Below are 144,179 nucleotides of genomic sequence, written 5' to 3'. Positions count from 1 at the left end.
CCTACACTATGGAATTTTATAACAAAGTAGTGGTCTTTGCCTCAATTCTTAAGGAAAATATTTATACAAAGTACTAGACGTCCTACCCTTAAAAACTTACTATTGTAACTCTCCCCTGGGAAACAGCCTAGCTAACAATGGACCTGGCAATTGACAGAGACTAATAGAACAATGTAATAAAATGTCAGATGAAATAAAAAGGTCAGTTTAAGAAAAGTGAAAGCTTATAGGTAAAGATATAATGTATGTATGACAAAGAAATTGGAATAAGAAGGGAGACATTAAATTGCACTTTGATAGTGAATATAGTTGGGGAATAAAGTGTTATGTTCCCCTTTCCCTGCCTTTACCCCCAAGGCTTGAGCTCAGAGCCTTGCACTTTTTGCTTGGCTTTTTTCACTCATGGCTTGAGCTCTACTACTTAAGCCCATACCTCCACTTTGGCTTTTGTGCTGATTAAATAGAGATAAATCTTCCAGATTTGTATATCCTGGCTGACTTTGAACTTCAGTGCTCAGATCTCAGCTTTTTGAGTAGCTAAGATTACAGGTATTGAGTCACTAGTGCTTGGCTTTAAAGTGGAGAGTCTAAATATAATTGTCTTTATAAATAGTGAAAAAAAAATGAGGGACTTTAGCTAGGCAAATAATACTATATATGAAGCTATCTACTCACAAGCTTGATTTTTTTCTTAATTGATAAAGAGTATAATTGTAAGGACAGGTGAGTGTAGCTTATTGCATGAAATCCCATTAGGAGGCAAAGATTGGAGGATTGTAGTTCAAGACTAGCCTGGGTAATCAAAGTCAGCAAGATCTTGCAAATGTATACTTTGGAACCAATGCTAGTAATTATAGTTACATAATCATGAGTAGTTTGTCTATAAACTACAGCAGAGTAAGAAAATAGCCATTAGGTTTGGGGATTAAGAGAAGGGAAGAAAATTTTAAAGTCATTAAATGAGTTCACATGATATATTGTAAAAATAAATAGCCAAACATGATGGTATATATCTGTAATCCCAGCTACAAGGTAGAAGTTAGAAAGATTTCAGTCCTGGACAAAAAGCATGAGAAAACTTATCTCTGCACTATGCTTAACTTATTCTTGGACTTACTACACAAAGTTTTTACCAAAAAAAGTGTTTTAATTCTGTGCATTCATTATGTGGCTCAGTGATGCAGAGAAGATCTCATCTGGTCCCCCATTATAATCATTGTGTTTACATCATGACGATTTAGCTCAGTGATCTAATTGTGGTCTGCTGATTGTTTCGCTACCCTTAGTTTTATGAAAATGTCTCCCAAAAAGCAAATGCTGTCCCAAGTACAAGGTAACAGTTAAGATAAAAAGTGACAAAGTAAATGTTTACATTTGTTGAGAGGAGGCATGTCTTTAGTAGAAGTTGTATAGCCTTATAGAGAAAAGGAAAATGCACTCTGCAGTCCATTACTGATCTCTGCATCTTGAGTACTGGTGATTTTTCCTCAGTAATGTTCTCCTTAGAAACCTGTGCTTGCAAATACCCTGTGTCTACTGTGAAGCAAGAGGTTAAAGCAGGTGTCAATAGCAAATGTTACCTCAATTCAGACCTCAGTACTACAAAAGAAAAAAAAAAGATTACATTAAATAGGAATTCATCATAATTACTTTTGGCAATATCTGTGTTTATTAAGAATTGTATATTAGGCCAGGCACTGGTGGCTCATGCCTATAATCCTAGCTACTTGGTAAGCTGAGATCTGAGCATCACAGTTCAAAGCCAGCCCAGGCAGGGAAGTGCATGAGACTCTTGTATATCATTAATTGCCAGAAAACCAGAAAGTAGCACTGTGGCTCTTAAGTGTTAGAGCACTAGCCTTGAGCAAAAAAACCTCAGAGGCAATGCCCAGGCTCTGAGTTCAAGCCCCATAACTAACACCAACAACTAAAAAGAATTGTATATTTGGATAATTTCATGTAAAGAAGGTATGAGGTTTTGAGGGGGAAAAGATATCTTTGCCTACAGGGGAGAAGAAAATTATATAGCATCATTCTTAATATTAATTACTGACTGTTTAGTGTCCCAGAAGATTTTTGGATAGATTTTTGGTATGGAGGCTTTAGGTTTTTGTAGGTCTGGGAATTAAAACCAAGGCCATGCTCTTAGTACATCTCTAGCCAGGATTCCCAGGGTTACCAAAAAGTTTCAGACAAAATTTCCCTTGAAAATACAGATGTAGACAATTGAAACTAAAAAGTATACCCAATTAGTGTTGCTCAAATTGTGCTCCTGTGGAACCCTTGTGTTTAGTCCTTTAGCCATGACAAGGGTAACCTATGGAAATCATGCTAATTTCTGACTTTGGGAGAAATTAAGACATTGTACTTTTCTAAATTCTTTTTTAAAACATTTAAGAACTTTATTGTTAATTCTGTTTTACTGTAATCTAGAAAGATCTAATTTGTTAGTATCAATTGTTTTATGCCTCTCAAAGAGCATAGCATTTTCTAAGTGCTTTGCCATCTGACCTGTGTTACAATTCACTCATCTTAGTAAACAGAGGTCCTCCTCAAGTTTTCTTTTGAGGTTAGGATACTAAGAGGACTTAGAGAAGTTGAATTCATCCCAGAAGTCAGATTTCTTCTTTAATGCCTAATACTTGATGAATGGAAAGGTTCTGCTTATACTCTACAAACCTTAAATCTTGTGTTGTAGTGTTAGGGCTTGAAATGACCTGAATTTGCTAGACAAGTCTTATTTGAGTCACAGCCCTGGTTTTTGCTTTGCAGCATTTTTCAGATAGGGTCTCATGCTTTTTGCTAAGCCAGCCTTGGACCATTATTCTCTTCCGAAGCTGATATTACAATTGTACACTACCAAATATGGGTCAGTTTTGGTGATGGTGTCTTTCTGACATTTATGTCTGGACTGGCCTCAAACCATGATCCTGAAATCTCTACTTCCTAAGTAAATGAGGTTATTGACATGGATCACCATACTTGGCTACTTTTTTCCCTTCTTAAATGACGTAATACCTACTATTACAATTATTTGAAGATTAATTGAGATAATGCATGTAAGGTGCTTGATCATAGTTTTTGGTACATAGTAAACAAATTATAGTTTCTACTCCAAAGACTATGAAAGGTGGCTGAAGAAACCTGAGCCATTGGTTTTACTTTATCCTGGGTTAAAAAAAACAACAACAAAACTCCTAGTGTCTTTTTGTTTTCCTTATTAGTTCTTGTACATAGAAGAAAGTGAAAGGATTAGTACATATGTTAATATAGCACTCAAGTCTTTCAATGTTAAGTAACTCATGTGTTTGTTAATAATTGTGTTTGCAAACTTGTGTCTAGGTTTGGCATTACTCAAATGTGGAAATGGTTTATAAAATATATATTCCCAGCCTTTACAGTCTAGTATTACAAAGATTGACTCTTGAATCTGGCAATGTTTCCAATCACCAGAATAAAAATGGATTGGTTTATCAGTTATCTTAGATTACTGACTTGTAGCCATAGAATATTTGAATTTGTCTTTGTTTTTACAAAAATTTTTATAGGCACATCATTTAACAACAGGGATACTTTCTGAGAAATATTTTATTGGGTGATTATATAATCATCATAAGACACTAAGCTCTAATTCCTCAAGTAAGTTATTTTCAGGTGATGATATGTAGGAGCAAGAATTTTAAAAAACAAAAAATAGTATATACTTTGCATAGCTTTTTCCTGGTACTTTTTATTTAAACCAGCCTCAGATAAATAATGCATATACACTAAATTAATATTAATAAGATACACTTAATTTGGTTTACCCTACTTTTTAAAATATTCTTTACCAGGAGGTTCAGCAACATCAGATGACCATGAATTTGATCCATCAGCTGACATGCTGGTTCATGATTTTGATGATGAACGAACATTAGAAGAGGAAGAAATGATGGAAGGAGAAACAAACTTCAGTTCTGAAATAGAGGATCTTGCAAGGGTAAATAATACTAAGAGCTAGGGATGAAGTGGTTATAGATTTTTTGTGGAAAGAGAAAACATTCAAAATTTTGGTTATCTGGTTTTGGGGGGAAGATTTTGTAGTACACAGTGAAAAGTTCAATATGAGCATACTTGGGATGTTTATGGCATTAAAAAAAAAGCTTAATTGTGTAAAATAATACAATTTATTAGTGACTTTGTCAGACATTACAGGCCTAGACTATCAAAATGGACTATAAAAGGATTCTAAGCTTCCTCATATTCCCCTGTTTTTCCCCAAGGTTGTCATCATTTTTCTCATTTTCTCATCACAACATAAAGTATTCTAGATTGTGCCTGTTTCTTCCTCTGAAGGAAGTCCTTGAGTTTCATCTTTATGCATATTGTTTACTTACTCTCTCTACCTTACTTTTTTCTCTTCTTTCACTTGGATTTTGGAATATACGCACCTGTCCTGTTTTCTGTTTTTCCTGGTCAATGTCCTTTGCAGATGCTCCTCAACTAAGACTTAAATGTTTGTATTTTGTGATTGTTAGTTGTCCAACTTTATTTCTTCTGTTGTATGAATTCTAGAGATGAAAAACTCTCAGAATGGAATATTAGGTCAGTTGCATCAGAATCATCCATGAACTTAAAAAAGTAGAATCTTCTGCCCTTCCCAGAGCATAGAAATCCAGAACCTTTCGGGAGGGTGATGGAGTCTAAATCTACATCTCCATTAGGCAAGTTCAAATTGCATGCACACCAAATGTAAAAATTACAAAGTTATATGATCAGTTTTTATAATCTCTGTATTCTCAAGTTTTTCTTACTTTATGTTTCTTAAACTGTTCTGTCTCCAGTTTTATCATCTTTGGCATTTCTTCTTGGATAGTTGAGCAGATAGGTTTATATTTTAAGCATCCAAAACAAGTTAATTGCTGTCTATTACTATTGCTGTTTTCCCCTGTCTTCTTTCTTTCAGGTAGTACTATTTATATTATTGACTAAGATTGAAACAAGGGTATCATTTTCCTTCATTCTCAATATCTAGTTTCTTAAAAGCCTTTCATTTCTGTCTAAAAATACCTCTAATCAGACTTGCTTCATCTCTGCCTAGGCTGCCATCATTTTTATTGTAGAGTATTATGGTAGTTTCTCACCCAGTTTCACTATTCCATCTTACTATCTTGCCTTCAGTCTATTTCCACCCACAGCCATGACGGGAAAATAAAAGTTATTTTCAACTTGTAGGTTTTCTTATTATTCCTAAAGAAAATCCAAACTCCTAAGTCTGTTTGCAAGACCATCTGCATGATATGACCTCTCATCCATGTGTCACAGTACTACACTATCACACTAGGTGCTTCTATTGGATTAGCTTGTTTCTTCCTGCTTCAAAGTTCACCAGCTTATGTGTACTTTTGGGATGTGCTACCCATGGCTGGCTTTCTGAGTTTGGTGTTACCCTTTAAAATGGCCTTTCTTGTCTCCTAATTATTTTATTTTACTTGGTTACTTCTTAATTTGTATCCTATTTACATATATTTGTAGCTACTGTTTGATTTTACCTAATCAATTTGTACATCTTTGTTTAATTAATGAGCTGTAGCTTCCATTCATTTTGTAAAGAGAAGGGATATGAATTTTTTTTGGGGGGGAGGTGGCGAGGTCCGGTCGTGGGGCCTGAACTCTGGGCCTGGGCGCTGTCCCCTCAGCTCTTCAGCTGAAGGCTAGTGCTCTACCACTGGAGCCACAGTGCCACTTCCAGCTTTTTTCTGCTTAAGTGGTGCTGAGGAATCAAACCCAGGGCCTTATGCATGCGAGGCAAGCACTCTAACACTGAGCCAACTTCCCAGCCCGTGAATGTTTTATTTATCAGTATATTTCAAGGTATATAGCAAAAATAGTCATAAAAGAAAAATATTAAATGAAATAAATGGATGGATAAATCTGATATGCTCTAATAATTATGTGTTTGATTTGCTGTGCTCCATGATGAAAAGAACTTTAACAAAGTTCCAGTTTTTAAACATTTGTAATATGCAATATAGAAAAATGAGTGTTTATATTTTTATAGTAATAATGATTAATCTGTGTTTCAGAAACTTATTTTGGAGCTCAAAAAAAAAGCCCCATTGCCATTTAGTCAGAACTTGTCATATTGCCCATTTGCTGATTAAAGCTAGCATAATTCACACTGCCTAAAGTGATATTTTATTATTTTAAGCAGAGAACAGAATTCGTCTTTGTGGTATGTATTAGTTATAACAAAGCATTTTAAGGGTGGATTAAATAGCACATGAAGAGGTTGGTTCCAGCTATTTGGGACAAGGGAGCAAGATTGTGGTTCGTTACTAAATTGCTCTCTCAAAAACTAGTCAGGCATAGTGGTACATATCTGTGATCCTAGCTAACCAGAGAAAGGAGGGTCACAGTTTTAGGCCAGCATGAACAGAAGCTGGCTTTGGACAGTGATCCTTATTTCTAAGCCTCCTGAGTAGTTAGGATTATAGGCCTATGCTACAGTGCCTAGTTTTGTGTACCCTATCTTAAAATCAAACTGAAAGTAAAAAAGACTTGCAAGGTGGTAGAGCACTTGAGGGCCTGAGTTAAATCCCCATTGATTGACAGACAGACAGATAGCACTTTATTACTTCATCTATAACCTGTGGCTACAGGACAAAGGGTTGAATTTCTTGTAGTTTTAAACTCCTTGGAACCAAACCATATTGGTCTTTGTATTTTAATAATGAATAAGATTTTGTCTTTCTGATTACTTTGTTGCTTTTGTAGATGCATTAGTTATGTTAGAAAGTGTAAAGTATTTTACTTGTCACTTTGATTTTTAACGTAGTTGTAGTATAAATCTTGCCAATTCATTTATAGTTAACAGTAGCTGTATATTGTGTTGTTTGAATTTCAGTGAAAATTATTGACAGAAACAATTTTAAATATTGTTACAGTTGCATGCATGTGTCTTGTCAGAACAAATACTTTTAATTTGTAATTTTAATGATTAAATGTGTTAGTAAAATTAGATAAACTTGTTAGGATTTACTGTGGTAATCATAGATCATGTGCATAGTAGGTTTTTATTTGCTGTGAATTAGTACTGAAGTATAAGTTTGTTTTCCAAATGTACTCTTTAAGACTCAAGATAATTTAAGAATTAAATTAAATTAAATTAAATTAAATTAAAGTTGGAGCACTCCATTTGAGAGAAAAAGGTTAGTATCAACTACTGTTATAACACTGTATATACTTAATATGCACATAAAACCATTCAGCACCAGTGCATCTTAAGAGCTAGAAGATAAAGATTAGAAAGGTGGAGCCATCTCACTAAGAAAACCCACAATCCCCCTTGAATGTGTAGTTACGTAGTTTCACTCTTTTTTTTCTTTTTGTGCTTGTTCTAGGGTATAAACTCAGGGCCTTGCACTCTTATTGGCTTTGTTACAAGGCTGGCATTCCACCACATCTCTGCTTCCAGCTTTTTCTGGTCAGTTGGAATTGAGATAACAGACTTTTCTGCTTGGACTTGGACCAGTATCTTCAGATCTCAACCTCCTGAGTAGCTATGATTACAGATGGGAGCCACTAGCTCCCAGCAGGTTTCACTTTTCATAAAAACTTCCCAATTCCTTTTTTTGTCTTATTTCTGCATCTTTTTGCTAAAAGAAAAAAGTGTGTAAGGATTGAGATTTTCTTGGAATATACACTCATCCTGAATTACATAAATAAAAAATAAACCTCCAACATGGGAGCTATAAATAGGAAGAATTCATGCCTTCAAAGTTTATCTTCTAAGTCAGGTCCCTCTTCAAGAGGTTGATTATCTTAGGAACCATCTTTCAAATCCAATCTGGATGTGTCCCTTAAACCTTTCCTACCTAGAAAACATCCTCCTTCCTCTCTCCTAGAAAGCTTTTTCTTTTCGTTTAGTCCAAGGCTTAGGAGGGACTTCTGGTGGTGGTTAAAAAGCTATTTCATGGTAGAGACAGGCTCAGTCTGAAGCCCCCAAGGCCAGGCCAAGTCAAGTAGCTTGTAGCTTCTGGGCTTTGGGGCCTCCGAGTTGTACTTAAGGATGAGTAGCAAGAAATGTTTTTTGACTGGCTTAGCTTGGTAGCTTGACGGCTTGCAGGGGATAGTCATATGTTCTCTTTTAGCGATGAGCTTTACACCTTCATCTAGGAAGTAGTTCAAAGGAAGTTCCAGAAATGAGGATCTGAATGGGCAGAAATCAGGATATGTAGATCCAAAAGGGCTTTGGTTCAGGTTCTTTCCAGGGCCATTTCACTCCCATGGCACGCAGGGTATTATTATCTTGGTTTTGCATCTTCAGGAGACCTTTTGTGCCATTGCATTTCTCCTCAGCCAACACAAGAAAAAGAGGCACTCAACCTCCAGAGCCACAACTTAACAGTTAAAATAGTTCGGATAGAGGTAGGTCTATGAGGCTTCAGACACAGATTGATGAAGTGATTGATGGCAGTCTTCACACCTTGTTGGAATCTGAGAGCTTGTAGGTCATCCTTGTGGAATCACAAAAGAATAGGAGATGAGTGTGAATGACTCCAGAAGTTGTAACCGAAGAGATTTGAAAGCAGTCGTTGGTTGAAGGACATGAAAGTCTTTGAGTCTGTTTGATCCAGACACTGTGGAAGCAAGATTCAAATCCACACGGTCTGGGACAGGTGTGCTATTCCTAGCATTTTCCTCCTCTCTTCATAAGCATTTATTGTTAAGTTCATTTTCCTACAATAGGTATATGAAGAGTTGTGTGCTCGTCCACCAAATGACTTAATTCCAATAATCAACTCCTGGAGCTTGATGCCAATCCAATTTTATAATCCTGTTCTATATCAGTGTTTCTTGACTTTACCTTTTGTCTTCATTTTGTTTTCAGATATGTTTGTCTTTTAAAAAATGCATTCTTTAGCCAGCCTCCCATCAGCTCACATGGATTTGATTATCCCTGTTTTTGTCCTATTGCTTAGAATACATATTCTTTTGAGGGACATTTTCCTTATTCCCATAATTTATCAATCAGAGCTTCTGATTTCATATTGCTTTAGGATTATATACACTTCACCTAAGATTGGTTTTCAAGGAAAGCAGTGTAAGTGAGTGAATCAGACTACCTGGGTTCATAATTCATAAACATGTAACCTTAAATTAACATTCTTAAGTTTCAGTGGATTTTACAGATATTTTTCTAAAGCACTTGGAACAGTGTCTAGCACATAGTCACTAAAGTAGTGCTTATCATTCATATGTTATATTATTCCTAAGAATGGTTAAAAAAAGCAAATCTGACTCACAGCTATGAAAATCCACTGCTTGCCCCATAATTTTTGCTTTCTTTCTCTTTTCTATACTATTGGCACTTAATGTAACATTATGGTTACATTATTATACATCATTAATATGATGTTTCAATTTAATTGAAGGATACACTCCATATCTATATCTAGTGGAATAAATACTGGAGATGTTCTATGGAACAAGTGACTGATAGATCTTAGTACAGTTATTCATTCTTTATTTCTTTTTCAGAAATAAGAGTATTTATGAGATATCATGTTTCTAACATCAGAATTTGGGAGTACAAAGACATCCATCTAAAACTAGCTTAGTCAAAATAAAAAATGTAAGGGTCACAGATTTCATTAAAGATAGGACTGTATCCAGGCCTCAGGGTTTCAGTGGCACCAGAATACATTTCTGCTTTTTTACATGATTGGCTTCTTTTTTCAGATATGTTTTTGTCTTAGGTTACTAAGTCTCCTAGATTCACTGCTTTAGACAGTCTATGTGTCTGTCATTAGTTACTATTGTTAAAATTCTAGAAACAATCTGGGTATCTTGACACATACTGTATCTGCTGCTATAGAATAAGGAGTACGGTTACAGACCAAGGAGAAATGGAAAACTCAAGCACAGATCCATTCTGGGTGACAAGTACAGGTGCTGGTCTGAGTGTTGTTAACTTGGTTATTGTAACAGAAGGAGAAGAGGATATTTCTAGACAGATAGGTATTAACGGTGCTTTGCTATCTGGGGCCAAAAATGCTAGCAGAATCTGCAAACTTCTTAGTCTATGAAGATGATGATGCCATTATGTTGTTAAAAACACATAAGCAAAGAAGATATAAAACACAAGAGTTGGCAGATTGTTTCCTCAGAGGAGAGGCAACAGAAGAGGCTCAATTTTTTGGCAGAGAACAAAGAATGCCAAACACCAGGAATTGATTATTGCCAAGAAATGCAGGTTGTCCTCTCTGAGATTCTACTTTTGAGTGCAGCCAAAAATAAGTTGCTGGGCATATTGGTGCATACCTGTAATCTCAGTACTCAGGATGCTAAAGCAAGAGGATCATGAGTTACAAATTGAGGCCTACCAAACAATAATTTTTTTCTGGCCCCTCTGGCTGTGTTTTGCTTTTTTTCACTTTTTAAAAATAATTTTTATAGGCATACTGTTTGTGCATTTTTGAACAGTGCAATAATCAAAGGATAATCAGCATTTCAATCTCTTCAACTTAAATTTTTTTTTCTGCAGTGCTATGGATTGAACCCAGTCATTTCTGTGTTAGGAATTTGGTGCTTTTCTAGTAATTTAGAAATACAGGGTTTTTTTTAACCAGTAATTAGTTTATTGTGCTAAGGAGGAACCAGAAGTGATTCTTTTTTTTTTTTTTTTGTCAGTTGTGGGGCTTCAACTCGGGCTTGAGCATTGTCACTGCACTCCTCAGCTTAAGGCCAACACTACTGCTAGAGCAACAGTGCCACTTCCGGTTTTCTAGTGCTTTATTGGAGATAAGAGTCTCACAGAATTTCCTGCCTGGGCTGGCTTTGAACCATGATCCTCAGATCTCAGCCACTTGAGGATTACAGATCTCAGCCTCTAGGATTACAGGCATGAGCCATCAGTGCCCAATCCCAGAAATAATTTCTGCATTGTTGTTTTAGTGCCCTTTATTAACTTTCTATCCCCTTTTTTCCCTCCCCAGTCTCTAATGTATATTATTCCATTCCATTTTTAAAAAACAGGATTTGTTAATTTCTATGCATGAAACTAGCATGAGTACTATTTGTCTTTCTGTGTTCAGCTTATTTTACTTGATCTCCAGTTCTATCCATGTTGCTGTATATGATAAAATTCATGTTTTAATGGCTAAATGGTGTTCTGTCTATCCATTAATTTGAAGGACATCTGAATTGATTCCACCTTTTGTCTATTGTGACTAGTACTACAGTGTAGGCATGAGAGTGCAAATATCTTTTTAGTTTAAAATGATTTTTGCTTTAGTATAAAAAGATCTTAATCCTTTGGATATATATGTAGTAATGGATTTGCTGGGTTATATGGTAGTAGTTACCATACCATTTTGTATAATGACTATACTGATTGTACATTCCTACCAACAGTGTATTATAAGTGTGTGTGTGTGATATTTGTTATTATTCATCAAGCACTCTGACATTTGAACCTTGTCCTCTCTCTGCCCTTATATTTATATTTTTACATCTTTCTAAAAATTAGCATATATTGATAGTACATAGGAGTTTTAGGGTGATACTCCATTTTAAATTTTCTATTTAAATTTTAGTAGAAAAATAAATTTTAATAGAAAATTCATAGGTTTTTTTCTATTTTCACATATGAAAATAGAATATATAGTATATATGACATGTATATATGAAATGGGAAATTAAAACCTATACACTATATATATATATGTATGTGTATATATATATATATATATACATATATATATATATATACACACACACACATACATACAAGTAAAAAACACAATACTTAGCCTTTTGAGCTTGGCTTATATTACACCTGTTCCATCTAGTTTCCGTAAATGTCATGATTTCCTTCTCCTTTAGGTCAGAGTAATATACACCTTATTCTCTTAACCTATTATGATTGTTTGTACCTAGGCTGATGCCACAGCTTGGGTATTGTGAATAGTGCTGCAATAAAACAGGTTGTGTGCAGGTATCTTTCCCATATATTCATCATCATTCCTTCAGATATATGCCCAAGATACCAGCATGGGGTCTTGAGGTCGATGTAATTTCAGTTTTGTTAAGAACCTCCATACTGATTTACATAGTAATTGTACTATTTTACATTTCCATTGTTTATAAGGGATCCTCACTTGCTCGCTAGCATGTATTATTTGTTTTCTGGCTAGGCAGTTACTCTACCCTTTGAGCCATGTCCTTGTTTAATTGCCTTTGTGACTTGGGTGAGACGGTATCAGTATCATTTTGACTTGATCCCTTCATGACTAAGGGTATTGAACATTTTATTCATATATTTATTAGCTGTTTGTACTTCTGAGAATTCTCTGTTCAATTCATTAGCTCACTTACTGGATTATTTTTGGTATTATTTGAATTTTTTGTATGTTTGTTAATCATTTACCCACTGACAGTTTTTGTTTTGTAGTTTATGTCTTGATTCTAATTGTTTCCTTTGATGTGCAAAAGCTTTTAATTTCATGTAATTCCAATTGTCTGTTCTTGCTCTTGTTTCCTCCTTTCAATTTTCTACATGGAGATAGATAACCAATTTTCCCAACCCTATTTGTTGAACAGGCTGACTTTTCTCCAGTGTATATTTTTGGCTCCTTTGTCAAAAAATCACATGTGAGTCTGTGGTTTTATTTTTGGACTTTCTGTGTCATTACCCTGCTGTCTTTGTTAGTATGATTTTTTAATACAACTTAAACTGTAGTATTTGTTGCTTTTTTTCCTTAGGATTACTTTTGCTATTCAGAGTCTTTTATGTTTCTATATGATGAGAATTGTATTGAATTTTTAGATTGCTTTTGAAAGTATAGACATTTCTACATCACTAATTCTGTCAGTTGGTGATTGTGGGAGGTCTTTCCACGTTCTGGTATTTTTAGTATCTTTTTCCAAGGTTTGTTTAGTTTAATTTGTTTAGGTCTTTTGTGTCCTTTAGGTATTTTTCTCCTTGAGATTATCATGAATGGAATTATTTTCCTGACCTTTTTCTCAGTTTGGTCTGCTCCTTGATGATATATGAAATACTACTGATTTTTGTATATTAATTTTTTATCCTGTTATGTTGGCAAAAGATCTAGGAGTTTTGGGAGAATCATTAATGTTGCTTAAGTATAGTATACCATCTGAAAATAGGGATGATATGTCTTCCTTTTTTGCCTTATGGCTTTGGCTTAGGTATATTTGTTTTTTTGTAATAGGGTCTCACTAATTTCGCATTCTCCTGCTTCTGTCTACCAAGTAGCTAGAATTACAGGAATACACTACTGCCTGGCCTCTCATTTCTTTTCTTTTCTTTTTTTTTTTTTTTTTTTTTTGCCGGTCTGGTGGCTCAAACTCTGGGCTGAAGCACTGTCCGTGAGCTCATCTTTGCTTAAGGCTAGTGTTCTACCACTTGAGCCACAGTGCCACTTCCAGCTTTGCTGAGTAGTTTATTAGAGTTAAGAGTCTCACCAGACTTTTCTGCCCAAGCTGTCTTCGAGCTGCAATCCTCAGATCTCAGCCTTCTGAGTAGCTAGTATTACAAGGCTTGAGCCACCAGCACCTGGCCCAGTCTCTCATTCATTTTTGGTGATAGCCATTCTAACTGGGGTGAGATGCAATCTTATTGTTGTTTTAATTTGCATATCCCTTATCTTCTGTACTGTTGACTAAAAAAATAAGAAATTTACAAAGTAACAGTGTATTTGTGTGTACTTGTGTGTACACACGTGCGTGTGAGTGCACACACATACTGTTTAAGAAGCTAGATAACCAGAGAAATTAGGAAAATAAAAGCCAAAGTAAAAAAATTCTCTAACTTTAATTACCTTCCAGTAATAGATCATTTAGTAATATTTTTGGGGGAGAGACTGCTGTAGACAGTATGTCTGCTTTAATCAGATTGACCTGATTATTCATTTTGATTTCTATGCGCAAGCATTTGTCATTTCCTCTGACTTGAATCAAGGCTTTTCTCCATCTGTACCAGTTCTATTACTATTTCTTTTTATTCAGTTCCTCATAAAATCTACTGTTACAAGATCTTTTCAGTCTTTTTGTTCTTTTCTTAGTATTGGAAGTGTTGCTGGATTTTTGTTTGAGAAGTGAACCTTTATATAATGAGTCATACTTTTCATCTGTGTATCTAAAAAGAAGAATTCATCTGACCATGGAAGACAGACTTTCTAGATACATTTTCCATAGTGGAATTTCTTTCTGTGCAGTTAGTGTGTCATCTAATCATTTGTTGATAACTGCATGTCCTTTAATTGTGAGCTTAACTGAAGATAATGCTCAGGCTTATTACCTCGCATTAAAAAGGCTAATTTACTGATGTTTTACACTTGACTGGTTCTAAGGTAGTCACATATTATAACAGTAAAATTCTCTGGAGCTGTTTAAAATGCAGATTTCCAACCTTCCTTAAGACCTTTTAGATCAGAAACTCTAAGCTGAGGCTGAGCACTCTGTTTTAGTAAGCCTTTAGGCTGATTTTAATACTCTTGAAGGCAGATCCAACAGTAAAAAGAAAAAAAGCCTAAGGGCAGTTATATGACTAATACTTTCTTAAAACCAGGTGGTTTATGTTTTAGTTGGAAGAGTTCAAAGTTCAAAGTAGACCACTGCCAGAAGTAATCGGTCTCAAGATATCATTCAACATACTTCCTAAAATTTGTTTATTTAGAATGTGCGTGCTTGCGTGCGTGCATGTGTGTGTGTGTGTGTGTGTGTGTGTGTGTTTTGAGGGGAATGTGTACTCCTGTAGCATGAATTTGGGGCCTGGGTGCTGCCTCTGAGCTTTGTTGCTCAAAGATAGTGCTCTATCACTTGAGTCACAGCTCCACTTCTTGCTTTTGGGTGGTTAAGTAGAGATAAGAAGCCTGCTGGGGCTGGCTTCAAAACCACCCTCCTCACATCTCAGCCTCCTGAGTAGCTAGGATTACAGGTGTGAACCACCAGCTCCTGGTGAATATTCTTTTTTTTTTTTTTCCTTGCAGTTTTGGGGTTTGAACTCAGGGCCTCATGCTTGCTAGGCAGATGCTCTACTACTTGAACATGCCTCCAGCTCAACACACTTTTAAAAATTACAGGTAATAGTAGCATATCAGGATAATTTTGAGGATGAACTAAATCTGAAACAAGGTCTTATGAATTTTTAAGGTCTGTGTCAATCTTAGTTGCAAACTGAGATGCTAATGTTTTCCCTGGTTTGGCTCTTATTCATAGTAGTAACTGTAGTTGCTGGAACTTACTTCTAATTTGGGTTGCAGGATGAGTTTAAGAAAAGCTCCATGAGTTTAAGGAAAGTCACTGTGATAGTAGGTCTAGGCTATCAGTGCATGATGTTCCTCTGGCTTCCTTAATTTCAAATAAAGGTAGCAGATAATACTACCTGCTACTTTTAAACCTAACAAGATAGTGTAATGTTCTGATTCTATTTTCATTCTTTACAGAAATAAAATCAAAGTACCTGGCATAAATGCCTGGCACATAAGAAATACTTTATGACAGCTCTTTGTTATTGTGTATGAAACTCAACCTTTTCTGTATCTTAATTCTCATTCTGCTTATTTTATCTCTTGATTTTGAAGAGATGTGCTTAAATTTCAGTATCATATGCCCGATCGTTGGCTGTTATGCCAGATCTTCATGGGCCAGGTCCTTGGATACTACTGTTTGTGCTTTGAGAACCACAATATAAGTGTGAATTAAATACGTATGCTGGTCATTCTGCTTGAGTGTCAATATGTTGCCTAATGTGGTTACTACTTTTCAGGCTGTAGCTTCTGTTAATCATTATGTCTTCCAGAACTGTCTCTTCAGAAATAGGTTAACAAGTTGATTTTTAACTAGAGTATATTTTCAAAGTGAATAGAAGTATGAAATTTCATTTTCTTCCTATAAGAAATGTTCATATTATAGTGAGTCAATTGCTCCTTGCACATGGACAATAAAGATTTAATTCTTGTAATCTAAGTCATAGTGTCATCTGGTTATATTGTTGAGTTCAAAGTATATTTCACACAAAGTATGTTTCGCAGTGTGTTTATCATTTGGGTTGGAGTTAATTCTGCCTACAAATAAGGTATAGAATGCTTGAAAATTATAAAAACATGTCTTATTTCATGAATAATGTATTTCTGGGTTCTAAATTTGACACTTCTCTGCCTTTAAGAATGTTTGTGTATATGTATATCTGTGTTGTGTCTAATATGTTCAGATGATTTGGCTTAAACATTCCTTTTCATAACCAGAATATTATATTTCCTGGATACCATTACTTGATTACTTACTAGAGTACTTTCTACAGGAAACTGATTTCATTTTACTGTTTTAGGTTCTTTAACCACAGGGGATTGAGGAATATTATATTAATACATTATAGGCTTTTTAAAGTTAGAAGGGTTAACTCTGGTTACATTATATGAAATGTGTGTGCCACGGGGTAGGAGAGTGGGGAGGGAGTGGTGCCTGTGTTGGAACCTAGGGCCTTGCATAAGTGCTGTACCATTTCAGCTCCAACCCATTGGTTTTGTGGGGAGGAGGGAAAGGGTTTTTTGTTTTATAAGAAATTGCTTAATCTTCCTACCTGTGTTTCCTCATCTGTGAAATCAAAATAATATAACCTATCAGTTACAGATGGTAAAGATTACATGAAATCATTTTATTTAGAAATAGCCATAGGACAGAATGTATGGCTAAGTTAATTTTAGACTAGTGTTACTTTTTATTATACTTAAAACATATTATGGACAGAACTGATCAATTTATAGGTTTATTTAAAAATGGAATTTAATATTTCATATAGTTTTAGTTTTGCTTTTATGATTTTGAAAAGTCTTCAGTGCTAAAGAATAGTCTTCATAGAATGAGTAATATGTAGATTTGTGAATTATGTAGAAATATGAAATCACTGATTGCAGAAATTCACTTATTTTGGTGTACTTAGGAAGGTGACATGCCAATTCATGAACTTCTCAGCCTTTATGGTTATGATAGTACTGTTCGACTACCTGAAGAAGATGAGGAAGAAGAGGAAGAGGAAGAAGAAGGTGAAGATGATGAAGATGCTGATAATGATGACAACAGTGGCTGTAGTGGGGAAAATAAGGTAAGAGTATACACAGTAGTTCCTCTTTAATTTGTGGACTTCGTATCATCCAGGACCCTCAAGGGATGACTGAATCTACAGAGTGTACTAAATTCTATAATTTATAAAGTTAAATTCTATAATTTATAAATAAGGTAAGTACTAAAGATTAAGTACTAAAAAATATTACAGAAATAAGTAACTGGAAATCTTCTGTAAATACGCCTGAGAGGTAACAGTTAAGTCTGTGTCATTTTGGCTGTCAATGCTTTTTTGAATATTATAGAGCAGCTTTTAAATAATTAAAGTTAACTGGCAGTCCTGTATTTTTACTTTATCTACTTTTTTTTTTTTTTTTTTTTTTTTTTGAGGGTCATGGGGCATGAACTCTGGACCTGAGCGCTGTCCCTCAGCCCTTCAGCTCAGGGCTAGAGCTCTATCACTGGAGCCACAGTGCCACTTCCTTTATCTACTTTTATTACTTATTCTGAAGTAATTTTAGATGTAAGAAGGGGATCAATTTACTGTATACAAAGTTGCTGTTGGAGTGTGTGTGTGTGTCAGTGTGTCAGTTATGGAGCTTGAACTCTGGGCCTGGTTGCTGTCCCAGAGTGTTCTACCACCTGAGCAACAGTGCCATTTTTGGTTTTCTGGTGGTTAATTGGAGATAAGAGTCGCATGGGCTTCCCTTGCTGTGGCTGGCTTTGAACCTCAATCTTCAGATCTCAGCTTTCTGAGTAGCTAGGATTACAGGCAGAAGCCACTGGCACCTGTTGCAGTATTTTTAATCCAAACTACTCAACAATACTGGTACTGTTAACTAAACTGTTTGTGGATTTTACCACTAAGATCCTTTTTCCTGTTCCACATGCTAGCCCAAGCCACCATATTGCACTTAAGTCTTCTGGTTATATTTAGAACAAAATTATCTGTAGCCTTTCTTTTGAAATAGTGTTCTTTACATTTTAAATTAATAATTATTATTACTATTAATAATTCTATAGGAAGAAAATACAAAGGATTCATCAGGTCAGGAGGATGAAACTCAGTCTTCCAATGATGATCCATCACAATCTGTTGCTTCTCAGGATGCTCAGGAAATAATCCGCCCACGCCGATGTAAATATTTTGATACAAGTAAGTATTGTCATTGCTTTAGTTAGAATATAATTTTCACTTTTTTGAATAGTACCTACAATTCTCATGTGTTTTTCACTGCTCTGTTAGACTTTGTTTATTCTGAAATCTCTTGCATAAACAAGTAGACTTTGTTACTGGTTATTAGTTTAACAATAATTCAGGCCCCGTTTTCAGTGAATATTTTACAATAACTATGATTTTTATGTACTACCTGACTTTTTGGTGGTGGTTTTTTGGTTTGTTTTTTGGTTGGTCGTGGGCTTGAATTCTAGGCCTGGGTGCTGTTCCTGAGCTCTTCAGCTCAAGACTAGTGCTCTACCACTTGAGCCACAGTGCCACTTTCACCCTTTTCTGTTTATGTGATGCTGAGGAATCAAACCCAGAGTCTCATGAATGGGAGGCAAGCACTCTACTGCTGAGCTACCTTCCCAGCCCTTGGTGTGGTATTTTTTCTCTGTTTTTGGTAGTCCTTCAGCTTCATTTTCTATATATTCCTCTTACCCTTTTTAAGAAAAGATTATTTTTCATGCATGACTTAATAAAAGGATACAGTGTGAGAAACATGTCATAAAACAATTTCTTGGGTATGAAAACTTCATAAAATGTACTTACACAAAGGTTGACTATAACATCATCACTACATGGCATAAATCTCAGGAGGACACTATCATATTGCAGTCTCATTGTTCAGTTGTCAGATAGCCCAGGATGATATATTCATGAGGATTGCTTTCTCTAATCATGGGGCACTGTGTTCTAAAAGTGGTTCACTTTAGGTAAGAATACAGGTTTGTATGTTTGACCTGCTGTTCTGTAATGTTTCATTCTAAGCCCAAATTGATATTCTAAAACAGATTCTTGATAAGAGCAATTCAATTACCAGTATTATCAATTTAAATTCTTAATTTTATAATTCTGTACCTTAAAAAGGAGAAAGCTAATTGAAAGAAAATAAATTCTCATTATAAGGTAATGACTGATTGAACATGGATACTCTGTTTGATTTGTTTGTTATATATTTAGTGTAAATTTTTCATATAAAAATAATAAAGTTTAAAAGATCTATTCCAAGTGAAAGGTATATTAATACGGGAAAAATAATTGTGTTAATTTTCTTTGCATGCTAAAACATAGATGCTAAGTAATTAACAGCTTTGCCTTTGGGAAGAACATTGATTTTGTACTTGCAAGCTCATATTTCAGTTGTGCTAGATGCATGGAAGCTATACGTACATTTCCTCTTTTAGCTTTTCCATAGTCCTTACATCATTTCCACATATGTTGTCCTATTGAACTTTACATGATGATTTGGATTTTAAACAACATTGACACCCTAATAGTTTCATATTTGCCAATCCTTTATGCAGATATCGTATTTCAAAATGTAAAAAAAAAAAAAAATGGAGATTGGGGAAAATAGTGTCCTTTACCCCTTCTTATGTGCCCCTTAAAGATTTCCTATAAAATTCCTAGTGTTACAAGGAACACTATTAGGAAAATTGTATTATCCAAATTCTGATTTTATAAGTGAAAACATTGAGATCATATGACTTTATCACCAGGGTGTTTATAGTAAAATGAAGAATAAAAACAGACTATCTTGGGCTCGGAAGGTGGCTTAATGGTAGATTGCTGCCTAGCCTGCAGGAAGCCCTGGGTTTAATTCCTCAGTACCAGAAAAACAGAAAAAGCTAGAAGTGACGCTGTGGCTCAAGGGGTAGAGTGCTAGCCTTGAGCAAAAGAAGTTCAGGGACAGTGCCTAGGCCTGGAGTTCAAGCCCTATGACCAGCAACAACAACAACAAAAATAGATTTATCTTGATTCTAAATCCAGTTTTTTAGGAAATAATTTACTGAGAATAAAATTGCCTTAGGAAAGATTTATGACTTTTTGTTGGTGTTTTTTATTTTGTTTTGTTTTCCTATTGCAGAGAAAGTATAGTGATTATTTAATTAAAAATCTTTCCTTAACTCAGTAGACCTTTTGCAAGTCTAAATATAGAGATATTGATGTAGACTGAATAAGCTTTTATTTTATAGTATCATTATCTTATTCTAGATAGTGAGATAGAAGAAGAATCCGAAGAAGATGAAGATTATATTCCATCAGAAGACTGGAAAAAGGTAGTTAGAATCATTTCCCCAAAATTTAAAGTTATGTTTTAAAAACCAGTTGTAGTTATTCTTTTAATACTTCCATATATTTATCATGTTTTTTTGTGACATTGAAGCATTTCATAAATATTCAGGTTCTTCTTTAATATCCAAGTAAGAGATAGTCTTACATTTTTTTAACAAAAGGAATGTAAAGAATTGGATTTGGGGGGCTGGGAAGATGGCTCAGTGGTAGAGCACTTGCCTTGCATGCCTGAGGCCTGGGTTCGATTCTTCAGCACCACATAAGCAAAAAAGAAAAAAGCCAGAAGTGGCGGTGTGGCTCAAGTGGTAGAGTGCTAGCCTTGAGCTGAAGAGCTGAGGGACAGAGTTCAGGCCCCACGACTGGACCCAAAAAAAAAAAAAAAAAAAGAATTGGATTTTGTTGAGCTAGTCAATATTCAAACCAATGTATAGTTGGAAAACAATTATATTTTTTCAAGTTTTCTAGACATTGTAAAAAGTCTCAGAATGATTGGCTTTACTGTTATTTATTTCTGATAAGTCTGTTGTATACAGATTTGAGTATTGATACAAGTTTGGTTTCTCTGTAACTACACAAGTTGTGTGTTTTTTTTTTTTATAATTTATTTTATTTGTGAACATACTGTACAGAGGGGTTACAATTACATGGGCAGGATAATGCGTACATTTCTTACCAAGCATTGCAGCCTCCTCCTTTGTTTACCCTTCACATCCCTTCCCAGCCTCCCCTCTCCCCCCCCCAGTCCCAATCCTTCTCCCCCCGCCCCCCCACAAGTTGTCTGTTTCTAAGATGAGTCTAAAACAGTTTTTATTAGTACATACACAATCATTGCTTTGAAAACACAGCTTAAAAAACCAAGTTGGGTAAATATATTAAAGATGGTCTCTAGGCTAGTTTCACTTAATCTGATGTGAACATTCAGATTTAGTTATATTTCCTATAAAAAGATTTTACTGTGTTTACAGGGGAATATTTTTTCAGTTTTGTATTGAAGTATGAAAGTACTTACCCATTTGGTTTGGAGTTTCACCTATTTGGGCCCTAACCAGTTTATTTCCCTTACCTTAAAGCTATTTCTTGTGTGTGTCAGGTCACTTAGGGAGTGTTAACAGATTGAGTCCTGTCCTAGAGTTTCTGATTTAGTAGGTATGGGTTGGGCATTTGGATTTCTAACAATTTCTCAGTTAATGCAACAAATTTTAAATGCAGATACTCTGAAAACATCTGAATCTGGCTCTTTCACAGTGTTATATGATCATGCAATAACCTAAATGATCAGAATTCACTTACTTATTTTTACTGTATCTTGAAGTATTGTCATCTACATTGCATTTTACCTATTATAATACTAATAATTTTCCTCCCATCATATGCAAGTGTTTACTTATTATTAACTCACAGTAGTCCTCTGAGGTAGTTAATTGGTTTTATGACAGAGAGATCAGGTTACCTAGGAAATTATTTAAGCCAGAGAATCATGTTCCTAGATCTTTCTAATGTTCTATATTATTTTTTAAATAGGAGATTATGGTGGGTTCCATGTTTCAAGCAGAGATTCCAGTTGGCATTTGTAGATACAAAGAAAATGAAAAAGGTGAGCTACTTAGCTGGACTTACACTGTTGAAATAATAAACTATTATTATATGTAAATGTAATAAGACTATGGTAGTCTACTAAATAATCCCATTGGTTTATAAAAAGAGGCCTGCATTATTTTCTGTAAGGACCACTTACTATTTTCTGTTTGTCCTTATACGTTTAGTAGAAAAAGTGAATACCTTTTTTGTGTGTGTGACTTAAAATACCCCAGGCATATGTTTCCTTTTAACTTTTTTTCATATGGCGAATCTTGGTACTATACTGTTTTTAACCTTTATAACTAAAAGCAGGTCATTTTGTGTTAATGTTAAAACAGGTTTAAAAACAAACTAAAAGTTATGTATAGTGACAAAAGCTTATAATCCCAGGTTATGGGAGGCAAAGGCAGAATTGTAGGTCTGAGACATTTCTGGCCAACATAGATTCAACTGATACAAAGCTCCTTTGTATCTGAGTGTGTTAGCTCAATTCCAAGAATTTAGGAAGTCAAGATGCAAAGGATTGAAGTTTAAGGTTAGTCCATGCAAAAAGTTAACAAGACCCAAACTTTAGCAAAAATGCTGGATGTGGTGGTCCACTTGTCTTTCCAGTTATGTAAGAGATGTGAATAGAAGAACCATGGTCCATGTTGCCCCCCTCACCCCCCCCAAAAAAAGAAAATATATATATTTGAGACCCTAAGTGCCTGCCTAGCAAGCATGAATTTCAGTATTCCACCCCCAACTTCCCCACCAAAAAAAAAAGAAAAACATGTATTTAAAATAACATGGGGATACTATTTACTTCCTACATGATTTTTAAGTCATTTTATCTACCAAGTCCTAAAGTCAATCCTGAGGATTTTTTTTTTTGTCGGTTGTGGGGCTTGAACTCTGAGCCTGGGTGCTGGCCCTCAGCTCTTCAGCTCAAGGCTAGCACTCTACCACTTGAGCCACAGTGCCAGTCCGGTTTTCTGAGTGGTTTATTGGAGATAAGGGTCTTACGGGCTTTTCCTGCTCAGGCTGGCTTTGAACTGTGATCCTCAGATCTCATCCTCCTGAGTAGCTAGGATTGTAGGTGTGAGCCACCAGCGCTCAGCTCCTGAGGATTTTTTTAAGAGGCTTTCACATTAGTCATTTTATATGGGTTTGAGATATTTTTAATGAGTTTATGGACAACATGACACATCACTCAAAGCTAACCATTTTTCTTTTCTTCCCATTTCAACTTTACATATAAAGTCCCCTTTGTAGTTGAGAAATCTTTCATTCTTCATTTTTTTTTTCCTATTTGATTCATATTCTTGATATGTATGTACTCTCAGCAGTAGATCAAAAACAGTTTAGGAACACCACAGGCCAGTAAATTTGCATTTAACATGGAGGTGTTAAAATATCGAAGTACAGTAACAGACAAAGTGTAAACTGGGAATATAATTTGGACTGTTTTAGAATCAGAAAAGGCAATGCAGATTATTTATAGAAATGCTAATTATTCTCACTTCATGGTCATTATCATGGTTATTTTGATTGTATAAAATGAAGTATTATTCTTAAGGTTAATGATATAATCAGTTCTATTCTACTCACTTAGCCATAGTTCCAGGAGTCTGGCTTGTCATTTGGCACTATCCTGGTGATGACTGTCTTCTCTGCTTAAGTAAACCCTTGTGTATACCTTGTGGTTAAAGTTTGCAGAATTGTTAGTTCCAGAAATATCTTTTAGGTAGTTTGTATTTGTTCCATAGCTTATGAAGATACTTGTACCATACCTGGAGGACTATGGGACTCTTCATCTACATCATTTTGAGACAGTCAGGCCCACCCAAGAATATACATAATCTCAGTATATTTCCTTTGGAAAAAACGGGCTGTACAGAAAATAAAAATCAGTAACACTATTTTTACATTCACTTTATCATTGAAGTTTATTGCATTTAGAATTTAGTTTTACTAGAATTATATCAGCAGTTTAGAAAGGAATAACTTGTTAAGGAAATTTGGATACTGTTCTTTCAACTGCATTTTAAAGGAGAGTATGCATTTTGGGAAATAGAAGAAGGTGAAGGTAATTCTAAAGTATATGTGTATAGACAGAGGAGCAAAGTAAACTCATGTGAAAATATATTGTCTGGTACTGAGGCTAACTAGTACACTTGATTAGCTGTTGTAACAAGGAAAGTTAGAGTTATCTTTGGTCTGTGTTTTTTTGTGTGTCAGTTTCTTTTCTATTGTCATATATAACAGGAGCATTAAAAACTTCCTCACTAGTTACTACTCTATCTCTACTTCTACAAACAAACTTTTCAAAGGAGTTTTTTTATTATTTCACCTTCGCCCAGAGGACAGGTCTCATAATATTTACTTCCTTGTTAGTAAATCCAGGGTAGCTTTTTCACTATTTATCCTGGTCATTCTTAGTCTTTGAAATTACCCTGTGGACACTTTAACTTGGTTTCTGTAATGCCACTCTTGCTCTTAATTCTATCTTATATGGCTTCCTCTTCTGTTTTCAACTTTCTGTTACTCAGGTTCTTATCTTATATTCTTTTTCTCTCTTTAAATCCCAAGATTTAGGTTTTAGTCTTATAATAGAAATAATAGAGAAACTTTAATTTTTTTTAACTGTGACTTCTGTATATGGAAAGGATTTACTTTCTAATGGAATTCCAAAATATAAAGGGGCTGGGATATAGCTCAGTGGCAAAGCGCTTGCCTAGCAAGTGCAACGTCCTGGGTTCGATCCTCAGTACCAAAAAAGAAAAGACAAAAAAAATACAGTTAAAAAAGACCCAAACAAACAAACAAAAAAAAACCAACCCTGGAAGTGGTGCTATGGCTCAAGCAGTAGAGTGCTCGCCTTGAGCTGAAGGACAGCGCCCAGGCCCAGAGTTCAAGCCCCATGACCGACAAAAATAATAATCATAATTCCAAAATATAAAGAATATAGTAAAACCTTTTACAGTGGGGCACATCCATAATTATAGCAATTGGGAAACTGAGGCAGGAAGATCTTAAGTTTGAAGCCAGTATATAACAAAAAACAAACGGAAAGAAACAAGAATTAAAAAGCAGTGTAAAAATTGGCCTTCATTCCACCACTAAGAAATGATTAGTATTGTTAATGTCTAATGCACATTATTCTAGAAAAACCTTTTAAAAACAAACATAGGGCTGGGAAGATGGCTCAGTGGTCGAGCACTTGCCTTGCATGTATATGAGGCCCTGGGTTCAATTCCTCAGCACCACATAAGCAGAAAAAGCTGGTAGCACTGTGGCTCAAGTGGTAGAGCACTAGCCTTGAACTGAAGAGCTGAAGGACAGCGCCCAGGCCCAGAGTTCAAGCCCCACGACCGACAAAAAAAAAAAAAACCATAATATTCAAAATATTTTGTTTTACTAATTTAGTGTATGAAAATGAAGATCAACTCTTGTGGGACCCTGAATATTTACCAGAAGATAAAGTAATTGTATTTCTTAAGGATGCATCTCGAAGAACAGGTGATGAGAAAGGTGTAGAAGCTATTCCTGAAGGATCTCATATAAAAGACAATGAGCAGGTAGGTCTGAATAAGAAACATTTGAGGCTTTCTGCATGTAAATTACTCCCCCCCACACACTTTATAAATGTGAATATGAAAATGTTACCACTTTAACTGTTAACCACCAAAATTGCTATACTGTTAGTAGAGAATCCAAGTTTGTCGGCCATTGTTACTATGCCTATTTCCTTAGCATGATTTCGGCTCAAATAAATAAGAGTCTTGATAATTTAATTTTCTTTTATATACTTTTGTATGGCTTTTAAAAATTCTTTTGATCATCCCTGAGGATCTGTGGATATCATCAATTTAGAATATTTGGATAATGTCATTATATTCATGTTAACACTAGTACTAGAAGCTAACAGCAGGTTTAAAAAAATTTTCATAATTAAGTACAAATTACTTTATGAGTACCATGCATCTTGATCAGTGTCACCACTTTTATCCTCTTCCATCCTTCCCAATTCTTCCCCTTAGTTTTCTTAAATTCACAAGACATGTACATTGAATATTACGACTACATTCTCCCCTACCTTCCTCTCCATTGACCCTCCCTCCCCTACCCCCCTACCACCTTTCAAGTGCCATTTTCCTGGTATTCTAAATTCTTCGGATTCTATTGCCCCCCCCCCCCCCATTAAATTATTTATCCATTTCACTTTGCACCTTCTTCAGGGTAGTTAATTATGAGGCTTAAAAATCATGTTTGTTTGTAATTGGTATGGTATACATGTTACTTATCCTTGAAAGCATAAAAAGCAAACACTAGATTTAAGAACCTTTATTCTTTAAAAAAAAAGTTACCACTTGTACTGAACTGTTTTTAGTCTGGTCATATGCATTGAAGCCTTTTTTCCGCTTAGGCCTTATATGAATTGGTTAAATGCAATTTTGATACAGAAGAAGCATTAAGAAGATTAAGATTTAATGTAAAAGCAGCTAGAGGTAAGCATAAATGTTAAACTTTTATGTTTGTATGATTTAGCAGAATTTTAATAAATTCATGAGTAACTAAATATATCCTCAGCTAAATAATATTGATCCTTCTGAATTTAGTAAATATTTTCAAAATGCGGGTGTTACACAAGGCATAATGGGGAATAGGAATAATTCTGCTTTTCTTTCATTATGGGAAAAATAAGGCCATTTAAGTGAAAATATTAATATACATATTTCCTTATAATCTCATAGCATGTTGAGGGTTTTCGTATTTGATTTGGTAGTAGCCCTATGAGGTAGCAGATATTGCTTTCATTTTCTTTTTTATTCTAAATCTTTTTTACTATAAAAATCTCACTTCATAAAAAGAGCACTGTTTATATATATAAATATTTTTAATATGTACATAAACATGTATATTTAAGAAACTATTGAGAGATTCTCAACAAAAAAATTGAGGATCTTCTAAGTTCTGAGAGCTTAACCTGAACTCCTATCTCCTGTGGTAACTAGGAACCTAGAGAGGAAAGGTAAAAAGTAGTTATGTCCACTTCTTCCTTCTTGAGAGTTAAAGAGCCCTATTAAAAATAACGTTTTGTTGCAAGGAACTGGTAGTTCACACCATAATCCTACCTACTCAGGAGGCTGAGATCTGAGGATTATGGTTAAAAGCCAGTTGGGGAAGTCAAGTCTGTGAAACCCTCATCTCCAATTAGGAAGTAGAGCTCTGGCTTGAAGTGTTAGAGCACTGACCTTAAGTGAAAGAGCTCCAGGACAAGCACCTAGGCCCTGAGTTCAAGCCCCATGACTGGAAAAAACAAAAACATACAAAAAACCTTTGTAGTTAATCTCAATGTAGTAAAGAACTTACAAAGAAAGCTTCTAGAACAAAGTACCTTAGTTTGAAGGCAAAAATTAATTCGCTTTATTGCATTTTAGAAATTCATTTGTATAACACAAGAATATAAAGTTAAATATTCATTTATAATATTATAGATCATAAGTTTCTATTAGTTTTTATCTCAAACCTGATTTAAATCTTTTATTAAGATCTAATCTTTTTTATGCAAGTGGTTACAAATGAATTAACTCAACTACAGCAGACTCTATGGAAAGCTCAAATAGTATAATTTTTTAGAAAGACTAGGTTGAAACCCAGCAAAATAAACCAGGAATGGGTACATGCAAGACAAGGGGGAGGGCTAAGGGGAGAAAGGTAAATAAATGGGTAGAGGTGGAGGAGAGAATACAGTCAAGAATTAATTGTATATACCACAAAATTGAGAAAAGTAAGGGAAGAGGGGTTGAGAATGTTGAAGGGGATGACTGATCAAGATGCATTGTATTCATAAACTGCATTGTTAAATGAGACTTCCTTTGAATAACTACTTAAAGATTGTTTTGTGTGTGTGCTGGTCCTAAGACTTGAACTCAGGGCCTAGGCACTATCCTTAAGCTTCTTTTTGCTCAAGGCTAGTGCACTACCACTGAGCCACAGCTGGCTTCTGCCCTGGCTAGCTCTGAACCATAATCCTCAGATCTTAGCCTTCTGAATAACTAGAATTAGAGGGGTGAGCCACTGGCATCTAGCTGCTCTTAAAGATAATTTTTAAAAAGAGATATTTCAGTTGTGATGAAAAATTTATTTTAGTAAAAAGGGATTAGTAGTAAACAGGAAGTATTTCTGTGAACATATTTAAGGAAACTTAAAGAATTGAAAGGGATTTAATAGAGTTGGGTTTTGAAAAATTAGGAGAGCTGTGTGCCTATGTGCTGTCAACACTCCAGAGGCTGAGGCTAGAGATGTGTAGACCAAATCATTCAAAATTTTTGTCTTAGTTCATTTTTAACCAGAATGTTAAGTTTTTGTCTGCAGTTTTGTTATGGGTAACATTTTAGAGAATTTTGCTTAACAGTTTTTCATCCCCCATTTTATCAGAGGAATTATCTGTATGGACAGAGGAAGAGTGTAGAAATTTTGAACAAGGGCTGAAGGCCTATGGAAAAGATTTTCATTTGATTCAGGCTAATAAAGTAAGTAATGATGTGTGTTGTCTTTTTTTTACAAAAAAAGTTAGTTTAGCAACCCAGTTGTCATCTTAATTTGCTGTGTTCTCTAATGTTGGTTTCTTTGCCATATAACTGATTATTAAATGAGCAAACCTAGACTTCCTGACATAAATTTGCCAGGTGACTGTTTTCCTAGTGTATGATATTGGAAATATTTAAGAATTGAATTACATTTACAGTATATTAATTAACTTTCTGTTGGGGATGTGTTGTACAATACAATTATTGATACCTACTTCCCAGAGTCTGTAACAGGATATCTATCTCAAGGTGGGTCTTTAAAATAAATTTAAAACTTAAAAGCACTTTTAACCTGAAACTTAAAATAGTACTATATTTGCAACATTCTTAGTCTAATATTGCATTCCTAAGATGAAATTTCCAAAATCATCCATCTCAGTAGATTGGCTTTATTACTAATTATTAGTTATTATGAATTATGTATTTACCATGATAATATATATCCCAAAAGAACTTTATAATTATTTGTATTTGTTATTGTTGTTTTTAATAGTATTGTAGTTTGACCTGAAGGCTTCTCATTTGCTAGACAGGCAGGCAGACAGGCAGGTAGGCAAGCCCTATACCACTTGAGCCAGACTCCAAGCCCAGGAGTTCAGTTCTTACAACTAAACTTAGGATTCATTATGGTAAATACACAATTTAATAGAATAAGAAAAGGAGTTATTTATCTTGAGAATAGACCAAACAATATTAATGTCTCAGAGATACATATAGGAAATTAACTCCTAGATTTATGAACATCACATTTTTACTTAGTGCAAGGAGCTTGGCTTTTCATATTTTCTTAAGGCTATTTTCTTAAGTTTCATGTGGTAGGTTGAACAGGACTCTGTTGTAAATAACTAAACTATGTCTAAGTCTCTAAGTAGTTTTTTATTCTCATTTTAGATAATTTTGACCATGACTCTGGTATTCTGTTAATTTAACTTCAGTTTATGAGCCTTAAATAAGCATTATAGATCCTGAGAGTTCATTTTTTTTTAATTTTTCTGTGCAATAACTACTTAATTCTTAATTTTCTTGTTGCATTTTGGTAATTTACATAGGGTATTAATGAAAGAAGGGAAATTTTAGTATTTAGGATTACTTCATAAGTGATGCAGTTAGTATAAAAAATGTATGCCCCTATTTTGAACAAATCATTGGATAAACTCAAGTATAGCACTCAGGACTGCATTGTGCTAGTGATTGGTTATGTATGGCTTGAATTCCTTTTAAAAATCCCATCAGTCTGTATATGGTGGTATGGCAGTTGACCCCTGTAATTTCAATTACATGAGAATACATTTGCCATAGTGGTACACACTAGTACATACATAGTGGTACCATACAGCCCAGCTACATGGGAACCCAAATATTACTAAATATAAGACCTTATTTATTTGTAGATATTTGAGATACTGATCTTTCAGTATTACAGAATGTGTGTTAGGTAATATACTAGTTGTTCTAGTGAACAAAGACATAATTCTTTGATGGAAAAAAAGTCCATTGAAACATATATTTGAGATTAAAATTCAGCTCATAATCATGACTCCTGTTATGAAGTCTTAAAGATATTTTTATATTAATGTTACATGCCCCAAATGTCTTCAGATTTCACTTTCAGTAAAGTACAATTTACTTGTTTTAAATCTAGAAATAAGATTCTGTAGAGGCCCAGAAAGAAGCTAAAGAGAACCTTATTTTTAAAAAGTCAGATTTCTTTCAATCTCAGCAAAATGGGTGAACATTATAAAGTACAAGTAGAGAGAAAGAAAGAAAAGAGTAAATTGGGAAAGGGTATTATTCATCAATCATTGTCCTTAGGTGAGATCAGAGCCACAAGAAACCTGCTTCAAGATCAAAGCTTTATGGGTTAAATCAGTATTGTGTCCAAACACTAACGAAGACACCCTTTGCACCCTCTGCTATCCTATTTAAATTCCCAGTGTTTTACTCATACATATCAACTCTACCTTCTCCTTAATAAACCAGGGAACAAAAGTGGAGGGGGTACTATCAGCATCATAATCCCATAGTTGTTAAAACATTCTGTGAAAGGAGCTGTTGGTCTCCTTATTTGTGTACATGTAGGTGCAGCACAGTCAGCCAAGGACTAACAGTATAAACATTACAATCCAATAGCTTTTCTATCACTATTTCATATTTGCAGACTTTGTAGAAAGATAAATTGGTTGAGACTGCTATTGGAACTTGTGATATAATCTTTTAGGGGATTTAAAGGTAGATTCTTAGGTGGTCTGTGAGTAAAATTTTAACCTAAATCCCACTTCCAAATATTTTTTCTTTTTTGTTTCTGTTGTTGTTGTTTCTTTTCTTTTTTCTTTTTCTTTTTATTTGTACTGGGACTTGAATTTAGGGCCTAAGTGTTTTCACTTAACATTTTTGCTTGCAGCTGGTATTCTACTGCTTGAGCCACACCACCAATTCAGCATTTTGCTGGCTAATTTGGAATATGAGTCTCACAGAGTATTTGTCCCAGTTTGGCTTTGAACTGAAATATTCACTCAGACTCCCAAGTAGTTAGGATTATAAGTGTGAGTCACTGCTGACTGTCCTATGTATTTCCAACAGAAGAATATTTATTTTATTCCAAATTATTAGGATGGTGGAAGTCTTTTAAAAAGCAGAATGAATGCTAAATGTCAAAAGACCAGTTACCAATGCATTATTTCTCTTAATGGAAATTTAGAAAGAATAGCTTTCATTAGTTACTTCAGTCCTGTGTTTCATACATAATGTGTCAATTAAGGATTGACAGATTCCAGATTTTTTTTTTAATTTTGTAAGTCTGTTAGGGAAAATAATTCTTAAAAACAATTGTTTGTTGTAGGTTCGAACAAGATCAGTTGGTGAATGTGTAGCATTCTATTACATGTGGAAAAAGTCAGAACGCTACGACTTCTTTGCTCAGCAAACTCGATTTGGAAAGAAGAAATATAATCTTCATCCTGGTGTAACGTGAGTTGCTTCCTTTATGTATATGTGTGTATATATATATATATATATATATATATATTTACATATGTATATTTTTGCTGAGATTTCCTAGATTGTTTAAAAATACAGTTTTTAGATTCTTTTATAATAGAATTTCTCCTGCTTTAAATGTGTTTCCTATTCACATACCTTCATAGGGCATTTAGATTGTTCAGTATTATAGAAAATTGTAAACAACAGTTTGTACTGAGACAACTAATACCATAAAATTAAGGTTTTGAGTATATCTACTTATTCATGTACTGCTAGAAAGAAATGAATCAGAACAACTGTGAAGGCATTTTTGTTCAAATTCTTTTCCATTCAGTAAAGAATAAGCAATTTTAGTCTTAATGATACTTTAAAAGCAGTGAAAATAGTTAAAAGGGGAGAGACTTAGCTCTTTCACAACTGCAGAATAACTAGTTACAAACCTTTAGGGGCTGGGAAGGTGGCTCAGTGGTAGAGCGCTTTCTTGCATGCTTGAGGCCCTGGGTTCAATTCCTCAGCACCGCATAAGCAAAAAGAAAACAGCCGGAAGTGGCGCTGTGGCTCAAGTGGTAGCGCACTAGCCTTGAGCTGAAGAGCTGAGAGCCAGCGCCCAGGCCCGGAGTTCAAGCCCCACGACCGGACCCAAAAAAAAAAAAAATTTCAAGTTCTCTTGAAATAAAAAAAAACCTTTAAAGAGGAAAGGGACATAATTTTTTCCTTACCTAATCTATTTTGATCACAAGAACCAAACAACATTGGAATGTAGATGTTCCAAAAAGCAAAAAAGTGTAAGGATATAATCAGATCAAACTTCACTGTCATTTCTATTACAGATTTTTATAGAGAAAAGAACATAGTGGTTTCCCTTGTACCTGTTCTGAATCTTTCATCAGAAGTAATACAATTAGCTTTCTTCCACTGACATAAATATCCCAATGTATATGTCTTTAATTCCTAATGCAGTCCTCATACATTGAATTATCGTAGCCTTATTCATTCTCCTTTGACACAAAGCAATCTACTAGTACAACTAGTGATCTGTTGTAAGTGCAGAGTATTGAACACTTGGTCTGACAGGAATTGCTTTAAAGTGCTATTTAATTCTTATGCTGGAATTAACTTTATAATCCTTTATTGTTTCCTTCGATATTTCTTACTGTTTATAGCATAAAATAATGCATTGCTATTACTTGATTTGGTCAGTGTACCCCAGTAAAGGTATCTTTAAGAATAATTGCTTTTGACAGATACGCTTGTTATATATGTTTGATTGAGCTTTCAAACTCCTAGACTTGACTGTTTCTTGGTCATGTTCATTTGTAAATAAGGGCCTCTGCTGGCAACTTCCTTGGAGAATCCAAGCTCAAAGAAAAACATCCAAAAAGGAATAAATGAGGGCTGAGTTTAGTGGGAAAGCATGTTTCTACCATGTGCACAGTACTAGGTTTATCCTCTTTCATCAAAAAAAAAAAAAAAAGGAATAGGAATAAAACAAGTGTGATTGACCCTTGGAAATCATAAGCATTATTCATTGGTAATATTCAAGCATAATGATATAGAATTAGATATCACTATTCATACTTGAATATTCATAATTTTAAAACTTCTGTAGGGAAAAGCAATAGTAACATCTTTCATTTTTTTCACCCATTTCAGAAATAATATTCACACATGAACTACAGTCAATCTGTCGTCATCAGCAGTAAGAACATAAGAATTGCCAGGCTGAGTCAGACCCCATGGTTCATCCAGTTTTCTTTTTCAGAAAGCATCACCAAGGAAAGTGTTGTGGGCTGGCTTAGTCGGCTCTCTGAAGTCAAGCTCAACAGGTTAGGGATGTAACACCAAACATTCTAGTTTCTCTAATGATCTCCATAATTTCTGAGAACTTTTTGAAGATACCTATATATGTAAGCTTGATTTAAAAAAAAAAAAAGTTAAGTGCTCTAAAGGTAGAGAAACCATAATTAAAAGAAACTCATTTTCTTAGGTTATATGAGTTAACAGTAGTCGTGTGCTATAATGGTGTATGAAGTGAACAATTTCTTCTTTTAATTTTAACTGAAAGAACCATAGCTTTTTAACTGATATCCATTCTTTTTAGCTGTATTATATCTTTATAAGAAGTGACTAAACTACATTATTTTCCATAGAGAGGGAAGTTGTGGGTTTTTTTTAATTGTTGTAAGCATTGAGAAATTTTTGTTTCTGCTAATAATTACATTTTAAAAGACTACATAAAACATTCGTATCTTTAGAGAAACAAATTGGTTCTCATCCTTTTTAGATCAAAATCCATATTTTAGAGTGCCTTATCCTTAAAGTATTTAAATTTTTCGCTTAAAGTGTTGCCTTCCATTATTCTCACAATGAAGCCCATTTGCCACTTTTCTGCCAACAGCCTTTGAAAGAACTACTGCAGCTTATTCCTATTTACTACCTAGAAGAATTGAAAGCCATATACATATTGGAGATGTAACTAAAATACTCATCCTTCCAAATAATTTTAAGTAAAAATGGATTCAGCATCACTCCAGTTATTTGTACTCCAACCTTTCAGATGGTCTGTGGGACTTCTTTCCTGACGTATTAACCCAGAAAGTAAAGATGATTATTACTCTCTCACAGGATTAGTGCTGCATTCAGAAATTTAAATAATTTTGATATCTGATCACTTCTAGCTTCCTTTTGCTTGCTTGGATTTTAACAAATCCCTTTGGTGTTCTTCTTGTCATTTGTGTTTCTGTTTCAAACTTGTTATATAATTACAATGAATAGCATAGAGCTAAGAGGTCTTAAAAACCATTGTACTTACTAATTTCCTATACTTTGATAAGGAAAGTAATGCCTAGAATAGTAAATTGATTAGGTCATGATTTTATATGTTTCTGTGATATGTATTACTTTTACACTTAGACTATTTGAGGTCTGGTACCATGTTCATATATATAAAATATACCCATAACCCAGATTACAATGGTGATCATGTTTTTAGATTATAAGAATAATTAATAATATGCAGTATATTACCACAGACTTTTGGAAAAGTCCTAAGAGCTTTCACTCATTCCTACTTAAATTCCTTTTACCCTGCTCACAAAATTCTGAAATTCATTTTAATATTTCTATTATTCTGAAGGAATTTTAAAATAATTTTTTTCAGTATTTATTGAGCTTCTGTTTGATACCATGTGTGTGTTATGTAGCAGTGATAAAATTGACTAAAATTTCTTCCCATGGAGGATTATATCCTATACAGCAAACTTTCTGTGAAATGGGGAAAATTAAATATTCATTCCCACAATCTGTTAGATCCTTGTAACAACTATCCTCCTGTTACCAATGCTTAAAGACAACCATAAACACTAATATATGTGGCTGTGTTCTGATTAGCATTACAACAAAGGTGGAGGCCACAGCTATAGTTTTCTGACTTTCATTCTAGTGATTGATGAACACTACTAGTTCAAGAACCTTTTCGTACACATATTAAGCAACCTTATTTGGTAGGTAGGGCAGGTGTGATTTATCTGAATTGTCTAGGTAAAGACACTCATCTTCAAAGAAACGAGTATTTAGCCCAGATCTTCTACCCAACCCAGTGTCACCACAACTGCATAGTTCAGAAATGACTAAGGAAGGAAGGAGCTCACATACAATGAGATATTGACATAATAAAGCAAGCAGATAAATGCAGGACTGTCGCTTATTATAGCTCAGATCTGGCAAAAAGATGGGTTTGGGAAGTGACCAATTCTTTCCATTAGGCCCCAGTTTCTTTTTCAAGTATTGCTTTTAAGAGCTTTAAAATCCTGGACTGCACCCATTCAGAAATTATTTTGTACTTTCACTATTATCTCTTCATTTACAGATCCTCCAGTTTTAGTTGGGCCACTCTGGGTACTTCCCTGAAAATTTAAGTCTTTAAACTTAAAGTTTGCTAGTTTAATTCTTTTATATATTTCCCCTATATGCATGTAGCCAAAAAGAGCTTCCCACTTAAATATTTAGATCATGACACTATACTGGAATGAAAGTAAGTGAAAATTAGCATATATTTTTTAAAGAAGGTTGTAAATTTAATCTCAGCTAATTTTAATTAAGAAATTTAATTGTATTATCGCTTTGTTTTAAGGGATTACATGGATCGTCTTTTAGATGAAAGTGAAAGTGCTGCATCTAGTCGTGCACCATCCCCTCCCCCAACTGCCTCAAACAGTAGTAACAGCCAGTCTGAGAAAGAAGATGGCACTATAAGCAATAACCAAAATGGTAAGTAACTGAAGAAATCTTTTTACTTCTTCATTACAAGGGACCTAGTCCTTCAGCATCTCAAGAAATCAGTTTAGTCTGTTTTGTGTCTGTGTGGGTCTTGGACCTAGGTGCTATCTTTGAGCTTTTTTGCACTCTACCACTTGAGCCATAGCTCTATTTCCTGTATTTGGGTAGTTAATTGAAGGTAACAGTCTCATGGACTTTCCTGCCCACGCTGGCTTCCAACTATGATCTTCAGATCTCAGCCTCCTAAGTGGCTAAGATTACAGATGTGAATACTGGCACCTGGCACAGTTTAGGCTTTTATTTTAGATTTAGAAAGTGAACATTAAAATACAAAACATTGGCAGATACATATTTTCACACAGTAAAATTAATTAGAACTTTCAGTGACATCACAAAAAGTAAATTTAATAATGACCATTTGTTTTAAGAAATTTGTTTTCAGTGGCATCTTTTTTTCTATCTAGTTGAAATGATGCTAGATAATAAATATTACTGTTAACTTGCAGAACAAAACTTTTTCATAGCAGAAACACAAAAATTTATTTAATACCTTTCAAGCTCCTCTCACTTGAGTAAAGTACATAAAGTTAAAAAGTAGATGTATAAGGACATTATTTTTAATATCTAAGTTGCCTTTTAAAAAGCATAATCTTGAAAAATGAGAAAACATAAAGTAGGCAATCTACTTGTGATTTGATATTCCCAGAAATATACTTAGCTCCATGAAGAAGAAAAAGCAGAAGCCATACTGTGCACATACTCATGTATGCAAGCACACAAAGCAGGTACTGAGAGTTTAACGTGGCCTGGGTGTACTGTCCCTTACCTTTTTTGCTCAAGATTGGCACTCTTTCACTTGAGCCACAGTTCTGCTTCCAGTTTTTTGCCGGTTAATTAAAGAGTCTCATAGACTGTCCTGCCCAGGCTGGCTAATTCTCAGATCTTGTCCTTTTTAATAGGTATGATTGTAAGTATGAGGTACCAGCCCTCAGCCATACTGATTTTTTTGAGTCAAACAAATGTTATTATTCAGAATATACAGAGGACCAGATGTCACTGTGCTGACTGGCAACAACTAGTCATAGAATTGCTTTGACTTTATTTTGATTAAAATGTTTATCCTAAGTAGAGAATATTACTAAACAGAGAGAGTAATGTATGTACATCCCTGTCCTCTTTAAGGGGGAAAGTGGTGAATTTGTGAGAGCCAGGGGAAAAATAACCTCTGCCTGAGAAGAAGTAGAAGAGAAGCACTGTGAAAACTTTGTGCTCTATTCTGAGTTTGATCTCACACTGGCTGTAATATAATTAGTTCATTTTATGATTCTGATTTATTCCCTCATTACTTCCCTTCTAAGAATGAGCCAAACAGATAAAAGTTAGGACCCAACAGCCAGTCTTAGACTATGTAAGACTGCTCATGAGTATGAATATATAATGCCAGCTACAACTCCAGAGTAGCACATGAATGACTTTGTGACCAGGAATTCTTTTCCTGCTCAAAATATCGTACCACCCAATGAAGTCATTTCCTTCACCTTCTTATTTGATGAAAAAAACACTGTTATAGTTGGAAAGTATTCTGAAGTAAACTACGAAGTATTCAGTAGCTTGGATGATACTCATATCATTTTTAGTTTCAACCAAGATTTTCAGATTTCTCAAAGGAACTTTTTAGCCTAATTTAATTTGCTTTATCAGGACTTTACTATGTTGAAATATTAAAGCTACGTTGGGCCTAATCAGTCTGACCTAGCACTTTGGACTTGGTACTATATAGAATTATTCCTTCAGGAGCATATGTATATGTTAGTGAATTCCTGTATGCACTCAGATGTTGAATTATTTGAGGTTTATCCTCTATGCTGAATACTTTAAGTCATTAAAATTTAATTGTCCCCAGTGGTACATCCTGTAGTGTACTTGCTGTCACAAAATGTGTGTTCTGTTTTGTAGTTAATTCTAGCATCTTTCTTCTTATTACTTACCTTTAATAGAATAATTATGCTTCACATTTTTCATTCTGGATGGTTGTTTTTGGTTTTGGTTTTTTGGTGAGCTTCTTTTTTTTTTTTGTCTTCTTGGGTATTTTGTTTTCCTTTTTGTTTTGTTTTTTGACACAAAATTTCAAACCCATAATCTTCCTGAGTCCTAGGATTATAGATATATACCACCATTCGTGACCATTATTTTTATTTAAGATGAGCATTTTCAGTTGTATATTTGATTACTGCAGCATTAATTTTTTGTTGAGTGACAGATTACTTAACTGTATGTAGATAAACATAGCATGTGAAACATTAAAATGTCGTGATATCTTGATTTTAAATAGCAGAAAACTTGTGCTTTTTTAATAAAAAATACTGGTTTGTTTTGACATGGTTTTAGAAAGTCATTATCCTTTTGCTAAATCTAAATAGTTTATTCCTAAATTTTTTTGATTTAGCTTATTTAGACTTGTAGATCCAATACTTGTTTGTTGTTGTATGACAACTAGAATGCTTTTAACATATGCCAATTCTGGTCTTCATTCTTTGCTTTTATTAAATGACAATAATCTTTACAACAGCCTTATATAAACCTGTTTTACTTCTTATTGTATATGTAGTGAAACAAATATTGAGAGTAAAGTCTTTGCCTAACACCTCATAGCTGGTAAAGTTATGTAGCCCAAATTTAGAGACATCTGGTGTTTTGATGTTTTATAATCATTTATAAATTTAACTTTTTTAAGTTAGCAACTTCATTTATATTTCTTTCAACTTAGGGGTGTCAGCTAATGGGCCAGGTGAAATTCTAAACAAAGACGAAATAAAAGTCGAAGGGTTACACATTAATGGACCAACAGCTGGAAATAAGAAACCACTTCACACAGATATGGATACTAATGGTTATGAAACAGATAACCTTACCACTGACCCAAAACTTGTCCATATGACTGCAAGAAATGAAAATGATCTTGATGATAAAAGTGAGAGACCTGCCAAAAGGCGAAGGGTGAACAGCAGTGGAAAAGAAAGTCCAGGTTCTTCTGAATTTTTGCAGGAAGCAGCCTCACATGGAAAATTGGAAGAACTTGAAAACACGGATGACTAAACTTCAGAAATACTTTACTTTCTTTGGAGTAAATTCTGGTGTGACTAAAATTTTCAGGGTTGATGGGTTACCTTAAAAAGATGATTTCCTTGAAACAGTTCATTAAATTTGAAAATTTGAAGTGAGTTCCTCACTTTAGGAATAAGATTTAAGAATTCTGCCTTTCTCAGGTTCTTTTACATTCAAACTGTCAAAGGCCCTCTTAAGTATACCAAAAAAAAAAATTTTAGTCCGTTTGATGACCTAAAGATATCTATCTATACTTTCTTATTTGAAATATTGATCATAAAATTTCACTACACAGTAATTTTTCTTTATTTTGGTAGGGAGGAATTTTAAAAATCAAGTTCAAATTTCTGCTCAAATCTCTTGTTTCTGGTTTTCTTTAATTATCTTTACAATAGACATTTTCCTATTCATACAAATTGAGTATCATTATTAAGGAAACCCTTATGAATCCTGAAAGTTATGCAAGCATGATTTTTTTTATATATAGAAGTTTAAAAATAAACCAAGTCAGGTTTGTGTATGTAAAATTGTTGACATCAATGATGTCTTTCCATATTCTTATCTGGGCTTAAGAAATACATTCTGTATTTTTCCAGATTCTTTGTAGCCTTTGAAAGATTTTTACAGTACATATGTCTTGACTGAGCTGTCCTTTCTTAATACAAAAAAGCTTGTATAATTTTCTTAACTTGTACAGTTGGTAAACTTTTACGAAAAGAATTGATATTCTGAGTCTGTCAGCTTTCCTTTTATTTTGCTAAGGTTTTTCTAATGTTTTTAAGTGTTTGAGTAGTTAACAAAGTCATGTTTCTTATCCCTGTGGTAAAAGCATTCATAGGGGATTATGAAAATTTGTTTTGATGAATTTCTACTTAAGGACACAGTAGTTTAAAATCTGAAATTAAGCATGATATTTAAGTTGTGCAGGGATTTTTTTTGCATTTGCTATAATTTTCATAATTACTTTTGAAACAAAACAAAGGTTTGTTGTCAGGTTAAGTGCTTAAATGTATCATGCTTTCTAGAATCCTGTTTAGTTATTTGTATATGCATTATAAGATTACTCATCTTTGCATTACATTGACAGAAGGAAAGGTCAAGTGATATTTAGATATTGGCATACCCAGGTAGTAACTGCTGGCAGACAACAATAATTGGTTTCATGAGGAGAAAGTGAGGGAATTTATAGTTTTCAAATTCTTCCTGTTACAGTCCAGTTTTTTTAGATTTGGTGACATTTTCCCAAAATGAAAAGATACAGATAACCATTAATAAACACAGATAGGATTATCCACAAGCATAGCCTTGTCAGGGTATCATTTTATCTTTAGTGCAAAATTCTTGTTAAAAATGTAGTTTTGTACAGCTGATAGACCTATATCCAAACTTTTGTAAAAGATTATTAAAACTTCTCACACAGACATATGTTTCTTTTAGTTCATTTTCCACATCAGTTTAAGAACCAATAAATCCTCTGTAATCTTGTTTTTAATAGCTCAGTTGTTGAATGCAACTGAATAGAGTTTGCACTGAGTAATTATTGTTTAGGCCTTACCCCCCATGAAGTATTATCAAGAACATTTATTCTGACAGCTTCCTTCTTTAATGTGAACAGCTTTTCCCAAACAGTGTTAAAAAGCCACTCTGTAGCACTTGACTTCATATAATGTACATTTACTGTGGATATATATACAATTTTCCAAGTAAATCAATATTTTGAATAGAAGGGTTGAGAAGCATGAATTTTTGTTTTGTTTTTTAATGTGTTTTACTTAAAACATTAATTTATGCAGAATGGCAGTAGCTTTTGCTGGTTTTGTTTTTAGTTTTTTTGGTTTTGTTTTTTGGTATGGTGTGTGCTTGGGGTTTTTTGTTGTTGTTGTTTGTTTTGTGAGAAGGTGGGTTGTTTGGCCTTTTTGAGACAAGGTCTCACAGTATAGCCCAGGCTGGCCTCCAACTCACAATCCTCGTACTTCAGTCTCCTGAATATTGGGATTATTGGTGTACATAACCATGCCCAGCTACAATTCATTTCTATGTCAGATTTTATTATGAATCCAAAGCATCCTAGCTCTTTGTCAAAGATGACATAAAAATGTTTTTAAAGAATAGCAATGCTGTACTTTTTAAATTACTGCAATAGTGAAGGTGCCATTTTCACCTTTTTAAAAAGATGCATCTGTTTGCAGGTTTGTAAAGTTCTTGCAGACTTGCTACAGGAGCATTATATAAATTCTCAGGCATGTTGGCAAATACAGCACATGTGTAAATGCTAGGAAATTTTGTTTTCCTTAATCTCTTTAAAGTATGTTTGATGAAAGTCATTCCACTATTACACATAATACTCAGCTTCACCAATATTTAATTGTATTTTCTGACTCTACAGGTATTTCACTTTATTCTTCATATTATAGCCACTATAACTTGATAAATCATTGCACTATTTAGGATTTTTTGTAATATCATGCATTTAATTTGCTTAAGATTTAGCACCCTTTATAACTCTTGACAAATTGCATTGAGAAAAGAAGTCTTTGTTAATAGTTACTTAATCCCATCCCCCCATTCCCACCCTTAACAATGGACTGTCATTTTCATTTGGAATGATGTTGTTTTATGATGTATTTCCAAATAGGGTTCAGAATCTACAACTCAGTTCAACACAAGTCTGTTGAGCTTTAAAATGTATTTGAAGTAATATTTAAATAGTCATTTAAAATTATGAATTAGATGTTTTTAAATTTATGCATAGTAATTTTGCACTGTAAAATATTTCCCTTCTCCCATTTCCTTCTGCCATTCTGAATATGCTTATTAAATATTTTTAAACATATTTGTGTACATGTGATGTCATTCAATTAGTTCATTAGGTTAAATAGATTGTTAAACTTGTGTGCTGCATGTTATCATGCAAATATTTAGTGCCTTCCTTTTCCCATGCATATTGCACTTATTTTTTCAGTGATTCCTGGTCTTAGTTACATGGTACTAGGTGATATATTTTTTTTCTTATTCTCTGTGGAGATCTTTTAATACTAAAACCTCTCACCCATTTTTCTTCTTATATAGTTAAAAATAATATTTTTCCAGTAGAATTTATATCATATACAGAAATCATACTAACTTTGTAATAGAAATTACATTACTATCAGTAAATAATATAGACTGAGCACCCTGAATAATTGTAGGTTAGTGAACTTCTGTAGGCAACAATTAGATATGTTCTGAGGACTACTAAATACCAAATCAGAAATACTAATAACATTTTTTCAGATTCAGATACATCAGAAATGCCAACAGGAATTTTCAAAATTTATCTATTTGTTTTCTCACTGAAAATTATTTGTTTTGTTTTGTTTTTTGGGTCCGGTCATGGGGCCTGAACTCTGGGCCTGGGTGCTGTCCCTCAGCTCTTCAGCTCAAGGCTAGTACTCTACCACTTGAGCCACAGCACTACTTCCGGCTTTTTTCTTTTTGTTTATGTGGTGCTAGGAATCAAACCCAGGGCCTCATGCATGCAAGGCAAGCGCTCTACCACTGAGCCACCTTCCCAGCCCCGAGAATTACTTTTTGTATTCTGTAATTCTGATTGTTTGAATGTTTTGCCATAATAATCAACTCTATTCTTTAATAATCATCTTCTGCAAAATCTTGAGTCCTCCATCCTAAGTGATCAGCTGATTTTGTGTCTGGATTACTTCTTTATCTTCTCATTTAAGCAACTTGCCATAAACTATACATGTCCTTAATCTTATGCAGACCTGTGGCATGTATCATTTATTTAGACATGAGTGGGCTTGGGTGTTACTCAAGCAGTAGAGGACCTGCCTAGTAAGCATATGTCCTGAGTTCAAACCTCAGGACACTGCCCCTCCACCCCCCCAAAAAACCCAACTCAGTCATGAAGTTTTCTTTTCTTTCCTGAACATGACTTGGTATGGCTTTAGGATGTGTAATGTACTTAAAATGTCACTTGGTTTTAAGTAATTGTGTAAATGTCATTTTTCTTGTTTTGAGTGATTAAACACACTTTTGTAAAAACTGGTGAAGAACATTGAAGCTATGTAAGCTTATACCCAAATTCTGTTTTGCTTCATGAAAAATTGTGGTGAAGGTTTCTTCCTAGTTAATTGTAGTTATCTAGTAAAAAGTTTTGAGGAAGAGGCATTCCCTCCAAGGGAACATGGGCTGGTCTCCATGAGGCACATAAAACAAGCCTAGTGCAATTATCCAACGTTATTAGGTAATTTATGCACTACTAAATATTGTAATCAGTCTTCCCATTATTTCCCTCAATTTCCAAATGAGGAACATGAGCCACTTGGATCTTTTCGGTGAGCTGAATTGTATTCACCTATATCCCCAAGTCAGCACAGGTTGTTTGAAATTAAATGCTAGTCTAGCTTTCTTCCCGTAAGTCTGAGTTCTACAGAAATTCCCTCAAATTTGAAAACCAACCAAAAGTCAGTATGCTGTGAGCATAGCAGGCCTATGAGCTTCACATTTTGTCTGATGCTAAAAGTGAAATAGGTCCTTTAAGCTTTCTATCATAGCACTTCATCCCCATGCTGACCAGGAGACCCACAGAAATGGAAGTGCTATAATTAAGAAGGTTGCATTCCAGAACAGGCCAATTTCTTAGTTAAGAAATTGCCTTAACTAGTCACCAGAGGCTCATGCCTGAAATCCTAGCCACTCATGAGGCCAAAATATGAGGAGCGTGATTTGAAGCCAGCCCAGGCAGGAAAATTCATGAGATTCAAACGAAGTTTCCTGAAAGAAGCCTTTGCTACTTTTCCCAAGGAATCTCATACATTTTACACATATCTCAGATACCTTCCTGATTGTCAGAATTGCTCACAATATTCATGGAAAAAGTAAATTGCTAGAGGATAAGCAAATGTGATACTCTGTACACCCTATCGTATTCTCTTAACAGCTTGCTATACCTTGCTGTATCTTGAATATATACTTACAAAAGAAAAGTTTTGGAATCAAAATTGCAGATTTAAGTTCTTCTTAGCTGAGCCAAATAACAAATGCTTAAGCATCAGTAAAGCAGAGTAAGGACCCAATACAAACAAAAAATGTTCTAGAGATAAACCCCTAGTCACTTTGTTGACCTTCAATACATTTTGCCTTCCTCTCCTAGGTTTCCATCATTTTATTTCCCAACAGCATCTGTTGCCACTAGAGGACGCCATCCAAACAGAAAGGTGCAGTTCCACAGATTCAGCCAGCCACAGGCTTTATTCGTAAGTATGATGTGTGAACAATGAAGACCATTTTACATTTGATGAGTATGGTACCATGTCTATTAAAGGTGGACTAGGGAAACAGCCAGATATGATTCCTGAAGAACAAAAGTGTTTTCAATCAGACAAGTTGTATGACCAGCAATCACTGGGCAAATTTATTTCCCTAATTATTCCTACTAGAATATGTATGTGGCCTGATGGATGCACTCCATCTCCTACACCCCCAACTGCACCTATGTGGCAGTTGCACTGTAAGGAAGACAAGTGAGACAACCAGACAAAGGCTGAAAACAATGTAAAAAATCCTCAAGTATTTCTTAGGTTGATTAAAATATCTGCCTTAAAGACAGTCTTTTCAAAAAGAAAAACTGAGTATCCATATGAAAAAGCATGTCTTTATATCATATATAAAAATTAAAGACGGGATGTAGCAAGCATAAGACTCTTGAGTACAAACCTCAATAACAACCCCGAAGTATTGAGACCTAATCATTTAAAATTACGAAACTCTTAGAGAAAAGCTTCATGATAACTGGATTTGGTAATGATTCTGAGATATTCCACCAAAAGTAAAAGCAACAAAGTGTAAGATAAACCTGGACTGCATAAAAATTTAAAACTTCCAGAAGTGGCACTGTGGCTCAAGTGGCAGAACACTAGCCTTGAGAACAGAGGCTCAGGGACAGCATCCAGATCCTGAGTTCAAACCCTAGGACCATCAAAAAAAATTAAAATTTTTGCATATCAGAAGATCTATCAGCAGTGAAAAGAGCAACCTATAGAGTGTAACTTGCTAAGCAAGTTACAAAAACAGCCAATCACAATGGGAAAAAAGGACCCTGGTGGGGTGGGACAAATCTGTACTATTAGCTACTTGGGAGGCAGAGATAGGGAGTATCAGCGTTTCAAGGCCGGTCTGGCTGAAAAGGTACAAAACTGCACAGTACACACACTTGTTACCCAACTACAGAGGAGCACAATAGGCGGGTACAGTGTCGTGTACCTCCAGTGTCATAGAAAAGCACAAATAGAAGGATCACAACTCTGACCAGACTCAGCGTAAAGTAAGATCCTTACCTCAAAGCCAACCCCAAAAGGGGCTGGAGGTGTGGTTCAAGATAAAAAAATGTCTGCCTTGCAAACAAGAGGGCCTGAGTTTAATTCACAATTGAATAAAAGGGGGGGACTTGGATTTTTCTGCAAAGAATATTTATGAATGGCCAACAAGCACATAAAAAGATACTCAACTTCACTAATCATTAGGGAAATAAAACCACAAGAGTATGATCACCTCACACTCATAAAGGCAGCTATAATCTAAAGAGAATAACGTGAAACAAGAATGTGCAGCAATCAGAATTCTTGGGCACTGTTGATAAGAATATTAAATTTCACACCCATAATAGAGTATGGTATTTCCCTAAAACAATTAACAATAGTAATTCTATATACCCAGAAGTTCCAGTTCTGGGTATATGCCTAAAAAAGCTGAAAGCATGATCTTGAGAAAATAGTAAAAACCCATGTTCATAGAATCAGGATTCACAATAGCTAGGAAGTAAGATAACTCCTGTGTTTACCAATAGGCAAAATGTGGTAACACGCACAATACAATATTCAGGCCTGGAGAAAATTCTGACATATGCTACAAAGAGGAACCTGGAGGACATACATTATACTATTTGAAATAAATCGGTCACAGAAAGTCAAGTAATGTGTAATTCCACTTATAAAGAATGGGGATTACCAGGGACTGAGCAAAGTGGGAAATGATGCAAATAGTTGCAAAACGATGTGTACATACACAACGCTGTATGGAAATGTACACGTAGAAATGGTAAAGATAGTAATTTTTTCTGTATTTTACAAGTTTTTAAGTGCTTTAGTGTGCTCCTCCCTCCGACATGCCTTCATTGCCTCCACCTGAGTGGACATGTACCAATATAGCTGTCCTTGAGCGTGTTTTGTCTTTGGCTTATTACCTAGTAAAGCTAGACTAAGAAATCTAACAACTCAGCTTAAAATATCATAAAGGCAGAAAGGCTAGCCTTTTAAAAATTATTTTATTATTTTTTATGTAGTACTGAAGAATTGAACCCAAGGCATACATACTAGGCAAGCACTCTACCACTAAGCCACACTTCCAGCTCCCTATCTGTCTTTTAAATGTCAAAGACACTGATAGTTAGTCATGGATTGTTTCTGTACAGTATTAGGATGGAAAACAGGATTCTCCCTGTTACTGGGCCTGAACCAACCAACTGGATGCCATTCTTGTGTGTGAGTAGATCTCCAACTCTCAATTAGTCTCCATGCATTTAGGAAGGCATTTCAACATGCTTTCAAGAAAAAGTATTTATTTGACATCATTACAAAAATATGTAGGCACATAATTTTCACGTTTATGTCATCTTCTTTACATACCTCAATCCTCAGTACCTTTTAAAATTGGTAAATAGAATCTATGTTGAAAAAATATCATGAGAAGACATTTGTAGACCAAAATTGCCAAAACCATTTAAAATAATCTCTAAAAAACATTTTTGTGAGACAGTAAATCTAACCAGTAGATTTCTTTTAAAAAGATATTTTCAAAATAAAGCTTAAAAAAAAAAACAGTGCAAGAGTATCTCCTCATACCAGAGTAGCACCCTAACAGCACTAGAAGCCAGACTTAGATGGTGCCAGAAACTGAGATCCTAATGTGACTAGCTAGAAGGCGAAGGCAACAAGCAGAATTCTGTATCCAAGATGACAGTGAAAACATTTTTTAAAGTGAATTGCCATTATGAAATACAATTGAGACAGGAAGTCTTCCTTCTTTGCAATACACACCAGCATTATGAAGTAATATTGTTCTTTTTACCAAATGAGTAGAATTGCCTGCATCACACAATGGTGCCCATTACAATCAGGTTTTATAGAAAGAAAACCAAGTGTAGAATACTGCCTGCCAAGCACTCTAGGAGCAATGGGGTACAGGGCCAGGCTTTTCAGGAAATACATTGAGAATCTTGTAACAACCACAGTAGCTTTGTTTACCAAGTATCTGCTTTGTACTAAGCACCATGCTAATTACTTGTACAGTCACAGTCTCCTTCATCCTGAATACTTTCCTTTCGCAAAGGAGAAGTTGGTTATGGCCAATCTCAGGTGAACAGTACTGCACAGTTATGGAAAATAATGTTGTAGGGGAGGAAGATCAGAGGCTAGTCACTGTTCTGCTTATCATATTGTTAGTTCTCCAGCTAACAATATGTAAAATAAAGTCATCTGCAATTGAGCACTGCTTTACTCTGGGGTAGTGTACTCTAGACTGGATGGCCCTGAATACTGTTCACTGAATTTCTGTTCACAAATCACTGGCTTCCTTTGCCCATTTCCTTCTCAATGAGGGTCGAATATACTCCTTGAGCAAGAACTGCATCCCAAAATGCTTGCATACAACAGGGACTCCTGAAGTCCTCATTCAATGACAAGGTTACAATCAGGAAAGCAAAGGCAGGACTTTGAGTCCAAGGTCCTCTTCCAATCTAAAAGAAGAAACACTGCCTATGAAGAATCTGCCTCAGTCCCACTGACCAAACCTCCAGTGGATTCCTCATCCCGAGGACTACAGGCAACTTGCAAACCCATCTTTTTAAATACCTACTTGCAAGTTATACTTACAAATATTAAATTTCTCCAGCAGAAAAAGAAATCAAAATATTCCTGGGTCACCTGTTGAGAAACCAAAATTGTTTGGGTCCACATAGCCCAATGGCTTCCAAACCCAACAAAACAGAAGCTAGTGTGTGCATTAGTGCAAAGGTAGCCAGCTCCAGCAGAGATGCAACAACTAGCCTGCACAAACAACACTCACTCCTAAGCCTTGCAGGTCTTAGTCCTAAATGTTGCCTGAATGGATGAAGAGAACCAAGTTCTCATCCTCCCTTCAATCCCTGAGGCTCAAGTGAGATTTTCAGCCATCTCCCTAAAAACAACAGTATTCCTAGCACTCAGCACTGGCAAGCCTCAGGTGAATGAACGTATCCAATGAATAAATGAGTAAAAGGCCATCTGTCCCTTCATTATCCCGCCTACATCACAGAGGAGAGAATGCTCTCTGCTCATCCCCAAGTTCTCAGGAAAGCAATGCTCTTAAAAACCTCATGGACTGTGTGTGTGTGTGTCCATGTGCATGAGTGTGCCAAAATGGATTTTGTCTTTGGCAAATGCAGTGATGACTTTACGAAGAGAAAAGAGAAATGTCAGCTGCTCAGCTGCATTTGGAGAAGGGGCTAAACTGTCTTCAGGCACAGTGGCAAGGAGAAGGCTCCAGTTAGAAGATATTATCTATGCAGCTCTCAGGGACACCTCGTTATCAAACTACTGAAGAAAGTATCTTCAAAACACTTGATGTTACACTGTCAGAACAGAACACAAATAAATTAAAAGGCCCAGTACATTTTCTAGTCTGGTATAAATTAATTCCAACAAAAAATACTTAAAATAGAGTCAGTTTCTCTGATAAAATTTTAAAAGGCAGCAATCAATCCTCGGATTGTACAAGTGCAAAGGAACAGTCTCTCCCGTGGAATCATGACATCTCATTATCTGCGTGGGAAGTGCCAGTGTTCTGAGCCATGGGAAGCTGGGGTAGGTCCTGGAGCAGCCCTGTTCATACTGCTCCTTTTCCCTTAACGTCCAGCTTGTTACTGGCCTCTGACTGTTTGCTCAGCTGCTCTTCAGTGAATGTGATGTAAGAATACACCAGGCTGCCAGCAATGCTGCAAAACAAAACCACCAGAAGGGAGGAGACATGAGTGTTTTATAATGCAACAGCGAAAAGCTAGATAAAACACATTCCATCAAGGGAATTTGTATCAATTCACCTAATGGAGTACTATGTATCCATTAAAATGAAAACAGGCAATGGCGGCTTTAACAAGAAAAGATTCCATCAAACATTAAACATTGCCTAATCCTACTTTTTAAGTGAACATGAATATATACACAACAGAAAAGTCTGGAAGGAACAGACAGTGCCTTCTTTCTAGCTAGAATCAGGTTCTCAGCGAAGAACTTTCACCTAAGCCTTTTATCCTATGGTAGCAGGTCATAGGATATGACCAGTAGCTATTGCCAGATTCTATGCTTGATGGACAGTGATTTCTCTGTGGACTCTGATTAACTGAACACACCTGGTTTTCAAGCCTCCTGCCCATCACTGAACTAAAGGTGAGCCAGAGGAGCTCAGGTGCCCAAGACCCCTGCCTACAAGAGTGCTGCACTCTGCTCAGCACCCAGATGCCACCCCAGGATCCCTTGGGTCTCTGGCCAGCTGAGAGTGTGGACTGGGAGACTCTGCTGTAAGGTTTCCCTCCCCTGAACTTGGCTCCCATCTTCTACCCGACCACAAGGCTCATAAACCCATTGCTTATTTCCAACACATGCTGCTTTCCTTTGGGCTGTGATATTCCAGCCCCAGGCCAGCTGGAGCACCCATGGAAGCGCGTCTGAATGATGGTGAGACATAACCTTCCCCTGCTCACCACAGGTCCTGACACTGGCTCTTTACTGCACCTGTTTCCTCAACACTGCCCCATTCAGAAACCTCAGTGTCCCACACACAAAGTTTAGCTTTGTGGTCTAATGCACAGGCTCCTGTAGCACTTTGTAGGGACACAGTAACTGCTGAAGTAGGTATCCAATGGACTCCACTCAAAAACACGCTTCACAGAGCCACCCTTGCGCATACCAGTGTACACAGAGCTGCATCTTTTCCTTTACCTGATAGCTTGTTTTGTTTAGGTTTTAACCTGATTTTCCCAAAAACAGTTGCTCTCTACTGCATCACATAGATGACTTGCCCGGTACCTGGGCTGGGACAACCAGAGATTCATAGAAGCCTTCAGGATTAAAGCTAAAAATTCTTTAAGGGCCATGTATATAGTCAGCCATATGACAGTTTCCCTTTGCTTGCAAACTCAAAGTAAGCCCGACACTGACCAGAGGTCTCTGTTAGAGCCAGAGAGATATGTTATTGATTCTTTTTTGTTTTGGTTTTGTTTTTTTGTTGGTCGTGGGGCCTGAACTTTGGGCCTGAGTGCTGTCCCTCAGCTCTTCAGCTCAAGGCTAGCATCCTACCACTTGAGCACAGTGCCACTTTTCCTGCTTATGTGGTGCTGAGGAATCAAACCCAGGGCCTCATGCATGCAAGCACTCTACCACTGAGCCACCTTCCCAGCCCCAGATGTGTTATTAATGAAAAGAAAGGTCATATACGAACAATTGTCTTAATTTGCTCAAACTGCTATGAAAACAAAATAACCATACACTGTGGGCCAAGCATTGTGACTCATGCCTGTAATCTACTTGATTATAGTCCACTAGAGAGTCAAAGATTGGAGGAAGTCTCAAGCCAGCCTGAGGGGGGAAAAAAGAGATAGATAGCCTATCTCAAAGGACTAGTAGTTCAGGCCTGTAATCTCAGCTTGCTACCTAGGTAAGGACTGTTATCTGGGACCAATCCCAGAGCAAAAAGCATGAAATCCTATCTGAAAAAAATACTAAAGCAAAAAAGAATGGGGGTATAACTCAACTGGTAAAGTGCTTGCCTAACAAGCACAAGGCCCAAGCCAAAACTAGTACAGAAAGAAAAACAAACCCCATACAGGAGAGCACCACCTCAACGATCTAAATACCCTCCATAGCCTTACCCCCCACACCATCTCCAAGAGGGCCAGAACTTACACAGAATTTAGGAGAAACACAAACTGTCCTCCAAAACGAAACATGAGGCTAGGGGAGGAACACTGTTGTCAATAACTGAGACAGCATGTTCAAATTTTATAAATTCCATCTTGATATAACAGCAAAAGATGGTTACCAGCGTTCACAGAAATAGGATTCCATAAGCACATGGGACATTCATCCATAAGCATCCTTATTATGTGTGTAGTGTGACAATTATGCTTTGTAAAGGAATCATAAATTGCTCTCAGCAGCTTTGGAAGTACAGAAAGTTGGACAGTGCTGCATCTGAATACCAAATGATTTGAAACCAGGATCTTCTACCACTTCCAATAATGTACCTTTCAGTACTAAGGAATGGTGTTTCTGTGCTAGACCTTACTAAATACTAAAAAAGAAAAGGAAGAGGAAAAAAAAGCCAGGCACCAGTGGCTCACACCTATAATCCTTGCTACTCAGGAGGCTGAGATCTGAAGATTGAAGTTCGAAGCCAGCCTGGGCAGAAAAGTCTAGGAGACTGTTATCTCCCATAAACTACTCAGAAAAAGCCAGAAGTAGCGCTGTGGCTCAAGTGGTAGAGCACTAGCCTTGGGCACAAAGAACCAGAAAAAGAAAGGGGTGGAGGGGAGGAGGAGAGGAAGGGAAGAAAGAAGGGAAGAAGGGAAGAAGGGAGGGAGGGAGGGAAGAAGGAAGGGAAGAAGGAAAGGAGGGAGGGAGGGAGGGAAAGAGAGGAGGGGAGGGAGGGAGGGAGGGCAAAAGAAAAAACACCTGAAGTAGAACTGATCCACAAGGTTTCTTTTAAAAAGTTAAACATGAGTATTAAAAAATAAAGCACCAGTGGCTCACACCTATAATCCTAGGCTAGTCAGGAAGCTGACATCTGAAGATCATTCTAAGCCAGCCCAGACAGGAAAGTCCATCAGACTCTTATCTCCAATTAACCACCCCCTCAGTCTCCCAAAAGCCAGATGTGGAACTGGTTCAAATGGTAGAGCACCAGCTTTGAGTAAAAAAGCTAAGGGACTGCACCCAGGCCCGTGTTTAAACCCCAGTCCAGGAACATGCATACATATATGCATGCACACACACACACCTGCACACACACACACACACACACACAGGAAAATAATTACACAAGCCTTAAAAAAGAAAAAAGCAAATCTCCACTTTCCCAACAGTAAACAGGCCAGTAAGTATGCTGGGAATGTGTGTGAACAGAGACAGTCAGTGATAAGGTGGATTCATTTACACAAACTGCCCAGGGAACTTCAGAACAGGAGGAGAGAGAAAATCCAACCCTTGCTGCTCAAAATCAGGAGTAAAAAGAAAAAACAACAATAAACTGTAAGTACAAATTAGGGTATCAAACAAGTTTGCTGTCAGGAAAAGAAACCTCTTCCAAGGAAAAAAAGAAAAAGAAAAAAGAAGAAAGAACCAAAACACCACGACAGGGCCAATGTATTCACTCAGACACCACCCTGGCAGTGACCGCTGCATGGGAGATGAGCAGAAGCGGGAGCTGTACCCTGTGCACACAAGGCTCTGCTCAGAACAGTGCCAGTCTCACTGTGAAGTGCTGAGCCTGCCTCTCCCTTCTGAACCTGCTGCATCTGCTCAGCTACCGCGGAGCTCCAATCTGCTCCTGTCCTGTCTCCACACACTGTCATGAACCTGACTCAGCAGCCCCCAACAATGGCATGCGTGGCCTGTAAAATGCTTTCACTGTAGTAAGTCCAGGCTGTCTCCATCTCCTCTCACCACCAACGTGTATCTAGGCAGGTGACTGCCTTCTATAAATAAAATCATGCTCATCCACATTCAAACCTATGAACCAAGAATCTGATTCTTCTTAACATGCTTCATCCCGCCAATAATTAACATTGGGTTTCTAGTTGTCTTTTCACCGTGACAGGGACCCCACCTGAACTCCCACAGTCACTGCTAGGAGCCTTTCCCTGGGAAGAAAGATGATGGAGCCACCCTTAGAGCATGGCAGAAGGGATCAAGTTATAGACTCACTAGACACAGTAGTTATGCAACCATCTGAGGACTCACATCAGGGTACCCACGTACTTCTCCAAAATTATCCTGCAAAACCTCTGTGAGCCACACTCACGGGTTGCACACTGCCCATCTTCCTGAGTCCCATCCATCGCCTGTAATTCCAGCTCCAGGTTTTGGTTCAGACAAAATTTAACAGTGGATATAGCCACCCTCTCTTTCCTCCTCTCCAAATCCTACCACCTGATCAGGTTTCCTTCTTCATAGTCTTGGTACCATTTATTTCTAGCACAGCTACCTGAAAGCTCTTCGGAAAGAATGTTTAGTCATAAGAAGTGCTGTTCAGGCCACATTAAGTGCCTAATGTTACCGTAAATGTAATCTCTACATTCATCTACATCTAATCTCTACATCTCTACATCCACCATCTCTATATAAACTGTACCCTTCTAAGTAACTGGCCCTCCTTGCCACCATAATTTTCCCTACTATGTTTTATTTCTCATCCATGTTGTTGTTGTTGTTTTTGAGACAGGGTCTCTCTCTATAGCCCTGGTTGGCCACTTAGATCCTCTTGCCTCAGTCTCCCAACGGCTGGGATTACAGGCATGTGTCAACATACTTAGCTTATTTACTTCCTTTACTATATATCTCAAACTAACAGAACAAATATTTCACTCATTTTTAGCTCTATTTTTTTCCCCTACAACTCTACCAGGACAAGGATTTTGGTTAGTTTGTACAGGGACTCTATTCCCTACTACTGAAAAAATGTCATAGATACCTACTTATGCACTGATAAAGGAATCTTTCTGGCTAGATTATGAACTCCTGAAGATAAAATTCCCCTATGGTTTTGCCATGCACTGAGCAGTCACTCTAAAATAGGTACCAAATGGGTCTAACCACAAGTTGAAGACAGGAGATAAAGACAAACCAGTCATGAGGCGGGAGGTGAGAAGGAGACTTGAGAACCTTGCAAAACGGAGCAGAGCCATCTTCATCTTTAATCTCATGTCCCCTTACAGAGCAGAATAATCAGCAAGAGGACTCAGGTCTGATCAGGGCTAGAATCTTAACTCTGCTTCTCACGACAGTAGCTATGGGACCTGGGGAAATTTATGCTGCATCTCTCTTTCCTTATTTTCTGAAATGACATCATAAAGGAGGTTGTTTTCATATCCTAGGACTCCACCAACATTACCTCTCACTGCTGCCTTCCCAGATACCTGTTTATGTGATTGCCATACTAAAATAAGGGCTGGTCTTTGCACATACTTTAAAAATAGAAGTGTTGAGTCAAAAATTTTGGCCAGAATATGAACCATTCCATCTGCCTAGGAGTCTTTGGAGTTCTCCCAGGAGTAAATTTAGGAGAAAAAAAAAAACCAAGATTCCAATCCTTAACAAGAATATGTTTTAGCCAGACACTGGGGCTCATGCCTATAAACTCTAGCTACTGAGGAGGCTGAGAGCTGGAAGACAGTAGCTCAAAGCCAGACCAGTTAGAAAGATCCACCTCCAACTTATCAGCAAAAAGTTAGGCTGGAGGTGTGACTCAAGTGGCAGAGTATCTGCTGTGAGGAAGAAAGTGGAATAGAAGCATGAGATGCTGAGTTCAAGCTCTGAAACGAGGACACACACACAAAAGGAAAGAATGTTTTATTAATTGACATGAGTCAATCAATGAATGCTCTTTTTAAGACCAGACTTCTGGTTAAGGTCTCAGGTACATATCTAGGTTTGTAAAAGGCTGCACTGCATTTTTACTACCCATTCTTACCACTTGGAACTAGTGTTTCAGAAGAGAGAGTTTTCTCACTATTTTAAGGACAGTTCAATTGTTTTTGCTTTTTTGACATCTTTAGTACTCAACACTAAGCACATTCATCATCTGCTCACTGGACTCCTCCTTTTTTTCTTTCTACCTCTTTAAAACCATAAACACAATCAGAGAAAATACACACTTTAGTGTCTGCCACACCTGGGAAAGCTCCACCAAGCAACCTCAGCCCTACTGACCACCATTATTTCCATAAGCCATCTTGGATGGAGAACACCCAAGGGGCTGAAGCAGCCCCAGTCTAAAGATGAGAAACAAAGGTCATGTAAATACACTAATAGCTAGGGGCAGACTCTACAACACAACACACACTTCTCCCAACACTTCAGTTCTCTTCTGTCATGAACTGATGCATAACTAAGGAGATAGCTGGCCTCTCTACAACCAGTTCAAAACTACAAGCTATTCTGAACCGTCATTTTATTAAGGAATAGAGCAAATATGCACATGAGAAGATGCCAAACCTCATTTATTATTAGGGAAATAGCAACAAAAAAAAAAAAAGAAAAGAAAAAAGATTCCAAACCTTAACAAGAATATGCTTTAGCCAGGCACTGAAGGCTCATGCTTGTAATCCTAGCTACTAAAGAGGCTGGGAGCTAGAAGACTGTAGTTCTCACCCCTACTTCACATGATATAGAAAGTTAAGCTTGGGGGACATGAAATAAATGAGATATCATTATATATCTTTGTAATTTTAACAAACCTCAGGAAATGAAGATAACTAGACATTACCATATATTAGAATGCGCATTCATATTTGTGGATGGATATACAAGAGTTAGGCCACTCTAAATTGAGATGGCAATTTCTTATGAAGTTAAACCTAAATTGACCATACAGCGTAGGAATTCCCTTCCTAGGCATTTAATAACACCCATGGAATGAAAACTTCTTTTCCACACAAATTTCTAAGCATTTTACTTATAGTAGCTGACATGAAAATAGCAAAAAAAAAAAAAAGATCCAAATGACCCAAAACAATAAAAGAACAAACTGTGATACGTGTGGTCAATAGATTTGAATTAGCAATAAAACTGAATGAACTAGTGACACAGGCAAGAAAACAGCTGAGAACTGAAATGCAGTATGCTGAGTGAAAGAGCAGGACCTGAAAGCAAAATGTGTCATGACATGACATTGTGAAAGTTATTCAGAGAGGCGGGGCAGTAGGAAAGGCTGTGTGAATGGACACGAGGAAATGTAGACTGTTTTATATATCAGTTGTGGTGGTAGTGATGGTTATGAGACTGTGTGTATTTGTCAAAGCCCACAGTTCTGCATACTAATTAATTTTTTAATACTAAAAAAAGATGAGCTCTAGAGAAGGTAGGGTTCTGGCTTGGGCAGCTGTGAGCCTGATGGCGTCCTTCTCTAGAAAGGCAACACTCTTCAGGCCTAAAGCACAGGCAGACTACAGAGGGACGTACAGAAGCAAGCAGTCTTTATTCTGTTGCTTTTCTTGGCTTGCCTGAACACTGAGGAAATTGCTACCTGAAAATAATTTTCTTCGGGGGAGTTAGAGGCAAGCTTTCAATAAAGACCCAATGAAACAGCCAGCGGCCTTCCTTCCATCAAGTTGGATGGAGCCTGAAAAGCCATTATGCGTGCCTCCTCCTCCTTCCTGAACTTGAATCATATTGAGAAGGTTTTTCAAACTTGCTTACAACAGCAAAGAAACTAGGCAGGGGGTGGGGGAGCTGGATATCTCCAGTTAACCACAGCTTCCTCTAGCAATATAGTTCTAAAAGCCAGGCACCAGTGGGGCAAGCTTGTAATCTTACCTACTTCAGAGACTGAGACCAGGCAGATCTTGGTTCAAGACCATTCAAGGAAAAAAGTTCTCAAGACTAGAATCTCAACAAGCAAATACTTATCAGCCCAGCTGCTTACTGTGGCAAGCAGAAATAGGGAGATTGTAGTTCAAGACTACATGAGCAAAGCAAGATTCTAGCTCAAAAACAACCGAAGTCTTGAGGTATGCCTAGCAAGTAGGGTCCCTGAGTTCAAATTCCAGTACTGACAACAAGAAAAAGAATATAGTTCTATTAGTGATTTCTTCCAAAGCACAGTTTGTCAAGACAATTATCTAACATCATTTCCAAGCAATGTGAAATCTAGTAAGTGCTCCTGTAAATTGGTGTGTTTATTTTTTTTTCATTTAAAAAGATAATAATGTTCACAACCTCTGGTTGTTTGCCAGCTAGAAGAAAACCAAAGGAAATATAAACAACAAAGTCATATCTTTCATTTTTAAGAGAAAAAAATAGAAAAAAAATTTCCTTATTAAAAGCTAACAGACACATTGTACTAGAAATAATATTTGAATAGGTATCAGCATAACTAGATTGGCATCACAACTGCAAATAATTTGAATACTAACTGACTGACTAATGCATATTACTATTCTCTTCAGCCTTGCAATAAGATGGAATTAGAACTAATTTTGTTTTCACATATAAAATTGAAATCGGGCTTGGGTACAGTGGCTCACTCCTGTAATTCCAGTTACTTGGGAGAGGCAGAGGTCAGGAGGGATCACAGCTTAAAGCCAGCATGGGCAAAAAAATTAGCAAACCCTGATCCCAACCAACAAACCAGGCATGGTGGCACACATTTACAGTCCCATGGGTGATAACATGAACATTTTAAACTTTTTGAAAGGTGGCATGTCTTTAGCATGTTTTTAAATAGGTGGCATTATGAGAAAAATTAATCAAGCATCTCATGTCCAGGGCTGAACTCTTGTGTAGCCTGAGCATTATTGGCTTTTTCTTAATTGCAGTCTTTTGGAACCAGATACTGATGGATAGCAAAGGTTCATTGTATTTGAAGTACTTTAACTTGGAACTATATAATTAACCAGAGCAACTTGACACAAAATCCCTGAGGAAGAATTTTCAGGTTGATTTGCTACATGTTAGGATGCCACAGGTTATAACATTCCAACATTTTTAGGCATCTACAAAGTTTTTTTTCTGAATCATTGTTCTATTGAGGTATGACTAACATTCAAAAACCTACATATAGGAGCTGGGAAGGTGGCTCAGTGGTAGAGTGCTTGCCTAGCACGCATGAGGCCCTGTGTTTAAGTCCTCAGCACCACATAAGCAGAAAAACCTAGAAGTGGCTCTGTGGCTCAAGTGTAGAACACTAGCCTTGAGCTGAAGAGTTGAGGGACAGTGCCCAGACCCAGAGTTCAGGCCCCACGACTGACAAAAACAACAACAACAAAAAAAAAAAAACCCTACATATATTTATTTAATACAATTTATTGTATACAACTTGGAAATGCACATACCTATGATACTATAACCAAAATCAAGGTGATACACATTTCTATAACGTCCAAAATTTTCTGTGTCTCTTTGCTTTTTCCTTTTTGTGGTTAAAAATACTTAACATGAGGCATGGCTCATATGATAGAGCACCTGTCTACCAAGTACAAGATCCTGAGTTCAAATTCCAGTAACTGCCCAAAAGAATATATAACATGTACTCTTCTTTCGTAACAAAATTTAAAGTGCCCCACTTTGTATTATTAACCTCAGATACTAAGCTGTTGTACAGCACATGTCTAGTACTTTACTCATCCTGGATAATTAACTTTGTGGCCTCTCTTCATTTCAATTCCTAGTCCATTCAATTTGTAATGGTTCTCCTTATTTCTCCTCCAATATCATTCTATTTTTTGCTTTTATGAATGTGACCATTTCAGATTCCCCAAACAGAAGATTACGCTTTCCTTGTCCTCTGAATATCTTTCACTGTATGTCTTCCAGGTCTATCCATGTGGTGGCACAAAATGGGATTTCATTTTTCTCTTTTAGGCTGAATACTAATTTATTGTCCAAATATACTCATTTTGACTATTTGTCTTAAACTCATGATTGTGAGATAACTTCCTTTCAATTCCTTTCTTTTTTAGGATGCAAGACATTCACCTCCTTGTTCAAATTTATTCCTAGTCTTTTATTTTTGTTGATCTTAGTATAAACGGGATTGCTTTCTTCATTTCTTTTTTAGATAGTTAGAATATAAAAATGTAGCTGGATACCAGTGACTCACACTGGTAATCCTCCTTTCTCAGGAGGCTGAGATCTGAGGATCACAATTTGAAGCCAGCCCAGGCAGGAAAGTCTGTGAGACTCTTATCACCAATTAACCACCAAAAAGCTGGAAGCAGAGGTATAGATCAAGAGGTAAAGTGCCAGCCTTGAACAAAGAAAGCTAAGCAAGAGTAGTACAGGCCCTGAGTTCAAACCCCAGTACTAGCAAGAAAAAAAAAAAAGAAATGCAACTGGTTTTCGACATGAAATTTTACTGAATTAATTTACTAGCTATAGTTAGCTAGTAAGGCCTGAGCACTGTCCTTGAGTTCTTGTGTTCAAGGTTTGCCCTCTACCACTATGAGCCACAGCTCTAGTTCTGGTTTCTGAGTAGTTAATTGGAGATAAGTCTTGTGGGGACTTTTCTGCCTAGGCAGGCTTCAAACAACAATCCTCAGACCTCAGGCTTCTGAGTAGCTAGGATTATAGGCGTGAGCCACCACTCAACAGGTAACCTTTCTAGTTTATAAAAGACTTTTGAGCGGCAGATACCTAAACATGCAAACAGAAACTCTTACTTCACTGATTGCCATCATGTTATTTATTTGAACGAGGAAAAAAAATCACATCATCTCTGAGTCAAGTCTATGTTTGTATCAGAATGAGTCTTTAACTCAGATTTTAGAAATAAATGAAATTCAGGCAACATTTGAGGTCAGAGCATATTCACTACATTACTTCTGATACCCTAGCTCTCCACCACATGCATTAATAAAAGAAACTGGTATTTAGATATTAAATAGTGAACAGATAATTTACATGTATTAGAGTATTTCATTCTAATTTCTTTATCCTCCTGAAATAAGAAAACAAACTCAGACAGGAGAAGAAATCTGTTCCACAGCACACAGAAGAGAAACATTAGCTGCAACTCCAAACAAGTTCTGAACACACCACCTTCCTCCCATCGTATTCAGTGCTCAGCATCCATGGCCACACAAACCCCCCTGATAATTACAATCACACACACACACACACACACACACACACACAAAACAATGGTATTTCCTCAAGAAGACTAGATAATAGATAACAACAATGTCAAATAAAGGCACAAAAGGGACAAAAACAAATTCAAATTATCCTACTAATATTAATTGGTAATTAACCTATTAATTTTCATAGTGACTCATAAGGAAGGTGGAAGATGTTTTATCACCTTTTTACATTTGAAGAAATAAAAGGCCAGACAGGCTATACAATTTGCTGCAAATTAAAAAGATGATACGATGATACAACCATGTACTTTAGCTTTATAATTTCCAGAATATTTTTTAAAATAACTGAATTAATCTGCCACTAAATTAATAGCCCAACAATATTGTCGCACTATTTGAGTGTCTAAACCCTACTTGTCAATGTAGTTATATTTAAATATTTTACTTTGGGCTAGGAATGTGGCTTAGAGGCAGAGTGCTTGTCTAGCATATATGAGGCCCTAGGTTCAATTCCCCAGTACCACAACAACAACAACAACAACATGAAAAAGAAAAAGAAATATTTTACTTACCTGATATTCAAGCCAATGAAATTTGTCCATGTGAAAATATAATCTCCACCAAAGACCATTCCAATGTAAGTTATTAATATATTCTAAAAAAATAAATATAGTTACATGGATTTAAGTGAGTTTTTTTAATGTGTGTGTGTATATATATATATAAATAAGTAAATATATATATATATATATACATTCATACTGTGACTCAAATACCTATCCTTAAAATACAAAACAAGCCAACAATAACAACAAAATCTTATCAACAAGCCAGAGCCTAGTGGATCACGTCTGTAATCCTACCTACTCAGGAAGCCAAGATCTGAGGATAAGAGTTTAAAGCAAGCCTGGGCAGGAAACTCTATGAAACTCTTGTCTTCAATTAACTACCAAAAAGCTGGAAGTAGAACTGTGGCTCAAGAGGTAAAATACTTGCCTTGAGGACAAAAGCTTAGGAGTCAGCCCAGGCCTTGAGTTCAAGCTCCTAGGACTAGTACCAAAAAAAAAAAAAAAAAACAACCACAAAACCTACCCTAAGCTGTGTGTTGTGTCATGTGAGTTACATCACTAACAGGAATCCCTCATGCGGACCTGCTCCCCACTGTCGTTCTCCACAAACACGCTTTCACCGACATGAACACAGACGTGATCAGCAAACACCCCTGGCCTGAACTATTGCTGATGGATGATTTTCTCCTCCTACTGGGCTAACTGCTAACTAGTAAGAAGAGAAGCAAGACTGCTTACGTGCAGCACCTTTTTCTATTCTTCTAAAAAGCAAGAAAGGGAGTGAGTAGTGAGGACTTTACCAACATGAAGACTGCTTTTAGAAGACTCTTTCCTCATATCTTCAAAAACACATAAGCAGTCATTAAGATAATACTAAAAACCATTTCTGCAGCTGGACACCAGTGGCTCATGCCTGTAATCCTAGCTACTCAGGAGGCTGAGATCTGAGGAGCAGGGTTCAAAGCCAGCCCAGGCAGGAAAGTCCATGAGACTCTTATCTCCAATTAACCACCAGAAAACTGGAAGTGGCACTGTGGCTCAAGTGGTAGAACACTAGCCTTGAGTTGAAGAGCCGAAGAGCTGAGGGATAGCGCCCACGCCCAGAGTTCTAGCCCCCCCCAACCCCAGAAAGAAAAAACAAAACAAAACATTTCTGCTGACATTCTTCGGCACAAATATTTTTGGCTTCCTTTTAATTATCTTCAGCCTATGAAAGCAGAAAACAACCTTCTGAAGTTTACTTGCCAGGAAACAAAAGTGATTATCCTACTGACTTAAAACTAAGACTATAATTTTCATACTCTAAAGTACATGAGAATTATGCGGAAAATGAAGATTGTCACACACTCTCTGAGAACCTGGAGGCTCTGCTACATCACACCCCATTAATCTGGTAGGACAGAAGATAAGGTGCTATAATTTATCCTTAGAAGCCCAGACTGGGTGTAGAGCTCAGGAGGAGAGTGCTTGCTCCATCCCTAGCACACACCACACACACACACACACACACACACACACACACAAAGCACCTTCAAAATTATTTTTGTAATAAAATGAGCTTTGAGAAAGCATTCAAAAACATTTAAGTTTCTTCTAGATCTAAGGATAGTAACAGCAGGCCACTTTAGAACAACTCAAGTTACCCTGAGTTTCCCATCAAATATTCTTATTATGTGAGAGAAATAGTAAAGAAGGCCAGTAAGTTTGTTGGGTAAGTATGTGAATGGACTTAACTCTTCTCTGAATACAGAGAGCCAGTAATAAGGTAGATTAATGTGAATAAACTGCCCAGAGAACTTCAGACCAGGAGGGGACAGAAAATCTGAACCTTCCTGTTCAAAATCAGAAATCAGATAAACTATAGGTACATATTAGGGTATCTTAAATAAGTTGGCTTCATGAAAAGAAAAAAACTTGCCAAGAAACACAGGTGATCATTCTGCTAACTTAAACTAAAACTCTAATTTTCACACTCCAAGCATTATGTAGAATTACAAATGAAGATTTCTAGGCTCTACTTACAGACTGTGATTTGGTGTATATGGGGATGGGCCTAGGAATATCCACTTTAAATATGTTCATGACTTTCCTATCACACCAAAGAGAAATAAGGGATCTGACCCTCCAGAGGTCTGTGGGGTTGGCTCCTCAGGGACAGAGGAAGCTTAAAGCCCTTTCAGCTTAAAGTTGAAAGGCTTATTGGCTGGAGGCTACTGAAAAACACTTCCCAGTGGCTAAGGAGACAGTGACCAGCAGTGTCTGCATGGACTCCCACCCATCTGAATGTACCAGCCATCCTTTAACAATGAGACGTGACAGCAGTGAGGAGCAAAAGCTACAGGGAATTAAGCACACAACCTAGATTCTTCCCTTCCCTCTAAGTATAAATTAAACCCCTTAGGACTGAGTAAAGCTCATGAGGTTGTTGGGATACCTTGGGAGGGTAACTCATCAAAAGAAAAGAACTGGGGGCTAGGAAGGTAGCTCAGCAGTAGAGCGCTTGCCTTGCAAGCATGAGGCCCTGGGTTCGATTCCTCAGCACCACATAAACAGAAAAAGCTGGAAGTGGCGCTGTGGCTCCAGTGGTAGAGCGCTAGCCTTGAGCTGAAGAGCTAAGGGACAGCTCAGACCCTGAGTTCAGGCCCCATAATCGGCAAAAAAAAAAAAAAAAAGAAAAGAACTGTACTACTGTACACCAAGAAATTCAATCAAGTAGGTTTAGTTCTACATGTATGTAGGACTTCCTGCACCTTCCTCTCCTCACTGCTGACCTATCAGGGTTAAGAAAAGAAGTCATAAGGTCATCTGCCCTCTTTTACCCAAATGAGGGAGACCTACCTCTTTGTGACCTGCCTTTTGTAGAAAGCAAAACAAGGAAGGGAAGTAAAGGAGTGGTAGAGGGGCTGAGTTTGATCAGGATAAATGTACAGAAAGGCTACAATGAAACCCCTCTTGAACAACTAATATATGCTAATAAAACAAGGAAGAAAGCAAATCTACTATGCTATTCACTTGGGATTCAGACATGCTGTGGGCTCTGTGATCTTCTTTTTTTAAAAAGATGTGTGGGTCCTGGGGCTTAAAATCTGACTCTGGGAGCTGTCCCTGAGCTTTTTTGATCAAGGCTAGCACTCTACCACTTGAGCCACAGCTCCACTTTTTTATGGTAGTTAATAGGAGGTTAAGAGCATCTCATGAACTTTCCTGTGCAGGCTGGCTTTGAACCACCATCCTTAGATCTCAGCCTCCTGAGTAGCTAGCTATGAGTCTCTGTAATCTTAAACCACCTAAAATTCTCCATCAGATGAAAAAGGATTCAGCATACATTAGCTCAATATTTAATTCAACTTGACTCTCTAGGCTAAGGACAAATGAGTATTCCTCAAATAAAATGAATCAGGGGGAGATGACATCACTGGAAACACCAGACACAGGTTTTGAAAGCAGGCCATTTAAGCTTTGGCTCAGACATAGGAAAACTCCCATGATTACTTTCTGGTAGGCATACTGCCGGCACAGAACAGTAGAGTTCAGCAAGCAGCAAACAGAACAGTTCTCTCTCTTTGGGGGTTAAAGTAATGGATACTGAAGTATTATCTGCCCTGTCAGAAACAGGCCTAATCTCTTCCTTCCTCTACTTTTTTTTTCTTTTTTTTTTTTTTTTTAGTCAAGGGACTTGAACTCAAGGCCTGGAAGCTGTCCCTGAACTTTTCTGCTCAAGGCTAGTGCTGTACCACTGTTAGCCATAGCTCCACTTCCAGTTTTCTAGTGGTTAATTGGAGGTAAGAGTCACATTGAAGCTGGGTGCTGGTGGCTCATACCTGTAATACTAGCTACTCAGAAGCCTGAGATCTGAGGATCAGGGTTTAAAGCCAACCTGGGCAGGAAAAGTCCCTGAGACTCTTATCTCCAGGTCTCTAGTTACAGATAATTTAGCACTGATGAAAATGGTAAAAGGAAAATTTCTTATGTTAAAAGTAGAGGAACGGACAATTCCTCTTTGAATTCTTGTTTACAAAACTATATCCATGGTTTGTCGAAGCAGTAAGCAGTATGGAAGGACATTAAGACAGGCCTGAAAGCACAGCCAGATTCCTACTTCAGAGGCACAATTTTCAAATACAGCAGGTATCAAAAAGAGAAAACATTTTCTTTTCATCTCACCTTAATACAGCCAACTATTGTAGTTGTAAGAGCAGAATTATACTGCGTGCAGAGTACTGTTGCATACATCAAGATAAACCTAGGATGGAGAAGAAAAAGATGGGTTATAAGCAAGCTCCACTGCTTTCTAGTAATCTCTAGCCAAGAGAATTACCCAGTACTCGTCATGCTAACACATGCTAGTCATGACTGACTGTGACCTCATCACTGTTTACACTGTAACTTCAAAATTTTTTTAAGTTTCACTTAAGAGAAACACATGTCTACTATTTCCTGACCAGGTATTTCTCTCTGCTATTCTCACCAGAACAAAAAGCTAACATTCATAACTATGACTTATTTTCAGAGCTCATGCATCCTACTAACCCACTCATATAAGCCAGAGAGAGAGAGAGAACCAAGGGCTCACAGACTCTGGCTCAGCTATGTACCTGCCATGAGGATAATGTGATCTCTGAGAGAGGATCAAAGCAAGACAGCTTCTTGAGGATGGAAGAAGAGCACAGGAGAACTACTTTTGGATGGGATACAGGTTCATTTAATGGCTAAGCCTCAGTATTTGGACCTCTCAGATTTACACGGAAACCACAGAACTGACCCAGAGCTAAAGCAGCATGTCAACTCTGTTCTGTAGGGCTGGGAAGGTGGCTCAGTGGTAGAGTACTTGCCTTGTATGCATGAGGCCCTGGGTTCAATTCCTCAGCACCACATAAGCAAAAAGAAAAAAAAGCCCGAAGTGGTGCTGTGGCTCAAGTGGTAGAGCGCTAGCCTTGAGCTGAAGAGCTGAGGGACAGCGTGCAGGCCCAGAGTTCAGGCCCCACGTGGACCCAAAAACAAAAAAACAAAAAACAAAACAAAACAAAACAAAAACTCTGTTCTGTAGCCTCCAGGTACTATGCACAGGTCCAGCCACACACAGAAACCAAAACGACTAGCTGAGGAAAGTATGGAGGGGATAAGAAGCTGCTTACAGAAAACCTCTTGCCTTCTACATACTGTTCTGGCAAGAAAACAACATGAAAGAGAAACATCAGCCCCAAATGAAAATGTTGTCACTGCCATCCATTACCTGTGCTAACTCAGATAATTTACCTAAGTTTTGAGCCTGTGATCTCACAGGGAAGGAAGCATCAATACATGCCAAACAATCAATGCAGATCAAATTATAATGGTGCATATCACAGACAGTAGGCCCTTGTCACCATCCTACACTGGACTTGAGATCAGTTCAGCAGCCCTGAGAGCAGGGATGCTGCTATAAAAACACTAGGATCTGGAGGTGTATTTATCCTACGCTGACATATTAAGGATATGCAGGATAGAGAACCCAAGAAGAGGCTCACCCCATCACACAGGAGAGGGTGAACTGCAAAAGGAAAAGGGTATCCGCCCAGCCTTCAAACTCCATTGCCTGTAATACACAAGAAAGCATCAGATTTTAGAGCAAGTCCTCAACATCAGCTATCTCATACATTAATAAAAATTTTTCTATGCATCTGTAACCAACACACACACACACACACACACACACACACACACACACACACACACACACACACACAGAACACATTTCTCTGCATCAAAGAATAATGTTCAAGAATTTCAAATATGGACTGAACACATTTTCAGAAGGATTCATCCTTTCCAAAATGTAATGAAGAGGCTGGTGGTCACCAGTGGCTCATGCCTATAAATCCTAGCTACTCAGGAGGCTGAGAGATGAGGATCGTGGTTTAAAGTTAGCCTGAGAAGGAAAGTCCGTGGGACTCTTATCTCCCATTAACCACCAAAAAGCTGGAAGTGGAGTGGTGGCTCAAGAGGTAGCGTTAGCCTTGAGCATAAAACCTCAGGGATAGGTCCAGGACCTAAATTTAAGCCATAGGACCAGCACCAAAAATACATACATATATGCATACAGATACATAAATATGTGTGTATGTGTGTGTGTGTAATAAAAGAGATTTTATACTCTGAAGCAAAGAAGTATTTACTTGATGGCACAAGTCATATCTACACAAACTCATGTTCTACCAGATGGCCTAGTGTGTTAATGATAAAGGCTTTGTTGAATAGTAAAACACTTTTCTTCCCCATAACCTGCAAAAGCTAAAGCAAGCCCTGTTTACACAAATGAAACTAAAGTCTTAGTTTGAAACAGTTGATTCTAAGTTGTTACTGTTGTTTGTTTGAAGACAAAGAAAGGGTGTGGGGATCATTTCATCTTTCACACAAGAGGGAGAGTCTCTCTCAAGTAATTTCTTTTGCAAGCAAACTGAGTTTGATAAGCCAACGTGAAAAACATTCCATTTCCTTAGAGAACAACTTGTCCAGCTTCAACTTTTGCCATTTCACATAAACCCCTAAGCTCTGGGCTTCTTGTGGTTTATTCTTTTCATTTATTATTTGCTGGTCCTGGGACTTGAACTCAGGGCCTGGGTGCTGTCCCTGAGCTTCTTCGTGGTCAGTGCTAGCGCTCTAACACTTCAGCCATAGCACAACTTCTGGCTTTTTCTGGGTAGTCTATTGGAGATAAGAGTCTCACTGACTTTCCTGCCTGGGCTGGCTTCAAACTGTGATCCTCAGATCTCAGCCTCCTGAGGAGCTAGGATTACAGGTGTGAGCCACCAGTGCTGAACTCTTGTGGTGTATAAAGCATAACAAAGCTTCATATTTGCATGCCTTTGCCCGCAATGTTCTTCCCCAACACTGACTCTTGCTCACCCAGAAGACTAAACTCAAGGTTCCTGCCGTGCTTTCCCTGATCAAGGACTTTCTCTGCAGTTCAGTACTTCCCTCTAGGGCTCTGGATGCCAGCATGAACCTATTCCTCAATCCATGCCAGTCTATGTCAGTCTACAGACTGTGGGCTCCACTATGGAAGACCCATCCATCTCTAATCATATTCCTAACCCACCACTTACCAGACACTTTGTTTGAGGTTCTTTTTGTTGAGGTATAAAATAAAATTTGCCAACTTCAAATGCATAATTCAGTGAGTACAATCATGATAAGGAGATTCCTACACCTCACACACCAACAGTTCCCTCTAGTCGCTTTATAGTCAGACCCCTGGTATACAGCTCTGCTGCTAAAGCAACCTCAGACAAAGTAATTATAGTCTTTTTTGTCTTGTCTCTTCTCTTGGCAAGATGCTTTTGAGATTCATCCATGCTCTGAGTCTATCAGTAGCTCATTCATTTGTATTGTTAATGATTATTCCACCTTACGGCTAAACGACTGTTTAGTCACTTATCAATGGACCTTTATTTGAGTTGTTTCCACAATTATTGCAGTAAAGCACCAATGAATCTTTTAGTAAAATCAAAGTCTTGGACACATTGTTATTTATCTTGGGTAAATACCTAGAACAAGGGATTGCTGGACATGTTGCTAACTTTATCTCCAACTTTATAAGAAACTGTCAAAGTAGCTACACAACCTTATATTTTACTTTCTCACCAACTTGAGAACTGTTCAGGCCATTCCAGTAAGCATTAAGTGGTATCTCATGCTTTTAATTTGCCTTTCCTTGATTACCTACAAGGTTGAGCATCTTTTTTTTGGGGGGGGGGGGGGAGCACGGGGGTCCAGTCGTGGGGCCTGAACTCTGGGCCTGGACGCTATCCCTCAGCTCTTCAGCTCAAGGCTAGCGCTCTACCACTTGAGCCACAGCACCACTTCCGGCTTTTTTCTTTTTTGCTTATGTGGTGCTGAATCGAACTCAGGGCCTCAGGCATGCAAGCCAAGCGCTCTACCACTGAGCCAACTTCCCAGCCCCAAGGTTAAGTATCTTTTAATATACTTATCTGATATCAGTATTTCTTATTTCATAAAATGACTTCTTAATTTTTGTGCTAAATTTTTAATAAAGTTATTTGTCTTCCATTGACTGAGTGGTGATCTTTTTTAATATAAATGATAAACATTTTTAATTATACATATATGATATACTTACACATGAAAAGTATGTATGTATACATGCAGAAATATGACTTAGGAATGAAAAGTAACCAAAATTATATGACAAAGGCCTCAAATAAATGTCTGTCTACCTCTAAACTCCTTCCTCTGTTACATCTAAATCTCCTGTGCTTTCAATTACAATTCAGCACCTTCAAGTTAAGCTTTGGGCACAGTGATGAGGATGGTTTAATCAAATCTGCTGATAATCAAAAAGCAAGCATATCAAAGCAATAAAAACTGCTGCCTGCTATTTATTGAGGGCTTCTACATACATCATATCATTTGATTTCCACTGTGAAATGGAAAGATCGGGTCATACACAAAATGGCAAACTTTAGGTTCACAGTGAACATATGGTAAACCCCACTATATGCACTTCAAGGTCAAGGTTCTCTACACTCAATAAACACTCTGAGGATATAACTGTATCTGGAGAATAATATATTCTCATGAACATAAGTCCCTTTATATCAAATTCAAAAACAAAAATGTAATTCTCATGGCATTTTTCTGCTCTCCCTAAGTATTGGCCTGCTTCTGGAGAAAGCCAATGCATGGCACAAGCAGCCTGCTACAGGCCTCTGTTTCACCACAGGAGCAGTCAGGACAATCAGCAGCCAACCACAAGTACAGGATAAATATGACCTAATGGATATAAGGCCCACCTAGTTCCTATAATACACAGGGGCTTGCTGCCCATGCCCTAAAGAGAACATTTCAAAAATCAGTAAAAGCTAAAGCTACTGCTTACTGAGTACCTTCACTCTGTGCCAAGCTCAAAAATGTTAAGTAGCTTATCTAAAATTATCCAGCTAGAGCTTGTTCACTTCCAAGCCTAATCTACTCAAACAGAAAGAAGGACTCTCAAGGGACAAGAGACTGCAGGTTCTCATACCCTTAATCTATAACCTGTTACCTGCCAAGACAAGAGTCTCTCTCTCCTCCCTTATCATCACTGTGTGGAATGTACCTGCCCTCACAGCCCTTTCTAGAAACTAGAGAAGAAACCCACCAGGTACAGATTGGCTCCAGGATGTCTCCAAGAACTAACTGGCCACTGGTCTGTATCGTACAAGTGGAAATTTCCTTAAACCATGAAAAAGAAAGCTCTTAAAAAAACAACATCCTTACAAAGTAACGAAAATGACCAGACCTCAGGACATTCTAAACAGCCTGAATCCTCAATCAGTACTGTCCCCTTTCTTCAACTTCTATTTTCTTCCAATTAAAACTTCGGCCTGAGAGTTTGTGCTGAATATCTGTTTTATTTCTATAAATGCCAGGATGAAAATTCTCTCACCTCCTGTATCACTTCCATCTGCACTACTGGGTAAACATCAGGTTCTGGAGTTGGTTTGGTTTACTTTTGTTTTGTTTCCCACTGATGGTTCTACATGTGTACTATTATCAGATCAGTAATGCGAAAAGCAAGAGTTAGGAGAGAGACAAACAGCACATTCTCTCTCATATGTATAAGCTAGATGTAAAATACAACTGGACAAGATAACTTATACAGGTTTCTATATATTTAGATACAAACCAACAGACTAAAGGATACTCTTAAGGGAAGAGCCCAAAGACATAACTTCTCTGAACATCTAAATACTATTTATCCAAATGAATTCTAGGAAATGGAAACATGGGTTTTGGTGGTAGTGGTGGTGGTTTGGTTTTTGTTGCTATTGTCTTTTTAAGGGGGGGTAAAAGAGGGCACAGAAATGAAGGGAGAATAAACAAATGTAGTCACAGTATTGAATATACCACTGTATAAACAATGAACTTGTGAGCAGGGATGGAAGGGAGAAACTGGGGGAAAGCAAAGTAAGGGGTAACATTGTCCAAAAAAGAAATGTATTCATTACCTGACTATGGAATTATAAACCCTCTGTACAACTCCTTAGTAATGATAAAATTATATTTAAAAATGTTTAAAGCAAGAGTTAGGGCTGAGCATAAGAGGCCAGTGGTAGAGTATTTGCCTACTGAGCATGGGCCCCAGACTTAATTCCCTGCACTGTAAAGAAACAAAACAACAGTTCTATTCTATTTCTGCATATGTGTGATGAGAATCTCACATGACCAAAGGCCACTTAAAAATCTCACCTAACCAAACGTCTACTTCCTGTACTCAGGAAGGTTTTCCTATAACCTTCTGTGAGGCCATAAGGTCACTTAAGCCTGAAGTTTGACCTATATCACATATGTAAAACACAGGCTGCTCCAGCTGTCTCCTGTGAGGACCAATAAGAGAATATAGAGAGACAATTTAAATGTACAATGAATTTGTAACAGAAGACATCACTCGCAGAAGATTCCACTACTCCTATCTAGCAGTAGATTGGTAGGCAGATTTTTCATCTCCCTAAAGAGGGAGATGAAAAAGACAGAAGGTACAATGACTGTGTAACTTTGCTGATCAGGGAGAAAATGTCTAAACAAAACCTCTGCTTCCAGAGAAAACACTAATAAAGAACTACTATGAAGACAATGACCTTCCTGATAAGTCCTCCAAGGCCTGAAATCTTCAGTCTTGGTCAAGTGGTGGATGTGATGACAGGATATACAAACAAATTAGCTTTCTTAAGCTTCCTTCTGTTTTGATTAAAGTCTCCAGTTCTGTGGGTGCAATACTAGAGGCCAAAAGACACTCCAGTGTAAAAACAATCTCACACAACCAAGGGGCACTTCATTCTCACACAACCAAACTTAAACTTCTCCTAACTAGGAACACTTTTGGTTCCACAAAACTACCTGGAAAAACAAAGTTTAACGTTAAAAATTTTTTCCTTTATTCACTTATGCTAAATAAGCTAATAAATGATAGCCTCTGAGTGAGATTAGGTACTCATACTACATAATCAATAGCAGGGCTAAAATCTAGGTCAGGAATACAATCGGATCCTGTCTTTTGAACCAGCTCTGATCAGTTGATTCTGGCTGTCAGAGCCACTGTCTTAGAGAATAGTTTGAGGCTGTGTCTAGGCTCAGCATAAAGGTGGTGTGAATACTTGGCAATGAGAACAGGGTAATGGTTGTGCCAATCTGCCACCCTAATCAAGTGAGAAGCACAGCAGAATTTCAATGTACATGTCAGTCTCAGATGCAGCCATTTCTGTTTCTAGGAAATTTTACACTAAGCAGAATCAACAACTTCCTTGAGATGTGTGGGAAAAGTCCAATGTATAACTGAGACATTTTCCTACTGTTCTGATAAATCCCTGCTTACCCTGAACTTTACAAATAAACCACTTACACTTTGTAAAGAAAAGAAAAAGATGAATAATATCATTCTGTTTTGAAATTACTTTCTCCAAAACTACTGAGGAAAAAAATTCTTATCCAAAAGTGAGCTTCTGGGAAAGTTGTTAGAGGGAGAAAGAAGATGCTGGCAGGGTTCTCATCACACCAAGGGAATGCTTGGGAAATTTACAAAACCAGCGATCCTGGGTGGCCACCTACCTTGCACCATGGCAGCCATCTGCCACACTGCCCCTGCTTCCCTGCTCCTGGCTTAGATAAACGGCTTCCCTGCTATCTTCAATGCCTCTGCTCACTAGGTTCTTCCACTTATAAAACCTATGCACGATGGTAAACACAGTCCATCTCACCAACCAGGCCACTTGCTCCTACTTAAAAAGGCTTATCCTCAAAGAGGAAAATGGACAAAAAAATACTTTGTCAACCGAACAATACAAAAGCTGAGAAAAATCTATTCATTAATTAAAGAATTGCTGGTGTAATCCTGTGTGATGCTGGGCTGGGAAGATGGCTCAGTGGTAGAGCGCTTGCCTTGCATGCCTGAGGCCCTGGGTTCGATTCCTCAGCACCACATAAGCAAAAAGAAAAAAGCCGGAAGTGGCGCTGTGGCTCAAGTGGTAGAGTGCTAGCCTTGAGCTGAAGAGCTGAGGGACAGCGCCCAGGCCCAGAGTTCAGGTCCCACGACCGGACCCAAAAAAAAAAAAAAAAAAAAGAATATCATGCTCTGGGGCTAGGAAGGTGGCATGCCTTGCATGCATGAGACCTTGGGTTCAATTCCTGAACACCACATAAGCAGAAAAGGCCGGAAATGGTGCTATGGCGCAAGTGGTAGGGCACTAGCCTTGAGCTGAAGAGCTGAGGGACAGCGCCCAGGCCCAGAGTTCAGGCCCCACAACCAACCAAAAAAAAAAGAATATCATGTCCCTTCCCCACAAAAAAATAAACAGAAAAGAACTGTCTCACAGAGTGACCCATAAAAGATAAATAACTCTGGAAAAGCTAACCCGACAACTTACAACTTACTATTTCTTCCTTATTCAGTCAGTAACAGAAATGTCCAGGAAGAGGATTAGTGCAGCAACTTTTCCTGGAACTCCTTTAAGCCATGTAATGTAAGCAGTGATATAATGAAGACATTATATGATATACCAGTGCCTACAGTAGGGCCTTGTGAGAGCCACAGCGAAGGGTCTGTTCTTCCATCCCTACATGATAGCACCTAGCATGGTGTCTACCACGAAGCCAGGCTCCAATCCCTGTCATCGAATCGCTGGCTTTTTGCTGCATAAATTCCCTTTGGAGATGGCAACTGGTAAGTTTAAACACAATCTGTCCTGATACTGAGAAACTGTTAGTTAAGAGGTATGTAGTTTATCTATATGGGATACCTTTTATTAATGGCAATCTGACTTTTGTTAAACTATAGGTTTTTGTTTAAAGAATATTTTATAAGATATACATTTTTAAAGTAAGTACTAAATATATAATTCTTTGGTCTAATGAACCTAAATTTTTACAAAACTTTGATAAACTTCAAAAAATAAAATAAAACTATACATACAAGGCTGAGAATGTGACTTAGTGGTTGAGTGCTTGATTTGGGTTTGATTCCTCAGAACCACATTCACAAAAAAAGCTGTAGCTCAAGTAGAGTGCTAGCCTTGAGCAAAAGCTCAGGGACAATGCCTAGGCTCTGAGTTCAAGTCCCAGATTGGCAAACAACAACAACAAAAAAAACCTACACATATATAAAAATGAATTTGGTTCCTGAGAATGTTTTGTCAAGATGTTTTGCACTATGTTCTCTGGGATAAACTGTTCTGTTCTATTTTGTCTTGTAATTTTGAAGTTGTTGTTGTTTTCCTTTAGCCCCTAATTCTTGCTCAAAGTATCTATGAGCCCCCTCAAATGTTGTGTCCCACTCCAACCTTCTGTTGGATTCCTGCCTTAACAGGGAAGTTTCCTCTCTCCAGCCTACTTACAGTGAGACTTTTAAGAACAATGATTCAGTGTCAGGAGTTGGTGGCTCATGCCTGTAATCCTAGCTACTCAGGAGGCTAAGATCTGAGGATTGTGGTTCAAAGCCAGCCAGGGAGACCCTTATCTCCAATTAACCAAGTGGTAGAGCCCTAGCCTTGAGCTAAAGAGCTCAGGGACAGCACCCAGGCCTAGAGTTCAAGCCCCATGACCAACTGGCCAAAATTAAAAAAATTATTCAGATCTGATTTCTTCTTGGTTTGTGTCCTGGATCAAGAGTCTGTAACTCTCAATGATAGAAACTAATTGGTTTGTTATTTGCCATTTCCCCCAAGTATTTTTAAATTTAATATTCATCATAGAATACTCATCATTTATAAAAAACAAAAACAAAAAATCCTGTCCTTTTCTTATTTTATAAAGTATAATATATATACCCTAAGTGAACATACCATATACCTTATTGGTATGGTGCTTTTTTGCATTTAACCATTTATCTTGGAAGTCCTTTTATTTGCTACATAAACAGCTTGCATGCAATAAAAAGATCTGGTTGAGGAAAACCAGCAGTCCATTGATGTAGAACAGTTTATCAGGAAACACTGGGCCCAAACCAGCTATGAGAACAGCAGTATAGTGTCCATCTTGTCCTTTACTACTCTGGAACTGCCTTATCCCAGAAAGAGTCCTTCCTAGAGAACATTTCATCCACCGACCATTTGACTGCAACAGACAGAAGAGATGTATTAAGTCAGCGATCAGTGAGAGAACTGGAGGCCCCAAGTTCTGCTCCATTGTATCAAAATGTCAGAAGCTTTCAAGACTTGGGGAGGAAATTCCCAATTCCTGTGCACTGCTCCTAACTTAGAAGGAAGTAGGGTGTGGTATGAAGAGATGAGTGAGAATGTATGTCTAAGAATCTGGAAATCTTGGCTTCTTTCTAGACCTGGGTCCTTCCTAGCCCCAGCTTCCTTATTTATGAATTGGCTTGAGCCAGTTGCTCTTCCAGGTATTTGGCACCTTAAAGGTGTCAGTCTTCTTACCATGTTGATGGGCCTCCTCTTAGCATGCACATGTTTGCTCCTAGCTCCACCGGAATACATCAGTTTCTCCTCCTCCACCTTGCTCAAGGTCCTCATTGGCTTTTGCTGGTGTTCACCTACTTGGGAAATGCTAAGCATTCCCTCTACAGGACTTAGAACCTGTTCTTCCCACCCACCTAGGTTATACTCCCTCCAAAGAATCACACAAACTAGTCTCTCAGTCTGTTTTAGTTGTGTGTCTGCTCAAATGGGCCTTTAAAAGATAATTCCCTTACCATGGTATCTAAAATAACACTTCTCTATCATTTTCCTAACTTTATTTTTCTTCAGAGCACTTACTACACACTTTATGTATAGTCTATTTCATCCATTAGAATTCAAGCTCTGCTTAAACAGGTACATGGTCTTTCTGTTGTGATTAGAATAGCACTTGACGTATAACATTTAATATTCATTGAATGAAGGAATTATGATTATAGATAACTAAGTAGACAAGGACAAGTAGCAGACTTGTTTTTTCCAGTCCTGGGGCTTGAACTCAAGGCCAGGGCACCACCCTTGAGTTTCTTTTGTTCAAGGCTAGCACTCTACCACTTGAGCCACAGCATCACTTCTGGCTTTTTCTGTTTATATGGTATTAAAGAATTGAACCCAGAGCTTCATGTATGGTAGGCAAGAACTCTACTACTAAGCCACATTCCCAGCCCCAGATTGTATTCTTATTATTAGTATTTTTATTACTAGTCTTTTAAGTAGTACTAAGTATACGGTTGCTAACATTTGACACTTTGTGCTATATGAAGCACTACACAGAAGTCCAAAATGCAGGACACTGTTATTCAGGGTCAGCAGAATACTGTGGGAAAGCTTGTAATCAGGCAAACACACAAGGGCTCTGGAGTCAGTCAAAATGGTGCCAGTTTAAATGCTGCTACTGTGCAGCCCTGAGCATGTCCCTAACAGGTATGTATCAAGGATCAAGGAAAATGACTTATATGGAAGCATTCTGTCATGTACAAGACACTGTACTCTAAAGAAAGTATTACCAACCACTAGAAACAAGCTTAAACTATTTGATAACAACCTTATTTAAAGTGCCATAGAACAGTGTCCATTCATCAAAAACAAATGGATGCATATAGATGCATGTTTGTTTGTGTGCATGACTGCATGTGCATATATGTATGTATATATATATGTATATTCATATATATTCATCTGTATTTTAAGAATATGCACACTTCCAAGGGACATATACTGACAATGAACCTGACTTATTAGAAAAGTCTTACCTGAAATCTTGCTATATATCCCATTCTTGAACATGAAAAGTCTTTCTAACAAGACTTCTAACAGACCACTGAACACAGGAAACTAAATCTTCCAGAGGAAGGTTCAAATTCTTTCCACTTTCCAGTGGAAACTTCAGATTCTTTTAGACTACTAAAACCCTCCTGAAAACCTTAAGTCATGTAAGCTTCTACCCACCATTTCTTTTTTTTTTTTTTTTTTTTTGGGTCCAGTCGTGGGCCTGAACTCTGGGCCTGGGCTCTGTCCCTCAGCTCTTCAGCTCAAGGCTAGCGCTCTACCACTTGAGCCACAATGCCACTTCCGGCTTTTTTCCTTTTTGCTTATGTGGTGCTGGGGAATCAAACCCAGAGCCTCAGGCATGCAAGGCAAGCGCTCTACCACTGAGCCACCTTCCCAGCCCCCCACCCACCATTTCTAAGTAAAACACCTGGCCACATGACCATGACAGGCCCTCAAGCAGATCAGAATTATGTGTTGCATTGTTTCCACTGAACAGCAAATACAACCTACACCAATACAAATTCAACCTACACCAATCTTTCCTAACCTGAATGCTTGTAGAATGCACTGACAGGCATGGCACTTTGGTGATAGATTTTACACCATCTCAGAACCATGCCAAATGCCCTCCCTGTATGACGAACGTTACGTGGCATTTCTCATGCTCTCCTAAGAGAAGTTAAAATAGCTTTTCTTAGCACAAGAAAGATGCTCAGAAATACCAATCGGATTTGAACTTAGAATAAAATTATAGTGACTTGTCTCATAAGCTTACTAGGCATTTAAGAACACAAACATCTCTCACTTTGCAAGTCGGAGCTTATAACCTACCAAAACAAATCTATCATTCCACAATAACATTTTAATTTTGTTTCCAGGCAAATCTCCATGAAACAATCTACCCTCAATCCCAACAAATGGGTAGAACTGATCTACTTCTATTTTACAGCCTTGTATATGGACACCCCTAAGTTGCTTCTCCCATAGAATCTGTATCAGCATGTTGTCCTTAGGTTAGCCAATGGTTCCCAGAAAGACTGGATAGTGTTCAAAAGGTAAGAATACCACTTAATTCATTCTTCTTTTTCTATTATCTGAGTCTAACGTAATGAAACACACAATAGCCTGTAACTGTAACACAATGTGTCAGAGAGAATTATAGTAAGGACAGAATGTTAGGCTGGAGCATGGCTGAAGTGGTAGAGCACCTGCCTAGCAACTATGAGACCCGAATTTAAAATTTAGTACTGAAAGTGGGTGGCGGGGAACTATGTTAAGAAAGAACTCACAGGATTATAAAAAAAGACAGTGTGTCCACTTATAACCCAATGTATGTTTTATAAGTAATATATTAATTATCAGTAAGAGTGAGAATGAAAAACAAAGTGAAACCTAAAACACTAATGCAGTACCACTACCAAATAATGAGTTCAAAATACTTCTATAAGTAGTTTAACAGCCCAACTTGAATATCTGAATATTTTTAGATGAACTGACATTCTCCAAAATCATTGTATTTCTTAAAAATTAAATGTTTTTTTCTTTTGCAGTTCTGTGGATTGAACCCAGAGTCTCATATAGGTAAGTAACTGTTCTAACCAATTTGGTTATGGTCTCTAGCTCTAAAATAAACCTTTCTTGAAAGTGCCTTTGCCTAGCACTTCCACTGGAAAAAACAGACTGCAAATTCCACTCTTCTACTTAAAACTGGAAAAAAAGAAGAATAAGAAATCCCAGATCTAATCCTAAGTGGTAAAGTAACTTTTCACACTAATTATAGCATTCTTAAACTAAAGCATTTCCATCTGAATGTGAATTACCAAACTCTAAAATAGGCATAAATTATGTTACAACTTCTATGTAAACTGTCATCACTCTGGAATGAAGAAATACCGCCTTTAGACAATTATTCAAGTAGCTACAAGCTACTTGATGAAGTCAAACCCAGGTGATAATTCCATCTTTGCTAAGTCTTTAGGAAACCTAACTTTATTCATTTTTCTAATTTTCTCCTGTACAGAGTCCTCAAGATTTATAGCCACCTGCCTAGCTATGTGTGTGGGGCTGATTTTTATTTTGGGTGTTTTGTTGTTGTTGTTGTTTTGCCAGTCCTAGGGCTTGAACTCAGCCTGAGTGCTGTCCCTGAGCTTCTTTTGCTCAAGGCTAGCGCTCTACTATATGAGCTACAGCTCTACTTCCTGCTTTTTCTGTGATTAATCGGAGATGAGTCTCATGGACTTGCTTACCAGAATGGCTTCAAACCATGATTCTCAGATCTCAGCCTCCAGTTATAGGCGTGAGCCACGGGCACTGGGCTAAGGCTGGTTAGTTTATAGTGCATTCCTGCCACAAAGCTGAAGTGTAAAGGGCACTTGAGCCAGCATCTGATAGAAGTAGGCAGAACACTGTGAGAAGACCATGACCTCTAGATTGAGCTTGGGTTTAAATTATGACACTACTTCCTGCTAACACCAAGATTTTAGGGAAGTCATTCAGTCTTTCTGAATCCACTACCTCAGTAAAACAGGGTAATTAAACCTACAATCATTGTGAAGACTACATTATATTATCTACATGAAGTGACTAGAATATAATATGGGCTCAATAAATGTTAACTTCCAATCCCATTTTCTTCATAGCCACAGAGTTCTAACTGAACACTACTGGTTACAGTAGAGTTCTGTTTAAGTCTGCTGGCAGTCAGGTAGCAATTCATGACAACATTTTACACATGTATTCAAGATCAATTGTGCCAGTTCTTTAAAAGTCTTATTTAAAAAAAATAAAGCTTTGTAAGTTGTCAGTACATTGCCTTTATTTTTCACTAACCTAAATGAGCTTTTCAATAGTCTGACCACTATCCAAAATCTGAAATTGGGACTGTGAAGATGGCTCAGTGGTAGAGTGTTTGCCTCGCATGCATGAGGCCCTGGGTTGGATTCCTCAGCACCACATAAACAGAAAAAGCCAGAAGTAGTGCTCAGTGGTAGAGTGTTTGCCTCGCATGCATGAGGCCCTGGGTTGGATTCCTCAGCACCACATAAACAGAAAAAGCCAGAAGTAGTGCTTGGTTCAAGTGGTAAAGTGCTAGCCTAGAGCTGAAGAACAGCACCCAGGCCCAGAGTTCAAGCCCCACGACCGGAAAGGAAAAAAAAAAAAAACTGAAAAAAAAACCTGGTTATTCTGTAAGATTAATGTATTTATTATGAAAAAGCCAGGGAAATTAGAAGGAATCTTAGAACAGAAAACCTTGGTTAAAATTTTGGATTTCCTTTTAGGTTTACAAAATGTTGTGAATTTTTATAATACAATATCAACTTTCCTCCTATGAATATGAGCTTATTTTAGAGAAAAATCCTCAGGATTCATTTTACTACCCTATTCTGGATTTATTTAACTACACTTTCGTAAGAGATTGGTAAACAAGTCTATCAGTTACTATTTATATTGTCAGAGCACTACACAATTCTAAGTATCTTCTAAGGAAAAGAAAACAATATGAGATTTAAACCACGTTGACAACTGTAAACAAAGAATTCTACTGATAGCTGACATTTTGTGTAGGATTTAAAGAAGCTTCCCAAAGCTTCTATTCCCCTTTATAATTTAGTATAAGTGTAAAAATTTCCTTTCCCCCATGCTGGCATTTAAGAAAAGGGCATTACTTAGCATGCACTATTTTTATGTTGGCAACCATGGCTATTTTGAGCCATTTTAGTACTGTCCAATCTTTATGCCAAGCATGGTTAGCATGATATTAGCAAAGTAAAGAGTATTCACAGTGTAAGGTCACTTAATAAGTACATTTCTTTTTAACAACCCAAAAGTCTATCTTTTGTTCATAAACAATAATGTAACTAACAAACCTAAGTCACTAAACCTTAAGAAAGTCCTACCTTTTGTGCATCTCCTGTGAAATATGCAATGGCCAAGGTGGGCAGAATCATAAACAGTGCATTATAATACAGCAGACCATATTTTCCCAGCTCCTAGAAGAGTAAATAATCAAAGATTTTATTTGATTCTAGCAGACAGATAACATAACTTGGTGCATATTACTATCCCAATTACACATACACATGAACTTGTAGGACTTGCAAGTTAAAAATGTCTTCAAACAGGCACCAATGGCCCAGATCTATTATCCTAGCTAATCAGGAGGCTGACTCAGTTTGAGGATCATGTTTGAAGCCAACTCAGGCAGAAAAGTCCATGAGAGGGGCTGGAATGTGATGTGGCTTAGTGGTAAAGTGTTTGCCTAACATGCATGAAACCCTGGGTTTGATTTCTCAGTACCACATAAACAGAAAAAGTTAGAAGTGGCACTGTGGCTCAAGTGGTAGAGTGCTAGTCTTGAGCAAAAGAAGCTCAGAGACAGTGCCCAGACTCTGAGTTCAAGCCCAGGACGGGAAGGAAGGGAAGGAAGGAGAGAAAAGGAAGGAAGGAAGGAAGGAAGGAAGGAAGGAAGGAAGGAAGGAAGGAAGGAAGGAAGGAAGGAAGGAAAGAAGGAAAGAAGGAAGGAAGGAGAGAGATAGAGAGAGAAGGAAGGGAGAGAGAAAGGAAGGAAGGTCCATGAGACTCTTATCTTCAATTAACCAGCAAAATGCTGAAAGTTGAGGTACAGCGCAAGTGGTAGTATGCCACCTGTGCACAAAAAGCCAAGTGAGAGTGTAAGGCCCTGAGTTCAAGCCCCACTACCAGCATAAAGAAAAGAGAAAGGAAAGAAGACAGAACAGGACAGGACAGGACAAGTTTTAATTTCAGTAACTATATTTGAGTCTAAAACACAGCACTAAGTCTTCATGCCATATGACTCATGCTCACAGGCCTATGATTATAAGCAGTCCTGAAATTATAGGTAATGAAACTTCCAATTTATTAAAAAAGATCTCTGTGTGGCCATAATGACTTTAGAATAAACCAAATGATGAACTGGTTATGATCAATCACAAGCATAAATGGAAAGGTTTCTCTCATTTGTAAGGCCCCAAGAAAAAAGCTGTATTGGGACCAACAACCTTTGAGAATGTGTGCCCAGACATGCAGTGATGGTTAACAAGAAGTAGAGGATGTACAAACAAGCTAACACATCAGACACACATTTTTTCTAAAGCATTTCTAAATTTCTAAAGCACAGTACACTGGTTAAAAGTTGACTTAGGACATTATCATAAACTTGAATTACTATACTTTGTTCTCATATATTGTTGTCTTTATTGCTTTATTTTATGGTTTGGTTGGTTGGTTTTGCTTTGTTTGTGCTGCTAGGGTTTTTGAACTCAGGGCCTTAGTGCTTCCTAGATGAGCATTCCACCACTGAGCCATATGTCCAGCTCTTTTTGCAGTGACTATTTTTTAGCTAGGGTCTTACTTCCTACCCAGGTACACGTCTGGACCACAACCCTATTTTTGCTTTCCATCTGCTAAGACAACAAGTATCTGCCACCACAGCCAGCTTCTTTCCATTGATCTGGAGTCTTCTGGACTTTCCCGCCTAAGATGGCCCAGAAATGCAATTCTTCTGATCTCTGACTCCCAAATACTAGACAAAAAGCTTAATAGCTCTTGCATAATATTTTTATCAGTATTTTTCTCTTTCACAGCATATCTCCTTTTTATTAGCTGACCTTTTTAATACCATTTTATACTACCTCTAAACAAACCACCCTCTAAGTTTGTTGTCTGTAATCTGTGAACTAGGAAAAGCAGATCAACTACCTTTGTTCTACTACAAATAAGTCCTAAGTCATTCCTTAGTAAGCAACTAAAGGGTTCTCTCCTAGAAGTAAAATACTCTGATGGAGATGTATTGGGATGTGCTATCCAAAATAGCAGTCACTAGTCACATGGAGTGATTTAATTATAAATGTACAAAACTCCCAATTTGGTTTCTCAATTACAGCAGTCACTTTTCAAGTGGTGAATAGCTGTGTATGCCTAGTGGCTCCTGGTAATGGACAGCAGAGATAAAGATTTTCATCACAGAAATTCTGCTGGAATAGTACTACTTCAGAGAGCTGAAGCTGCTAGGTAAATGTAAATGATATGCTATTATTACTTGGGCTACTTGGGCTAAAGAATAAAACCAAAGTAAAACAAATCTGTAATTGTTCCTTATTCTCTATTCATAAAGAAAACAATGTTTACTGGGGCCTCCATTTAAATATAGTCATCATTCAGACCAAGGTGACTTAGTGGAGGACAAAATTTAAGAGGCAATGTTAAACAAAACATGTTGGAAACAAATCTACCCTATCCTCAGGTCAAAGAAAATTGTAAACCAGGAAACCTTCTGAGACAGCTACACATCTACATTCCTTTCCTGGAAAAAAAGGCAAAGCCCTGCTGGCCAAGGTAACAAGACTAGACACTAGCAATGGGGGCTAATGCTATAATCCAGTAGAGTACTTATATTTATTTTCATCTCAGTTCCAAAAAAGGGCTTGAGTTAATCTCAAAAATGCCATGCATGTAATAAATGGAGAAGACTAAAAGTAAACAGATAAGGTCATCTGACTGAAGATAATATGGGTAGAAAAAATAAGATAAAATCACGGTCAGTTACAAGATTCAATTATGAGATTAAAAACTAGATCAGCTGCTCAGAGTGACCTCTAAGATAAATATCTCATATAGGTGGCCTTTTAAGATAAATTATGATACCACGGACAACTCCTTCAATAACAAACCAATGATATATAAAACTGAGTTCCATGCAGCTATTTGTTACAGTAATATAATTTTACAATGCAGCAAAAGAGGTAGGCTATATATTCACCTTTCTGATGGTCTGACTATACCTAAAATTAAATTTTAATTGTGTGTATTTCCAAACTATAGAGTAAACAAACAAAAAAATACTTGAATAGCCTTTGTATACATGCTACTAATAGAAAGCAAAATGCCAAGCATACAAAGTTCACATGTACAAGATCCAGGACATAAAACTCAATGTTGACCAGGAAGTGTGAACCTAAAGCTCCCTGAAGTGTCCCACTATTTTTAGGCAAAGTACACATAGGCTATCCTTGTCCTACAGCCCCTTCCAAAACTCACTTACTCTCACAACTCAAAGCTTCCAAATATCTCCTTCATATCCCAGATCACCCATAAGGCACTGTAGAACACAACCAAGAACATTTATGATACTTTTCTCGGTGAACACTCTATTTTCCCTACCCACTAAATCAATACTCAAACCATCTCATCTAAAAAAGCCACCAACAATACTACATTTCTAACTTAAAACTAACTTCCTGGGCTGGGATGTATCTCAATGGCAAAGTGCTGGCCTAGCAAGCACAAGGTCCTGGGTTCAATCTCTAGTACCAAAAAAAAAAAAAGAAAAGACAAAAAAAAAAAAAACTCAAACATAAAACTAATTTCCTTATGTGAACAAAGTATAGACATTTTACCCTTAGAGAGCCTATGTGTTTCCAATCCCTCATAAGAACTTTTGTTTACTGCACACTTTCCCTGATTAACAGGCAAATAAACAATTGCCAGATGCTAGTGGCTCACACCTGTAATCCTAACTACTCAGGAGCCTGAGATCTGAGGACTGAGGTTTGAAGCCAGGTAGGGTAGAAAATCCATGATACTCTTATCTGCAATTAACCAGCAAAAAGCTGAAGTGGACATGTGCCCACAGCAGCCTTGAGTAAAAAAGACAAGCAAGAGCTTTAAGGCTCTGAGTTCAAGCACCAGAACATACACAAAGAGGGGGGAGCAAGCACAAGTGGGGGAGGAGGAGGGAGGGAGGGAGGGAAGGCAGGTTGATCTAATACTGCTACCTACTTTTGAATCTAATTTTTGTTTCACGTATGCACCATTTGCTGCTGTGAGAACATCATTTATCAGAATAAAAACATATCCTTCCAGATCAAATGCCAAGTCAGAGCTGCAAAACATAAGCAATACTTTAAGAACAATTTACATTTAAAGAAAATTAATTTAAATTTAAATATGTCTCAAGTGCAGTATGTGCAAAAACATATTCTCATCTAAGTAAAAACAAAAATCATTTTATCAGAGGTGAGGATTTCTTTAATCCTGGTCACATATGGCAATTTCACACTCACACTGAGGGATTCTTTAGAAATGAGAAGCACTGATGTTTAAACACATCATTAGAAATTATCAGTCACTGAACCAGACATGTTGGCTCAAGCCTGCAATCCTCTAACAGTATACTATTGTGATTTCAATGTCAGATAACATAAAACCAAATTTACCATTATGAGACATCTCTGAAAGAAGCCAAAGACATCAATTTCATAAATAAGGAAACCAAAAAGATGAAAATTTCAACAAAATACAGGTCTAACCTGACTGTTACTTATGAGATCCAATGACAACAGTGACTAACCACACAGTGGGAACTTAAATGCTCTAGACGTTTTTCCATAAACCTTTTGAGATCAGGCAAACTGAACATGTCTACTGTTTAGTAAAGTACTGGACACAAGATTAGAACCAGTAAATTATGAATGAAAATCTGACAGAAGTTATGCCTTCCACATCCTTGAGCATCCTAGTCAAATTGTGACTTTACATTCTATAACTTCACAAAGTTGTTATTTTTTTTAAATTTGGCTAAATTATTAAAGGGAAACAAGGCTTAAGCTTATATTCCCTTCAGATTCTCTTTCTCTCCATCTTTTTTACACATTAAAAGGTTCTAATTAGACCAGCTTGGTCTTTAAAAGCTTTTTGGAGGTCAAAGTAAGACCTGAGGAAACCCTGTTGGTTAGTTCAGTTAAGATCCCATTGGCTTAAAGGAAATGTTTCTAAATATTTAGAGTACAAGGCAGTTGACAAGTACAGAATTTTCTTCAAGGGAAGAAAAGAGGGGAAAGTGTGTGATACAATCAAGTTCTAGTAACTGATTATGCCTTTTGTACAAGGAGGGGGAGTGACAAAATTTCACTTGGAGATTTAGAGCAAAATAGAATTTTCCTTGTATTCCTCCCACTTTTTCCACAGGAACATGTGATGAAAGTTAAGGCTCCAGTCCAAGAAGAACACTACAACCCACAGATGGAAAATGTATATCAGGCTGAATTCGTGGCATTAGCAAACCTAGCTCTGCAGGCTCAGGTGGAGGAAAATGTTCTACAAAGCTTCTAGAAATCATTGTAACTTCCTGAGTCTTTGGGTATACACTTTTCCTGTCTATTTCTTAATTCTTCCCTTCCTTTCCTCTCTCCTTTTCTTTCTAAATTGTCACACAGCATCTGAAATGGCAATCATTCTATTTCTATACATGTATATAATGTGTAATCATCAAATCAAGGTAATCAGTACTTTTCTCTTTAAACCTTTCTCACAGCTTTCTGTATGCGATTCAAAACTAGAACTTTAAAAAAATGGGGAACATTATAATGGATAGAAATATCTAAGTTACATTTGTGATTTTATTCTACAAGGCAAAAAAATCCATTGTTCTGGCTTCCCCTCCTGGAATGACAGACACTATTTTCTTTAGGCGATTAGAACGTAAAAACATGCATGCCTTTACTTTATAAAATCACACAGGCTTTGAAGTTGGGCACAGATTTCATTTCCAGCTCTGTCCTTACCAGGTATGTGACCCTGAACAAGTTACAGAACTTAAGCTTCAGTTTCAACTATAAAATAGGAAATTTTAAACCACTGCCTCCCAGCTGTGAAGAATACATAAATAATAAGTATTCAAGGCCAAATAGACTGTGATGCAGACAAGATATGCTTGGCAAGAAGACAGAAACAAACCCTAAATTATCTGAATTGAAGTAAACATCTCTAAAAATTACAACTTTGCTACACTTGACACAACCAAAAAGTTTTAACTTTTTTAAGTCTTTTCAATATTTTTCAAAGACATACTATTTGAGTTATAAATAATTATTCCTTTTGATAACTGATAACTGATAATTTCTAATGTAATATCCACAGTGCCATATCTTACCTGGCAGCTACAAAGGCTCCAATAATCATTGCAAATACAGTCATTTTAATACCCCAAGAAAAAGTCTTCCTACAAAATAATGAAAAAAGTATGTATTGCGACTTTATGTATACAAACTCATTTTATAACAGACATAAAATACATTTTTAAAAATACATGAACAATCGTATTTTAAATATTTCTAAGAAACAAGACATTTTTAAAGAACCCTCTAGTGAAGCAAAACTCACGTTGCTATACAAAAAATTGTTGTTATATAAAAAAATTATTTGGAATGGAGGCTGGGAATGTGGCTTAGTGGTAGAATGCTTGCCTAGCATGCATGAAGCCTTGGGTTCGATTCCTCAATATTACATAAACAAAAACAGCTGTAGTAGAGCTGTGGCTCAAGTGGCAGAGTACTTGTTGCCTTGAGCACAGAGAGGTTCAAGGACAGTGCCCAGGCCCTGAGTTCAAGACACAGGACCGGCAAAAAAAAAAAAAAATTATGTTGAATGGTAAGAATATTACCATTTGTTACTACTAGTGAGTTTGAAATTTTTTTATGTCTAAGTATCTTCAAGGAGAAATACATTGCACATAGGAGTAAAAGTAGCCAAGACAAGGACACAGTTAAAATCTCTACTTATGTGACCCAGCTTCACCTAATGGCAGCAACAAATATAGAAGCTCTAGAAAGTAAACCCCACATTCACATAGGTTTATAACTCCAGCTCACAATCTTTCCAGCTGCTGCTACCATAAACTATCGATTCCTACAGCAAGAACAAAAGGTTGCTTAAACGTCCCAAAAGCTTAAGTCAAAGAAAGCCATATATTAATATTCAGCATATCCTGGGTATCTTTCCAGTTTGTAAAGTTGTTGTTGTTGTTGTTGTTGTGTGTGTATCAGAAATTTAGCTTACTTGAGTAAAACTCCTTCAGCAAACATTGTAAACAGGATGGAGAACCTTCTCAGAACTGTAAACATGGGCAAGCTGCAAAAACAAGGATAATTAGTTAAAATAAATTTTATCTTTTTCAATTTGAAAACAAGATTCTCCAAGTTGGTACTTTAAGACAATGCTAATCTCTTCCTTCCATTATAGAAATTCTATGCCGATTAACCTCCTGATTAAGTTAAACTCTTACTTCTCTCTAAAAATAAATCAAGTTGAAAGTCTAAAAAAGTTGCTTTTTAAAAAACACCTACAAAAAGTGAGATATTGTTAACTTAAACGGTACAGATAATGCATCTATTTTCACAGAATGACATGCTTTAAAATTTTATCTATTACTTACACAAATACTCTGTTAGTCTTTACATTTTTTAAGCGTATTTGTTTCTTCACTTGGTGGACTGACTTTTCCTTTCCACTCCTAACTCACCCAAAAACACATCTATGAAAATATTACCACATGAAACATTCCTTTATGATCCTTTTGTAAAGTCTTCTAAATTCCTAGGGCATTCTGCTTGTGATAAACTTATAATCTTTTGTAGTCTTTCTATTTCTGACTATATCTTATCTTACTCCAAAGTACTTTATCCTCAACTCAATCAAAAGCCGGTGTGAATGAATGGATGGGTGATAACGGATGAAAAAAGCACACAGAATATAAGCAGCACTCTGTAGAAGGCCTGCATTTCTTTCCAAGTAGGTAATGAGAACAGAAAAGGATGCCCTACCCATGATGAGCTCCATTCCTTCTAACTCTTCCCACAGACAGCACTGGTCACTTTGTTTGTTTGGTTTTTATGTTTTGTTTTGTTTTCTTTCAATGGAGAAAACAACAAATGCTTTGCCTCTGATACTCAGAGATCTCCTTACTATTTATAATCTACCAATATTCTAGGGTTTTGTTCAGCTCATGTGGAAGCATGAAGCTTGGATTTCTTTTGAACTGTCTTCCTCTTGGTGTGGTTTTATTTCATGTCACACACTCCATCACAAGAAGCCAGGTGACTGGAGGGTAAGTAACAGAGCTGCCACTTGGCAGAAGTGAATGTGCGGCCTGCAGTAATACACTCACGGATAACACAGTCATCCTACATAGACCAGCATCCCAATCTGATTCTAATCACTTCATGCTATGAGAAACTGTGAAAGTCCTATGTCCATCCACTGATTATGGCGTGTGGGATTTGCCTGCAATACAGTATTTATAAACCATATGTGAGCTGAAATTCCAAACCTGAAATGTTTCATTACTAACGGTCTAGAAAATAAAGAAAAATCTCTTACAGCATTCTACATTTTAACACTTACAATATCAAAACAAGCGGAGATAACAAAACAAAAACAAAACAAAAAAAAGGTACTCTTTCTCTTCAAATGAAAAGGCTGAAACTAAAACCTTGGTGCAACCTTCATTCTTTAGTAATAGAAGCTTTATGGTCCTTTTTTGTTTTTTCAGTATTAGTAATAAATGAAATTTTTAACATTCATGTACAACTTTCAGAATACATTATATTAACCTCACTAGTAAAATAAAGTTATCCATACTTCAGTTTCTTTGTGCTGAACAGTCCCGTGATTTGGTTCCCAAAATATAGTAGAGGTAGTGGAAACGTCTAGAAAATTTAAAAAGGGATAACACAACTCAATAATAAAGACAGCTAAAACAAAGTCCTTTCAAACAGAAACAGTTTTGTTTATATGACCAAATTCTTTCCACTTGAAATGTAAGATTACTTTTTCTTCTCTCATAAACAATTCTGATGCCCATGAAACACCCCAACGTAACTATTCTATGATACACAGCACAACTAGCAGAAATTGGGAGAAAGACAGGAAAGAAACGAAACAGGAATATGAATATGATCGACTGATGTGGGGGCAGAAATATTATTTGCTTTAAAATATAATGCATAGGTCTTTGGCTCTCAAGTCAGCAGAAAAAGGAAAAGAATTTCATCTATATGTGGAGTCAAGAAGAGACAGACAGAAGAATATGAAAAGAAATAAACCCAAGCAATAATGAATGCAGGATACACTAGCTAGAGTATATGAATCACAGAAACTGCAAAACTGCTGTAAGCCCAACAAATGAGAATTAACTTAAATGGGGATAGGCGGGCACTGGTGGCTCACACCTGTAATCCTAGCAAATCAGGAGACTGAGATCTGAACATGGAGGCTAAGATCGAAGCTCTTCATGGTCTGAAGCCAGCCTGGGAAGGAAAGTCCATAAATCTCCAATAAACTACCAAAAAGCCAGAAGTGGAGCTGTGGCTCAAGTGATAGAGCACTTGCCTTGACCATGAAAGCTCAGAGACAGTCCCCAGACTCTAAGTTCAAACCCCAGGAACTGCACCAAAAAAAAAAAGAAAACACACACACAAACACAAACAGATGGGAGATTCCTACTTTTTTTCTTCTTCTTTCATTCCTTCTTACCCTCTGTTTTAGTGTGGTTTGGTGTGATGTGGTTTTTAGGTACTGTTGTGGGGGGAGAGGGTCCTAGCAGCTTTGGGATTTGAACCCTTTGGACATGGGTCATTTGCTAAGCAAGTGCTGTACCACTGAAGCCATGCCCCCAATCTATTTCTTTCTTAATTTTAAAGAGAGGTGGGACCGCTAACATATATTACTGCATTTATTCTTTAGTTTCACTGCATGTACTCTAGACTGGGAGGGGATGTCAAAGCTGCAATTTTTAAGTATGCAAGACACTGATACAAATACAGAATGACTTTTTCATAAAATAAAATGTGACTTTTATTCTTTTTTTTTTTTTTTACCTTTCGAGGTACATTTCTGTCAAAGTCAGGAAACTTGACTATTCTGAGTGCCTTTCCCACCCAGAGAACCGCTACTGTGGCCACCATCTGTAAACAGAGAACACACACAGATGCACTGTTCCACACCGAAAGACACACACAGAGGTTCTGACTACACCAACCAAGGAATGCCAAGGATTCCAACTAACCTGGCCAAGTCCAACACAGAGCGAGGAGGGAAATCTACAAAAGGGGTAAAGAGGGGAAGGAGGGAGGGTAAAAAGAAAAAAAACAAGGTCAGGAAATGCCACATGACACAGTGAATTCAACTTAAAAACACATTTTGGTTCCCCAACAATGCCCTTCTTTTATTTAAATAAAAGCCGTGTATTTTTTTTTTTTTTAAACCAGCGTTTCTAAAGTCAGCCAGCCCCGCCGGTTTCTGTAGCCTGGGGGGCTGGCCACTTGCCTCGTCTTGTCTGCTAAGTACAATTTCACTCAGCTTCCAGAAACGGAAGGTAAGACAGATTTCTACATCTCTTCCAACGAGTTCACACCTTTAATCTACAAAAAGGAAAAAAGGAAAAGTCTCTCTCTCTCTCTCTCTCTCTCTCTCTCTCTCTCTCTCACACACACACACACACACACACACACACGTGCCCCGAGTCCCGGTGACAGCCACAGTGGTAACGGGGGTCCCCGGAGGCTGTCAGCAGCTCGGGGGTCCCCGAAGCTCCGCACGCAGCACCCCGCTCTCTCCTCCCCGGTGCAGGGATGCGCCGGGGGACACCAAGTCCCGGAGCAACTTCGCTGCGCGCCCAGACCGGCTCCGCCCGCACGGCACGGCGCGCGGGGACCCCGACCCCGGCCGCGGCCCGCGGCCCGCGCCCCGCGCCCCGCGCCCGGAGCCCCGCCGCCCGCACCGCCCCACTCGGCTCCGCCAACAACTCGGGCGGCCGAAGTCCGCGGAGCGGCGCCGCCCCGCCGCCCGCGTCCCCGCCCGCGGCCTCCCGCCGCCAGCACCTGTAGTTGGTGAGCACGCTCTTGTTCACCACCACGATGAGGAAGGAGCTCACGCCGTAGAAGCCGGCGGCCAGCAGCTTCAGGAAGAGCGTCAGCGTTTCGGCCGGCGCCATCCCCAGCGGCTCCGCATCGCGGTGTGCGGAGGACTCGGCGGGGGCTTCTCCTTTCACCCGGGCCTGCTGACGTCTGTGGACTTCCGCCATGGCGGCGGCGGCGGCGGCGGCGGCGCGGGCCCGGGCGCGGGGGGCGGGGGGCGGCGTGGGGACCGCGGGCTGAGCGCGGCGAGCGGGCGGCGCGGGCACTTGCGGCTTCTCCGGCTGCGATCGCGCCCTCGGCTCCCCGCAAGGCCGCTGCCCGTCCCCGCCCAGGGGCAGGAACTTCGGGGTTCACACCCTCGGGGACTTTGCTCCCGCATTGTGCAACGCGGGGTTCACTGGGGAGGAGCCGCCCCAAGTTGGCCTCGGCAGGGGTTAGGGAAGATCTGGAAAAGGGGCGGGGGAGGAGGATTGCGGGGTGGGGATGGGAACGGCGGGCCGGGGTGCTGGAGGAGAAGCCGAGAGACCAAACTGGGGGACACTGGAGCGCCCCGGCGGAGGCCGGGAGACGCGGCCGCGCCGCGCATGCGCAAGCGTGTGTGTCTGGTCTCCTCTGGGGGCGCTCACCTAGGGTCGGGGAGCCCTGCCTGGGAACTGGAGGCCTTCTGCCCCAGATAACTGCCTCCACCAGGGTGCAGATCCTGCCTCTCCCTCTGAGGAAGGAAGGATGAGAAAGTGCGTTTAGACTCGTTCTGAATGCTCAGTGGACTCACGGTGTGCCTCAACAATCCACACTCAACAAATACTCATTCTGCAGTGCTCAGGCTGGTCATACTTTCTGGTCTCCGAAAACAATCCTTTCTCAGCGAATAATAATAATGTTGGGCAAAAAATAATAATGTTGGCATATACAGAAAAGTAGCAAGACTATCAAACTGTTTAGGGAATTGGCAAACTAGTGCCAGGTGTTGAGTTTTAATTCTTGGGTTTCTTGAAATATCTTCCCTTGCTAGCTCTATACTCTTGAGACAATTAGATGACCTCTCTGAAGCTGGATCTCTCCATCTGTATGATGTAAAGCTAGCACAGAGCTTGTTTTATATTATATAATATATAATATATAATATATGCCTGTAATATATAAAACAATTACATATTAACATATGTAAATATATTACATATTACATAATATATACCTGTAATATATAAAACATTACATGTTAGTTATTATACATGTTATATTTTGTAATACATATATATGTAATATATAATATCTAATATATGTAATACCTATAACATAATATTATTTGTAATCTATAATATTAGCTATAAGAGGTATTATGTCATTTATTATTACATGTATGTTATATAATATATAAATTTATGTATATATAATAGGAATATATCTACAGCAATAATACCCACCTCATAAAGTTTGGCAACAATAAAATGATTCAATAAGTGGTAAATTCTTTTTTTTAATTTTATTTTCAAAGTGATATACAGAGAGGTTACAGTTACATAAGTAAGATAGTGAGTACATTTCTTGTTGAACTTGTTACCCCCTCCCTCATTTTTCTCCACTTTCCCTTCCCCCCCCCAGCAGTCCCCCCTCAAGTTATACAGATCATTTCCAACATATTGTCTTGTGAGTATAACTTGCATTGGTTCCTCCTTTGTCCTTTGTTTCACCACTTTGTTTCCCTTCCCTACCCTAATTCAGATAAACATATATACAATACCCACTGTTGGCTGTAACAATGATCATAGTCATTATTGTTCAACCTTTCTGTTTCCTGTTATTATTCCTTGAAAGTCTTTCTAAAGTAACCTATACACTCACCTTATTCTCTTTAAAACTGCAGACTAATTCTATCTTTGGATGCATAATATGTAACCATTCCTAAGGATATTTAGGCTACCACCCGTTTTTCAGTTTATAAACCATCCTTGTCTCACCAACTTTATGTGGGTAGACTTTTCTAGAAACAATATAAAATTAATCAGAGACTGCATCTTTTTAATTAATAGAATCAACAGCTTGATCTTCCAAAGCAGTTGTTTAAATGTTATAGTCCCATCAACACTGCATGAAAATGAAACTGTTTTACACAACCAGATGGCAACAATGAGGGAAAAAAAATTAAGAAATGAGCTACTAATTTAAATTCTACCCTGTGGAGATATGTATGCCACATACAAATTTGCATAATAAATCAATTGCAATTATAAACAATGAAAATAAATCTCCCAAGAGTGTGAATCCAGGCAACCACTGTAGTTTTTCTCAGCACGATAACATTATCTATTAACAAATATTTGTTAAGAAGCACCACAGGCCAAAAACGTTGGATTTTTCTCAACATTGGCAATGATTGGGTTGCTTTGGGTCTCCAATAAAATGCCACGAAGTCTAATGGAGTCAAGTATTTGCATTTAGGATCACAGGAGGGAAAAAAAAAGGATTACTTGGCCCTATGAAGATTTGATGTTTTGTCTCCTTCCCATATTATAGGTACTTAGAGTGCTCAGTAATTGTTGATAGACTTAAGTACCAGGCCTATTATTAATATTAATCATAGAAATCTATATAAGAAAGTGTATGCATTAATTTGTAAAACCACCTCAAAAAAAGCTATACCTAAAAAGCTATACAAGATTGCAAAGACTACGTTAAATGCTTTCATTAAGGTATAAATCTGATCTATTTGGAAAAGTCATCTTTATGAGTTAGTAAATATTTTACAGCTTGCTGTAGAATTACTACTGAAATATCTTTGGGCTAGAAATGGTAGCACATGCCTGTAAACCCAGCTACTTGGGAGATACAAATAGTAAGGTCATGCTTTAAGACCAGAGGGGGCAAGAAAAAATTTAATAACACCCTAGCTCAAGAACTGCTAGGTCTATGAGAAATAAATTAAGCTAGAGAGGCCATCCTAGACCAGACAGACACCACATGACTGACCAGTAAACTACTTATATGATAAAAAGTGTGAGTCAAGCCTAATCAACATTGGCCAATTACTCATAAATTTGTAGATTTTTACATTAAACAGGCCTTGGAATTTTTTTAACACAATACCATGTAACTGGAAATTTGTCTTAGAGACAAATTGGATTGTAAGGCTATATAGTTCAAGAAAATGTCTGTTTTACAGACAAGACTACTTACTAGTATTCAATAGTCTAACTTTATTTCCTGTGAATTTCTACTCTGAAAGGTTGGACTTTCCTTCTGATTGGTTAATGTGCATGCCTTTTAGAGTTCTACATTCAAGTGTAGGCTTTAGAGTTGTTTGTGTTTAATGATTAAGTCTTTCAGGGAGGGGAGGATTTAAAAAGAAGAAAACTGATAGCAAAACATTTAGAAAAATAGAGCTTAAAGAAAAGACAAGTAGGAAAAAAATATTCTGAATTATTTCGGGAATAAATAAAGCAAGGCTACAAGAATCCACAAGATGTTCATTCTAACCAATAAGAAACAGCTTTCAAAAGAAGTTGTTGAGGGGGGAGAGGAGGAGATGGGAAGGGATGGGAAGGGGAAACAAAGGAGGAGGCAACAATGCTTGATAAGAAATGTACTCATTACCTTGCCCACGTAATTGTAACCACTCTGTACGGTATTTTCATAATAAAATAAGTAAAAAAATAAAAATAAAAAAGAACTGCTAAGTTTAAAAGGGCTGGGATATGGCTCAAATAGTATAGAGTGCTTACCTAGCAAATTTAAAGTTCCTGAGTTCAAATCTGAGTACCACAAAGAAAGATAAAAGGAAAAGAATGAGGAGAGGAAGGGAGGGAGAGAGGAAGGAAAGAAAGGAGGGCAGCTGCTCATCTGGCAGTAGAACCTCTGAGTTCAGAGAAGGATCGCCATAGGTGTGAGGTGCAGACTTACGAAGAGAGCACCCTTTGGCTGTCTCTGTAGGCTCAGATGTGACCCAGTGTATCTCGGCGGTCATTTTCATGGCCTCTCTCCTCACTATCCTATGTAAGACCCCAAGTCAAAACCCAATGCCATTTCCATCTCCTGATCTAAGACCCTACAATATCATAGCTAGTCTTCAGGCTACCTCACTGTTCCCTCAGCCACAGTGATTTTGTAAAACTGCAGATCTAGTTATAAATTCTTCCTGCTTTGTTTCACAGACCCTTACTTTGGCTTTCCCCTATGCACTCATACTTCCCATTTGTCAGTTCCTCAAACACATTCTCTCACTTATAGATCTCTGCACCAATCAGAGATCCACTTTATGTGTATATTACTCTCTCATTTTTATGGTCTTCATCTCCTACCTTTGGCCAATTCCTCAACTCTCATGTAAGATAGATAATCATCAGTGAGCTCTTCCCTAACTCTACAAGCTCTTTAGGAGGCACCCGAGTTAATTGACTTACTGAGATATTCTTTTACTAGCCTCTGGCTGTTGTCTTTTCTCCAGTGCTCATATTTAGGCCAACACTCACAGGCTTTTATTTTAGATGGTTGCCACTGGAATGTGCTGAGAGCACACAATATAGATTCTGTACTTTGAAAGGTTCAATGGTGCATGAAGATTTTGAAAAACTCTGTCTTTCCTCTGCCTACTCACTATAAACCTGAGAAAGATTTTCCAAAACTGTCTTTCCCAACCCAGTTGATAAAAACTCTATCCTATTTACTTATTCCAAAAACCTTTTACTTTTCTTCTTCACAGATCACATCTACCTTTGAGCAAACCATATCAATTCTTCCTTTAAAAGATAATCTCATTCCCATATTTATTACTTCTTCTATGGGCACAGTAGTTTAAGACTTTTCTCGCTGAAATATTGAAATTATCTTTGCAATATTTTGCTTCTATCTTCAATTCTCCAGTTCATTTGTCTCCATCAATTCTTCTCCACATAGCACACAAAGTATGCTTATTTTTAAAAATGAGTTATTATTTTTAAAAATAAGTCATCTGTCACTCCTGAAACCATTTAGACACTTCTCATTTTATGCCAGACAAAATGCAGAGCCTTCAAGGCTTAATCTTAATTAGCCAATTAATTTTTTAAGGCAGAGTCTTGCCATATAACTCAGGGAGACCCCAAATTCATGATCTTCTTTTCCAGTGCTGGAATTATAGGTGTGCGCTATCATGCACATCTATAGGGTTTTATATGATTTGGTCTCTTGTTACCTGTGCAGTCTCCCCCTCTATCCCATTCTAGTCTTCCTCACTAGACAATAGTCATGGTGACCTACCTACTGGTCCTAGACTACTTCAGGCACATAGCATATGGCACTTTACAGCCTTTCTACTTTCTGTACCCTCTGCCTTGAATTGAAGTTAATCAGATGACCTCCTCAGCTTGATAGCTGTATTTTCCTTACAATGTCATCAATAACATGTAATTATCCATAGGGCTGAGCTCAAGAACCCTACCATGGAAACATTTTAGGTGTTTAATAGTCACTTGTGGACAGCACAAATACAGAGCCTTTCTGTCATCACAGAACAGTCTCAGACGACTCTAGAAAAATTTCAAGGTCCTACTTACGTCTGAGCCCTTAGCACGATGGGGAAAGAAAAGAGAAAAATAGTAAAGATGCAAGGGTTAAAAAAAAAAAGAATAGAATAGAACTACCTTCTCTGGCATGAATAAATCAACTAGTCACTAATGTGTAATGCATAACTGAAATGGATAGCCCATATACTGATTCTAAACTTAATGTTTACCCAAAAGTGTATTATTTGGATCAAATGAACTATTTGTCTTTTTAAATGTATGTTGACAAATGAAATGCCACCTTAGGATCTACTACTGCAAACTGACCAGTCCCTTTCTTATGTCACTGCTACTGCTATACCGATATAATTAAAGTTTTCTTTAGAGTAAAATAGGCAGCAAATAGGATTTACTGTTAATATGATCCCCTCAGCTTTAATAATAATTGGTTTTAATTTTCCCTTTGAGTACTGAAATAAAATACCCTTTGTCTCATACCACACTTATAATCCAACTCTGGGCACCAAACTCTTATAGACAAATGAGCTGTCTCTGGTATTTTCTGAATGGCTTCCAGGTGGAAACGTGTCACAGTTTATCTGCACTTTCAAATAAGAAAGATGATTACTGCATGCCCTGCCATTTGGAGTGACGGGAATTGTCAGGTACATGCCTTGTAGATTAAGTCTATGGAGAGGTGAAGCTTTGGCTGTTTAGAAGAATTTAACTTTTAGAAAACCTTACCAATGTGCAGGAAAACTTCTGTACACATATGGTGATTTCCCTCCAGTAGAGAATACAACCTTAAAGTTTCTTTCTTCTTTCCTTTCTTCCTTCCTTTCTTTTGCAGAGCTGAGGACCACACTCAGGGCCTTGCAGTTGCCAGGCAAATGCTCTTTCACTGAGCTATATTACCAACCCTCCTTTATTTTTTATTCTACAGAGTATTAGCTAAGATGGTATTTATTAGTGTATTCATTGGAGCATTCTTTGGGCTGCCTTGACTGTCTGTCTGTCTTCAAATGCTTCTTCAAACTAGTTTTGACATCTTACTTTTCATTAATTAATGGGTTGACTAAGAGTTAGATGCCCTCATCATAGAAATCTAACTTGGTTGGGTTTTGCTATTGGGTCCAATAGCTCGGGTGGGTTTAGTAAAAGCTAGGTTTATTCTGACAGTTTGTTCTGAGTATTTTCCAATAGACTTCTCAAACTATTCAGCAGATGGTTCTGTGCTCTGGGAGGTTGCTACACGGGGATTACATCCATGGGCATAGTACATCATTGCTTGTGATGCAGACTGGTCTTCATGACCATGCTCAATCCTCAGCCACAGAATTGAAATCAAATCCCTACCTTAGCCCCATTTCTTGATGACCCCAGCAACTGGTTGTTTAGGAAACGATTAGAGCTATGAGTAGAGAAGGTGTTGGGTTCAAATTGCTACCTTCTCAGCTCTTCTCTCAGCTCTGCCATTGCTTTAATGGAGAACCATCAGCCAAGTTGAAGTGCCTTCAAAAGGACAGATAAAGCAACAGAAAAAAAAAAAAGGCCAAAAATAAAGACTTTACTTTGTTGGCCTTTTATAGGCTAAAGTTTGAATAGTTAAGCTTAACATTTCATTTGGATAAAATTGGAGAGATCAGTTATTGAAGACCTCTTTCAAGAAAGTTATATTAAGAACAGCCTTGAGCTAGGCCACAGGTGGCTCATGCCTGTAATCCTACTCAAGAGGCTGAGATTTGAGGATCGCAGCTTGAAGCCACCCCAGGCAGGGAAATCCATGAGACTCTTATTTCCAATTAACCACCCAAAAGATGGAAGTGGAACCGAGTCTCAAGTGGTAGAGTGCTAAGCCTTGAGCACAAAAGCTCAGAGACAGCACCTGGGCCCTCAGTTCCAGCCCCAGGACTGGAATGGCAAAAGAAAGAGAAAAACGCCACCTTAAAGAACTGTTGGCTGCAGATAGGGAATCTTTATTGAAGTTACAATGCTCAAAATAATAGGTATTTCCCAGCTTCAGTGGCTCACGCCTGTAATCCTCGCTACACAGGAGGCTGAAATCTGAGGAGTGCTGTTCAAAGCTAGCCTGGGCAGGAAAGTCCTTGAGACTCTTATCTCCAAAAAACCACTTAGAAAACTGGAAGTGGCACTGTGGCTTAAGCGGTAGAACACTATCCTTGAGCTGAAGAGCTGAGGAACAGCGCCCAGGCTCAGAGTTCCCATGACTGCCAAAAACAAACACAAAAACCAAAAAACCAAAAAAAAACAAAAAACTAGGCATTGTTTAATCCTAGGAAATCATACTATAATGAGGTACTGTTGCTTCCATCTTGAGGTGAAGATACAATGAACTGAGATTTAGATATCATACATTATTTGTCTAAGTTCCATTTGCCCTGTTCTAAGGCCCACACTTACTATTCTTATGCTGAGTGTCAGGGAGTCTATTTTCTCTTCTGATCTAACAAAGACTCTTGTTAGATCTCTAATGCTTTACAGTGAAAGTTTGAGGAAAAATTCTCAAGATAATAGCTAGAAAACAACAAAAGGGAAATAGTAGGAGCAGTGAGCTTTTTCATAAGCAGAATGTGGAAGTGAGGCAGATAAATCGCCTGATTAGCTACAGCACAAGGCATCTGACTTACTGGGGAATGGTGTGGTGAGATTTGCCTAGTATAGGTATGGCGGGGTGGCCTGGCTGCTGGTGATTGGCTGAAAAGGGACTGTTAGTTGTTTTCTTAATGACTCATAGCTGAGCTGTTGCAGCTTTTCCACCTATACAGCTAGGAACCAGAAGAAAGGAAAAATAAGTGTTTCTTCCTGCCTCCTCCAAACCTGAGCCACCTGACCTCATTCTTGGAAGTTGGGAAAGACTTCTAATGCCTCTAAAGGCTTCTCAACCTACCTGCTTTTCCTCAAGAACTAAACATCAGGATATTGGGGGGGGGGGGGGGGGGGGGGCGGGGAGGGGGGAGGCTGGGAAGGGAGGTGAAGGGTAAACAAAGGAGGAGGCTGCAATGCTTGGTAAGAAATGTATGCATTAGCTTGCCCATGTAATTGTAACCCCTCTGTACAGTATGTTCACAAATAAAATAAAATTAAAACTAAAAAAAAAAAGAACTAAACATCAGGAGTAAAAAATTCTTTGCTTGCTTACTTTTCTCCTAAAATTATGGCAACTATAGAAATACTGCTTTTTCATAAAGCACAAGTTTAGATATACCTGTGAATTTATTTTCTCACTGCCTTTTGAGATATCAGATGTGTTTTGAGTACAGCAAAGAAAATTACCCCAGAATCCAATGTAGGCAAGCTGTTAATAACTAGGCTTTATTGAAGAACATTGATAAACCCCGTCTCTTCCTGAAATCCAACTACAAGGGAACCTTTGAAAGGTACCTTGTTTAGAAGATGCATTTAGCTTTTAAACTGTTTGAGTTAATGAGAAGTTAGTAAGAAACAGTGAAATTGTAATATAACAGCATATTATAAACTGTTCAATATTTTATAATACTACTAAAATTATTTACTACTTCATTATTAGAGTTTGAACTCAGAGCCTCACACCTGATAGGTAGGTACTCTACCACATACACCATACACCTATTCCTTTTTTATGTCTATAATCCCAGGTACATGGTACAGGTAGATGGATTGGGTACAAGGCCCCTAGCTTGTTTGTTGAGATAGAGTCCCACTAGCTTTTTTCAGGAGCTGGTTTTGAACTGATATTCTCCTGATCTCTACTTCCTAAATTAGTAGAATTACAGGTGTGCATAACCAGACCTAGGCCCTCAAAATGATTTCGCTTATTAAAGTTTCTATTAAGTTATTTAACAACTGAGAAAAAGTTCAAGTCATACTTGGAAAAGGCAAGACAGTACTGAAGTTTCAACATCTCAGATAAAAAAAGTGACTCAAGATTTTACAAGGCCCTTTTAATCACATACATTTTCATGTACTTTCGCCATGATTCTCAAAAATAATGATACATCAATTAACTCAATATTCATTAAATTAATAGTACATTTGCTTTATTTCTGTTCAGCTGTAAAATAATATTATCCATGTTATTTAGGTTCCAACAGCAAATGTCCAATCAATTTATACCATTTTTGGTAATGAGTAGAACTTTCTTATAGTACTAATGATGACTGGGTAGTCTAACAGAGATAGTAGGAGATGAACAAGTTCCTCTTCATAATTATCTCTTAATTTTAGCACATGATTGATCTTTATCTCAATTTCTATGTTTCATATACCATGCTATTTGGGTAGAGATTTCTTTAGTGATCTTGGCACTTGGCTTGTGCTTGCTTACTTGCTGAGATCTTATTGCCCAGATATTACTGTGTAAGTGGTATTTGTGAGCCACTTAAATTTTCCTTGATGATGTTAACAAGTCATCCAGAGGACTTAGATTATCTATTCGATGTACTGCAAGTACATTTTTCACATGCTTTGGGTAACATTTGATGGATGAGGTATAGATTTTGGGTGAGCTTATTGGTCTCATTGTGGAAGCTATTTCTTCTACTTTTCCACTTCCAGCACTCCCTTCATGAATAATTGTCTTATCAAAGTAACCCACAAATTTCTTTGTTAGGTTGGAAAAGGTCTGTGATAAATTGTGAAATTTACTCCAAGGTTTTATAGTAGTAGCCTGACTACTAATTTGCATCTTTGGTTTATCATGCACAGCTCTGTGGATCATTTCAGTAGCTATAGCTTTTATAGCTCCTTTCTCTGCTGTGGACAACGAACCTTGGGGTTTGCAGACAGGAACAGATGGCTCTCTGATTAAAGACTTTAGGATGGCACAATTTCTTTCTAAAACAAAATTTGTTCTTCTGTATTGGTAAAAATGTTCTCTTTCCTTAAAATGGGAAGAAAATCTATTTCTTCTCAAAAGTAATGCTTGTATATGTCTTGAGTCATGGAAAATCATGGGATGTGTTTCACTTTGTTCCTGTGGGTTTTTAAAAAAGAAATTTAGTCATTAGTCTATTAAGGTAAGAAAGCTACATATGTTTTTTAAAACCTGAAGTTAAAATAGTAAAATACTCTAACGATGACTTACATCAAGGTATTTAAGATGGACAATAATAGCATTCAAATATATAAAAGCAGGCTACTTATATACTACATACTTCTAATTTTGTATTCTAAAGAGATATTAGACACAAATCTGAATCTTTGGCCTTCTTAAATCCTTTTGCAAATAAAGTGGTATATGTTGAAATAAACATTTCATAAAGGTTTGAAAAGGGAAATGAAGCTATTGTCAAAGGCAACTAGTTTGTGTACTGTCTCCTCCCGAAATCTAACTACAAGGGAACCTCCAAGGCTTCTTTTTAATGTTTTTTATTGTAGAAATACTGTACAAAGGGGTTACAGTTACATGAGTAAGGTATTGAGTACATTTCCTATGGAGCATTGTTATCTCCTCCTTTGTTTTCCCTCTACCATCCCTTTCCTCCCCACCTCCCCAACTCCCCCCCCCCCAAGTTGTAAAGTTCGTTTTCAACATAGTGTCTTGTACATCTCATTATTACAATGGGTCATCCTGTATCCTTATTTCAGCATTTTGTTATTTCCCTTCCCCTCCCCAAATTAGAAAAATGTATATACAAGATGCAGGACACCGGAATCAAATACAGTGGCAACAGGGGTTACACCATGGGGGAAGAACATACAAAGAAACAAACAAAAATTACATAGTACATTATAAGTATATTAAAAAGAACAACAAGAAAGGTAAACTCTCTTGTGTCTCTATCTTGGAGTCTTGAAGTTCATTTCACTTAGCATCAGCATACATAGTCATATGTACATAGCTTTTGACCTCTTCTGCTTGTCTTAGACATATACTTGTTATTGCAGATAAGAAAAACCATGGGACCTATGTTTCTTTGTGCAAAGACCTAAGTTTAAACCCCCATACAGTTTTTAAAAATATTGCTTACTAGCTTAATATGTACTCATAGAATGAAATAGTCAAAGGATAGATGAACTCAAACACAGACCATTTTAATCATAGCAAAATCTGTTCCTTTTTCAAACCTCACAACTCCAGTATTAGTTCCCACAACCTTTACTTCTTGCCTTTGGGTGAAAAAGTTAACTCTAAAGGTCAATTATGCATATTATTGGTATTTAGTTTGTAAATTTTAATGCAGTGATTGTTATTTTTTTTCTTTTAACATATAATTCATGGAGAAAGATATTATTCCTTGTACATGGTGTTCTTAGTATAAAAGGCAGGCTAATGCCTGTGATTACTAAAACAATGACAAGAGATTAGGTCTTCTTTCTTTTCTTTTTTTTTTTTTTTTTTGTCGATCGTGGGGCCTGAACTCTGGGCCTGGGCACATCTCAGCTCTTCAGCTCAAAGCTAACACTCTACCACTTGAGCCACAGCGCCACTTCCGGCTTTTTCTGCTTATGTGGTGCTGAGGAATTGAACCCAGGGCCTTATGTATGCAAGGCAAGTGTTCTACCCCTGAGCCACCTTCCCAGCCCAAGATTAGCTTTTCAATCACTGGTGTTGACAACAGTACCTAGAGTTAGCCACAGTGGTGGACATTAGCCATATTTTTGGCCTGTCCACCACCTGAAGGAATTTTCCACTTAAAGTTTATGTACCCATTAGAGACAGAAACTATCTTTTGCAGCCTTGCTGGGGTCACGGTCTAGGCATGGGACCCAGGTATGCCTGTTCGGACTTTTTACTTTAGAAACAGGAGGGACTGTGAAAAACACTCAAGTTGGTGAAAGTCAGGCGGACAGACTGGAGAAAGTGTAACTCCTCCAACAACAGAGTTGTGAGCTTGACCTGTGATAGATAATGGCAGGGACCAATCCCACACCAAGCAGTCTAAGGCTGTGACTGCGGGTGATTTCTGACTTTTAAGCCAGGTATTCTCTATCCTTCTTAGAGGCCTGTAGCATTAGTAGTTACTAAACAATGGTAGCTATTACCATGTGAGATGTTCCTCTCTTGGTTGTACTTATGTCGATTATCTTGGCCTTTGGGTTTTTCAGTTCATCTTCAATGCACAAGGGGATCAAATCTTCCTTCTTTGCCGAATGATATTTATGTAATGGACGATTCCTGATTTTTCTATTTTCTCTTGTTCTACAATTGTTTATCGGTAGAGGAAATGATCTTCTGAAAATGAACACAAGTTCAGTGAAACATTCATATACGAACTTATTACATCTCTACTTATCCCTATCCCACAAACATTTAAACGAATAGGATTGTCCTTCCTGCCTAGTTTGGGGAGAAAACAAGAGTGGGGGAAGAAACAACACTAGGCTCAACAACATACCATCCTTTGTTTCTGTATGGGGAGGGACTACGCTGTGTAGATGGAGGAGAACAGCACGGGTGGAGGTCTATTGGCCCCATCTTTTGCTGAGAGTCTGAGAGAAGGTTTGCAGGACAACTTCATGCCAACAGAGGGTGGCTTCAGTTTCGTGAAGAGGATGCAAGAAGACATTTGCATTCCAGGTCTCCCATGATTCACATGGGAGTTAGAATATCTAGGCTTGCCAAGAGCCTTGTCCATCAGGATTGAGGTGACCTGGAGCAAAGGGCTGACATAGATGAGAGTCTCATCTAAAGGAATAGGCTCAGAGTAAGATTTGAGAGTGGACCCTGACCAAGTTTGGAGAAAATAGACTGTCAGCAGTCACAGAACATCGAGGTGTAGGGCTTGCCACAGCAAAGGCAGAGACCAGAGGTGAGGGACCCTTTGCTCATCACTTTCTCCTCTCCTTTTCCCCAACTGACAGCAAAGACAGCAAGGCTGAAAGAGTGACTCACATAATAGAGTTACTTGTGCAATTTGCACGAAGCCCCGAGTTCAATCCCTAGTACAGAGAAACATAAGTTAAAATTTTCAAAAGTAAATTACCTTTCATTTGCCGATTTGAAGTCAACAGGATACAAAGATTTCCTCTTTTCATTTTCATTTTGAGCTGGAATTATAGCAAATTTTCATAAAAGACACATGTATTATGGTTTTTACAATGTCTTATATAAAATATTTTACAACCTAAATAACATTTGGAAAAGCCCTGAGTATAGCATTATTCAGAAGGTACTTTGTAATTGAGAAAAACAGAATTGGAGAAGACATATCAAGACTTTCTTTTTTGTTTGGCTAAGCTAGATCAAACATAAATGTGATCTTAAAGAATTTTGGTGGCAAAAGACAATTCTAAAATTTTCAAGTCTATCTAATATATCAAGTCAATATGGACCAGTAGGAAACCTGAGAGAGTTAAACACTATAGGTAGGTATCCCTTCTGTCTGAGAGAATTAGATTAAAAGACAGCAATTATATCTTGTCCAAGGATGAACTCTTCCAGATATACCTGGTGACCACTCCACTGTACAGACATGTGCTATTAACAAAAAATATAATTTTTGCTTGGCCTCTAAGAAATTTATTCTAGTACTTTCCAAACTTTCCTCCATGACATAAAAAACATTTCTTTAATACTATTTGTCCTATACCCATTTAATACTGATAGCTAAATAAAGCACTTCATATACACAAAATGAAAACAGAGCATCTTGAAAGAATGAATAGATCCACACTGAATTACCAAAAGATGTAATCCAAGAAAACAAAAGCAAATACAGACAGCAATGAACATAGAATTTTATAAACTATATTATATACCTAATTATTATTGACCTTAAAACAAATCTTATTTTGTATGTTCCATGCAATCAAAGTGTTTGCTGCACTTGTATAACCTCTTCTCTCAGTTGCTTTAAAAACTTTCATTCTTGGTATTTTAGACTTCTTCAATGTTAGATTTTTTTTGTTTTAACTTTGCTTCACTGAGATATTATTTACATACAATAAAATGTACACATTTTAAATGTTCAATTGATGGGTATATAAATCAAGAAAGAGTGAATGTCTATTATTCCAAGAATTTTTCCATGTCCCTTTTTCTGCCATTCAATTCATTCTGTTTTTTTTTTTTTCCTTCAAACACACTGGTCAACTTAGTGATAGATATCTCATTGCCAAGGTAGTAATTTTGTCTAATCTAGTCATATTTTTTCTTCTTCCATTAGATTCAGTTTGGATTTTGTAATTCTGCTCTTCAGATGTTTTATTCTATTTGCTCTTAATTCTATATTTTGCTGCTATAAATATAATTCAAAATTTTGTAGTGGCAATATTTATATGAAAATATTTTCACTCTTTTAGTATGATCTCACCCTTAAACTATTACATTTTCAGATCTTATAGAAATTATACAAAGCTCGCATTAATAATTTTTAGTATTGAAGTTTTGTCCTAATTCTCTCTCCTGTTTCTTTCAGAATGTGACTATCAGCCATCTTTTTGAATATCTTTCCTTTTTTTGGCAACAAAAGTTTTACACAGTTTTCTAGTTACCTAACCCTGATTAACTATATGAAATCTCTTGAATTTGGGCTTGCTGTTCTGTCCCAAAACTATAGGAGTAAATATTGTGTTGGCTGAGCTTCTTATTTACCTGGACCCTTAAATCTCCTCTTAGAAGTTAATGTGTAAATCTAGACTCTGTTACCTTGTTGTCAGCTGAGTGAGCTGCTAAGAAAGATGGACCTCTAGAAAAAGCACTTGGAAATTTGCTTTTGTGTACTACATATTTTGTGGAACCTTTTCATGACTCTAACCTTTTCATGATACTCTGCCCATTTACACACAAGATGTTCCTTGGATTTCATTGTTTTGTTCTCTTGTAGAAAGCAAGTCAGTCTGGGGAGGACTTTAGTAAAAAGAAGATCTATGGCTCAGGGGTGCTTAATGAGGCTGTAGTTTTCCTTTGCACATTCATCCTTACAGCACAGTTCCAAAAACAGTTCCAAGGGAATCCTACTTTGTCTCTTCGGTTGTCAATTATCCTTTCAAGACTTTGCTCTCGAGGGGGGACCAAGATGGCGACGGGGCAGTAGGGAAACGCCACAGCTCTCTCCAACCAAAAAGAGAGTTCGAGTTCCAATGTTTAATCTCCCCAAGAGACCAACAACAACAAAAAGACGAACACTCAGAGAAAAACCAGAGGTGGAAAATAACAAAAAAAGAAAGAGAGGAAAAGAAGAATTTCAGAACAGAGAAGAGCAAAGACCCCTCCCCCAACCTTTACTGGCCGCGCGGCAGTGCGCCAAGCCGCCGGCCAGCCGGCCCGGCGGGGGCTGCCGGAGCCACAGAGAGAGACACAGGGGGCTGCTTGCAGATCACCAGGTACCGGATTGCAGAACAGCTGATCGCCAGGAACAGAGAAACCTACCAGCCGGGAGTCTCCACGAGGATCCCACCCCCACCCCTCACTCTCCACCGGAGCGGAGAGGCTCCATCCCGCCAAAGCCGCCCGGCACCAGCAGCGCGACAAAGGGACCTGTCGGCAGACCACCGCCCAACCGCGATCGCAACTACCCGGCGGGGGCCGCCCAACCCAGCCTGCAACCACCCCAACTGAACTCGGATTGCAACAACAACTGACGACCTACAGGGTGAGTACCCAACAGGGGACAGTGAATCCCTCAAGGGAGACCAGAGCTGGAGGGAATCCCCAGACCCTGACCTAGACTCCCAACACCCAGACCACAGGACCCACTAAAACTGGGAACTGTTCGAGAGCTCCACCAGCCGGTGGAGCACACTCTGCTGGCCAGGCCAGAGCAAGAGCGCCCCTGGAAGGGAGCTTAAATGCCCAAGCCAGGAACAGTGCCCCTGGGTCAAGACTACCAACAGTAGAAGAAATTTGAACTGTGTCCTCCAGGCTGCATAACCTAGGTGGTATACACATTAGCACAGGCCTAACGAGCGCGCTCCAGGCTGGGGCCGGAACCAGGCCCGGGGACCGGCGCCTGAACAAAGCAAAAAGGGTCAGAAGTGGGGCTGTGGCTCAAATGGTAGGGTGCCAGCCTTGAGCTGAAGAGCTGAGGGACAGCACCCAAACCTAGAGTTCAAGCCCACAACCAGCCCAAAACAAACAAACAAAAACACATCAGGAGCCCATAGCAGACTCCAGTATTTGGGAGAGTGCATCCAGAGCATCTGATCTTCCCAAGAGCACCCGCAGGAGCAAACACAAGCAGTCTAGGCTGCTCAACCCTTCCAAAGGCGGGAATTGCTACAGCAGAGAGCTGAGAATCCTAAGTAAGTCAGAATAGCAGCTGGAAATAGGCTCCCAACAGAATCCAGATCAGGCACAGACTCTCTCTACCAATACAGAATCAGCAACCAAGCAAAGACAGACACACCAAAACAAGATTGAAGAGCAGTCTCCTGAACCCCCATGCGAAAATCACAGAGAAAAATCACAAGGTTTACCACTACCCAGGACAGCAAGCTCACCTCAAAAGCCAGCAGCCACGCAGGGGAGAGCCCCAGTGGGAGCAAAGCAGGAATGGAAGACAAAAACTATATCCAAGGGTTGCTGGAGGCAATGACTCAAGAAATAAAGCGAGAAATGGATCAGAAATTGAAAGAGCACAAGGATGAACTATCAAAAGATATACAGGATATCAAACAAAAGTTGGATGCAAAAATAGAAGCTGCACAAACCTCAGTAAGAAGTGAGATAAACGCCAAATTAGAGGTAATGCATACTGATCTCACCTCATTGAGAGGTGAGATCAGTACTCTGAGAACCAACATTGAATCCATAAAGGGATCTATTTCCACCATGCAAACCACAATAGAAGCCACGGTCAACAGAGTGAATGAAATGGAAGGTAGAGTGTCAGATACAGAAGACAGAATACACCAACTGGACCAAAAAGTGACAGATATGGAAAAATCACTCAAATTAAACCAAAGGGAAATTCAAGAGCAAGCAGATAATGCTAAAAAATTTAACCTTCGCATAATCGGAGTGGACGAAGGTGAGGAATTCCAGAGCAAGGGAATGCAACACCTATTTAACAAGATAGTCAATGAAAATTTTCCCCACCTCAAAAACAACCATCTTAACTACATCACAAAAGCTTACCGAACACCCAACAAGCAAGATCCCAGGAGAAACACTTCTAGGCACATTATAGTAAAAATGATGGATCTGAATAATAAGGAAACAATCCTGCATGCAGCAAAAATGAAGAAGGAGCTATACTACAACGGGAAAAAAATTAGAATCACTGCAGATCTCTCCACACAAACAATGAATGCAAGAAAAGCCTGGGAAAGCACCATACGAGCCCTGAGAGCCAATAACTGCCAACCCAGACTGATATACCCGGCAAAGCTAGCATTCACATTCGATGGAGAACTGAAAACTTTTAATAGCAAAGAAAAACTAAATGAATACATAAACATTAAGCCAGCATTACAAAGAATTCTAAGAGGGGGGACACAACCTGAAGAAAGCAACCAGGAACTGGGACCTGCCCCAAACAGGCATTACTCAAAGTCTAACTGAGCAAGCACAGGAGGAAAGGAAAGAAGAAAAACTTAGGAAAATGGAATGGCAGGGACAACAATGCATCTCTCTATACTTTCTCTTAATATAAATGGGCTGAATTTGCCAATTAAAAGAAAACGAACTGAGGACTGGATCAGAAAACAAGACCCATCCATCTGTTGCCTTCAGGAGACCCACCTCTCAGCCAAACATACAAACAAACTCAGAGTGAAGGGGTGGAAAAGGATCTACCAATCAAATTCCCCCAATAAGAAAGCAGGTGTAGCTATCCTGATATCTGACAAAATAAACTTTTCATTAAAATCAGTACAGAAAGACAAGGACGGACACTACATATTAATAAAGGGAACAATCCAAGAGGAGGATATAACCATCATCAACTTATATGCCCCAAATATCGGTGCACCCAGATATGTTAAACAAATGCTCTCAAACTTACAGAATAAAATAGATCCCAATACGATAATACTAGGAGACTTTAACACGCCACTCTCACCAAAGGACAGGTCTACCAACCAGAGGATTGGCAAAGAAGCTACCGAATTAAGTGAGGCCATACTTCAAGCGGAATTAACTGACATCTACCGAGTATTTCACCCTAAAACAACACAGTACGCATTCTTCTCAGCAGCTCATGGAACTTTCTCCAAAATAGACCATATCATAGTTCATGCAAGGAACTTAAGCAAATACAAAGGGATCGACATAATCCCCTGTATCCTATCTGACCACAGTGGAATCAAGCTAGCTCTCAATAACAAAGCATACCGCAGAAATTTCTCTAATACATGGAAATTGAACAGCACACTCCTTAACAAGGCCTGGGTAACAGAAGAGATCAGAGAAGAAATAAAGCATTTCCTACAACTCAATGAAAATGAAAGCACCTCACAAAGAAACTTGTGGGATACAGCAAAAGCAGTCCTGAGGGGCAAATTTATTGCCCTCAGTGCCCACATCAAGAGAATGGAGACAGACCAAGTAAATAATCTCATGTTGCAACTAAAACAGCTAGAAAAACAAGAAAAAATGGGACCTAAAGCTACTAGACGAAGCCAGATAACCAAATTGAGAGCAGAGATTAACCAATTAGAAAATCAGAAAACCATAACCAAAATAAACCAAACAAAAAGCTGGTTCTTTGAAAAAATAAACAAAATTGATGGCCCGTTGGCAAGATTAATTAAAAAAAGAAGAGAGGAAACCCATATTAATAGGATTAGGGATGCCACGGGAAACATCACAACACGTACCCAAGATATCCAAACAATTCTAACAGACTACTTTCAAAAGCTATACTCTCTAAAGGAAGAAAGTCTGGCGGAAATGGATGCATTTTTAGAGAAATACAAGTTACCCAAACTGAGCAAAGAAGAAGTTAACCAATTAAATAAGCCAATATCCTATAATGAGATACAGGAAGCTATTAAAAGTCTTCCAACAAAAAAAAGCCCAGGACCAGATGGATTCACAGCAGAATTCTATAAGACCTTTAAAGAAGAACTAATACCCATACTCCTCAAGCTCTTCAGAGAAACAGAGAAGGAGGGAGCTATCCCAAACTCATTCTACGAAGCCAATATCACACTCATCCCCAAACCAGGCAAAGACCCAACCAAAAAGGAGAATTACAGGCCAATCTCCTTGATGAACACAGATGCAAAGATCCTTAACAAGATTCTAGCTAACAGAATCCAGAAACACATAAAAAAAATAATACACTATGATCAGGTAGGCTTCATCCCAGAGACACAGGGATGGTTTAACATACGTAAGTCAATAAATGTAATCCAGCATATCAACAGAGCCAAGGTCAAGAATCACATGATTATCGCCACAGATGCAGAAAAGGCCTTTGATAAAATTCAACATTCATTCATGCTAAAAGCTCTGGAGAAAATAGGAATAGAAGGAACATTTCTAAAAACAATAAAAGCCATTTATGACAGACCAATAGCCAATATTATACTTAATGGGGAAAAGCTACAACCAATCCTCCTAAAAACAGGAACAAGGCAAGGATGTCCACTGTCTCCACTCCTCTTCAACATAGTCCTAGAACCCTTAGCCAGGGCAATAAGGCAAGAAAAAGACATTAAAGGGATCCGCATAGGGAAAGAAGAAGTTAAACTATCCCTTTTTGCAGACGACATGATACTATACCTCCACGATCCCAAAAACTCCATCCCCAAACTTTTAGAAATCATAAGTCACTTCGGCAAAATAGCAGGATACAAAATAAACCCACAAAAATCAGTTGCCTTCCTATACACTGATAATGCACAGAAAGAGAGGGAAATAAAGGGAGCAACCCCATTCACAATAACCTCCCTAAAAATAAAATATTTAGGAATTTACCTAACCAAAGAATAAAAAGAACTATTTAATGAGAACTATAAAAAGTTAAAGAAAGAAATTGCAGAAGACACTAGGAAATGGAAAGACCTCCCATGCTCCTGGATAGGCCGACTTAATATAGTAAAGATGGTGATACTTCCAAAACTAATATACAAATTCAATGCAATTCCTATTAAAATCCCAATGACGTACATCACTGAAATACAGAAAACAGTCCAAAAATTTATATGGAACAACAAAAGACCTAGAATAGCCAAAACAATTCTAGGGGATAAAGACAATATGGGAGGGCTATCCATGCCGAACTTCAAACTCTACTACAGAGCTATAATCACAAAGACAGCATGGTACTGGCACAAAAACAGACCCGAAGACCAATGGAACAGAATAGAAGATCCAGATATAAATCCACAGGCCTACAGCCAGCTGATATTCGACAAAGGAGCCAAAGACATACAATGGAAGAAACACAGCCTCTTCAACCGCTGGTGCTGGGAAAACTGGGCAGCCACATGCAGAAAACTAAAAGTGGACCCCAGCCTATCACCATGCACCAACATCAACTCAAAATGGATTAAAGACCTTAACATTAAACCTGAATCTCTGAAACTACTGCAGGACAGAGTAGGAGAGACACTTGAACTAATAGGCACAGGAAGGAACTTCCTGAACAGAGTCCCAGGGTCACAACAAGTTGGAGAGAGACTCGACAAATGGGACTACCTTAAAATAAAAAGCTTCTGCACAGCTAAATCTATCGCAACTAAGCTAGAAAGACAACCAACTAATTGGGAAAAAATATTTACCAGCAATATATCAGACAAGGGGTTAACATCCTGTATATACAGGGAACTCAAGAAACTAATCCCTCCCAAACCTAACAAACCAATTACTAAATGGGCAAGGGAACTAAAGAGGGACTTCTCAAATGAAGAAATAAAAATGGCAAAGAAACACATGAGGAAATGTTCATCATCCCTGGTGGTGAAGGAAATGCAAATAAAGACAACCCTGAGATACCACCTTACCCCAGTCAGAATGTCCCACATCCACAAATCAGCCAACGACAAATGCTGGAGGGGATGTGGAGAAAGAGGAACCCTATTACACTGCTGGTGGGAATGTACACTTATACAACCACTTTGGAAAGCAGTCTGGAGGGTCCTTAGAAAGCTAAAGATTGACCTCCCTTACGACCCAGTCATACCACTTCTAGGCATCTACCCTGAACAACAGGAACCAATATACAAGGACACGTGCACCTCCATGTTTATTGCAGCACTGTTCACAATAGCTAGGATATGGAAACAACCTAGGTGCCCCACCACAGATGAATGGATCCAAAAATTGTGGTATCTATACACAATGGAATATTATGCAGCCATTAGAAATGACAAAATAATGGCATTTGCAGGGAAATGGATGGAGCTAGAAGGAATCATGTTGAGCGAGGTAAGCCAAGAACGAAGAGACAAACGGTACATGGTCTCCCTGATAAGTGGATGCTAAATCCAAAAGGTTAGGTGATACGACAAAACTAACAGGACTTAAGAAACAAAGAACTCCCGCTCATCTGGTTGAACCACTACTAAATATCCCCATGCTGCTGATCACAAATATGGTATATAACATGTGAACACTGTTATATATTACAGACTGTGGTAGACAATTTGCTCCAGGGAAATTAGAATGAAGTTGTGACTTTGAAATTATGTAATCATTTAATCACAATCAAAAAAAAAAAAAGAACCTCGGGGAAGGGAGGGAGGGAGGGGATGGTAGGGGGAAAACAATGGAGGGGGTAACAATGTTCAAGAGGAAGTGTACTCATAACCTCACTCATGTAACTGTAACCCTCTGTATAGTAGCTTTACAATAAAAAAAAAAAAAAAGACTTTGCTCTCACAAGTGATGAGGTTTATGTTACAACTATCAGTATATCTTAAAAAGCTTTTGTTGTTATTATAAAAGTGCTTTATAAAAGGGTGACAGTTACACGAATCAGGTAAATAATACATTTCTTTTTTTCTTTTTTTGGTCGGTCATGGGGCCTGATTCTAGGCTTGGGCACTGTCCCTCAGCTCTTCAGCTCAAGGCTAGTGCTCTATCACTTGAGCCACAGCACCACTTCCAGCTTTTTCTGCTTATGTGGTGCTGAAGAATTAAACCCAGGGCCTCATGTATGCAAGGAAAGTACTATACCACTGAACCACCTTCCCAGCCCAAGAATGCATTTATTTTTGGACAGTGTCACCCTCAGTATATCTTTTTTGGTCATTCATGGGCTTGTACTCAGAGCCTGGGCACTGTCCCTGAGATTTTTAACCCAACCACAACATTACTTCCAGTTTTCCAGTGATTAATTGAGATAAGAATCTCACAGACTTTCCTGCCCAGGCTGGCTTTGAACCATGATCCTCAGATCTCAGCACCCTGAGTAGCTAGGGTTACAAGCCAGCAGCACCTGGCTTAGTATATCTTTTTAAAAATGAAATAGAATAAAGTATGGTGGACTATGTCACATAGATTCTAAGTAATAACTATGCAAAATGCAAAAATATGGTGATCAAGTTCAAAAGTAGTGGAGAGAAAGATAATTAGGACTCCATAAGTTATCTTTTATGACATAGACATATATATCTTTTGTATTCTTGATGTAAAATTTAATGCATATTAGGTCATGATATAAAAAGCATTGCTTTCTGTGAATTGTTGCGCGCGCGCATGTGTGTGTGTGTGTGTGTGTGCGTGCGCGCGCGCACGCGTGCGCATGTGCTAACACTGGGGTTTAAACTCTGGACCTGGATGCTGCTGCCCCTAGCTTTTATGCTCAAAGCTGGTGCTCTATCATTTAAGACACATCTCCACTTCTACCTTTTTAGAGGTTAATTGGAGATAAAAGTCTCTTGGGCTTTCTTTCTTGGCTTTGAGCTGTTTTAAAAGTTGGAAAAACTGGACTTGGAATGTGGCTCAGTGGTAGGGTGCTTGCCTTGTATGCATGAAGCCCTGGGTTTGATTCCTCATAGCCTTGAGCAAAAGAAACTCATGGACAGTGCCCAGGCCCTGAGTTCAAGCCCCAGGACTGGCCAAAAAAAAAAAAAAAATTGGAAAAAATTGATCTAAGCTAGTCCTGAATTGCTGGCATAAATGTGGGTGTCTGAAGCTCTTCTAGCCATGAAAAGATAAATCTTTGTGGGAAACACTTTCCTCATTTTTAGAAAGGAATAGACAGGGTTTTTTTTCTGTTTTAGTGGGTGCTGTCATCCACGGATATCTTCAATAGTGGTAGACATCAAAACAAGGCTTGAATAAAGTATTGGTTAAGTCAGCTGAGAAAAGATGGAAGAACTGTTAATTCTGTTAGTGTGTCTATTAATTCATCCACCTTTTCCCTGTTTTGAAACAAAGTCTCACTATATATAATGTGCAAATCTTATAAGTAATTCAAGGTGGCTTAAAATTCAAGATCCTCCTGCCTCAAACTTCTCCATACTGAGATTATGCATGTGTGCCACCACATCTGGCTGATGAAATAATTAAGCCTATGAATTAATCAGTCCTGGACCTGCTAAGCTTACTGAAACTTCTTGATATTTGATGAAATAAATACCTTTATTGTTTAAGCCATCTTGTCAGATTATTTTTCAAACACAGGCAAAAATCTAACTGTTAAATACGAAAGATTTTGATGGCTCAGAAAGCATGTTTTAAGTATAAGAAACAGACTGGATGAAATCCTACAGTATTAAGAAGAGTGTTAATAAAAATCAGCATGGTGTGGCTAGGTTAAGAGATAGACTGGAAGGCCTTCTATAACTCACTAAGCATTTTTGCAATAGGCAGTCTTTAGATGCTATTAAGTAATGATATTATAGCAGTACCATCAAATGTTGATTTTTTTTTAGTAAGTGATTTTCTTAATGTTTACGTTCTAAGTTTAAGTGCAGTTCATTTTCAATTATTATATTAAAGTATGCAATTTGTATACCTATAGATGGATTATAGTCTTTTCCTTTTATATAAGCTGTTGATTGATTGCTGACTACAGGAGACAAGATGGTATAATCTGTTTTTCTTTTCCATCTTCGGTTCAACTCAGAATATTTAAAACAAAAGGGCTGTGCATTTTCTGCCTAAGCATAATGAAAAAGGGAAAATTATTTCAGAAGTTATTTATTTTCATGTGCACATAATTCCATTTGATTATCCACATTTAGGTTATTTAATTTTGCTAACTACTATCTGGTTCTTTAAATTCTACCAAATATCTTATTTAATTCTCAAAAAAAGCTTTGAAGTACATGTTATCATTACCACTTTATGGATGAGGAAACAAAATTAGAAGATTTACCCACACTTTTTACTCTTATTTTCTCTGTCTCTAACTTTGCTCTTTTTAATCTTAATTTTTTTCCCCTCCAAATAGAAGTAATGTCTAAAGTCCAAATATTGAAAGGAAGGAAAAAACACTCTTTCTCTATTACAGAGTAAATACAGCAGAAGAGTTTGGAACAAAGGAGAAACTGTGAAAAAAAGATCCAGCTTTTCCATATTTATAATGTACCATGTGATTTTTTTGTTTCTTTGTATGTTCCTCACCCATGGTATAATCCCTGTTTTCACTCTATTTGATGTTGGTGCCCTGCATCTTGTATATAGACTTTTCTAATTTTGGGAGGGGAAGGGAAAAAACAAAATGCTTAAGTAGGGATACAGGTTGACCCATTGTAACAATGAGATGCACAAGACACTATATTGAAAAACAAATTTTACAATTTAGGCGGAAGCGGGGCCGGGAGAGAGGGGAATGTAGTTGTGGAGGTGGGAGGGAAGAGATTTGAAGAGAAAAACAAAGGAAGAGGTAACAATGCTTGCTAGGAAAGGTACTGATTACCTTGCTCATGTAACTGTAACCCCTCTGTACAGTAGTTTTACAAAAAAAAACATATTTTTAAAAAGATCCAGCTTTTCCTAGGGTAGTGTTTCAAATAAAGTACATATGCTTGTACTAAACTATAGATATATAGATAATCAATATATATGTGCAACTATATGTAAATATGAACTATATAACTTGCAACTCTTATCAACTAGCAAAATAAGTATTGAAGGCCCACAATTTTTTTCAAAATAAGCACATAATGTATTTACTACTGAATAGTTTGAAATAAAAACAAGACCTGTGCCAAAAATCTCGGCTTTACAGCAGCTGCATTTTATTGACTGGATATTATTAGCAGACACAAAGCAATAGTACATAGTATAATGGCTGATAATCAGCAAATGAGGAACAGTCAAGAAGAGATGCATACCAATGAGGGCTAGAATAGGCAGAAAATGCTTCACAGCAATGTAAGAACATAATATTAAGACTTAGTGATGATGGCATTTCAGGAGAGGCCCACCACATAAGTCAGGAGCGTTCCTAAGATGAGTTGGAAAAAATGCATATTTAAAGTATGGAAGCATTCATTATTCACTGAGTGGAAAAGGTAAATTTGAGTAGGTAAGAAGGAGAGTTATGAGATAGATAGAAAATGGATGCCTTAAAGGATAAACAAAGCAACTTTATCATTTAAAAATATTGCAATTTTCTTAAGAATTAGAATTTTGTTTGGGAGGGTTAAAAGAGGCACAGAAATGGAGAGAAGAACAGTGAAAGAATGCAGCAGTAATATTCACTAGATACTATGTTGCAAATGAGCTAAACAATTTGTGGGTGGAGATGGGAGAGAAAACTGGGAGAGAAGGAGGGAAGAGGTGATATTGTCCTAAAACAAACTCTTTACCTGAGTTATGTAACTGTAACCTTCTGTATATCACCTTTACAATAACAATAAAAAATTTTAAAGAAAGGATTAGAATTTTGTGTATACTAGTAGTTCTTTGTTTGAGACAGTTTCTCTACATAGATAAGGCTGCTCTTAAATTCATGCACCACCATGCCCAGTAAGTGTACAAGTATTTCCTTAAACAAAGTAGGTGAAAAGACTAAAGAAGCCATCCAATGCAGTAAAAAAAATAAGTTTAGAACTAACACTTTGCTTTCAACAATGGAAAGATGAGGCAGAAAATCAACAAAGAAATATCAAAGATGAACCATACTATAGACCAAATGGACTTAATAGACACCTAAATATATAGAACATTCCATCCAAATATTGGAAAAACATTCTCAGAAGCACATGGAACATTCTCCAGAATAGATCATGTGTTAGTAATGCCACAAAATAAGTCTCAGCAAATTTCAAAAACTCAATGTCATAGCATATATCTTCTCTGACCACAATAGAATCAAAATAAAAATCAATAGCAAGAACAACCTTGGAAACTGTGGTTGGAAATTAAACCACATGCTCCTGGATGAACAATGGGGCAATGAAGGAATTTAAAAGACAATTTAAAAAATTTTAAAGAAATTAAAATGGAAACACAAAATATAAAAAGCTATGGGATACAGAAGAGCAGTAATTAAAAAATTAGAAAAATGTCAAATAAACAATCTAATAATATAATAGGTATTTATCTCATATGTAATGAGTTTGAAGCCGTCTTGTATTAAATAGAAATTCAGCTTCATTGTTGAATTCTATCAAACATTTAAAAAATAAATACTACCAATTCCTTATAAATTATCTCAACTATTTAAAATAGAGTGAATTCCTTCAAACTCATTCTGGGAAGTGAACATTACTCTTATAACAAAATAAGACAAGAATCAAGGAGAAAGGAAGGAATGAAGGAAGGAAGCAAGGAAGAAAGAAAGAAAAAGAAAAGGGAGAAAAGAAAGAGAAGATGGGCTAATATCTGTAACATTGATGTAAAAATTTTAACAAAATACTGCAAACAGATGCTAGCAACATATAAAAAGGATTATGTCCTATGATCAATTGGAATTTGTCCCAGGAATGTAAGTTTGGTTCAACAATACACAAATCTAGAAACACAATAAATCACATTAACAGAATGAAGGGCAAAAGACATACAGTCATTTTACTAGATACAGAAAAAATTAGAATGTGGCATTCAGTGGCTCCTGATAATATTCTGGCTGGAAAAAGGTAGTTATGTGTCCTAATTGGGGCGGGGGGAGGGGAGCTGTGCCTCTCTTCTCAAAAAATACAGCCCCCAAATGGACCATCACCTAAAAATTCAGAGGTAAATGGTTCTAAAGTCCTTCATTGTTGAAATTGGGACAATGGCTTTATGTTGTTTATTAATTTTTATTGATTGTGGGGCTTAAACTCAGGGCTTGGGCACTGTCCCTGAGCTTTTTTGCTTAAGACTAGCATTCTACCACTTTGAGCCACAGCTCAGTTTCTGGTAGTTAATTGGAAATAAGAGTCTCACCAGCTTTTCTGCCTGGGCTGGCTTTGAACCTCAATCCTCAGATCTCAGCCTCCAGAGCCACCAGCACCTGGCTGAAACAATTGCTTTAATTGGTGTTGGGAAACTAATGTTAACATTTTTTGAAGAAAAAATGAAAAATAAAAGATAGGGGAGGGAGAAGCAACAACTAATTATGACTTTTTTAATTAGAAAAAATATCCTTAAGAAATTAAAGGCCATATACAAAGTTCCAGAGCTACAGTATTACTATATTTTTAAAAGGTTGAAAAATTTTCCTGGAAAACCTAGACTAAGATGGCAACTTTCAGCACTCTTATTCAACTTAGTACTAAAAAATCCTAGCCAGAGCATTAGACAATGAGAAGAAATAAAAAGTATTCACATCGAAAAGGTTGAAGTCAAATTGATTTTGTGAGTAGTTGGCTTGGTTTTATATAGAAAAACCGAAAAAAAGTTAACCAGAAACATCTTCAAACTGACAAAATTATTCAGTTATATAGAATACAAAAGCAGCATTCAAAAATTAGTAGCATTTCAGCTAGAGATTTAGCTCAGTTGTAGAACATTTATCTAACTTGTGAAAGGCTTTGAATTCAATCTTCCAAGTAGCATTTCTACAAACTGATAATGAACTGGCTTAAAGAAAGAAAGCAAACTGAGCACCAGTGGCTCACGCCTAGTCACTCAGAAGGCTGAGATCCTCAGAAGCCAGACTAAGCAGGAAAGTCCATGCAATTCTTATCTCTAAGAAATTATTAAAAATCCCAGCAGTGGAGGTGTGGCTTAAGTTGTAGAGTACTTGAACGAAAGAAGTTCAGGGAGAGCTTCCAGGACCTGAGTTCAAGACTCAGGACAGGACAGGTGCGTGTACACACACACACACACACACACACACACACACACACACACACACACAAATCAAGAAGTAATTCCATTTACAGTTGGTACTGAAAAACATTACCTAGGAATAAATTCAAGCCAGGAAATGAAAAGTGAAGAACATACACACACCAAATACACGTGTGCATGTACACACACACACACACACACAAAACCCATGTTGTGGACTGGAATATCATTAAAAATTATCCATACTACCTAAAGAAATCCACAAATTCATTGTTACTCTACCAAAATTCCAACAACATTCTTTACAAAAAGAGAAATACCCATTCAAAAATTTGTATGGGTCCATAAAAGGCTCTAAATAGCCAAAGCAATTCTGAGCAAAACGAACAAAGCTGGAACTAATTATAATCTCAGTTACTTGGAAGGCAAAGGAAGAAACATTATAAGTTGAATGTTAGCCTGATAAAGTTAGAGGACCTATCTCCAAAACAAAAAATCATAACACGGTATAATTAACCAATGGAACAGAATTGAGAACTGAGAAGTAAGTTCACCTATATACAAGCAAATGATTTTCAGCAAAAATGCCAATAACAACATATTAGAAAAAGGAAAATCTCTTTAATAAGTGGTGTAGAAAAAACTTAATATACATATGTAGAGCAAAACTAGACAAAATCACCGTAGAATAAGATTAAAGACTAACCAAGTGCCAGTGCTTTATGCCTGTAAATCCTAGCTACTTGGGCTCTAGGAATGGGAGGATTATAATTTTTGGCCAGCCCAGGCAAAAATGTTCACAAAACACCTTCTTCATTCACTGTTGAGTTCAGTGGAAAGGAAAAAGGGTCCAGGAAAGGAAAAGGATAACCTAATAAAAACTGGTACATGGAAGGCTGAGATTGACAGGATTGCTGTTACAGGCTAGTCTAGGAAGCAGAGTCTGTGAGATTATATCTCAATGAAGCAAGCTGGATGTGGTGGCATATGCCTGTGGTCTAGCAATTACAGGAAGCCAGGCACCTGTTTGGGCAAGAAGTGAGAACCTGTCTCAAAAATATATGGCTGGTGGAGGGGTGGGGGGAGTATGGGAAGGGATGGGAAGGGGAAACAAAGAAGGAGGCTACAATGCTTGATAAGAAATGTACTCATTATTTTGCCCATGTAATTGTAAACCCTCTGTACAGTATTTTCACAATAAAAAATGTAAGACTGCATATAATGTATGTTGCCATGTGCATTATCAGTATATTTAAATAAAGCCTTTGATATCTTTATATATATATATATGTATATATATATATATATATATATATATGGCATGCTGGGCACTGGTGACTCACGCCTGTAATCCTAGCTACTCAGGAGGCTAAGATCTGAAGATCATGGCTCAAAGCCAACCAGGACAGAAAAGTCTGGAGCCGCTCTGATAAGTTGCCAAAAAGACAGAGGTGGAGTGTGACCTAAGTGGTAGAGTGCTAGCCTTGAGCAAAAGAAGTTCAGGTCCTGAGTTTAAGGCCAGGACCAGCAAAAGAAAAAAAACAAAATCTAGCATGAGGCTCTTAAGTTCAAACCCCAGTACTATCAAAGGGGAAAAAAAGGATCAGATATTTAAATGCAAGACGTGAAACTATGAAACTACTAGCAGAAAACATAAGGAAACAATTTCAAGATATTAGTATGAGCAAAGATTAAAAAAAAAGAAGAAGAAGACTTCAAAAGCACAGCTAAGGGCTGGGAAAGTGGTCAGTGGTAGTGCTTGCCTTGCATGCATGAGGCCCTGGGTTCAATTCCTCAGCACCATATAAGCAGAAAAAGCTGGAAGTGGCACCGTGGCTCAAGTGGTAAAGTGCTAGCCTTGAGTTGAAGAGCTGAGGGACAGCCCCCAGGCCCAGAGTTCAGGCCCCATGACAGATTAAAAAAAAAAAAAAAGCACAGCTAACAAAACACATAAACAGGGGTCTGGAGACATGGCTCAAGTGGTAGAACATCTGTCTACTAAGGACAAGGCCTTGAATTCAATCTATAGTACTGAAAAATAAAAAGGAAAGGAAAAAGAACCTACTTCTACCTAATTGCTGCTTCTGCATAGCAAAGAAAACAACAGAACAAAAAGATAGCTTACAGAATGGGAAACTATACTTGGTCATCAATCATTCAACAAGGGACTAATATCTCAAATATGTACAGAACTTAACAGGAAAAACAAAACACACAAAAATCTAAACCAATTAAAAGTAGGCAAATGATCTAACGAGACATTTCCCAAAAGAAGACATACAAAGAGCCTGTGGATCATATTTAAAAACACCAGCATTTTGCTCATCTGGGAAGCGCAAATCAAAACTACAGTAATGCAGTATCTTCTCATCAGGTAAAATGACTACCATAAGAAAGATCTTCAAAAAGTTCTGATGAGTGATTCATGTATACTGTTGCTGGGAATGTAAATTAGTACAGCCATTATGGAAAATAATATGGAGTGTCCTCAGGGGGAGGCAGGGAAGAGGTGCAATATGATCTAGCAACCCAACTACTGGTTATAATTTTCAAGGGTAAGGAAATAAAAAAATCAGTGTTTTTTGTTTTGTTTTTGTTTTGTTTTATTTTTGTCATGGGGCTTGAGCACTGTCCCTGAACTATTTGCTAAAGGCTAGCATTCTACCACTTTGGACCACAGCTTCACTACTGGTTCTCTGGTGACTAATTGAAGATGATAGTCTCCTGGCCTTTCCTACCAAGGCTGTGTTTGAACTGTGGTCCTCGGATCTTAGCCTCCTGAATAGTTAAGATTACAAGTGTGTGCCACCAGCGCCCAGCAGCACGGCACTACCTTTGAGAACCAAGATACAAAATTAATCTCAGAAGTCAGAGATAGATAAGTGGATAAAAATATGCTGTATGCAAAGTGGAATATGAATAATATACACATAGACATAGCATACACACAGTGAATGTGTACATATATGTGTGTGTCTGCATATGTAGCATATATAAGATGCCAATATTATGGCTGCATCTAAAGAAAATCACTGTGTTGAAAAGGTATCTATGCTTTTATGTGTACCATGGCACTATTCTTCATAGCCAAAATAGGTAATTAACCTCAGGATTTACATAAAGAAAATGTGTTATATATATACCTAGTGGACTATGAATAATGTATGCACATACATCATGTATACACAGTGTATGTGTGAATATATACATATGTCTCTGTGTTTACATAGAAATCATATATTCCAGTTTTATGACTGCACAAAAAGATGAAAATCTGATCATGTGTGTCAGGGAGGACATTCAAGCCAGGCACAGACAGACAGACCCCTCCTGTAGCAGAAGCGCGGGTTGGGGAGGGATGCCGGGAGCATGGGGGGCGGGCGGTTAGAGGAGGGCAGGAGGCCCAGTACAGTTGGGCGCATGCGCGGTGGCAGTTGGCCGGCCAGGTGGGGCAGGCGAGGCAGCTGAGGCCCAGGCTGGGAGCAGCAGCGAGGCGAGGCCGAGGCGGGGTCGGGAGTGCGAGGGAGCCACGGAAGTGACCACGGAAGTGACTGACGTTGCTTCCCCACCCCAGTCAAGCGGCTCTGCTGCTTCAAGAAATGGAGACCTGATGGGAACAGTCCTCTGGCTCGCCGCGCCGGGCTGGTAGCCACGGGGCCTCCTGGCATGTCTACCCACCAGAAGAGGAAGTCTCGCCGGAAGCGCCGCTTCACCACCGGAAAGCGCAAGCCTTCCCGGAGCATGGTGGGCCGCAGGATCGAGCACGGCTGGCGGGAGGACGACGGCCTGGTGTCGCAGTGGACGGGGACCATCCTGAACCAGGTGCTCGTGAGCCCTTCCTTGTACCTGATCAAGTACGACGGGTTCCACTGCGTGTACGGACTGGAGCTGAGCAACGACGAGAACGTGTGCGCCCTCAAGATCCTCCCCGACCGGGTGGCCGCGTCTCGCATCAGCGACCAGCACTTAGCCCGGTTAGCCGACGCCATGATTGGCAAGACGGTGAAGCACGTGTTCGAGGCGGAGGATGGCTCCAGACACGAGTGGAAGGGAGTGGTCCTGGCGCGGGTGCCCGATATGAACACGTGGTTTTACATCACCTACGAGAAAGACCCCATTTTGTACACGTACCAGCTCCTGGATGACTACCGGGCCGGCGACCTTTACATCATGCCCGACTCGATCGAGTCGCTGCCGACGCCCAGGGAGCTGGCGATTGTGGACAGCATGAAAGGCAAACGACTGCGATGCGAGAAAACGGACGGCTCGAGAAACATTGGCATGGTCATTCATCAGGTGAAAGCCAAGCCGTCCATGTGCTTCATCAAGTTCGATGATGATTACCACGTCTACGTCTACGATTTGGTGAAACAGTGCTAACCGTCCATCGACAAAGGCTGCCAAGCTCTGTGGGACTCTCACACGTGTAACTTGACTCTTTTTTATATTTATATATATCTATAAAGTCTTGGCGGCATTTCGGTTGAAGGAAAGATGAAGTGTCCCACCACCTCCGCTGGTAGTAGAACTAGTTTTGTTATGAATAGTAAAGATTGATGTGAGCACAACTAATTCTGTGTGAGAATGGTCTCTTGTGAGAAGTCTTGTCTGAGCGGGGAGTTGCTGGTAAGTCTGACAAAAGTTAAGTTCATGTATCTAAACATTTCTCCTTTTCCGTAATACCGTATTATTCTGCCACCCCAGTGTAAGCGTGGGTATTAGTCCCTTGGCGGAGACGTGTGTAACTGTCTAAACACACACACACACACACACACACACACACACACACACACAGGACCAGCTGTGTAGTGAAGTAGTAGTGAGCACTTAGCATGGGCAAAGCCCTGGGATTTGATCACCAGCACCAATACACTGATTAGTTAATAAATAGGATTAAGTTCTACTGTTCAATAGAACAATAGGATGACAATAGCTGACGATAATTCACTATACATTTCAAAATTGTTAGCAGAAAGGATTTTGAGTATTCCTGCCACACAATGTTTAAGATTATGTGCATGCTAATTTTTTATTTGATAACTAAAATATATGTGTATCAAAAATAACACTCTAACTCATGTGCAGATTTTTAATAATTTAAAGAAAAATCAGATCTCAATAGCTTTTTCTCTTTTCACCATACTGGGGATTTGAACTAACGATTTTGTGTGTCTGGAATATCATAATTTGTGTCTGTTACTAGATGAAAGAATTTCTTTTTTCTACCTCATTCTTCCTCTCCTCTCTCTCTGGTCCTCTATCACACATGTCAGACCTTTCATTAATGCTGTACAAGTTTCTAAATCTCTGTTTTTATTTTTCACGCATCTTTTTCTGTCTTTATGATTCCTCTCTCCTCACACATTTCCATTTTGTTTTAGCTCAGCCAGGGAATTTTTAAATTTCAGGTATAGAACTTTTTTTTGAGTGCTACTGTTTATATTTTCAAAAATTTATACTTTTTACAAGATTTCCAATTTCCCATTCACTATCAATATAGTTTTCTTTTTCCACCAAGTGGTTGCTTATAAGTTATTCCAATATCTGGGTCAATAAGGATTAATCTTGTTTTATTGTTGAGACTAGATTTCAATATCCTGGATTTTTTATTACTATTTTGTTTGTGTGTGTGTGCCAGTCACAGGCTTGAACTCAGGGCCTGGGCATTCTGCTTAAAGTGAATGCTCTACCACTTGGGCCACAGCTCTTTTTCTATTTTTTGTTTGTTTGTTTTGGGGTGTTTTTTTTGGTAGTTACTTGGTGACAATGCCTAGCCTGGCTTCCAACCATGATCCTCATATCTCAGCCTTCTCAGAAGTACTTCCCATAGCTGCTCACAGGTATGAGCAATCTCCTGGTGCCCAATGCTCCTGGGGGTTATATATGAAATTGAGCTTAGTGACCATTTTATTGTGAAGATTTTTTTATCTTGGTCAAAAAGCCAAGAAATGATATGATGGGGACTATGGATACCTAATAGCTTACAGAGAATATTGATTATTCTTTTTTTTTCAACCAATCACCTGACTGGGTTGAAAATATCAAATGACTCTTAAAACAGTAGCTTAAATTTCAGTTCAGCTGTTTTATTTTTCACTAGCTATTTGCAGTTTTCCTAAATATGTAGGATTCCAGAGTTGGCCATAAAGTTTCCCTTTGCTTTTCTTCTTTCTATATTCCGTACTTACTTTCTAGCAGTTTTGGTTGGTCTGAACTTTGTCTTTTGGTATTTTTCTGGCCGGACCAGAAAAAAACATGACTTTTCTATCATTATTCAGTACCAACTTGTAGTCTATGATCATGCTACAAAAGCTGTAAAAATACAACTTCACCCCTTCCAAGTTAGTTATTTCAAGTTTCATTTTTTCCTTCCTTTTTTTGTTGACTCCAGGGCATTTAAAGTGTGTGTGTGTGTGTGTGTGTGTGTGTGTGTGTGTGTATTTTGTCCAGCTATGTTTTTATCTGTGGGAGGGTAATATGATAAGAAATTGCTAGGTCACTCTGAATCAGAATTTCCCAGGGTTCCCCACCCCCTTTGTAAATAATAGTGGTGGTAGGTCATGACATAAACCAGCACAATGTCATTAACTAGAATTTTGGCTGGTGATTACAGAAAACCATAGTTAGGCATCTAGTCAAGTTTTTGAAACAGATCCTTAGAGCAGCAAGAGAAAAGCAAGAAGTTACACACAGAACAACAGTCAACATACCCCCAGGCTATTCATTAGGAACCTACGAAAAAACAGGACCCACAATAGCCAGTGGATTCTGGAACAGTAAAGTGCTGAAAGAAAAATGTCTGTCAGCCATATAAACTCAGCTAGAATTTTATATCAAGCAAAAAATTTCCTTCAAGAGTTGGGCCCTGCTATCTCACACCTATAATCCTAGCTACTCAAGAGGCTGAGATCTGAGGATTACAGTTTGAAGCCAGTCTGGTCAGGCAAATTTGAGACTATATCCACTTAAACAACAAAAAGCCAGAAGTAGCTCTGAGTAACTGGCACACACGGACACACACAGACATAGACACACACAGAGACACAGACACACACACACACACACACACACACACACACATGTATATCCTTAAGAACTGGCAGCATTGCTCACTTGGTGGATCACTTGCTTAGTTAGCACAAGGCCCTAAAATGCCAGTACTGAGGCAGAAGGGAAACTTCAGAAATGACTGGAGCAGTTAGATCTGGGTTTTGACTTGCTTATTTTAAAGTACATAGGACTGTTGAATGAAAATATACATATATATATATATATATATATGTAAATATCTATAGATAGTCTTGTAGAGTTCAGAGTAATATATGAAAAAGGATGGGGATCGTATATAGATCTATGTAACTTAAAAGGTTTTATATATTTATATAAAGTACAATTTTACTTGGAGCAAATTGTGAACAAGTTAGATTGTGCATATTTTAATGTGTACAGAAACCAGTAAAAACTAAAAAAGAAACAACTAAAAACAAATAGAAATTTAAAATATGCATTTAGATAATTCAAAAGAAGGCAGGGGGAAACAGAAACAGTAGAACAATAACTACAGCAGTAGTCCTGTAATCCAAGTTACTTGGGAGGCTGAGGCAAGATAAGGAATGAAGGGTCAGCCAGAGCAACGTTAGTCAAACCCTATCTGAAAAACAAAAGCAAAAGAACTGAGTATATGGCTTAAGTGGTAAGGCAGCGGCTTAGCATGTGCTAACCCTAAATTCAATCTCCAGTGCCATAAGAAAAAAACAATGAAAGGAGAAGAAAAGAAGGAAGGAAGGAAAGAAGGTGGGAAGGAAAGAAGGAGGGAGGGAAGGAAGGAGGGAGGGAAGGAAGGAAGAGAAGAAGGAGGGAAGAAAGGAGGGAGGGAAGGAAGAAGAGGAAGAAGGGAGGGTGAAATGGATAGAACACAAGAAGAGAAAGGAAGGAACAAAGGTAAGAAAGGAAGAAATATTACAGAATATTTTCTGATAATAATGGAATTAAATTAGAAATCAATTACTGTTATGTTATCTATGAAAACTCCAACTATTGGAAATTCTACAGCATTCTTCTAAAGCATCTGTATCTCTAAGAAGGAATCATAGAGAAAAGTGGAACTGTTTATCAAATTGATCGAAAATATAACATCACCATCATTTATTTAGTATTTTAAGAAAAAACCCCTGGGGATTACCATTTTAATCAGCACATCTAACTGCTTGAAACTTTTATAAGGAGCTGGGCACAAGTGGCTCACACTTGTAATCCTAGCTACTCAGGAGGATGAGATCTGAGGACTGCAGTTCAAAACCAGCCCAGACAGGAAAGTCTATGAGACTCTTAGTTCCAATTAACCACCAAAAAGCCAGAAGTGGAGCTATGGCTCAAGTGTAAAGTGCTAACCTTGAATATAAATGCACAGAGACAGTGCCAAGGCCTTGAGTTCAAGCTCCAGGACTAGCACACACTCAAAAAATTCCATCCAGAGAGCCAGATGGCTTATACCTGTGATCCTGTCTACTCAGGAGACTGAGACCTAGGATTAGATCATGTATATTAGGTTGGGAAGGTGGGGGGGAGAGGTAGGGGAGAGAAATACATGAAGATAACTGAAGCTTCAAGTCTAGTCCAGTAGAACCCCTAAACTATGTATATGCCTGTGCAACAAAACTCTGCTTAGGTGGAAGGTCTGGAGGATAGAAATTGGAAAACACTTAACAAAAGCCAAGCTAACAACGTCTGCCTATGGAATTTCTGAACCAGCTGCTCTCTCTCCCATGTCCCAATTACCCTAGCTCACATGTAAAGGTGCAGGGAGCTGCTTTAAATTAATTCTAAACTAAAAAAACCTTTGATAAACTTCCTGCCAGTGTGAATTTTGACTCTCCAGGCTAAAAACTCTCTTGACACTGGCACCTGGAAGGAGACAACAGGCAAGAATACCCTTGGACCCTAAGTTAAAGCAAGGTAGTGGAGAACTCTGAAGTATACACCAAATCGTTACTACCTTTGCAACTCTGGAGACTTATCTGTAAAACTGATGACTTCTGAGAAAAATGAAAAATTCTTAAATAAAACAAATTAATATTTATCGATGCTTTATACTGGGCTGCTGTGAGCCTTATGCTAGATAATTATAGAAATTTGTTTCTCATGGTTCTGAAACTGGGAATCCCAAGAGAGAGGTACAGGCTGTTTTGGTATCTGATAAGAACTTGCTCTCTGGCCCACAGAGGCTGCCTTGCTGTTGTATCCACACAGAGCAGGACAAAGAGCTCCCTGGCACCTGCTTTAGGAGGACCAAGGACTGCATCTGTGAATGACATCGCATTGGTGATTAAGTTTCAACATGAGAATATTGAGGGCATACTTAAATCATAGCTCTATATAATAAACACTTCCAAGGCATATATCATCATAAATAAAAACACAGATACTAGACAATTTAAGAGATAGAAACACATATAACACTCTAACACTTATTAATCCACTATATAGTTTATTGTCTGTGTCCTCTCTCTACCACCTGCTCACAAATTTTAAAATTCTAAGAGAATCAAATGTGTATTTTAGTGACAGAGCACTTGTTTACTATGGTTGAGGCCCTGGATTGACCTCCCTACCAGGCACCTCAAGAAAACAGGCTCCATGAGGAAGTATGTCCTGTTCACTATTTAACTGACAGCAGCCAAACTGCATGAGCCATGTAATAGATGCTCAGTAAACAATGTCTGTACAAAGCATGAAGTAAAAGAATATTTAGGGATTGATAGCATCAGTATGCTATAGAATACGATGAAAAATAATTTCCAAATGTTAATTATAGCCAAACTAAGGACTAAATAAATTTGAGATAAAAAAAGAAAAGAACTGATTAAAATAAGCTGTAACGTCTTTAGAAAATTTTGAACAGATGTAACTGTGTGTTTGTGTGTGTGTGTGTGTAGACAACCATGAAGAGTAAGGAAAAAAATCAGAAACTTAAAATACGCCTAATGGAAGGACTAGAAAGTAAGTTGAGCAATTTTGCCATTGAAAAAAAAAGGAAAGTTTTAAAAGAGATAACAATAGAGAACAAAAATACCGAGAATCGATCCAGAAAGCCTAAAATTGGATCGTTAGCATTCCAAGAAAATGATGCAGAGAAATGTGTCAAAGAGGACTGGAATGTAGCTTAGTGGTAGAGTGCTTGCCTAGCATGCATGAAGCCCTGGGTTTGATTCCTCAGTATGATAAAAACAGAAAAGGCTGGAAGTAGCACTGTGGCTCAAGTAATAGTGTGCTATAAAAAGAAGCTCAGGGACAGTACCTAGGCTGAATTCAAGCCCCAGGACTGGCAAAAAATAAAAATAAAAAAAAAAAGTAACCCTTTTTCATAAAAGAAATGCAAATCAAAACAACATTGAGATTCCACCTCACCCCAGTTAGAATGGCTATAATCAAGAAATCTAATAACAGATGCTGGAGGGGATGTGGCCAAAAGGGAACTCTACTGCACTGTTGGTGGGAGTGTAAACTTGTTAAACTACTCTGGAAAACAGTGTAGAGGTTCCGCAAAAGACAACACATAGAGCTCCCCTCTGACCCAGCAATCCCACTTCTGGGCATTTACCCAGAAGGCCATATTAAAGCTACCAGCACAACTATGTTTATTGCAGCATTATTCACCATAGCTAAGATACAAAAACAACCCAGATGTCCCTGGGTAGATGAATGGATCAAGAAAATGTGGCATATAAATACAATGGAATTCTCTGCTTCCATCAGAAAGAATGACACCACCCCATTTGTTAGGAAATGGAAAGACTTGGAAAAAAATCATATTAAGTAGCAAACCCAAAGAAATATAGGTCCCATGGGTTTTTCTTGTTCACAATAATTAGTATATGCCTAGGATAATCTTATCAGATGAGCAGAAAAACTCAAAAGCTATGTACATATGACCATATAAGATGATGCTAAGTGAAATGGACCCCAAGATATGGACACAAGAGGTTTTCCTTTGTTATGGTTGTTATTAATGTACTATGTGATTTTTTTTGTTTCTTTTGTATGTTCTTCCCCCTATGGTATATCCCCTGTTGTCACTGTATTTGATTTTGGTATCTTGCATCTTGTATAAACATTTATCTAATTTGGGGAGGGGAAGGGGAATAACAAAATGCTGAAACAAGGACACAGGATGACCCATTGCAACAATGACACTCACAAGGCACTATGTTGGAAATGAACTTTACAACTTTGGAGGCGGGGGAGGAGTTGTGGGGGGAGGGAAGGAACAGTAAGAGAAAAACAAAGGAGGGGTAGCAATGCTTGACAAGAAATGTACTCATTACCTTACTCATGTAACTGTAACTCCTCTGTACAGCATCTTTACAATAAAATACAATTTTTAAAAAGAAATGTGCCAAAGAAATAATGGAAGGACATTTGTGGGGGAGGGAGGAAACCTAAAGAAATATGTCAGGGTCCACTGATCACTGAACAGAATAACATGAAGTAAAATGACCATACCTAGGCACATCCTCAAGATATTCCAGAGCAATAGCGATAAAGAGAAAGTCCTAAAGGTTTTCAGGAAAAGGAGGTCACTTAAAAAGCTCAAGGACTGCTGTGGCTGTGAGGCCTGAGGTGCAAAGACCCAAAGGCAGCAAGAACCGGTGCAGGAGAGGTGGAGGGCGCAGCAGGAGAATCCATGCAGCTCTGGCTCCGAGGCTCAACATCCCATTGCATGGGATCCTCCAAGCAGGTTACCCTGTGAGTGCTCAGTGGGGAGCCGTCGGAAGGGGTTGGAGCAAGGGTCCGCAGCAGCATTGGCCGACCAGAGTTAAAAAATCTGGACCCATTTTTACTGTTTGATGAATTTAAAGGCGGGAGACCAGGTGGATTTCCTGATCACCCACATAGAGGTTTTGAAACAGTATCTTACCTTCTGGAAGGAGGGAGTATGGCCCACGAAGACTTCTGTGGACATGTTGGTAAAATGAACCCAGGAGACCTATAGTCTAAGGTTTACACTCACACACCAACCTTATATTTGGACTTCAAGTTGGACCAAGGAGCAAAGCATTCTCAACCCATTCCTAAAGGGTGGACAAGTTTCATTTATACCATATCAGGAGATGTGTATATTGGGCCTGATGATGCACAACAAAAAAATAGAACCTCATCACACAGCAGTACTTGGAGAAGGTGACAATGTCCAGGTAAAAAAGAAGGATCCAGAGAGATGCCACTTTGTCCTAATTGCTGGGGAGCCATTAAGAGAACCAGTTGTCCAACATGGTCCATTTGTGATGAACACCAATAAAGAAATTTCGGAAGCCATACTTGACTTCAGAATGCAAAAATACGGGTTTGAAAAGGCCAAAACGTGGAAGTCAAAGATGGGAAACTAGTGAAGGGCACACAACCAGAATCTGATGCTTCCTAAAATTTAGACATTCATGGTGTTCAACCATACAAAGCATTCCATTTCCAAAGCTCACTTAAGCTGATGTTTCTAAAGAATTCCACGTGAAAGTGATATGATTTTTATAGCAATTTATATGTAGACTATTTCCTGGCACATGCAAATAAACCATCATTGCTTCTTTAAAAATTTGTTGTGACTGATGTTATTAAGCCTCTGTTATGTGAAAAAAAAGAAGAGGGGCAGTTGTTCTTGGTATGTTTGCCTTTTGTGTACGTGTACAGATGCCTTTGTTATTTTTGCGCAGTTGTGAATTTGTATTTGATCGCTTCCTTTGTTACTGGTAGCAGATCTGTGAGCATTTGCGATCCCTTCCCATGCACTCCCATTGCAATACAATCAAGACAGTGAGTATGCTGGGGTTTCATGTTACAGGTTATCTGTTTTAAAATATCAGCAGCCCTGAGCATTGGAGTCAGTTTTAAAAACTGCCCTGCTATTGGTGGAGATACAGCAGGATTACAGCCAAAACTTCCTTGTGGACAGAAGGGAACCCTACTGCATTGTTGGTGGGAGTGTAAACTTGTTCAACCACTTTGGAAAGCAGTATGGAGTTTCCTCAAAAGACTCCACATAGAGCTCCCCTATGACCCAGCAATCCCATTTTTGGGCATTTACCCAAATGTTTACAAACAAGACCACACTAAAGCTACCAGCACGACTATGTTTATTGCAGCATTATTTACCATAGCTAAGATATGGAACCAACCCAGATGCCCCTCAGTAGATGAATGGATCAAGAAAATGTGGTATATATACACAATGGAATTCTATGCCTCCATCAGAAAGAATGACATTGCCCCATTTGTTAGGAAATGGAAAGGCTTGGAAAAAATTATATTAAGTGAAGTAAACCAGGCCCAAAGAAACATAGATCCCATGGTTTCCCTTATTTGCAATATCTAGTATATGTCTGAGTCAAGCAGAAAAGGTCATATAAGGTGATGTTAGGGAAATGAACCCTAAGATATGTATTCAAATGTTTTTTTTCTTTCATGTGATTGTTTCTAATACATTTATAAGATTATTTCTTTGTTGCTTTGTATGTCCCTCCCCCACAGTATAACTCTTGCTTTCACTGTATTTGATGGTGGTATAATTTGTGGAGGGGAAGGGGAAAAACAAATCGTTTAAATAGGGGTACAGGTAGTACAAGTCGTTATGTCGAAAACGAACTTTAAACTTTCGTGCAGGGGGGTGGGGGGGTGGGGGGGGAGGAGTGGTGGTGAGGATTGGGTAGGGGGGCGGGATGGGAAGGGGAAACAAAGGAGGAGGCTACAAGCTTGATAAGAAATGTACTTATTATGTTGCTCATGTAATTGTAACTCCTCTGTACAGTATCTTCACAATAAAAAAGTAAAATAAAAAAAATAAATAAAATATCAGCAGCCCTGAGCATTGGAGTCAGTTTTAAAAACTGCCCTGCTATTGGTGGAGATACAGCAGGATTACAGCCAAAACTTCCCTGCATTTTCTGCCAAAATCTGTGTCAGATTTAAGACACATGCTTCTGCAAGCTTCCATGAAGGTTGTTAAAAAAAGTTTTAATCTAGAGTTGGGTTCCAGCCTTCTGTAATTGCTAGCATTGGTAGCCGTACCACTTCTTTATTAAGCAGCTAGAACCTGGACATAGAGGGAAGAGGTTTTTTTTTTATTTGCTGCACATGAATTGAATGTAGAGTCCTTTCTTTAAATGGAAGACTTATCTACCTCTTGGTTATTTTGGAGCATGAGAGTGAGAGTATTTTCATTTTTTTCTCCTCTCTCTCTCTCTCTCTCTCTCTCCCTACTCCTACCTAAGATTGTGCAACAAAGTATCTTGTCTAATTGAAGTCATTTCATTGGATTTTGATCACAACTGATTTTTTTTATGTGAAGTTTTCCTTGAACTTTCCTTCTGGAGAATGCCTTTTGAAATAATTTTCTGTGGCTGACTTTTTTCAACCGTGTAGTTATCAATGGATATTGAAGTATTCAAAATGTACAGAAAGTGGGCAGTGGTGAATATTTTCGTGGAGTCTTGTGTGCAGCTGGTGCAAGGCTTCAATAATCAACATGAACTAGTGAAGGTAGGTGAGCTCAGTTTATAATGTGGTAAACTGGCCTCTATGCAAGATTTTCTTTCTTTGCCCCACAATTTTGGAAGCATTGTGAAAATGAAGAGCACTATTATTAGTAGTGGGCAGAGCACTATTAATAATGGACAAGATGTATCCTGCATTTGTAACTGACAGCTCTGTTTCTTAGGACTAATAAGTTTCTTGCCATGAGCATTTTAAAATGTTAGAATTTCTTGGTGATTTGTTTCTTGGATTATTGGGTGGGTTGTAGTATAACATGAGCATTCTGAAATCCTTTCAGATGGAAAACTTTCTCTCAATTGTATATACTAACGACACATGGTTTTCTAATGAAGCACTGATTTTATTTTTAAATTGCATTAGTGTTCTCTATTCAGTATCTTTAAGTAGTTGTACAAAGGGGTTTCAATTTGACATGGCAATTTATGAGTACAAGGTATCTTGATCAATGTCATCCCTTCTGAACTTTTTTATGACACAAATAATTTTGTGTGTCATTTCTTTTCAGGTACTTTGTGAGCAACAAAAGTTAGTCTATTTCTTTAGTAAATTGAAAATGTTAATATCTATGCATATTTTCTATCAGTTTTTTTTTTAAATCAAGGACCACCACTGTCTAGAAAAATGCTTTCTCAGAGTTTGTTTTGGCTCTTTGTTTTTTTGAAATGTGTATGAAATTCAATAATAATCAACTCTAGCAATCAGATCTTTGGGTCTAAGAGCAAACATCAAGGAAAACCTAACAAATTGAGAGGAATTCAAAAAAATTTAAATTGGGTTTTACTGATGTGGGAACAGTATTTTATCCAATTTTATACATTTCAAAAGATGCTAAATTTTAAAACATTTCATTTTTCCTAGTGTTTCAGATATAATTATTTTGTCAGAAGTGATGCTAAATCATTATTGGTTTAGGAATTTCTGGTTATGACCAGACAATAAAATATGTCACGAGTTTTTGTAAAAAAAAAAAAAAAAGCTCAAGAACTTTACAAAGTAATATTTACTTAGGATAATAGAACAATGTCTTCAAGTATTTAGAGAAAATATTCTTCAAACTTGTAATTCTAGCCCAGTTATCAATCAAATACATGGGAAAACTAAATACAGTCTCAGACATCCAATTTTAGAGATGTTCCTTGAGAAATAAAGATGACATTTAAGAAGAACTAAAAAAGACATGAGATACTTAAGGGAGGAAAGGTTTGCTTTGGCTCATGGTTTCCAAGGATTCTGTTCAGTTCATGATAGCTGCTTGGCACCACATGCATGGACAGAATATCAGTGGAAGGAATGTGTGGTGGAGAAGTTTCTTTACCTCTTGGCAGACAGAAAGCAGAGAGAGGGAGAGAGAGGAAGGAGGAGGGAGCGGGAGGAGAGAGAAAGGGAGCCAGAGGAGAGTGAGAGTGAGAGGGTGGAGAGAGAAGGAGGAGAGGGAGAGGGAGAGGAGGGGGAGAGAGGTAAAGATGGAGAAGAGGAGGGAGAGGGAGCAAGGGAGAAAGGCAGAGAGTGAGAGGAGAGGGAGGAGTAGTGAGGGAGAAAGGGAGAGGAGTAGAGAGGGAGAGGAAGAAAGAGGGGACAGCTGGAAAAGGGGAAAGGGAGAAGGAGAGGGAGAAGGAGAGGGTGGAGAAGGAGAGAGGGAGAGGGAAAAGGAGAGGGAGAGGACAGAGGAGGAGAGGAAGGGAGAGACAAAGAAAGGGAGGGAGAGGGAACAAAGGGAGATAGCTGAGAAAGAGTGGAGAGGAGGAGGAGGAGGAAGAGAGAGAGAGAGAGAGAATAATTGGGGACCAAAAAGCATAGACTTAGAAACCTGGGTTCTCAAGTGAGTACCCACCTACAAAAGTTCCCATCACCTTCCAAAATGGTACCACCTGCTGGGCTGCTGGGGAACTAGACATGAGCCTGCCGGAGACAGTTTTATTCAGACTATATAACTCTGGGGAAATACCTTGGGAGGGGAATGACAAAGGTAACAAGAGCAGAGCAGGCCTAAGGGCAAGGCATCAAGAGGAGGACAAGTAGTCACCGGCCACTAAAAACGATGCCTCTAAGAAGAATGTAATGGATTCCACTCAATGGAGAGAACGAGTAAGAAACTTGAACATTTGATCATACTTACTCTTACGGTAAGAAAGTTACATGCTCTTTTTTTTTCCCCCGAGGCTACCAAGAGAATAAATGTGGCTGCTGAGTTCTTTCTAGTTCTGATTCATGCTATTTAGTCATAGGCATGTCGTTTATTTTCTTTGTGTCTCTTTTTTCTCATTTATAAAATAAAAATCATGATGGGCTGGGCATGGTGGTACAACTTGTAGTCAAAGCTAGATGGGAAGCGGTGGTAGGAGAATCATTGTCTGAGGTGAACCCCAGCCCAAAGCAAGACCTTGCTGTGGTGAAAATGATATAGAGTCCTTGCGTAGCAAGCACAAGGCCCTGAGTCCACACTGCATTACCACTAAATACAATACAATAAAATAAAAATATTGAAACAGAAGTGATGGTACTCAATGTACTTTATTGGGTGGTAGAAGCTGTAAGTTTTTATAAGTTTTTGATAAGTTTTTATAAGGTGTATGTTTCTATAAATAGCATAAACATTATGTAAATGTTTTCTATGAGTAGTATCATTATCTTCAAAGAAATAAAAGTGAACAGAAATTCCAGGGGAGAGAGAAAACATACAACTGTACACGACAGTTAGAGTCTAAATGTGAAGGACATTAAAAGATAGCACTATTTTTGCATAATTGATGAAAATAATAAAACAAGCCTATTGTTTTTATATTGGACCCATTGACCAAATTACTTTGTTTTATGATAAATCATTACAATGTCATAATAACATCAAGGCTATTGATAGCAATTTTAGTTTTAGAATTAACCTAAAGGCAAAACAAAAAGATATAATCATAATTGTAAAGTTAAATATAAACATTGACCTCAAAAATACAAAAGTAAATAATATGTTTAGTCCAAGGAAGATGTACAGGAGTGTTGGAGAAAAGGGAAAGATTGCTGATTGTCTTTTTACCTAAAGGGGAGTTAGAACTCAGTGATTAAAGATGACAGAAGAAGAAATTAAATGCATCATTTCAAATTTCAAAAACAAACAATTCAAATTTGAAGACTACCAGAATTCACTGTCAGCTATGTAGAAGGAAACAGAAGGATAAGAGATGAGATATACAATAGTTTAAATAAAGTAATCCAGTTTTTCCACTGATTATCCAAGACATTATGCTTAAAAGAAAGCAGTAGAAATTCAACCTTTAGAAATATGAAGTTAATCAGAAGAGGAACTTAAGTCCATAAAACTTAAATATGGCTTCCTCTGGGAAGAAAGAAGAAGTACAGGAGGAAAGGACTCCATATTCTTATTCATATTTTGAACTATAAAACCATGCAGATGGTTTTTAGTTCTTTAAATGTCACTTTTTTAATATGTTAGTAAATTTGTCACAAGTTAACTGGATGTTATGACACATATTTCATAGAAGTATTTTTTATATTAAACATGCTTAAATAAATCATGTAGATGAGGACAAAACTTACAATCGGGACAGTAGACCCTATTAATATTTTTCATTAAAATATACAGGAATATGCAACAAAGTTATATTGTTAACAATGACATAAAGTATATATAGTCATGCTTCTCTATCTCAGTAATGATCAGAGTTAATACAAGAAAGTACCTAAAAAGATTAAGTGACTTGTTCTTGCTGAACCTTTGGATTATTCTCTAGCCCCTGGATACAACTTGTTGAGTTGCCTCTGTGCATGTGCAATGGGCAAAGCTAGTGAGTTACTTTTCAGTATTCCATAAGCTCAAGCTCAGTGATTACTAAACAGTAAGACCACGTATAGGGTATACCAGCGGTAATCCCAGCTACTCAGAATGTGGAAGTAGTGGGATCATCGAGGCCAACCTAAGAAAAATCATGAAACCCTGTTTGGAAAACAAACGAACAATAAAAGGACTAAGGACTCAAGTGGTGTAAAACACTTACCTAGAGAGTACAAGGCCCAGAGTTCAGATTTCAGTACAGGAAAGGAAGGAAAGGGAAAACATAATATGTTTTCATATTATGAACTTAAATGAAGTATTAAATCATGTATCATTCTATTTTAAGAAGAGTATATGTTTTCCTGTAACATTTTACATATTATCAGAGATTTAATCACTCAACATATACTGTGGGGTTTTTTTTGTTTGTTTTTTTGTTTTTTTGTCGGTTGTGGGGCTTGAACTCTGGGCCTGGGCGCTGTCCCTCAGCTCTTCAGCTCAAGGCAAGTGCTCTACCACTTGAGCCACAGTGCCACTTCCGCTTTTCTAGTGGTTTCTTGGAGATAAGAGATTCATGGACTTTTCCTGCCTGGGCTGTCTTTGAACCATAATCCTCAGATCTCAGCTTCCTGAGTAGCTAGAATTACAGGCATGAGCCACTGGCACCTGGCTTCACATATACTTTGAATTCTAAAACAGATTTGAATTTAGGATTTGTAGAAGTACATAAAATTATTCAGGCTAATTAAATTTCTAGTAAATAGTTGTGAACATACAAATTAAACCTACCAGTGTTGTATCCTTAAGAAAATACAAATTTTTGGTAGGTCTTGATCTTGGGTTTTCTTCTACTGGCTCTAAAGAAATGCAAACATGATTGGTATTTCCACCATGTTAAACTACTAATTAAACCTAAAAAATTATTTTTCTACTAGTATTAAACTTTTTACAAATATAATTTAATTTTATTTCCCTATATATGCAATGTTTTTCTGAGTTAATTCTAAAATGATTTTCTTTAGGAATAAGCTGTTAATAAAATATAACTTTCAATTATTTACTATTATACAATAAAGTTTTATCTTCTTGGAAAAATGGATTTCTAAATAAAATAAGATCCTATTGCTAAATTCCTCGTTAATATCTATGAAAAGAGAACTATTTCCCCCGGCCTGCACAATTCTTCCCAGGTTATTGATCTTATTAATCTAGATTATCTGCTAACAGACCTTCTTAAAAGTATAGTGGAGAAATCAAGCATGCAAACTTAGTATTTAGCTACCCTCGATCCAAATCACAGTGGTTTATGTAGCATTAGGAAAGTTATTCAAACTCTCTGAGCCTTATTTTTGTCTCTGTCAATTGGAAATAATTGTAATTACTTGACTTGGAGAGTTAAATGATGTAACAGATGAACAAAATTTAATATCACAAAAATTGGCATTCATACAATTGACAGCTATTTAATGATTTAAAGAATGGTGTGAGCCCCTGCAGTTATGATTACTACACAGCAATGCACACATTTAAGTAGATAAACAAGTAGATACTTCCTGCCCACCCTCCAAGACATAGTAGTTACAAATTGAAATGCATGCTTATTGGAAAGTGAGCTCATCTTGGATAGAGAGAACAAAAAGGGGCTGTACTTCAGAGTGATCACAGAAGGCCTCTCCTAGCAGATAGCACCCACTGAAATGTACAAATGAGAGGTAAGCTATGTGAATAAGAGTGTACATGTATGTCTAGGCAAAGCTTATTTCTCTGAGACAATTGCCCTGAAAAGAGCCTATTGGAGATGTAGTATAAGTGAAAGGAAGAGGATGGGATGAGGCTGAATCTGCATGCAAAGGTCACAACACACAGGGTGTCTTGGTAAGCAGAACAGTTTTATGGCATGGTTAGAAGCCACTGATGAAGATTTAATGAAGAGATCATCAACTGACTTTAAAAAAAAGAACACTAAGGGCTGGGAAGGTGGATCAGTGGTAGAGTGCATGCCTCACATGCATGAGGCCCTGGGTTCAATTCCTCAGCACCACATAAGCAGAAAAAGCCGGAATGCTGTGGCTCAAGTGGTAGAGCACTAGCCTTGAGCTGAAGAGCTAAGGGACAGAGCCCAGGCCCAGAGTTCAGGCCTCATGACTCACACACACACACACACACACACACACACACACACACACACACACACGCACACACAAAAGAACACTAAGATTATGGAAAGGAAATGGGTTAGAAACCTCTTCTACCATTATGGAGGGTCAGGCAGTTAGTATCAGACCTCTTGTAGAAGACAACTGAAAATGTAGTTGAAAAAAATGTAAAAGCCTACTGTTGAAGAGCTCAAAGATGCTAAGGGACTCACATGTGGGCTCACACAACCCCAGTTGTTCCCCAAGGGTAAGTGTAAAGATGCAAGATCAGGCTTGGAAAAGCTTTTGTGTTGCGATAAACAAAAATCGAAAGTTGACCAAAGGTCTAAAGGTGGAATATTTAATATATTTTCCCCTTTCTCCTCCCGACAATTCCAAAAGTTGGCCACTATTCTGTGTATCTTTATGTTATATGTACTTTTTGGAATGTATGTCACTTTTGCATTTAAACTAGTTTACAAGAAAGAACCAAAAGCCGGGCACCGGTGGCTCACGCCTGTAATCCTAGCTACTCAAGAGGCTGAGATCTGAGGATCGTGGTTCAAAGCCAGCCTGGGCAGGAAAGTTCGTGAGACTCTTATCTCCAATAAACCGCTAGAAAACCGGAAGTGGTGCTGTGGCTCAAGCGGTAGAGCGCTTGCCTTGAGCTGAAGAGTACAAGCCCAGAGTTCAAGCCCCACAACCAACAAAAAGAAAGAAAGAAAGAAAGAAAGAAAGAAAGAAAGAAAGAAAGAAAGAAAGAAAGAAAGAAAGAAAGAAAGAAAGAAAGAAAGAAAGAAAGAAAGAAAGAAAGAAGGAAAGAAAGAACCAAAGAAATTTTTGTGGGCAAACTATAGGAAGAAAAGGTGTTGTGATTTGGCCTAGGATGGCAGCATAGAAACTGGAAATGAATGTCTTCAAGATGAATTAGAATGGGAAGGACTTGCTGTAGGGATGAAGAAAAGGAGGGATCAAAGATGGCTTTTACATTTTAGGTTTGTGCTACTCCATGTGCTGTAATGTGTTCAATGTACTGTAATGTGTATGCTACAGAAAAAAAGGTGGGAAAGAAAGGTTAGGATAGACAGTTGAGATAGGACTCTCTAATGCTCATAAGAAGTTCAACTAGAAATACCAAGTGGGTAGGCCAATATAGATATTGGATGTTCAGAAACTGGTCTTTGTTAAAGATATAAATGAAGGACTTAATAGTGTCTCTATATTTTAAACTATAAGATGATATATGCAATGAGCTATGCTCACCCATCAAAGGAGGGAGTGCAGACAGGATCAAGATTAACTCTGATCAAATACAAGATTTTCAGGATGGAGAAGAGAGATTAAGAGAAGAAGCACATAACAAAAGCCCAGAACTTAAGCATTTTAAGAAGAAAGGAGTGAACTACTTAGTCATCAAACTGAGATGTGGAAGAAAATGAAAAGTTGGTTTAGTCATTTGTAATCTTGGAGCAGTGTAGCTGCAGTAGAATATTGGCAAGAGACCAGACTGGAATAGACTGATGTTTAACCACGAATTGAGAGAGTTGAGAGAGTACATGTAAACAGATCTGAGAACTTAGACTCTAATGCAGAAATAGGCAAATGACGCCAAGTGGAGACAAGAAAACCTCTGCAGACAAGAAGGTTGACGATGCCCAGTGCCTGTTGGCTTACGCCTATAATCTTAGCGACTCAGGCGGCTGATCATAGTTTGAAGCTAGCCTGTGTATGAAAGTCTGTGAGACTCATCTCCAAATAAGCAACAAAAAGCCAGAAGCAGAGGTGTGACTGAAGTGGTAAAGTGCTAAACCCTGAGCGAAAAAAGCTTAGGGGCAGCTTGCCAGCACACACACACACACACACACACACACACACACACACACACACAGAGAGGCAACAATGTTATATTTGAAAAAAGCAGAGAGTGAGGGGGAAATGGTGATGTAAAATATAACACATCCATAGGAATTGCTTTTGCTGAAAAGTACTGATTCTTCATTTGGGCCTGCAACTGTCCAAACCAAAAGCTTTATGGGAAATACAAAGCAAAATAAAAACTTGGCAATACTACCTCTGTTATATATCTGTCTCCTTTACTGACTCTTTCTCTCCTGCAGTCACCTTGGAGTCCAATAAGGACAGGACAGTCCAAGGACAGGACAGGACTGAGGACAAACATCTGGTGACAAAACCACCTACTAGCAACAACGACTTTCTTATCATGACAAGATTACTCCTCTCAAGTAACAATGAAATGACTTCTGCAAAAGGCCTAGATAATGAACAATTAGACCACACCTCTGAGTACCTCTGTCCACCAGACCATGCCTGTGACCAGGAATCTTTAATAATCTTTAATAAATACCACTTGTTCCATTCTAAACCTAAAGTTCATGTCTGCACCCCAAAGATGTGCCACATAATACATCTTCTTTCTCTATCTTTTACCAATGTTCATCACTTTATTCAGCATGTTGGCGTGAATGGCCAGACCCAACACATGGAACTCCTTAGTTTAGGCCTTTGGTCTAAACCTAGTTATGACAATTCTCTGAGTATCTATAATACTGTTTCTAGCTCGCAGGCTTCTAAACTTTCTAATGTTAAAAAACAAGTTTTTAAGTAAGGTGTTTATGTTGAAGTTTTACTTTAATAATAATAAAGAAACTCTTAGGATTGAGCTGGAAGAAAACTTGTAGGTTTTTGGTCCAGTAGGAAGAAAGAAAACCCTGGCTACATAAAAATATACTCCTAAAAAGAAATCTTGTGAGACAGATTTTTTAACACACACTTCAAGTCCCAGCAATTCAGAGGTTAAGTCAGGAAGATTACGTAAATCTAGGAATTAGAAGCCTACCTAGGCAATACAGTGCAAGTTCAGATATCCCTTATGTGTATAAATGCATATAATAAACACACACAAACATTATATAATGAATTATATAAATTTTCCATTGTGATATTTAGCATTTTTAGTAAATAATGTATACTCATGCAAGTTCTTCCAACAGATAAATGAAATTATCAAAAACTTAAGACATATCTTTAAAATAAATAATAAACATAGTCATTAATAAATCAAAGACAGAATTAATTAAACAAATTACCCATTGACTTCCTCTCTTGATGTTTTGTATTTTTTGAAATGATATGGGATCTGAAATTTGGCTTTTCAAAATTACTTCTAGGTTCAGGTTTATTTTTGGAAGAGACAGACCTAGAAGAAACAGAAACTAAATGAAATAAAAAAATTATGCAAAGAATCTAAAATGTAAATGTGGAGAAATCTAATGAAGTCTCAGTTACATGGATTTGCTGTTGTGTTACTATTGTCCTAGGGCAAAGTGTAAAAATCTGGAACTGAGCAGGAGCTAGAAGATTAGTGAGGACCATTTAAGAAGCCACTATAGTAGGTATGGTAGGATTAAGGGTACTCAGGACACTCTTATTCACAAGGTGACTAACCCTTTCAGTAAAACAGGCAAGAAATTAATTTAATGACAAATTGGGGACAGACTTGGATCAAAGTAGTGGAAATCTAGCTAGGGGACTGGTCACAAATCAGAAATGTACACCTAGTAGGATCACAGCATTCATATCTTATCAACATATTTTCCTCTGAATTCTTTAACTTGTATAATAGTTCATTTTAGATGTCAACTTGGCTAAATTAAAAATTACCAAAAGAACAGGTAAAGAACTCTTCCAGGATGTCTGAGAGTGCATTTCCAGAAAAGACTCTCTCTTCCCCCACTCCTCCCTCCCTCCCTCCCTCCTTCCTTCCCTCCCCCCCCCCCACACACATACTACACACGCACAAACCACAAGACTAAGTAAATCTTGACCTTATTTTGGAGGACTATAGCTGATCTCAAGAAAAGTCTCTTTTCGGGCTGGGAAGGTGGCTCAGTGGTAGAGCGCTTGTCTTGCATGCATGAGGCCCTGGGTTCGATTCCTCAGCACCACATAAGCAAAAAAAGAAAAAAACTGGAAGTGGCACTGTGGCTCAAGTGGTAGAGCGCTAGCCTTGAGCTGAAGAGCTGAGGGACAGCACCCAGGCCCAGAGTTCAGGCCCCACGACTGGATAAAAGTCTCTTTTAAAATGAATTCAGAATTGCAATTACATATACATTATAACAGGTGGACCCATTGCAACAATGAGATGTACAAGTTGTTATGTCGAAAAAAATGAACTTAACAACTTTGGTGGAGGTGGGGAGGAGGGTTGGGTGGGGGTGGGGGGAGTATGGGAAGGGATGGGAAGGGGCAACAACGAGGAGGCTACAATGCTTGATAAGAAAGGACTCATTATCTTGCCCATGTAATTGTAGCTCCTCTGTACAGTATTCTCACAATAAAAAAAGAAAAAATATTTAAAATATTTGTTATCATTATTATTACTTTCTGACATAGAGTCTTATAGACTAAACTGCCTAGAACTTGCTATGTAGCTCAGGCTGGCCTCAAACTT

At 37.8% G+C, this 144,179-nt stretch overlaps 4 protein-coding genes across 11 annotated transcripts in view; 2 read left to right on the top strand and 2 right to left on the bottom strand.

Moving 5' to 3' along the window:
- Nucleotides 1-40,609, top strand: part of Mier1 (MIER1 transcriptional regulator) — a 56,938-nt gene extending 16,329 nt beyond the window's left edge. For 7 of the 8 annotated variants that reach the window (XM_042679580.1, XM_042679527.1, XM_042679549.1 and 4 more), the window contains 11 exons: nt 3,834-3,979; nt 16,949-17,110; nt 18,094-18,226; nt 20,288-20,352; nt 21,890-21,962; nt 25,355-25,506; nt 26,355-26,436; nt 28,370-28,464; nt 31,361-31,488; nt 35,633-35,769; nt 38,546-40,609. In XM_042679580.1, the coding sequence (XP_042535514.1) occupies nt 3,834-3,979; nt 16,949-17,110; nt 18,094-18,226; nt 20,288-20,352; nt 21,890-21,962; nt 25,355-25,506; nt 26,355-26,436; nt 28,370-28,464; nt 31,361-31,488; nt 35,633-35,769; nt 38,546-38,874 (1,502 nt within the window). In that variant the 3' untranslated portion in view covers nt 38,875-40,609. Of the gene's footprint in view, nt 1-3,833; nt 3,980-14,995; nt 15,090-16,948; nt 17,111-18,093; nt 18,227-20,287; nt 20,353-21,889; nt 21,963-25,354; nt 25,507-26,354; nt 26,437-28,369; nt 28,465-31,360; nt 31,489-35,632; nt 35,770-38,545 lie in introns of those variants that run through there. The other variant, XM_042679567.1, reaches the window with a different exon arrangement.
- Nucleotides 40,610-46,481: 5,872 nt separating this feature from the next.
- On the bottom strand, nt 46,482-91,089 carry Slc35d1 (solute carrier family 35 member D1). Its single transcript, XM_042679590.1, has 12 exons — nt 90,728-91,089; nt 89,914-89,947; nt 89,726-89,812; nt 88,488-88,555; nt 86,907-86,978; nt 86,002-86,070; nt 83,850-83,952; nt 79,949-80,041; nt 65,844-65,911; nt 64,501-64,579; nt 60,340-60,422; nt 46,482-48,910 (listed from the first exon to the last, which is right to left on the bottom strand). Exons 1-12 carry the CDS (start codon nt 90,928-90,930, stop codon nt 48,802-48,804), a joined length of 1,068 nt encoding a protein of 355 aa, XP_042535524.1. The 5' UTR covers nt 90,931-91,089; the 3' UTR covers nt 46,482-48,801.
- A 9,529-nt stretch (nt 91,090-100,618) lies between these two features.
- Nucleotides 100,619-122,913, bottom strand: CUNH1orf141 (chromosome unknown C1orf141 homolog). The gene is made up of 5 exons (XM_042674361.1): nt 122,656-122,913; nt 104,166-104,229; nt 103,609-103,906; nt 103,225-103,414; nt 100,619-101,212 (listed from the first exon to the last, which is right to left on the bottom strand). The coding sequence occupies exons 1-5, from the start codon at nt 122,911-122,913 to the stop codon at nt 100,619-100,621; spliced, it is 1,404 nt and encodes a 467-aa protein (XP_042530295.1).
- Nucleotides 122,912-123,625, top strand: LOC122103733 (spindlin-1-like). The gene has a single exon (XM_042674346.1). The coding sequence runs from the start codon at nt 122,912-122,914 to the stop codon at nt 123,623-123,625; it is 714 nt and encodes a 237-aa protein (XP_042530280.1).
- Nucleotides 123,626-144,179: the final 20,554 nt, after the last annotated feature.

This window comes from Dipodomys spectabilis, unplaced genomic scaffold (assembly GCF_019054845.1).
Source record: "Dipodomys spectabilis isolate Male_0828 unplaced genomic scaffold, ASM1905484v1 ptg000002l, whole genome shotgun sequence".
In the NCBI taxonomy this organism is placed as follows: Eukaryota; Metazoa; Chordata; class Mammalia; order Rodentia; family Heteromyidae; genus Dipodomys; species Dipodomys spectabilis.
The sequence above is the reverse complement of the archived record's forward strand: the minus strand, read 5'-3'. Positions and strand labels throughout refer to the sequence as shown.

What these genes read in the sequence shown, in the direction of transcription:
- Slc35d1 (XM_042679590.1), bottom strand. Translation starts at nt 90,930, where the DNA reads ATGGCGGAAGTCCACAGACGTCAGCAGGCCCGGGTGAAAGGAGAAGCC. An exon ending in GCTGAAGGAGTTTTACTCAA is followed by an intron (nt 86,071 to 86,906) that starts GTAAGCTAAATT and finishes ATTATTTTGTAG; the next exon opens with GAAGACTTTTTCTTGGGGTA. An exon ending in ACCCTCTCCTGTGTGATGGG is followed by an intron (nt 64,580 to 65,843) that starts GTGAGCCTCTTC and finishes TCTCCATCCTAG; the next exon opens with GTTTATCTTGATGTATGCAA.
- LOC122103733 (XM_042674346.1), top strand. Translation starts at nt 122,912, where the DNA reads ATGTCTACCCACCAGAAGAGGAAGTCTCGCCGGAAGCGCCGCTTCACC.
- CUNH1orf141 (XM_042674361.1), bottom strand. Translation starts at nt 122,913, where the DNA reads ATGCCAGGAGGCCCCGTGGCTACCAGCCCGGCGCGGCGAGCCAGAGGA. An exon ending in CACCGCGCATGCGCCCAACT is followed by an intron (nt 104,230 to 122,655) that starts GTACTGGGCCTC and finishes CTATAATTCCAG; the next exon opens with CTCAAAATGAAAATGAAAAG. An exon ending in AGAGAGGAACATCTCACATG is followed by an intron (nt 101,213 to 103,224) that starts GTAATAGCTACC and finishes AAAAACCCACAG; the next exon opens with GAACAAAGTGAAACACATCC.